The 115,309-nt window shown below is 39.1% G+C and overlaps 3 protein-coding genes and 1 long non-coding RNA gene across 4 annotated transcripts in view; all 4 read left to right on the top strand.

The window, feature by feature from the left end:
- The first annotated feature begins 8,641 nt into the window (after positions 1 to 8,641).
- On the top strand, positions 8,642 to 25,406 carry mccc2 (methylcrotonyl-CoA carboxylase subunit 2). The gene is made up of 17 exons (XM_061038508.1): positions 8,642 to 8,831; positions 11,798 to 11,864; positions 12,016 to 12,100; positions 12,405 to 12,506; positions 13,223 to 13,350; positions 13,665 to 13,777; positions 14,660 to 14,773; positions 15,018 to 15,082; positions 15,630 to 15,729; positions 15,830 to 15,925; positions 17,168 to 17,240; positions 17,344 to 17,420; positions 20,088 to 20,154; positions 20,910 to 21,066; positions 22,794 to 22,908; positions 23,816 to 23,901; positions 25,171 to 25,406. The coding sequence occupies exons 1-17, from the start codon at positions 8,646 to 8,648 to the stop codon at positions 25,286 to 25,288; spliced, it is 1,749 nt and encodes a 582-aa protein (XP_060894491.1). The 5' UTR covers positions 8,642 to 8,645; the 3' UTR covers positions 25,289 to 25,406.
- Positions 23,912 to 24,953, top strand: LOC132974441 (uncharacterized). The gene is made up of 2 exons (XR_009673118.1): positions 23,912 to 24,411; positions 24,452 to 24,953. It is a non-coding gene; the product is annotated as an uncharacterized LOC132974441 (long non-coding RNA).
- Positions 25,407 to 29,602: 4,196 nt separating the features above from the next.
- tmem8b (transmembrane protein 8B) lies at positions 29,603 to 69,993 on the top strand. Its single transcript, XM_061038507.1, has 13 exons — positions 29,603 to 30,016; positions 34,567 to 34,756; positions 35,272 to 35,479; positions 39,436 to 39,569; positions 40,385 to 40,653; positions 43,718 to 44,100; positions 52,582 to 52,678; positions 53,169 to 53,292; positions 56,637 to 56,779; positions 58,143 to 58,321; positions 59,106 to 59,252; positions 65,604 to 65,720; positions 68,860 to 69,993. The coding sequence occupies exons 1-13, from the start codon at positions 29,932 to 29,934 to the stop codon at positions 69,193 to 69,195; spliced, it is 2,412 nt and encodes an 803-aa protein (XP_060894490.1). The 5' UTR covers positions 29,603 to 29,931; the 3' UTR covers positions 69,196 to 69,993.
- Positions 69,994 to 101,191: 31,198 nt separating this feature from the next.
- Positions 101,192 to 115,309, top strand: part of tars1 (threonyl-tRNA synthetase 1) — a 17,236-nt gene continuing 3,118 nt past the window's right edge. Inside the window, exons 1-13 of the mRNA XM_061038506.1 lie at positions 101,192 to 101,367; positions 102,891 to 102,968; positions 103,478 to 103,668; positions 104,455 to 104,578; positions 105,469 to 105,593; positions 106,385 to 106,502; positions 106,604 to 106,668; positions 107,194 to 107,272; positions 107,500 to 107,646; positions 108,323 to 108,421; positions 109,970 to 110,136; positions 110,857 to 111,019; positions 112,713 to 112,850. Coding sequence (XP_060894489.1) covers positions 101,308 to 101,367; positions 102,891 to 102,968; positions 103,478 to 103,668; positions 104,455 to 104,578; positions 105,469 to 105,593; positions 106,385 to 106,502; positions 106,604 to 106,668; positions 107,194 to 107,272; positions 107,500 to 107,646; positions 108,323 to 108,421; positions 109,970 to 110,136; positions 110,857 to 111,019; positions 112,713 to 112,850 — 1,554 coding nt within the window. The 5' untranslated portion in view covers positions 101,192 to 101,307. The remainder of the gene's footprint in view (positions 101,368 to 102,890; positions 102,969 to 103,477; positions 103,669 to 104,454; positions 104,579 to 105,468; positions 105,594 to 106,384; positions 106,503 to 106,603; positions 106,669 to 107,193; positions 107,273 to 107,499; positions 107,647 to 108,322; positions 108,422 to 109,969; positions 110,137 to 110,856; positions 111,020 to 112,712; positions 112,851 to 115,309) is intronic.

Raw genomic sequence — 115,309 nt, 5'->3', positions numbered from 1 at the left:
TCCCGGGGGAGGTTGGGGACATGGAGTCCGAGTGGTCCATGTTCAAAGCCTCCATTGTAGAAGCTGCGGCTAGGAGTTGCGGCCAGAAGACCGTCGGTTCCTGTCGTGGCGGCAACCTTAGAACCCGCTGGTGGACACCAGTGGTGAAGGAAGCCATCAGGCTGAAGAAGGAGGCCTTTCAGGCTTGGTTAGCCCAGGGGTCTCTGGAAGCAGCTGACAGGTATCGGGTGGCTCGGAGGGCTGTGGCTTCAGTGGTTGCGGAAGCAAAAACCCGGGTGTGGGAGGAGTTCAGGGAGGCTTTGGAGAAGGACTTTCGGTTGGCCTCAAGGAGGTTCTGGCAAACCATCTGACGGCTCAGGAAGGGAAAGCAGGGCTTGCCCCAGGCTGTTATCAGCAGGGGTGGAGAACTGCTGAACCGAACTGGGGACATTGTTGGGCGGTGGAAGGAATACTTTGAGGAACTCCTGAACCCAGACAACACGTCCTCTGAAGAGGAGGCAGAGTCTGAAGATCCAGGGGAAGCCTTACCACTAACCTTGGCAGAGGTCACTGAGGCAGTTAGAAAGCTCCTCAGTAGCAAGGCGCCAGGTGTGGATGAGATTCGCCCTGAGATGCTAAAGGCTCTGGACATTGTTGGGCTGTCTTGGCTGACACGCCTTTTCAATGTCGCGTGGAAATCTGGGACAGTGCCTGTGGAGTGGCAGACCGGTGTGGTGGTTCTCATTTTCAAAAAGGGGGACTGGAGGGTGTGCTCCAATTATCGGGGTATCACACTTCTCAGCCTTGCGGGGAAAGCTTACTCTATTGTGCTGGAAAGGAGGCTCCTTTTTTCAGATTTCCACTTAAATCATTTTCAAGCTTTCTTACCCCTCTAGCCTAAATATGGTCACTTCTGGCTCCATAAAACAAACATGGAGCATTTAATACAAAACAAGAGGCTTCGAAGATGTTCAAATGACATTGTGCCTAAGTTGTCATGATGACGTTAAAGTTATGTACGAATCAGAAGTTCAGCATTTATACAAATGTACAAGGTTCCAAATATCGCAATAAGTCCTCAGTTCACACATTAAAGTATAGCTTGAAAAAAAAGAGGTTTTAAATTTTGACTTGTAAACTGAAGCAGGCTCAGTCCACATCTGTATTAAGTGAGCTGGGAAACAAAGGCTCTAAATATCTTAGCCTGGCGTTTTACTGTTAGCTGACAGGTCACTGTTGGTCTCCGACTAACTTCCCATCATGAACGTGCTGTGTTCACACAGAGCACAGCGATGCACTGCTGAAGTGGATTAAGTGATGTAAGTGAGGGCTGTGGAGGAGGACGCTCCACCATTACAGTGAATGATACTCCTGTTACAGCTCTCTGACCAGCACTTCAAACTGAGAAAAGTGGGAGAGAAGGAGGAAAGGTGGGGATGCAATGTGGGAATGAGCCACCCTACTTCAACATTTTATATTAAGAGCACTTGTGACTTGCAAATTGCCCACTTTCCCGGCAGACACAGAAGATGGATTAAACAAACAGGCCACAAAATTGAGAGATGGCTTTAGCATTCATGCTTTCCGTCACATTACTGGTAGAACTGGCTCATACGGCTGCAAGGATAGAATGAATTGTCTTTATTATGACACTGAACACTTGGATGTTAAAAACTTGTTATTGACCACAGCTGACACGTGTGTTGGCCACCATGGTGGTGTGATCCATCTCACAGTCTGCTGGCATAATGTTTGCAAAGTACCACTTTACAGAACCACTATAATGCTAACTTCAGAGCACTGTCACAAACGCTCTTCATTAATTCATTTTAGAGAGCTCTAGAGACTTCTGAAGGGGATACAACAGAGTAAGTGTTTACTGCAGTTCAAAACAAAGAATGTGAAGAAGCTCTTCTTTAGTTCACAGTTCAACACCAAAGCATCCAAAAAGATATGCTAGCGGCTCTTTTGAGGCTAAACTGTGGTGTGAAGCTAAATGCTAATGTCAGCATGTTAACCTGACAACAATGTTAGAATTGTTGTCAGGTTAACGATGTGGAGCTGGGTATTCCCTGCCCCTTCTGACACCTCATATTCTGCAAAATTCCCCAATCCACAAGAATCATATTTACAAGAATAAACTTCCATGTTTGAGTGTATGAGAGAGTTTGGCTACTGCATGTTTGGGACTTGTAGCTAGCTACCAGACAGGGTTGGCAGTGTAGTGTTCAACAGAATGTTAAAAAAGTGAATTTTCATCGATGGAGGATATAGTAAATCATTGTTGTTTCTTTGGCGGACTATTTTCAGAACTATGGGGGTTTTATTTTAGGAGATAAAACCTGGTATAACTAAGGCATGATACTGCTTTTCTTTTTTTTTACCAGATCCACCATGTGCACTATCTAAGTTTAGCATACATTGCTAACATTTGAGAAGTGTCTGACACAAAATAAAGGTAATAGGTAATAAAGGTTCTTGCATTATTTGTTTTTGACAAAGTTTGGGTCAGGGGTTGTGGAGAGATGAAAGGTTTCTTGATAATAGTTTAAAATCTTGAGTATTTAACAATTAATCTCGATGTAGCTGTCGAAACATTTAATCCAAAAATACTAGTCAACCTCATAATCATTCAAAATACAAATACAACATCTACCATTTGTGGAACCAAAAATTAAAACATACCAAAAATTATATCAATTTAAATGAATGCTAAGTCGAGAGTTTTTAAAATGAGTATTTCTGGGCTTTTTATGCCTTTATTCGAGAGATAGGACAGTGGAGTCAGAAATCAGGGACAGAGAGAGTGGGCAATGACAAGTGAGAAAGAAGCCGCTGGTCGGATTTCAACCCAGGCTTCCCCCTTGGAGTGCTTCAGCATACGTACTGTAAATGGGAATCACCAGGCTGGGGACCAGGCCCGGTTCTAGACTGCTCTGAAAGGGGGGGCAGTAAGAGATGTTGATTGGTCACAAACGACTAATTATTTAGGACTGTAAACTACTACTCGGATTGTTTTGTTTTTATCTAAAGTAATCCAACGTAATTAATGCATAACTTTCTACTTGCCCCTGTAGTTTATTTAATTTTAAACCCATTTTCTGATTTAATGAATCAATGAGGAAAAACATAAAACTTTTATTTCTGAATCTTGAGGTGAAAGTGGGGTAGGCTGAGCATTTGGGGGAGGCATTGCCTAGAACCGCCCTTGCTGGGGACCCCCATTAAGAGTTTGTTTTCTACAATAATTAATCAGCATAGTCTTTATAAAACTGCTCTAACATTAATTTCTTCTGGAACAGTATGGCAGCTGGGAGATTTTTTTCTTTAACAAAATCTCAACACCTGAAAAGAGTTAGTGAACTAAATTGTTCCTTTTTCCACAGGCTACTGCGCTTTGATCCTAAAAACCTCAGCTGAACTTCAAATCAGTGGTCATTCTTTTGATGGGAAACACAAAAGCCAGAGAGACAGCGGGGGACATGCTGCTGTGTGTCTTTAGTATTTATTGCCTCAGAAGACACGTTCTGCACAAAGGGGTAAAAACAGGAAACGCTAGGATTTTTTTTTTCATTCAAGCAGTGAACATAGATGAATTGCTGAACATTTGACCACCCATAATAGGTCTCTTTTATACTCTTTTATTACTCATAAGTATTACTTGTAAGAAGGAGAACACTGCAGGCCATTTAATAACTCTGCTGAGTACAAGAGGTTTTTCTGTAACCTAGCATCAGAGAAACTCTGCTCTCTGGCAGTAAAACAGTCATGGACCTACTGCTAATATGCACCGGAAGGATTTTTCACATAGAGGTGGAGAAAATAACCAACCAACAAGAAGATAATAACTCAGTGCGGCATCGTGCAGGAAAGTTTTGACTTCGTGCAAGAGTTTTTTCCACCTATTTCCACATTATTGGATCTCTATGGGAATACAGTTAATTTATTTTGGTCCATAACCCAACAAGAAGAAATATAATGATGCTTCTTGTGCTGTAGGGATATGTCTCCCTACATAGAGAGTCTGACGAACAAAAGTAGAATTCAATGAAATAGAGATTTGTTCCTTCGATATTACCAGGGATGGGTTTGTATTCAGGATACACTCTTTAAATGGGATAATATCTGTATAGCTAAAACGCTGATAGCAATCTTTTTTTACAGCATTGTATTGCATTTGAACTACACAAATCTGTCCTTTTCATATCTGACTTACTAATTTCACCCTGATAGTCCTATCACGTCTGTGAAAGAGAAGGAACACGTCCACCAGCATATCTGCAGAAGTTAATCAGATGCTGATCCTGTAATGAGATGAAGGATTTGAAAGGAGATTTATAATCTGGAGTGATTCAAATGAGACATTTCTCACAAAAACTGATGCTGCTAACAATTTCTTGCCTTGTTGCAGGCCAGTGTGCTGATTAATTCATGTCTCAGGCATCTTAACGTGGTTGTGCCTGTTAGTGGGTGGGTGGGTGGGGGGGGGGCACTCTGAAGCGCTTTGATATCCTACATTCAAGGCTGTGTCACACATTAATGATTTCTTTGAGCTGAGAAACGAGCATCATTATCTCTTTTCAAAAAGTGAAGGATAAGAGATTTCAGCCTTGTTTGTAGAAAGGGATTGGTCATTGTGTGTGTGTGTGTGTGTGTGTTGGTATATGTGTGTGTGTGTGTGTGTGTGTGTGTTGGTATATGTGTGTGTGTGTGTGTGTGTTGGTATATGTGTGTGTGTGTGTGTGTGTGAGAGAGAGTTAATGGTTTCTATGTGTGTGGATATAACTGAACCACACCTGAGAATTGCCTCTGAAACGCATGGAGGATGCAGTTTCTCAACGTTAAACGTGGGAATTGTCTCTTTATACTGGATTACAAGAGTATTGCTTGAATGTTCTTTTGCACTATAAACACCCCAAATGTATACAGCAGCAGCAGTTTGAGATTTCCTGACTTGTAATATGTTGACACTCAGAGGAAAGCTGGATCCTACACTTCCCACAATCCAAATGGTTGCATCTTTTAGATCTTCCCTTCCAAAATGCCGTTGTATTTCCAACATAAGGCACATGTTTCCTCACACTTTAAAAAGTCACACTCTCTTTCAGTTAAATTCTTTCATGTGTCAAATTGACACAAAGAACAAAGACAGTAACTACAACTCGTTAAAAAAAAACAAATAAGAAAGATCAAAATTAGAATAACACCAAATAAACAAGTGACATATTTCAGTCTTTATACTGAAAATGCTTTGAGGTTTGATACTCAGCATGACATGAAAGTGTGGTTTCAATTTCTAACTGAAAGAAAAGGAAGCTTTGAGAGTAATAAATGTTCTATAAAACTAACTAATTGCTCTGATTGACAACAACAATCTCCACCAATATGTATAAAACGTGTGCAATTTGAAAATACTAAAGTGAAAGATATCAATGTTGTAAAGAAGCTCATTGTAATTCCTGGATGTTCAGAGAGATTTGGCTACATTCCTGTCCTGACCCTATACGACTCTCCACAAATTTTGTGATGATGATCGCTGTTCTGTCCGTCTTTGTCATTCGACCTATGGGTGCCTGCAACCACTTTCCTGCACTTTACTCCCAGTCATCACATATTTTATTTATTTACTTACCTTTGAGAGGCTTTTGATACCTCTACCTCTATCTGTTCTCTCACTTCACAGCTGCTGCATTGAGAAGGGCTCAAAGCTCACGGCAGAGTAGAGAGAGTCGGATGAGTGAAAGGGGTGTAAGTTCACACGGAGAGTGGTGGATTGTATATTTCCTAAGAAAACAGGAGCATCCATTTGAGTGCAGGTCATGGACATTTCTATGCATGCTGATAGAATAGGTGGAAGCGTTGGAGGAGAAAGGCCTCTTAAAACTAAATGAACTGAAAGCTCTTGGTTTGAATGCTCTTCAGCACATACTCTGCTAAACATACTTCAGCTCCAATAAAGCACTTGGGTCAGAAGAGAGGGTTACAAAAGCTTTTAGGGTAACTCTGATTCCCATTTAAAACCCACTTTAGTACCCATTTCTCTATGAGACATAGAGTCTTCATTTCTATCTGTTTAAGTGTAAGAGAGAATTTTTTCATCTACCCATTTCAAGACACTTGAAATTGAAAGAACATAGAAGTACTGTATGAGATATTTAACCCTAAAATTTAACATTAGCCAAATAATAATGCTCCAAACTTTATGATGGACCATAGAACACTTTCTGCCAGCAAATGAAGTCGTATTATTTGTTCTCTATTATTTCCAAGTTCTATAGAAAAGAATGGGTATAACTTTGACAGAAAACAGTTTATTTTGCCTCAGTGTTTTCAGGGGAGTGTATTGCTCGTAAAGTCCACAGGATGGCAGCATGGATCTCAGTAATGGTCTTTTCTATTGATTGCCATCTCGATTTTATAGTGTTAAATCACACAAAAAAAATACATTTTTATTTATTTTAATTTCATTTATGGGCTCTTCATGCTTTTATAGTAGTGATGGGACCGTGGGTTGAGTCAGAAATCAGGGACAGAGAGATGGCGTGCTGGAATGGATAGACAGTTCGGATTTGAACCACGGTCCGCCCACTTCGAGGACTACAGCCTCTGTACATGGGGCACGCTAACTTACCACTAGGCCACCAAAAAAACCCTGCTTTTTTAATGCTTAAACATCATGCTTTGATTTTGTCAATGAAGCTGTAACTTATTGATTTATACATTGATTTATATTATATTAGAAGAAACAAATTAGGTGAAAAAGCTAAAGGCCCAGCTCTTTCATGAATACCTACTAACTTAATGATGATGGTTTCGATATTATTGATGATGATGATGGTTGTGACGATTGTTTTTGTTTGATAACGATGACTTATAAGATGGTTTCTTATACTGATTAGAGCTCTCAAGAACTGCCGTCAATGTTGTGCTTTGCCTCTGGTCACTTCCTGTCAGCACCTGTGCGTCCAATCAGACTCAAAGCTGATCGTTTGCTCTTACTGACATTGTTCCCTTTTTTTCTAGATCCTTGCTTGTGTTGTACTTACTCTCTGATGTACGTCGCTTTAGATAAAAGCGTCTGCTAAGTGAATTGTAGAATTGTATTTGTTAATGTATGGCATGAAGGATGTAGCCAACTGAACATTCACCCTGTAACTTATGAACATTGATTTTACTGAAAATGTTCAAATAAAGGAACTTTTTGAAACCTTTGGCCACACATTGCCTTCATTTATGTGATGCAAGGGTAGAAAAAGTTGTAATCCTTTCTTTTTTCTCTCATTTTCCTCTCCAGCTTTTAGGCTAATATGTTTTCCTCCATCTCTAATTGATTAAGGAACACCTTTAATATGTGTTAAAAACCCTTAAGAGTTTTTTCATCAGTTATTTTTGGCTGATGATTTTTTAACTACAATACATTTTACATTGTTGAAGTGAATATTAATGTGCAATTTATGCCTTCAACTCATCTGAACAGGTTTAGGGCTGATGTGATGTTCATGTGGGGTTCCAGCACATTCAGGTATAGCAGGAAATGAAAAGGTGGACAGGTTGGCGAAGGAAGCTGTCAAAGAAAGAGAGGATTGATATTAACATCAAATTATCTAAGTCAGCGGGGAAACGAGTCACATGGAGTAAAATTAAACAGGAATGGCAACAATTTTTGGAACAATCAGACAAAGGGAAAACATTTACACTCAATTCAGAGGGAAATAGATAAACACAGAGGGAGCAACAGAAGAGAGGAGGTCGTAATGTCCAGGTTAAGAATTGGTCACAGTAATTTAAATAGCAACTCTACATATCATTGGAAAACATTCATCCGGTCTTTGTGAGATGTGCAATCTAGCAGAATGAACATGTAGTTATTAAATGTAGAAAATATGTAGCACATAGACATAACATGATGTCAGAAATGGAGAGAGAGGGACTCGTAAGAAGAGTGTAGGAGCCAATTTAGTGTGTGTGTATTTATGTGTTTTATTTCTATGGCTTTAGTTTATATGTTTATTTATGTACTCAATTTGGACACTAGGTGGTGATAATTGATCATCTGGGTTAATTGGTCAGCTGGTTGGTTGAGTGTTTATATGTCACAGGTGAACAGGAAACGGGGGCGTAGGTGGTGGGAACATACGGTTCTTACCATAACAGAACGTAACACAGGATAACGCAAGTAGGATATTTAACATAACAAAAGGACGGCAACAGTATAATCTCGGAAATAACAACTCATCATATCATCGTCACGGTTTGAAAGTACATCAGAAAGTACTTTAATTTTGGACATTTGTTTATTTTTTATGCGTCAAGAACTTTCCATACACCTATGCAAGTGACTGAAGGCAAGATAAACAAAATTGGACATTAGATAGTCACTACAAAGAGATTTAAAAAGTATTCTGGAGTGTGGGGAGAGGCCGAAGGTGCTTGTTTAAATATCTCTTGAGAACAGGTTTGTTGAGGAGGATTTAGGAATGTGAGTAATAATTAAATCCAGCAGATGGCAGTAATGCAACTTTTTGGATGCCAGCTGCCAATAAAATCCAAAAGAAGAAGAAAAAGAACAGGGTTCAGAAAACTTGTACTTCCCCTGACTGAACAGCAGATGGGGTTGTAGAGATCGACTTCTACTGCTTTACACCACAGAAGAAGAAGACTGTTTTATGGTAGCTCGCAAACTAGCAAACTTGCATGTTAAGCTAGACGTGAGTATCAAAATGCTTCTACAGACGGCCCGACCGTGGATATTACGATGCAGGAGTCTACCTGTGGCTGCAACAAGATCTTACTACGCTGATAAAGTAGCTCGACTCGGCTCGCAGCCCGACAAACAGTCTTCTGAATATCAGGTAGGCTGGCCTCTTGCTAATCCTGAAACACCTCTGGTCGCTGCTAATGTCAAAGTTTACTGTGGGATTTGTTTAGATTCGTTGGCTCACCTGATGCAGGAGATAAATCACATCGTGTGTCGGCTAATGTTTATGAGCATTTATATAGAAGCTTCTTGCAAATACTCGATTATTCTGTTTGCGTTTAAAGGCTGCAGGAGGTCAAAACCTTGAGCTTTTTACTGTAGCATCAACCAAGGTCTTCTCAACATCATCATAACAAACCTGACAGCTGTATCATTGTTCCTGTGGTGGTACCTCCAGTTAACACACAGCTTTAACTGTGTAGAGTCACATTATTAACATGAACTTTTCCATGTTAAACACTCTTGATCCAGTTTGTGACTCTCTGCTATATTTGTCTTTTCCCATCGAAACAACAGGCATGTCAAGTAAATCCCAGGTGTAGGTGTGGATAATAATAATAATAATAATGAACTTATATAACACCTTTTAAAAACACAGGTTTACAAAGTGATTTGACAAACTAAACCAAACACAGAAGAACATAAACAACAGCAAGAACATAACAAATGCAAAATACTAAAAATAATTAAATACAATTCAGCAGAAAAGAACCCAAAGTGCACGATACCCAACAGACATATACATATATATATATATATATATATATATATAACCCGACCATCACAAGAACCATGATAAGAACCCAGGCAACACAAGAACCCAACAACACGAGCTGAGACCGAGAGGAACCAAAGATTTAAAAAGATGTAAGAAACTAAAAGAGCTGAAAAAAATAAATAAAAAGATGACAGCAATAAGAAAGTGAGAGCAGTAAAAGAAATATAAACAAGTGGTTAAAGGATCAAAAAACCCAAAACTATAATAAAAATAAAAAGTAAATATGAAACATAAATAGACTAAGTAAGTAAGATAAGAAATTACAAAGTTAAAACATAAGAGGAGATTAAGATAACAGCATAAATAAAAGAACAGTAAGAAGTAAAAGAAGATAAAAAATAGTAAAACCAGTCAGAAAAGACATTAAGAAGACGACATCACATAAAAGCAAGTCTGTAAAAGTACGTTTTAAGAAAGGATTTAAAAGAATTGAGGGAATCTGCGAGTCTTATCTCCTCAGGGACGTCGTCAGCATGAGTATCAGCCTGCAGAGCTGAGGCTCATGGAGTAATCAAAGTAAAAAGCTATACTCTAGTGTTACTCTGGTGTTACTCTAGTGTTACTCTGGTGTTACTCTGGTGTTACTCTAGTGTTACTCTAGTGTTACTCTGGTGTTACTCTAGTGTTACTCTAGTGTTACTCTAGTGTTACTCTGGTGTTACTCTGGTGTTACTCTAGTGTTACTCTAGTGCAGGGATGGGCAACTTTGGTCACAGCAAGGGGCCACATTCATTTAATTCTCACTGCCAGAGGGTCAAATTGTAGGATACAAAAACGATTACAGTCGATTATGTCTCATATTTAACTCAACATACACCAGTGATCAAATATTATTATGGACATATTTCTGGTTTTCATGATTTCATGGCTGATTTTGTCATGTTTTCTTCATGTTTCATGTAAAAATTGACCGAGGGCCACGTTGAGAGTTGATGGGGGCCGCATGTGGCCCCCGGGCCGCCAGTTGCCCGCCCCTGCTCTAGTGTTAAAGCGTAAATGATCACAAGGAAAACAATTCGTTAAACAAACGCCTGTTTTTATGTGACTTCTTTTAATGACCAGTTTGGTATCTTAGTTATCACCGATGCATTATTATGACTGTAACATAGAAGCAGAACATTCATATAAGGGCTATTTTCCTAGTTTGTAAGCTAAATTTAAGAGGGTTAAGTTGATGTAATAATTGAATCGTCCCAATCATATAGGGCAGGGGTGGGCAACTGGCGGCCCGGGGGCCACATGCGGCCCCCATCAACCCTCAATGTGGCCGTGAGGTTAATTTTTTACACATCAATTAATTGAAAACATGAAGAAAACATGACAAAATCTGCCATGAAATCATGAAAACCAGAAATATGTCCATAATAATATTTGATCACTGGTATATGTTGAGTTAAATATGAGACATAATCGACTGTAATCGTTTTTGGAAACTACAATTTGGCCCTCTGGCAGTGAGAATTAAATGAATGTGGCCCTTGCTGTGACCAAACTTGCCCATCCCTGATATAGGGCATCAGTGTAAGTATAGATACTTTTGTTCTCATTAGGAATAAATAGCAGGATGCAATAACAAAATATGTCACTGGATGGCACCACTGGCACATTTTAATTATAGTGTTTTCTATAATACCAGCTCAGTTGACTTGATCACAATGCACCAACATAAACAACATGCATATTAAGTGTCCTGTCTCACATTAAATCAGCATTATTACAGCAATGATCTTGACCTTTTAATTTTGTGTTGACTAAAGAAGATTGGCGGCTACAAAGAGGACACTGCTCTACTGCTAAATGGTCAAAGAGCTGACTTTTACAATGTGTTCAGCTCTATAATCACAACTTTCATTTGTGTAATGGACAACAACAACAAAAACAGTCCACCGCCAATCATACTCGCCCACTCAGTCAATGATTGGACATTTATATTTTCTTACTGAATCATGTTAGTCAGTAGGTGGCTGCCTTACTGCGTACATGAAACCGACTTGATTACGTGGCAGGTTATTGTAAGGGCTGAGTGCTGTCTGAGTAAACGTTAATGCTCTATTTGTTTCTGCTTTTAGCCTTTAAACAGCACCTTCAGTGTGTTGTTGAATAAAGCCTTCAAGACTGTCAGATTGTTGTTTTGAATCAATGACTAACACTTTCTTACCAGCCCGTTTAACAGCAGATAACCTTAACAATTAGATTCTTATTTGTTTTTGTTAAACCTTCCACAGGTTCTCAACATCACATGACAAACAAACAAATCTCTGTGTACTTTTCTTGTTTTTCAGGAGAATTATGAGCGAATGACAGTTCTTATTGATGAGCTGAAAAGCCGCACAGAGAAGATTAAACTGGGTAAGTTTAACCTACCTCTAACTTGTAGTTATCACTGTGTTTTACTACAATGACAGTGGTGGCAGTGGCATTTCTGACAAAAGAAAAACAAATCAACATACCATCTTTAACAATGTTGCCTGATTGTCTTATTTATTTTATATTAATCCAGGTGGGGGAGAAAAAGCAAGAAGACTTCATACTTCACGTGGGAAACTGCTACCTAGAGAGCGCATAGACAGACTGCTGGATCCAGGGTAGATCCATCTACTTCCATTAGTTTCCTGATGGATTAGAATTGAATGGCTAACCAACACATATCCTGCATAAGAGCCTTGTCTGGGTGTGGGTAGTTAAAATGTTTTGGGCTGTAGAACGTTCCCTCTACACTGAGGGCAGTGAAAGGACGATAGAATTGATTTCATCTTGCACTTCACTGCAGAACCTTAAAATAATCCATCACTCTACACTTTCATGCTGAAAAATAAAGCAGTGTAATTAAAATCAAAAAGTGTTCTCCTCGACATGAAAACATTTTGAATTTGTTTTTATTTCTCACAGGACTCCTTTTTTGGAATTCTCTCAGTTTGCAGCGTATGAACTGTATGGAAAAGAAGAAGTCCCAGCAGGCGGTATAATTACGGGGATCGGTCGAGTTTCAGGGTAAGCGACATGATCTCCATCTTATAATGTGTTCACCTGTCACAGTGTGACATCTGAAGTTCATTCAACATATTTTTTAGTTTAAAGCAGTTATATTGGCCAAAAGTCTACAAAGTTGAAGAGTGGCGTTAATTAATAGACTCTCACTTTTTTTGATCAATAGACAGTAAAGTAATGTCTGACTGTTTTGATAACAGTTGTAGCTTTTATTTATTTTTAATGCAAAAGCAGAAAATGCTTGTGTCAGCCTCTTAAACAGAACATTTTCCTGCCTTGTATCATGTAAAACTGAATCACTTTGGGTTTTAAGCTGCTGGTCAGACACAACAAGACTCTTAAAAGAAAGTGTACCGTGAACTTCCATAAACTGATGGACTTTTGTTCTTTAGTTTTCTGACATTTTATTAACTAAACAACTAATCGATAAATCTAGGAAAAAAAATGTCTCATGAAAGTACAATAAAAATAATCATTTGTTTGAATGCATTATTATTTTTATTAGTTGAAGCCCTTCAAAACAAAAGTTGATTGTAAGCCTTTTCTATGCTTCCTTTAATGATGAATACATTTCCTTAATTGGCTCCAAAAATAGAAGTGATTACGTCATGTCTGTCTGCATGATGATGGAATTAGCTCTTGGCTAAAATATGAAAATGAGACTGACTTGAGTATTCCAGATGCACCTGACACATTTCACAGTGTTTTTTCTCTCATAGGGTGGAATGTGTGATAGTTGCAAATGATGCTACTGTCAAAGGGGGAACGTACTACCCGGTGACAGTGAAGAAACACCTTCGTGCACAGGAAATGGCCCAGCAGAACCACCTGCCATGCATTTATTTAGGTGAGTTTTATACATTTGCAAGGAATGTGCTTAAAGGCTAAGGGGGGGACATTTTAAACTCAAATATCAACACTTTAATATGAATGACACTAAAAATGGTATTTACACAATGTTTTAGAAAAAATAGGTTTTCAGTTCAAGGTGTCCTCTGCAGTTATTTCAAAGTCATAAAGCACCAGGGGGAGAACTTCTCTAGTGTCCGTGTAGACTTGAGTTTATCGTTAAAGGAATTGAAGTGTTTCTGTAATCAAGCCAGAGGCCAGATGTTACTCATCTCTAAGTTCTCTAAATATTCTGATGCTTGCTTCCCTTAGTGGATTCTGGAGGAGCCAATCTACCCAGACAGGCAGACGTCTTTCCAGACAGAGATCACTTTGGACGGATTTTCTACAACCAGGCCAGGCTGTCTTCAGAGGGGCTATCACAGGTGGTGTTAATGTTGTGATTGATTACACTGTAGTTAATGCAGCGACCATATATCACATAGTTTGTCAGTGCTTTCCGTAGCCTTGGTTTTATGGTTTATTTGTTGTATTTGCAGTAACTCTGGGTTGATTCATGGATCAGTTCTTAGAAGCTGAGAGGGTTGTCTGAAAAATGATACCACAGAGAGCACAGATAGTAAATTGAAATGAACTGCACTGTTGTGGGTTATTCATCTTTTCAGTGTCTGCCAGCAAAATAACCCCCAAAAACTCCATCTTGTTTTTGACTTCTGAAGAAGAGACCTCCTTGTGTTTTGAAAACAAGTCAGTCCGTGTGAGAGCTGATAAGTCTGACGGGTGCTGTAGGGAAGTCAGGTCTTGATCTCACATCTCTTCTGGAGACCCAGGAGTGATAAACACAGCTGAATATATTCATCAAACTGAGAGCCCATTAATGTATGCTAATATCGTCTCTGCTGATTATTAAAAAGGTTCATTATTCAACGCTGCACATTCTGTGGCATCTTTTCTTTTTTTCTCTCTCTTTTCTTTTCCTCCTAATCAGATTCATTATTACCCCTGGACTTACCTTTTTGATTGCTGTGTTACAAATTAAAGTCCAAGTTGTGAGTGGCCATTCTGTGCAGTTAATTGCATTGGCAATTCACATCTTTTATTTACAAAGCTTCTTTAAGGAAAAGCCTGAGGTAAAAAAAACCTTACTCAATCTGAACTAAAAACTTCTGGAAGTTAAGATGAGCAAAGGGTTTCATATTTGTTTGCTGGTGTGGTCATAAAAGCAGCGTTTAATGTTGAATTTAAGCTTTTGCATCTTTCCAGCCTTGGACTTCTGTTCCTGTCTGACTTTTTCCTCATTCTTTCAGATTGCCGTTGTGATGGGCTCGTGTACTGCTGGTGGAGCGTATGTCCCTGCCATGGCAGATGAGAGCATCATAGTGCGGAAACAAGGGACCATTTTCCTTGGAGGACCTCCATTGGTTGGTTAATTGCTGTAGTTGAACTGCATGAGTGTAGCGTGACAGTTTGGAGCATCATATTGGCCCATGATCTAATTAGGGTGTTAGTGTGAACTCTATTAATGACATGTGCTTTTTGTAATTTTACTCAAACTGTTCAGTAACTAGTGGTTAATCACAGTTGATCTGTGTTCCGTCATCCCACATTTATTGTGATGTAAACTGATTCGTCCTGCTGTTCAGAGAGTATGTTTTTTATTTACAGGTTAAAGCCGCCACTGGGGAAGAAGTTTCTGCAGAAGACCTCGGTGGTGCTGATCTTCACTGCAAGTATGAAACAGTTTTTTTTTCATTTACATTGAACTGAAGAGTTTGAAGCCTAAACTCTTGGAGAAACATGACTTTTAAAAGTTTTGTTCTAAACCTTTACCCACAGCCTACATGTGGGCGATTACTATACTGGAATACAAAATGCTGTTCAAATATTTGTATGAGAGAGCATTTATAGCTGGGCCTATGTAGAGAATATGTTCTTTAGATTGTGTAATGGCAAAGACAAGATATTCTTTTGGATCAGGATTTAATTTGGAAGGTAATATTTATTTGCACAAGTTTGAAGTTGGAGGTTTTTGGAAATCAGCATGAATTAATATTGACCTGCAAAGACCTGACTGGTGCTGAATCATTAAATTGAGTTTGTCGTTCAGAGTAAATGTGCAGGCCGACTATTTCACATCTGTTTTTATTATCCATAGATCTTTATAAAACATAACAAACGGACAGAAAAGTTAGAGCAAAGTTTTAAATACAGTTGTTAATATTGTTTTCATGATTTAATAAGAACAACATAGATAATAACATTGTTCTTTCTCCACAGAAAATCTGGTGTGACCGACCACTACGCTTTAGATGATAACCACGCACTTCATCTAGCGAGAAAGGCCGTGAGAAGCCTGAACTACAGGAAAAATATCGAAGTCAGTTCCGTGATGACGATCATCAACAGGCACATTTACATCGTCCAAGTGAGGAAAAGCCGTTTGTGGTTTCTGTTGACGTGCACTTTCTCTTTTTCAGGTAACTACAGAACCGACTGAAGCACCGCTTTACCCCGCTGATGAACTCTACGGCATCGTCGGAGCTAATTTGAAACGCAACTTTGACGTCAGAGAGGTATTAACCCAGTTTTCTGTTCTTTGGGTTAGGGTTAGGGTTTAAGCTGTATTTAGGGAAAAAATCCTTTTATAGAAACAAAAAATATTCAAGTAGCAAATGTAACAATGTTCCGGTATGTTTAATTTCTGTATAGCTAAGCATTCCCATAAATTACTTATTTGTTCATACATTACACCAGAAAACAATTTAATTTGAACATGAACATACACCTCTGTTTTATGTGTTAGATTTATGAATGATACAAACAAACCTTACTTTAACAGGTTCAGAATGCACTGTAGATCATTTTGACGTGTCAGGTCTCTCTCTCTCTGTGGAGCTGAGTCAATAATAGACAATCAACATCAGTCACTCTGTCCTCTCTGGCAGGCCTCTCCAGATGTTTCATTTGGTTTGAAGCCTGTGCCTTTGATTCCTGATGTAAATCCAGGAGCTAGAACGACAGTTTACTGTTTGTAGTGTACAACAGTATTGACAGTCCATTATGGGTGATAGATCAGCTGCTCATTGGGACAGCACAGCTTTTCAACTGTAAAGGGTTTACAGCACATCAGCTACATGACCTAAGTTATTATCAGTCTGCTGATATAATCTTCACAATATTTTAATGTCATATGAAGAGACGAGGGCTGCTACTCATGATTATTACATCTTCCACCAGTTTTAAATTTTATTTTTTTAACAATGAATCAATCAATTGTCATGACTATGAAATTTGTGAAATTACAATTTCCGCACAGTTTTCCATAACACAGTGTCATCTCCCCTTTTTTTTGGTCGGACCCACAGTCTGAAATACACGTTGTTTCCTGTCAAAAGAAAAGCAGAACATCATTTTATATTAGAAGCTGGAACCATAAAATGTTTGACCTATTTAATTGAAAATCATCATTATGTTAAATAAACGATCACAACTACATAACAGATCTCCATTTGAGTCTAAAAATGATTAACACAAGATTCAGTGAGCCTCACCGATCACTTGGTAATGTGCTTGTTTTTGACCATGAACATGATGATTTAGTGTTTTTTAACGTCCTAGTGTTACATATATACCGTACTACCACCAAACCATACTCAAAAACTAAATACACCCTCTTTTAAAAACTCACAGACATTTCTTTCTCACTCACTTTGGACAAGATAAAACAAATGTAGTTATTCGGATGTATTGACTTAAAACAACCTGTGCACATCCTGTAACCTATCAGAAATAAATTCAACTTTTTTTGGTTGCAGGTCATTGCCAGAATCGTAGATGGCAGTAAGTTTGATGAGTTTAAGGCTTTCTATGGAGACACGCTTGTCACAGGTATGTTATACAACAGTTTTTTTTCCATTTTTACAACCCTTACATGTTTTATCTCATGAAATCCACTAACCTCAAAGTGTTAATTTCAATATGTTTTGTTCAGGATTTTCTAGAATATTTGGTTATCCTGTCGGAATCATTGGCAACAATGGAGTCTTGTTTTCAGAGTCGGCAAAAAAGGTAAGTATCACATGTACCTGAAGATTACTACACTGGTATTAGTGAGTTAAAAATGTAGACTTTGGACAGAAGATATGACCGACGGATAGGTTTGCACTTTGATGAATGTCTAGTAACATAAGTTGTTGACTATTCAGGTAATCTAATATCAACACCTTCTCACTTTGATCCAGTAGGGGGCAGTATGCACCTTTCCATATGACATGTTAGTTTTATGTGTCACTTTAGTTAAAGTGGTTATTAGATTTTTCTAAGTTAATGTGTATATATTGGAAAGCAGGTGTTTTATGTCTGCACCTTTCTCTACCATCATGAAAAAGTTAATAGAAACAAGAATAATATGTTGAGTCTAAAACATGAGAGAGTTGATGGTTCCTGCAATGTGGTGAGAGAATACAAGCACGTATCAGTAATCAGTACAAAAGACAGTGTTGGAAATTATCGTCAAATCTCAAACACTGTGCTTCCCTAAACTCTTATTTAAAGAACTCCTATGGATATTTAACCTGTGCACCGTTTATTCAGTGTTATGTGTGTTGCTGTACAGTTTCAATGCTACCATGTTAAGAACAGACAGGCGACAGCTGTGAGAAGAGTAAAAAGCTAAGAATCACGGTCATGTTAAATATTCCGAGCAGTATGAATTGTGCTGGCAATATGTCTCTCTGGATGTCAAGGACTAAAGCACTTTACTGAAGCAGTTCAAAAATTATTCTCCCTAGAGATTTGCTGCGTGCAACACTGGCAGCCCATATTTCCGTCATGAGGGAGCTTTAGTTTTTGTACGGGGTTATTACTGACCTTTTACATTCAAGGTGCTCGCGTACAATCAGCTTTCAAATTGCACTTGTCGGGGGCCGTCTCTGATGAATGGCATTGTAATAACGTAGCATTTGGAAACCATGAACGAGAGGCGATCTTGATGTTCATTCAAGGTAATTCACTTAATTTGCGAGGCAATCTGCCGTGAACAGAGCTGAACTTTACACAGGCTTTTCAAAACGAGGAGCTGAATTTTTGATTACGGACTAATACCATTTTTTTCAAACACATTTTGAATTAGATCACAAGCTTGACCTGAAAAGAAAAAGGTTGCTGTGATTCATTTTCTCAAGGTCTCAATGTTACAGTATGAGCATTGAAATTACTCTGAAATGGACTGACGCAGGGTATCAGACAGACGGAGATGTGGAGCAGACATGCCTGGAGATTGTATTAAATAAAAATCAATGCATCACCTGATTTTCCAGATGTGTTATTGTGACACGTCATCACCACTTAAGAAACGGCTGGTAACTTGAAAAAGCTCTTCCCCAGGTATTTGTGTTAGTGAAAGGGAAAGCTAATAGAGAGGAGATTAGATTTCTGTTGTTGTGCATGAACATGGAAGCGAACAGATGCATCATTTCTCACCTACCGACAGCTTCCAATAAACATCCGTCTTATAGAATGTCTCCAACTTCTGTTTGCACTTTGCAATGCATGGCAGGATGCTACACGTAGAGAGAAAGCCAGCAGACTTTAACTGCTACAATGAAGAAAACACCTGAGTAATTCCCCAATACAAAGTATATGGAAATGAGATGACTCCACACAGAGCACAGCTTTTGTGCTGCTTTCTGTCGTGGAGTATGCTTCTTTTTTTTTTTTTTGGCAAGGCTGCAGGGCATTCAGCTCCTTCATATTCAAAATCAAATCTAGTGAATACAAAAGTTGATTTATTTCTTTTGTGACTGGTCTTTCAGGTCAGACCAGCTGCTTAAAAAAAAAAACTACTTAAAGGCAGGGTTGGTCATTTTCTCCAGATACTCTTTTAAAGAATTTGGTTGAAGTTGTCTTTAGGTCCTGACAGACATTAATAATTCATGTCCTCTGAAAGAGGAACCAAAAAACGACGTCATCTGTAGCAGTTGTAAGCCTGTATAAACTTTGAGCAATGTCCTCCACGAGGTACCAATCTGATGAACCGTTCCCTACCCTCTGCGTGCACTAGCCCACACTCAAAGTCAGAGTTTATACTGTAAGTTTTTCGTCGGCTGTTGTGAGCAGTAATAAAGTCATGTTATGTATTATGATAAAGTTTAGTGTTTACTTACGTCTGAATGAGGCATGAGACGACGTAGTTTCTACACAATGCAAAAGACGAGCTGAGGTCCGTTTCTGGGGCGACGGTGCTCCGTGTGGAGGGGCGTGGCTTTTGAGGCTGCACAGAGGGGAGGGTGTAGACGGAGCACTGAGGTAATGCTACTTTCAAAATCAAGCTAGTTTTTCCAAAATTACCAACCCAGCCTTTAATGAATGGTCTCATTGACTGTTTATAAGTTTGTATGCAAAGTTTGATTCATCATTTGAGTCAGCTTCTCCAGAAGTTTCAAGTGTCTTCTAAAAGCACAAACAGTGATCCAGACAGTATTGTTTGAGTACAACGGTCCAGACACTCGTACCCCGAGCAGGTTCAGCCTGTGTGCTTTGATCATTGTCTCCCTTACATATTTATATCTTGACAGGAGAAGTATATTACCCTGTCCACGTCCACAAATAGAAGTTATTCCCATCCCATCATGTCCCCACGTAGTGATCGTACATGTCTGTGTTTTATCCTCCAGGCTGTATTTCTATAGCAGTTGGAGTATGACACATTCACTGAATATTTGCATTTCCTTCCAGGGGACGCATTTCATCGAGTTATGCTGCCAACGAAACATTCCGCTTATTTTCCTCCAAAACATTACAGGTCAGTGTGAATGTCTAGTATCTCGTGTTTGGGGGGGATTTGTGATATTAAAAGTTTTTGTTTAATCGTGTTTTTATTTTGCTCTTCTACTTTGTAAATAATTACAGCTAGAGGGTATTTATTAAAGGCTGACATATGTATGGAGGGAAGACATAAGCCTTTCACAGTTCCATTAGTATGGGTGTATATGTTTATCTTAATGCATGAGGCTCTCTAAACATTTGTTTGGCAGAGCAGGCTCCAGCGTCACAGTTCACAATACACTAAAAGCTGTCTGCTGAGCATCAGAATAGAGACAGAAATCTAATCTGGAAGTGCTTGACCACGTTAATAATGTTGTATATTCTTATATATAGATAGAAAGACTAACGCCTCAGTGAGGTATAACTAGTTGCAACATCCAATTATGGGTTTTTTCAAGCTCTATAATTCACTGTATCTGCCTCCATATCAGTAATTGGTATCTGTATCTGTTTCAAAAAATCCAATATCATTCGAGCGCTTGTATATATTATTTGACACTTAATAACACATAATGATGTAGCTTTTAATGGCGCCTTCTATACCCAATATTTTACACCATATCACTGCTCACATGATAATATGCCGCTTATGACGTGATGCACAAATATTCTGTACAACACCTGAATATTAGTGAACATAGACCTGCTTCTGTTGACCCAGTGCGACTCTAAGATAGTAACACGCCGAGCCCTGTTTCTGTTTGCCGTCTCTCCTCTACCTCTCCGTCTCAGGCTTCATGGTGGGCAGAGAGTATGAAGCAGGGGGAATTGCCAAAGATGGAGCCAAGATGGTCACTGCAGTGGCTTGTGCCAACGTGCCCAAGATGACAGTCATCATTGGCGGCTCCTACGGTGCAGGAAACTACGGCATGTGTGGCAGAGCCTACAGGTATGAGGAGGTTAATGAGCGGTCTGTGTTGCATACGGAGACAACATCTTCTAGGAGAAACCTGTTGTGTAAATATGAGGATCATTCCTCGTGTCTTAGTTGTTTTTGAATAATTAAAGTATTCAGAATATATTGTACATGACAGTGACCTTCTATATCTCAGGAAATATTCAATTTGGATCCTTTTCAGAGCTAAAAACACATTTTATAACCACAACATCCATTTTAATTAGAAACCAAAGCTAGCTCAACACAACGCTGCTGACAGAATGAAGGATTGAATTGAATTAAACTTTTCTCATCTGTCTCTTATTCAGCTCTTCTCCTTTTTGTTTTCCATCAATTTGCATACATTTAGAAAACTAGTGCCCAGCATTAACTCATACAATACTTTTTCTCTTATTTAGTATTTCTGACTGTTTGTCCATGTCTACATGTTTCATACTCAATATTTTGCTGCAGTTATCCTCCGATTTTTAAACTATCACTTAAACATTTAAACATATAATTAATGTATGTTTTAAGTTTTATTGGCGCTTCATAAGGCTTCCGTGAAGAGTTTTCTTTAGCTTGTTATGAAAGGTAGTGAAATCGATACTGATGACCATATTTAAAAATTAGGGCAACCGACCAGAACAACGGCCGAAACGACGTATATAATACATATATTAGGAAAAACATGCAGTAAATTCAATAAGGATATAACTTCAAAAACGAAAACACCCTCAGTCCAACAGGTCTCAGGCTCTACAGTATGACTCAAACATCTGGAAGAAAAGTGCATTGAGTTAATAGTACTGTTAGCTCCTGGGCTAATTTAGCAGAGCCATCGGCCCATCAGACACCATTTCTCAGAGCTGTTTGGGTTTTGTACATGTAGTTCTTTTTTTACAGTAGACACTGGGGCAGTAGTCTGGATACACTCAGCTCTGGTGGTTTTTATTGTTACCTGGTGTGATAATAAATCCTCTTCCTCCTTCTATGTTGGTGTCTATCTCCATAGCGGGGGTTCGGTGAGAGCAGCCTCAGGGTGCCTGGAGGCAAAGCTGGAAAAACCACCACACTACTGTCTTCTCTAAAGTCAAACTGGATTTATGTGGTTTCAGGGGTAACGGAACACCGGGATAGGTTGCGACTCTCCGGTGGGTTGTATAACTCCCACCCCCCCCCCCCCGATGGTCCAAAGACCAAATGATCTATGTTTTAAAGGGGGTGGGTTAGCCACAGCGCTCAGTTAACCTTAATCTAGCTCCATGCATCCTGGGGCTGCTCAGCTGTCAAGGCCATACTAGCTTCAGTTGTCCTTGTTGTAGTCATTTTAATGCTACCCTTTTGTATCATTTATGTATTTGCATCGCAGTGCAACGTGTAATGCACAGTGGCAGAATGTCAGGATGAAGTTGTCCCTGATCGGCCCTTAAGAGTTACTGCTAGAGGAGTAACTTGGGAAGACTGGCGATGTGTTGTGTCGGAGCCAGATAGGCAGAACAGGCTGTGTGTGTCTGAGAGTGTGTGTGTGTGTGTATGTGAAGCTCCCGATATGTGTTCACACGCCGTGCTTCCTGCTCTTCTGCAACGCCATAATGCAATGTGAATAAAAACACCTTTTGTTACGGCGCTGTTGTGGAACCATAAAGGGCTGGCGAGTGTTTGCGGAATACTACTAACAAATGTACAAGACAAAATCAGCAAAGTTCCTCACAGTAGCTTTAATTTTCCCCTCCCAGCCCTCGATTCCTGTACATGTGGCCAAATTCCCGTATCTCGGTAATGGGCGGTGAACAGGCAGCCACCGTCCTGGCCACCATCACCAAGGATCAGAAGGCTCGCGAGGGAAAGGAGGTAATGATTCAATTCATCATCTGTCTCCTGCTTCACAGGAACAGCTTCAATCTGCTTTTCTGCCAAACATATAAATATTTGTGATCTTTTTTATATGGACGTAATGAAATGGCACTTATACATAAATTAAATGATATACCTGTTAAGAGCTTCAGAGTGACCTTAGCCATATGTAGTCAGCAGATGACTGTAATTAAACTGTGTAAAGTATTATGAGGTAGTCAAAATGACCCCCTCTCATCAATGCCCTTCTAGCAGGCATTTTAACCAGAGATGTTTCCAGTTGATGGTTTAAATATAAATCAGTCAGTCATTGTTTGTATAGCGCCAATTCATAACAACTGTTATCTCGAGACAACAAAATGACATCATCAAGAAGGCTGAAAAGGTCGCAAAAAACATGTTTTTTATTAAATTTAATAAGACCCTAAATATAGTCAGTGGTACAGAGAGAAATAACTAAACTACACTTAATTAAATTGTTGATAATTCCTATTATTTCTCATTTCTTCTGCCAATAGAAGAAAATTGGGATTAAAAGTGACAATAAAACAGCTATAAGAGCGTATTCATCCTCTGTAATGGGATGTGTTTCTGAGATAAATTGAAGGGAGGCTAGAGTTTCGAGGGTTACGAGAAGGATTTAAATCCAATCTTTCACATGATTGGATCAAATACCCTTAAGATAGAGCTAATGCTGACTGATGCAACCCAGCTGCAGTGGATCCAAACTTTCTGAAGGTTATTATAATGTTCATCTTCTCTTGTGAAGTTCTGACATCTTTTATAATTCATTTGGTAAAAGTCGTCAATGCCTGCATCTCTTTTTGATTGTACATGAATGTCGTTCTTCAGTTCTTGGCAAACATACAAAGTCTGCTCTTCTGTTAAAACAACTTATTCACAGTTTACAGCCGAACAAGAGGCGGCCATGAAGGCGCCGATAGTGCGGCGGTTTGAAGAGGAAGGCAGTCCGTACTACTCGAGTGCCAGGTGAGCTTTTTGTGTTGACACATTGCGCTCCACGTCTCCGACGGGTATGTGAGAAAAGGGCTCACTTCCTGAACATCGCTGCTGTGAGTTTTCTTTTGTGAAGTGAAAATATGAAGCGTGCAGCCTTTGCTTATTATTCATTTCAATACATCATGTGATCCTGCTTTTCCAAGAACTGAGAAACCACAAACAAACACTCTTCATGCTTGGAAGGGGCAGTGTGAGTGGTTTCAGTGTGTGATGTCGTATTGATGTCTTATTGTTGTTCAGATAGAATGAGCAATCCCTGCTTTCCATTTAGTCCTGTGTGCTATGTTTTTATGGTGTATGATGAGCACAACACACATCTCACGGTGGAACCTTTCAAAGAGAAAGTTCATTATATGGTGGAGAATGTGAGGTTTGTGTTACAGTGCCGGGCAGTGATTTCATTCTTAAAATGAAGCAGATTTTATATACCTTGATGTACTTTGTCAGGTAGGATGTCACATAAAAAAACAATTCACCGGAGTGTCCTTGCTTACAAAGAACATAAAACATCAGCAATCAGCAATAATTTTAGTCTCTCTTAACAAACTGTAGCCTATTCCTGATACCATATTACAATTTACATTATTTAAAAATGTATACTTGAATTGAATTCATTTAATTCCCCACTTAATATGACCTCAACTCTGCTAATTGTGTACCAACATTTTCTTTTAACTGTCTTCTTAGTTGTTGTTCTTAAGAGGAATAACTTCCCACTCAAGAGCCCAGTCTGCCTCTAGAATCTTCCTGTTCATTCCCACATGTCCCTCACAGCTGGTATAATATAAACATCATCTTCCTCACCCACTCGCTCCTTCTCACAATGTTTCCTGCTAACCTAGACTTCTTTCACCGTCAGTGAAAGTTGAAAGCCAATAAAGTCAGGGTGAAACATGTGGCCGTTTGTGTTCACACGTGCAGACGACCCGGTCGTTTTGTGCATTAGCGTATAAGGTTAAAACACCACAGGAGTACTAAGAGATCGTGCACACAGGGAATGCAGCTACTGACCTGGGGAAGAATCAAGACTTCTATCCGTTTGGACAACAGAAGTTTGCTCAGAATAAATTGAGCTGCAAAAATAAAAGAAGAAAATCCCTTCTTTAAACCTCTGCAAGTGCTTTCAATCTAGTAGATAAGCAAGGGTGTTATTCTGAGGCGGGGACACAAAATCCAGATCACAAACTTTCACAGGTGCTACAAGAAGAAGTGTAATGTGCTTTTATTTATTTTCAACAGACTGTGGGATGACGGGATTATCGATCCTGCTGATACTCGACTGGTTTTGGGACTGAGCCTCAGTGCAGCGCTGAATGCACCAACGAAGAAGACACGGTTCGGAGTGTTCCGGATGTAACGCTCCTTTAACATGTTCAGGTGTAAGTTTAAACCTGCTTGTCAGAGCCAGACGTGTTCTGTACTTTAACTTGTCTTTGTAGTTTTACTAAACAGATTAACAGCAAAAAAAAAAAAGATCACTAAAGTAGGATGACACAACATTAGATCCACATGATTGGATGGTGTGCTGTTGATGTGTGATGTTTCCACATAAACGTTGTGCCTTAACTGTTACTACTCCACTGTAAATGCAAACTGTGCTGAACTGTTTCACGTTCCTGTTTGATGATTTTTAATCAAATACTGTACATGGAGAATTATAAAAATGTGAAAACATATAAATGCTTTCTGTGTCTTCTTTCATGAGTTCTTCCAACATTAACGGGCAAAGAAATATAACAGAGAAAAGACTCTGATAAAGGGGGGGCGCTGTTTAGCTATAAATATCCACCACAGTCCGAATGGATTGTAGAGGCACAGATGATACTGAAGCAGTTTGAGTCAAATCTTTAGAAAATAAGTTTTCTAAATGTGTGAAAGCTCACTGCGATCATTTCTTTATGCACACTTTAAGTCAAATCTAGTGAAAATGGTAGGTTTCATTTTGTCCTTTGAGACAGTCTGCTGTTTGCTTTAAGTGTTTGAAGTATACAGATTATATACAGTGTATTTAGTTTGAGCAGGTGGGAATGGGATGTAGTCTAATTCATGGCATGCTGCAGACAGAGTGCGATGTGTACCGACGCTGAGCCGGAGAGGAAAAAGTGCTTAACTTCACCAGCTGGCCACTCTTCACTCTTTTCTCTGCATGTCTCCCTCTTCAAATTTTGGGGCTTTTTCACTTCAGCTCTTTAACCGAACGTGTTGCACACAGACGGTATACGCTCACAGAGTATAGACCATCTGTGTTCACTCTGGTAACAAGTTACACTTTTTCCTCCGTAGGATTTAGGAGGGCCGAGGATTAGGAGCAGCAGTGGATTTGAATTTTTGAATGTCCTCGTATGAAGTTAAAATGCTTAACTGGAGCCCTTCATGCTGTTCTGTGTATGACCGTGCAGCTGGTGGAGAGCCTCACCTTAGGGAGAGCAGAAATAACTCTGTCCGTGATGTGCATGCTTGTGTGCACCACCCACCCACACACACACACACACACACACACACACACATCCTCCTACCACCCGTTTTTCAAACCGTTTGCGGGTTTTGCCTTCATCTTCTTCCTCCAAATGTCAACGTGGGAGGCATTACCAAAACTGCAGGAAGTCGTTTTAAAAAGTTCACATTTCATTGAAGTAAGTGAAATCTCCCACAGATGCTGAGGTCTAATGATTTCTGAAAAGTTTTGCATGGTAAGAAAAGGCAAAAGATGGAAATGCAACATGTTGATCAATCAGGTCTCTGTGATGAGTTGTGCTTCAGCTCTCTCTCTTGTGAAACCTCATCCAGACTTTCTCTCTGACCAAGATTGCTCTTAATTGCTGTAATGATCACACTCTGGGCTGCTTCCAGGTCTCCTTTTTAACAGAGGGGTGAGCTTGTCCTTTTGTCTGGACAGAATATCTGGCAACCTTTCCATTTGATGTCAAGTATTTTTGGCTTTGAAGCGCTGAACACTTTTCGACCCGGAGGACGACGGCCTTCCACTGCATTCACTGGATTAAAAGGTATTTGGAAATTGTTGCCAGACACACAGACACTCACATTAACAGCGATGTGCAGCCAAACCGACTGTCTCTGACCCCTTAAGTGGAAGCAGAGATCCTATTGAAAAAAACAAAACCAAATCATTAATTCCACAATTAAAGGTGTAAAACCTGGAAGCCTTTTCCTGTCAGAAATATTTTTTCTTTGTCCATGTTGTGCCAGTGCTATGCATCTCATTTGGAGACAGATTGTGTCTGCAGCTGAAAAGGACACAAGAGAAAGACACTGTGAAGCTGCATTCTAGCTCAGCTGACTATTGCTGCCAGCAGAACACCATGGGCTGCTATGCGTGGGTCGTGGGATCAGGGGATCTGGCAATCTTTACAACTTTTAATAAAACTTCAACTGCTGCCAAGAGAATGTCAGCTATTCCCTTTGTTACAAAGACACAACAAAGGATGTATTTCAGGGAGACTTGCTGCATTGTTCCACATCCACTTAGAAAAAGACTGGAATGTAGTGCTCCACGTATCTTACCAGGTAGGATTTTGACTTCCTTGGTCAACTACAACCAGTGTTATTTTTGACTAAACATTTCTGACATGCATACATATCTTACTGAAATGGATTTAACTCGATACGCCCTCTAATTATAGAAAACAAATAACAAATCTTGAATGAGATTGTTATGCATCTTTAATGACAAGTGGAAGAGGCTTTTCTTTCTTCATTGTTTTCATTTTTGATGAAAACCTCCTAACTTATTCTGCAGCCAATGTTGCAGCTTTATGGAACAAACTACAGGCATACATGGTAAATTATCAGTGATCTTGTTTACCTGAAGAAGTGTACAGTGTCAGGTTTAAGATCAGCAACAAACTGCCCTAATGTAAATTCATCCTGCTGATAATTCCTACCCCCCACCCCCGCCCCGCCCACACGCACACATTATGTCTTCGTTTTAAGACAATGTTTCAGTTTAATGATTCATTAATGCCAAATAAATTATAGCCAACCTGACTCAGAAGCTCATTCACTGTCTGACAGATCTGCTTGGACAGTTATGACTCATGTTGAGCCTAAAAATAATCACCACTGAGAATTTGGGTCAGTCTTAATGTCCAGGACCTGGAGGGAAGTGGATTATTGGCTGATACAGAGATTTGTGCAAAATTCACTTTTTTCCCTCCCAAATGAGATTTCTGTCGCCTGCTGAACACGTTCAACGTCCTGCAGATATCTGCTGAGCAAAAAAACCTGATGAAGCCATCGGCGAAACACGTTTGTTTGTTTGAATATGAAGACTAAATAAGAGGAAGAAGTAATTCAGCCCTCTTGTGGCTGCGGAGGATCAACTTTTGTTGTTTCCTGCCATCAATGACTGACCGTGCTGTACACAGGGCATCCACTCCTGTCCGAGTTCTCCTAAACACATGTTTGTGTGTCCATTCATTTCATCAAAAGGTTATTATGCTTTGTTTTTCAATTTGAACTACACTGAAAAAACTAAATGCAGGATTTTCATACTCGTGTAAAATGTTCTTACGACATTAATGTAATCATCAGTCCATGGGGCAGTTAGCATTTTTAGGTTCCACAGACCACACTGCTGTGTGTTTAGAAATATGGGCGAGGGGGATAGAAGACAGCTGTGGTTCAGAGGTTGACCGGTTTGTCGATAGGAGGCAGAACTGGCTGTTCTTCTTTTCCACAAAACCAAGTATCTTACAAGACGTTGGACACACACATGGTAGCACACTTTGACCTGTGTGTGTGTGTGTGTGTGTTTGGGTGTGAATGAGTGAATAACAAATTAAAGTGAATGAAGCCATATATAAATATATATGTGCATAATCATTATCATTGACAAAATATTTCACATTTTTCCACCTCTGTGATCCCCAGTGGGCGTGAATATTTAATATTTAATTCAGGTGACAAAATACAAAAAAAGGACCATGAAGCATTGTTTGAACAACAGATAGGGACACATTTCATGTTTAATTTGTACAATTGGCTTCTTTAACACAGGTGATAAAGCAGGTTGTCCATTATTTGGAGCTGTTTGATCCCCCGGCCCCTCAACTTCGCATGTCAAAGTGTCTGTGACGAGTGAGTTGATGAGCACTACTGGGCGAAAAGGTGTGTGCTGAAACAACATTTTATTGTTACCACCTTTTTTAAAGCAGCATATTCTTCCAGTAAACAATTTCTAAAACCAGCTGTGCGGCACACAGGAACAAAATATAACAGAACAAATAAACTGCAGACTTTGAGAGTTCACACAGAGGTCATGAATCATTTTCTGTTGCAGACTTGCCATGAGTCCCAACATCATGTTTATTAGCAGTTATCACACATTTTCACAAGTGTCCAGGTGAGAAACAGTGCGATATTCAAACTGTAAAAGAAAGCAATTCGAGGTTTATATAGCCTTGTGATAAAACAAAGAAAACGCTACATGATAGGAATCTCGGTCGAAGTACAAGTAGGTTATCAGTTTTGTAGCACATGAATCACACTGCAATGCAGATAAGCCGTCCTATCTCTCTGTGCGCACATGTGTATCAGAGATCAGATCAGATCATGTCAGATGCTCTTATTTCCCCTGCATCTCTTCTGTCCCGGGTCCTGGTTGTGGACCCTGCGGGGGGGAGGGGGTGGGGGTGGGGGGGGGGGGGGGGGGGTGCAGCTGCAGCCTCTGTGCGCGTGTCGTTTGGTGGCTCGGACCTCAAAGTGACGGAGCCTTGTGGTGCAATCTACGTATGCAGCGTCCGCGGACTGACAGGGCCGGGGGTCCAATGAAACCAGTCGACATATTGAGGTTGTCAAATCAAAGCCAAAGGGGAGGAGCTGCGTGGTCGTCGTCTAAATTACGTCATGCACAAACAGCTGGTTGTTGGCAAAAAAAAAAAAAAAAAAAAAAAAAAAACCTGAAAAAATGTAGACCAGCACAACGACGGAGAACTACACCCGGGCTGGAGCCCCCTTCACTGAGGATTTTGGCTTTTAACGATGTGGCAGCTGGGGAGCCGGGTCTCAGGATGTAGCCCTCCGAGGCTCCTCTTGCTTGTTTACACCTCTGTGTGCGCGCTCGGAGGTGAGTTTTTCCCCGTTCAAGTGTGATTCACGGGGAGCTGTTCCTTTTGTCGAGGTGCTGAAATCCTCCACTAGCAAAGACGCGGCATCGAGTCCCGCAAACATACCCACAGCTGCTTCTGTGAACAGAAAACGTCTAGCTTCAGTTAACGTGAGGCGCGGGGAAGGTTGCTGCTGATAATGGCAGTGCGAGCACTCTGTGTAGATGCACCTCGTAGTGATGCTGAGGGGCTGGTTGTGCCAACGAGGAAACCCATGAGGCTGGGTGATCTCTCGATGCTGTTGCCTTTTGGTTGTTTGTGGATTTGTTTGTCGTTGTTTTACTTTTGTTAAAGAATGCAAAGACAAGACAAGTCGCTGTGATTCACAATAGGACCAAATTAAAGGGAGAATGTTTGAGTTTATACCTTTGTTGTTTTCTGTATTTGGTGTAGCTTAATTCAATACAGACTTTAAAAAAAATGATCATAATTCATTAAAAATGTCGTGACACTGAAGTGGAACCGCAGACACCCTTTTGATATCAGCACCTTTTTGTTCTAAAAATACAACCAAAAAGTAGGACATCTCTTTCTTTACTCAACAGTTAATCAAGAAATGCCCATGTAGGTTGACATTAGGAGTATTTTTTCTTGTTTCCCATCCTCTGAGAAGCCTTTGCTGCTTCAACACAGAGGCGTGAAACATAAACCTCAGCCCTCAATTGTGGGACAACAATGAATCCATACCTATATAGCACACGCTGTTCTGGCTGTGGTCACAGAAGAGCTTTAAAGGTTTGCCTGAGGATGTTGCAGTCATGTCTCCTGACAGACTTGTTGCTGTCTTGCTCCATCAGTCCTGGCAAATCTCTTAGACTTGGATGAAGTCAGTCAGATCAATTTCTCCCTCTAAGCTCTTATCTCTCACTTACTGGGGATGTTTTTGTCGTAAACATCACAATGAGGAGGAACAAAGTTATATTGATAAGAGGGAAATGTTGGTTTGAATGATTTTTTTTTTTCAAACAAAGGATTGTTTATTTGAATGACCTTTTTCTGATTGATCAGCTGGAAGCCAGTTTCTCCACTCGAAGAAAGGAATGATGCTCAATTTTGTATTGATTTGTTGGTATTTCACGTGACTGCTCTATTGTTGACCTCTTTGTGGTTGGATGCAGAAAGTCTATAATTTTCATGGCTGTGTGTTGGATATGTTTTTATCCAGTTTGTGGTTGTGAACAGCACGAAGCAGATCATTCACAAGGAGTGGATTTAACGGCCAGTTTGCGCTAAATGCTGCCTTTTCATCATTTTTTGTTAAACCCCCTTTTTTTTAATTTCACGTTTACATTATGTTAATAGAGCAGGGATTTAAAAAAACAACGTTTACCTATGCTGTCCCCCTAAAAAAAAAAAAATATATATATATATAAAGACGATCCGGTTAAGCATTGAAGGCTGAATCTGTACTTGAGATGACAAAAAGCAGGATTATGTCTGTATTAAGCCTCTCACAGAGTAAAACAGTGGTTGGGAGGCGCTCATTGAAGAGATTACTGAATTCAGAGACACGCTGTAAGAGCCTGTAGTCATTCTGCAGCATTTATCTTTAAATGAAAATGTTTTTATTTAGCTGGCAGACAAACAAACAAGCATATTTAGATCATTAGGCGGACTTACACCTTCACAGTAACTCTAGTTAGCGCGTGAAGGCTAGATTCACACTGAGGCTTATGTGCTGTTTTTGTGGGTGCATTTTCTTTGCAGAATCTTTTTTCTTTTCGCAAATAGAGGGTTTGAAAATAGATGTGCAAGTTTATTATTCTAATTACTACTTGGTTTGTGTGTTTGAGTTTCTTTTCAGGTTGACAGCAACCTGAGACGCCAATGTGTTTGAAATCGAGTCTGTCAATTGATTGTAACTGTATTGATGTCTCTTATGCATAACAAAACATCAATTATCAGTATGACTAAATCAGGGTTATTATCCCAGAATGTTGAGCATTTCAACTCCATTGACATTGTCTGAATTTCTGCATGCATGATCACGGACACATGTGTAGGAGGATAGATGATGCGGAAAAAATACTTAAGATAGTTCTAGTTGAACAAAGCAGCTATTTAGAACATTTGTGTAAGTATTTGTATTCGGCGCCTTCATGCTAAAAAAATGTCTACTTGCAAACTTCATAACAGGTTGTCGCTGTGAGCGAGAGAGATTTTCCCTATTCTAAATATTTGAAGAATATCTGAATCTGGACGAGGTAAAACGATTAAGTAAATGAGCAAATATTTGGAAAACAAACCATTTTGAAGCAGGAATTTCATTTTTTTTTGTTTGTTTTTACTCCAAGTTATCGTATCATTATCCTAATTGGGGTCCTGATGAACTGATTTTTATAACGCTAACATGTTATTAATGATGACTTACTTATTGGTAAGGTTACATTGCCTGGAGAATATATCACAGACTGAGTTTGAATTGTGTTGTCACTATCTAATACCAGTCCTTTCTCCAGATCTTAGATTACATCTGCCCCTTCTTTGTTTCTTTATAATCAGATTCACAGAACACAGTGTAAGCTCACTGCAGATATCAGCCGCGTTTGTGCCACCTCCATCTATTGAGTTATACCGTTTCCGTCTATGGCATGTGAGCAGTTTCTCCCCAGTTAAACTATGCATGTAATACAAGAGGACCCTAAATGTAAGGAAAGGCACACACACATAGATACACAGATAGTTGACCAGAGGAGGGCTGGGATGAGAGTGACATCAAGACTGGGAGCTTTGTGTTGGATCAGGCTTTAGCTCTTGACAGCAAGATTGCTTCATTCTTCTGACTTTCTGCCTCCTTATTCTGCGCCTTTAGTATTCAAGGTTGCTTCCATATAGGTGAGAGGCAGCGCAAGCTTTGAGGTGCTGGTAATAGCGTGTGTGGGGGGGAGAAGAGCAGAACAGAGCCATTTTTCTCTCTTTCCTGACACACACTGGATCACATTGCACATTCAAGAAAACCTTTTGGCTCTACGCATCCACGCCTCAGCACCCTTGTCACTGTAGAGGGTCACTTCTTTTTTTATTTCTTTTTTTTTTTTTTTTTTTAGTCCATGTCATCATTGAAGTGAGAAGCAGAAGCAATAGCAATAAAAGAAGGTGTAAACAACAGCATTGGTGCAGTGAGTCCGCTTACTGTCTGGCTATAACTCTTGGATGAATTGGCTTCGTGCTGTTTTTAGGAGCACAGGCTGTTCATTGCATCCTAAAATCTGTTTTGGGACATTTTACTATTTTTGCACCATTTGTAGGCGAGATTAATGATCCCCTGGAAGACAACAGTGAAAGACATAGCCACAGGTATTCCGAGTGCAGATGTTAGAAATGGCTTACAAGCAAAAAGGAGCGCTACAAATTGAAAACATTCTCAGTGAGTGACACATCAAAGTGCTTCGTTATTGCACCCATGCAATACTGCGGCCATCTTACTTATCAACTTGTTTGCAGTTGTGATAACACTTGTCTAACGGATTCAGTATGTTCCAGTGCAGCAATTATGTGACTCACGCAATTTCCCCCAGATTTTGCCCACCCGCTGGCTGCGCTCGGAGCCAGCGAGGCTCATGTAGGTAATATGGGAGATTACACCTGTCAAATGTTCTGCAGCTTTTATATGCAGAGCCTTTGGTGGATGTAATCCAAGGATTTGACATTATGCAGGACGCGAGTGAGACTGCATACATGCATGCATCTCCCACAGCTGCTTTAGAAGGAGTTTTAAGTCTGTGATCACATAATTAGATGATCTCGCTCTTTACAAACAGTTGGCCGGGTTCAAGGAGAAGCTTGTCTTTATGGGTTTAAGATGGAGAGTCTGATGCATCTGTTCTGTTCAGAAGAACCACAGCGCTTAGAAACAGGAAAATGTTTGTACCCTGAATTTATCCTTTTTCAGGAAAAGTCTGCAAGAAGCCTGGCCATGCATATTGTAAAGTTAGCAGAATTTTTATTCAATAAGAAGGTCAAAGATGTCAACACTTATTAAGACGAGTGGTATCGTATCTTGTACAGATAGTCATTGTTTCAAAAGTGGAAGAATAATTGTTATCTCAATGACCCTCTGAGTATTCATCAGGTCACAACAACATCGTCGTCTTGAGATATCAAAGTTTGAGATAACGACGCTCTTATTTCTCGTGATAATAAGATACGGTTGAGGTGTTCGTGATAACAAAACAATTGGCTGGTCGCTGTGCTAAGACAGGCCACAACATGCTGCAACATGCATCAAGAATATGGTTCAAATGGTAAACATTATAATGTAACCGCTTAGCAGTATAATGTCAGCAATGTACCCGTTAACTTATTGACAATCGCTTACATCTAACGAAGCTGCTTGAGATGAAAACACCATTCTTCAAATAACATAAAATCAGCACGTCCCCTAGAGCTTGCACAACATGTAGATGTAATCCCTAAATGAGAATTTATTATATGATCCTTATACATAATAATAATAATAATAATAATAAGAAATAATTAAGAGCACTGCCTGCTTTTCTGTTCCCTGCAGATTGCCTTTTCGTGACTGAATACTTCACCCGCACGCCTCGTAAGCTGAATGCTTTCAACTCCTTTGCGAGTGTGGAACTGTTCCACTTCAATGTGCCTGATGACACCATGATGGCCGTATGGAACCTCATCACCTTCAAGGAGCAAGGCGGCACGTTTGGAGACAGCTGCCCGAACCGCAATGTGACTGTGTAAGACATGGAGCTGCCTTTTCCTGTTTGTCGAAGTTCCACTCCAGCTTCCAGTCTGCTCCCTTTGTCTCGTAAAAAAATCGATCGATAAGAATCATAATTCAGTTCACCTCTGGTTAACAGTGAGCAGTGTCAGCTTTTGCGTGCATCCTTGGCATATGGAGCAACTGCTGTTTTCAAACACATTAGCATCCATCATGTAGCTTTGAATTCATCCCGTCTATTTTCATCATATAGGAGAGCTGGTTTCTCAGGTGACTCTTCTGTGTCCCTGTGATGTTGTGATTAACACTGACATGGATATCACATTCAAATGTGGAGAGCTGGATATGATTATCAATGTTTCAAATTTGAATTTTTCATATATGAATTAGAACAAGCCATCTGTGCTGTATGTGTGTGTGTGTGTGTGTGTTTGTGGGGGGGGGGGGGGGGTTCATAATTTAGCAGATGCCACTGTTGTTGATGAAAATATTAGGTCTTACAGGGATGTATTTGTAATCTGTGATGAACAGGTACTTCAGGTCCGGGGCTCCTCCAGTAATAAATCCTCTTTACACCCGCTTCCCTCTGGATACGGTTGTCCCAGGATCCTTTGCAGTGACTCTCACTTGGACTCTGCCAAACCGTACAACAGGAGCATTCAATGTGACCAGCCCGCTCCCTGGAGACTGGTTCCTAGCCGCACATTTACCCAAGGACGAAGGCAAGATCTCAGTCAAGGTAAACCTGAACGGTTATAATCGTAGCCTACTATCGTTTTGGAAATAGAATCTGAAAGTTTGTATTTGATTCAAGCATCAGTCGTTTAGTGGTTTTTTTCACGCTGTGCTCACAGAGGTCAGCTCATATACAAACAGTGTTCACTATGTGAACCTCCTGAAGGTGCCTCCATGCTTCAATAGTGGAATGTTGGATACTGCAGACAGGTTGTGTATGTTGCTGATGAGATGTGGCTATAAACACATGCAAAATTGTACAAACAAATGCACTGGAGTAATCATAGAACAAACAAGAACACAGAGATAACAGAACTATCTTTAACTTGGATCTGGGTTAGCAAACTTTAGCAACAGACTCTGCTGCAGAGCTAACATGCAGAGAGGTAGAAAAGTGCCCCAGAGACATCATACACACAACTCCCTGTACTATAGCTCAAATGACCACCATTTTTTTTTTCAGCACACAAACATTATACAGCATGGCTCACAGCTCTCGGATGCTACAGAAAATGCTTTTAGCTTTATGTTGACATGCCTAACATCAGCATGCTAAAATGTTCTCATTGAGAATTAAATCAGGTTGAGTGTTTATAATGTTAGTCGCGTATGTGTTGGCGTGCCAACTGCATAAAAAGCATGGCACCTCTTTGATGCTGTAGGAAAAGCGCTGAACTAAATTCAAACATCAGCATGTTAACATGTTCTCAATGTAAATTCAAGCAGATTCAATGTTTGCTAACAGTACACCTCAGGATGCTGGGAATGTAACGCTTTGCAGATATCCGGTTGTAAACCAAACAAATTAGTGGTTGAATAAACATAATAAAATCATGACGTGAAAAGCTTCAATGTCACAGTTTCATGGCTATTCTTTCAATACTGATCATATTATCACACTTAAAACCACATGTTAACATGATAGTGGTGCTTAATATACAGTCACTATTACTATATATTACTATTGGGTACATTGTGCAGGAGCTGTGCTTACCAAATTGACGTGCAATGGGCTAATCTATCTGATTATTATAAGATTTATTATCACTGTAGACCAGCTCTTTCTTGACTAGAGCATGAGCTACATGTAAGATGAACATCTCACCCAGCCTGAGCTGTTTAAAGCAGCAATTGAAAAGCTTTGATCTCAGCTTTGTTATACATCATACTGTAAAAGAGGCCGGTTAAACAGAATCTTATTCGTTTGAACGTGTTATGTAATGTATCTTAAATGAGATCTACATCCAACACTTTTTCTTCATGGTTACTTAACTGAAAAATGATGTAAGTATCTGCTGGGATTAGTATTCCACTTTGTGCTGCAGAGCTCAAAGAGGCAGAACAGAGTCACCAGAGTTTTTCTTCATCTCATCACGTTTTCCTGTTTGGCCACATAAACACCTGCTGATTTCCATTTCAGGCAATTTGTATGTCGCTGGCATGGTGTTCAGTTGTGCTTCCTTTGTGATTTCCTCTGGCTGGCAAAGGTGCAGCTGGAATTCACAACAATCAAAAACATCATCAGAAGTTGCTATCAAAATTGCATGTACAAAAAAAAAAAAATGGGTTTGTGATGGCAGCACTGGGAATAAAAGCTGCCTTTGCTAAACTGTGACATGCCTCAAATGACACACTGTAAAGATGGAAATAACATACCTATTCCAAATTATGCTTCCTGAAGCAATTCTCCAGCAGCCAAGATGTGATGTTTTCATTTCAGAGAGGAAACACGGGGAGGAAGGTATGCAAGCAAAACAGGGAGAGTGCACACTGCATTTATAAAAAACCTCAAGTCAAAAGCTGATCCAAGCACACAGGATTTCGAAGAAGCTTTTTTGCTTCATATCTCTTTGAAAAATCCCCATAGTGCAATCAAGAAACACTACATGGTTCTCTTCACTTCACAAAAATGTATTCATTTAAATGAATCCTTCTATATGAACATATTTCTACAACAACATCTACTACTACAACTCTGAATTCTTTGACATGTTTACCTCTGTGGTTTCTCATTGTTTAGGATATTGTTTTGTTTGTATAATTAACTCTTTTTTAATCTCATTATGTTTTAGGAAGACAAAAAGCAACATTTTACATGCGGATCATGCTCAATCACTTGCTTGTAGTAACTAGGTGCATCCTTAATTTAAATTCAATACATATTCATAAAGAGCTTAGATGAAGTGAGGACATTGATGGGACATATATATATTGAAGTTAAATATATCACATGTTTACCAATCCAAACAAACGTCTTTGTGCTTCTGGACTAAGATGTTACAACTTCATCAGTGTCCATTAAGTAATCTTATATCCAATTTAAGAGACTGTCATTTAAGGTTGTGGTAGCATATTCATAAAGCCAGGGTTGTGGGAATTTAGTGGGAAAGTTAAAACTACCGTAAGGAGGTTATGCTGTATGTTGATTTTGGCGCCCCCTCTGGACACTCTTTATTTCTCAGCTGCTCTTGTCTTGTACATACAGGTAGTGTTTTTTTGTGTGGAAAATGTCATCCTGCTTCCTTATAATAGGCAAACATGGCGCTTACCATGGATCTTTGATGTGGAAAATGTAAAAAAAATAAAATGAAAAGACGCTGTTTTGGCATCGTCTTGTATACTGCGTTTTTTGACAACTACCCCATTGCAGAGCTTAAAAGCATTGAAAATATCCACATAGAAACTACAATTCTACTCGCAGAGGGCATCTTTTGCATTTGAAGGTCAAATAAAGACATTAGTAATCATTTCAGTCGGTTTCATAACTAAAATAAAATGACAACAAGTGAGCTTAATAAATACATGCGAACAATCGTATACAATCTTATATAATATTTGCAAAAATCCATGTGAGCCTTAAAAATAAATGTGTATTCTCTTAAACCTCACTTATCACATATGCTCTTTTGTAAAGCGTCTCGAGATGACACTTGTTATGAATTGGCTCTATACAAATGAGTGATTGATTGACTTAATATAACAAAATCTATCACTTCTAATTACTGACTCAAAGAGCTATAGAGTTCAACAAAGCTGGATATAAGCTCTCAAAGGTTGTGCATGTAGCAGCACTATTGCAATGGATTGTTCAGGTGTAACTAATAAATGAGAAACTTATTGTAAACCCCAGAGTTTTCCTTAAAATTTCATTTTCTCAGGGCGTCATTGTGTCTGAAGGAGCTTAAATAAAGCAATTAGTCAGGGTTTCTATTCGGGAGGTGAAGTGCTCTACAGCCTAAATAGATTTTTTAGAGGCTTCAACTTCCTGCCAAGACTAAAAATGTAAGGGAAGTACATTCATTCTAATATTTAAAGCATTTGAATGTCATCAAAATCTGTCTGCAGTTATAATTTAAAAATATTGGCCTTCAAAATCCCATATTGGCTGCACGTTAATTAAAACCTATTTTGCTCTACATGACGCATGTGCAGGTCAGACTGACAGGCTGTAATAAATCAAAGGGTCACCTCGGCGGCTCCCTGACTAATGCCACATGTCACGGTAATTGTGACTGGAGCAGGGTGGGTTGGAGACTGCTTGACAGAAATGAAGGACCTCATTTGGCATTCGCACCTGTCCTTTTGAATCAAGCGCAAGAAGGGCCCCGGTTTCTTTCTAAAACAAATTTTACAGCAGATCATGCACATCAACAATTCACGGCTCGTGCCTCTCGGTCGTTCCGTCGGCTCGGCTCATCTCACAGAGTAATGCACATCAAGCATTAATGGTTCAGAACAACACGAGTGAAATAGCGGTTGCATGTTACGCTGTGTGGCAGTCAACGTGAGGACAGAGTGATATTAATCCAGCAGGGCGACAGGCTTTATGCACACAGGCCATTAGGGATTTTTCAGCCAGGTACTGCATGATATCTAATCTCTTCCTTACCGGCTTTTAAGAAATATTGCTGAGTTAACCACTTAAACACCATCTGAACCCCTGCTGTGTTACTTGTGCAGGGTCTGTCTGAAGAATGCCAGTATCTGTTCCAGCCTCAGCTCATCGTCCAGAAGCTGATCGGGATTTCGGTGCTTTATCCAGGATACTTCATCGACCAGATGATCCCTGCCCATAACAGATCTGCACTTTATAAGTAAATCTTTCAAATGAGTTTCCAAATCCACAAGCGAGGGTGGGGCATGCTTTGACATTACACTCTTTTTTTTTTGTGCACTTTCTGAAAGAGAAATACACTTTCATTTTTGCACTTTCTACATCCCCAGCCCACCCACTCATCTGCCTCTCAGGTTATGATTTTCATACAGTCTTCTCTGTGAGCTAACCTCAGATTTAAAAAAAAAAAAAAAAAAAAAGTGTGTGCTTCTAGTCTGATCTCCTTCCTCTTCTCTAAAAGTCACTACGGTATTGTAAACAAGAGCGTTATGAAATATTCAAGGTTTATGTTTATTTTTCTCATGATCCTTTGAAAGTGTCTGCATAGGAAATTATGTGAATGGCATTGAAATGTTAGTTTGTTAGTCTTGTGTATGTATATCATTAAATACTTTTCACTGTTTTTTGCATCATAAGAAAAGGTTGTGTAAGCACAGTTTTATAGAAGTTTATAAGCGCAATAACATGAATGAACAATTTTAACATTAATTATGAAGTTATGAAGGACATACTTATTTGTTGCTTTTTCTAAAACACTAAGTGTTCTTAGTGTTTGTATCTAATAATCATTTATAAAACTAGAAAAACACTAATGAACATTACCTTTAAATGTTTTATCTATCAGATATATTGCACAGCTTATGCTGGTATAATAACTTGCTTAAACATGCTTCTCTGTGTGTGTGTGTGTGTGTGTGTGTGTGTGTGTGTGTGTGTGTGTGTGTGTGTGTGTGTGTGTGTGTGTGTGTGTGTGTGTGTGTGTGTGTGTGTGTGTGTGTGTGTGTGCTTGTGCAGAGTGTTCATCCCTAATTATATATCCAAGGTGAAGGTCCAGCTGGTAAACTGCAGCACCAGGAACAAGAGTAGTGAGAGTTGTCCCGTGGTGCTGAAGATAAGAGCGCGGGCACCTCCTGTGCATAACTCAAGTGCCCTCGACTGCAGGGAGTGGAACCCATGTGAATTAGACACCCTTGTTCCTGCCTGGGAGCAATGGTACTACATCTTGGTGGAGAGATATCTCAGTAACTCCAACGTCTACTTCCGCATCGGGGTGCAGATCACAGGTGAGTTTGTTTTACAGGCAGAGTGTGATGTATACTTACTCTAACTGGTAAAGCAGGCTTTCCTAATCTAACGCAGTAAATGGCTTCATCCTGTATCAGAAAATATGAACAAAAACACAATCTTCAAATTGACAATCTTTTAATATGACATTAACAGTCTGGCCAGGCAGCTAGTGGCCTTTTATCATTTGTTCTTTATCTTAGTTGTTTTGTGGAAGTACATTTTATGAATTATATGATGGATGGATGGATGGATGGATAAGCGTTATTGTCCCCTGACGGAAATTTGTCTTGGACAACAGAGCCACACAAGACTGCAACAATAGACACCGAGTAGAAACAATCAAAACAGTATAAAAAAAAAGAAAAGAAAAGAACAACTGTAGCAATTGAGTGTGTGAAATTATTGAAAGATTTCAAAATGACTGAAGAATGAAATATAGTTTAATGTAACAACAAAGTGTGATAATAGAAGAATGATTGAAGTATGAAATATCTCATTTAAGTTTGATAATAACATAAGCTAACCACAAATGGCACATGGTCATCAAGCAAGCTGTCTATTAGATGCAAGAATTCACAAAAAGTGGCCTCTGATAGCATCATGACTAACAATCAATGAATCAATTACAACCGCTGTATGTGCCATCTCCGGGTCCAAATCACAAAAGGTACTGTGCTTTAGACATCACAGCACCGGGATGATAAAAAAAGTGTTGGCGGCTTCGTGCAATTTGCCCCTGTCATGCTTAAGATGGCATAGATCCATGTGGTGAAGGCTAAATCATTCATTTGTGGCAAATGCAACATAATACTCTGGATTGCTGTTTGATTATATGCACAGTGTATTTGAACTTGTGTAGGTTATTTCATTGGCACTTTGTCTTATTTGGGCATGTTTAGGGTGCACACACACACTCCGTACTGTGCCCAAGCAGGCAATTTTTCACAAAGCTCATTGTTGCGCTATTTATTGCAAGAAGAGAAGGGTAGGCTAAACATTTTGACTGTTAACCAAACAAGTTGTGGATTGAAAAGTAATTTTGAGATATCAAAATCAACACAGAGATGTTGGGAGGAAGATAATAACACTCCTTATCGGTTTACCTTACATCTGCAAGTCTCTAAATAATGGTAGACTAAATCATTAAAGTGTACTTGATCTCTGCCTTTTTTACTTTATGCTACTGTTAACCAATTTAAGTTTAAAAAAATCCAACAATTTATACAATTTTTGAACGTAACAACAGGACATCAGGGCTTAGCGCTATATTTTTAATTGCATTGCAGTTTTTCATACTGTGATGTGCAGTCGGTTTTCTTAGATGACATTGTTTGACAAAATTAGAAAATGAAGTAGAATCATTTAATGATTTAATTATAGGTAATGGGTTTTTTTTTCATAATTTTCTTCTTTCCTGACGATTTTCAAGGAAATCGTAATAATGCTTTTCACTACAGGGTTCTTGTTTCCAGCGATGTTCATAATTTGTCTTCTTGCTGCTTTTGATGTGTAATTTTAGATGATACAAGGGTGTCTTTTATAAACCGGAGGACTCAAAAATTAGGCCAAACAACAGCTCAGAGTAAATCTCTGCAGCGCTTCACATCCAATATTTGAAAATCAATCACAAAGTATAAAGGATTTTGGTTTTCAAATTGCACAGGTGCTCTCAGCAAATGAGTAATTCTTTGTATAATGTTGTCCTTGTATCAAAGCAAACATTTTAAATTGTCTTTTTATCCAATCCAAGACTCTTATGTTTCTTACTGATATGTGGGGCAGAAATTGTATTTTGGCCGTGTTGCGATAGGAGAAGGGAGGCCAGACGCTGCCAGCCCATTTAGACGCTTGTACATAAAAAGCAGAGTCCAAACTGAGGCGATGCGTTCAGGGTCTCCTCAGAGAGCTGGTGATGCCACGCTTAAGTGCTGCATGCTGCTTGGAGGTTGTGGAGAGCTGAGATATTCTTTATGCCCACTCCACAGGGAGGGCTCACAAATCTGCGGGAAGTCTACTCCCATGCAGCGATCCCCCTCCCTCTGTCGGACACTATACAGTGCACTTTGTCACCATGGCAACACAGACTAATTATTCACACTATATCCTTCCCTGCCTGCCAGGCAGATCTTCCTTGACCTTTTGTGGATTTAAATTGAAGAACACCTCAGGTTCAGGGACCATCTGGTGTCCTAACCTTCTCAAGCTTTCTTTCTCTTATTGGCTATTGTTAATATGCACTGTCTCAGATAAAGGTTTCTTAATTTGAATTCAATCTAATTTACAGGTATCACAGTAGCAGGCGAGACAGGAAGTGGGGAAACTAGGTTGCACTTTATTATTTATTATTGTTGTCTAACAGTATTTTCACAGCAGGTGTCTTGCCCTAAATAGATCAGTGGGCATCAAAGAGACTGTACGTGTCATGCTGTATATAAACGCAAACTAACTCTTTGGATTATGTATGTCGTGAAACGTAGCATGTGCTTTATATATTTAAGTCTTTCTGGTATTACACAGATTTCTTTGTCTCTGTTAAATCTGCTGCGAGCCTCCAGTATGTGGTGTTCCAGTATTTTGAGGAGTGCTTCAGCTGCCTGAACGGACATCAAAATACTTCAAACCTTTTCTGAGACAACTCTATGCAAACCAGGCTGAGCAAGAGAAGCCTTTGAAATCCTTTCCCCTTGGGGATTGAGAGTATTTGATAGTACTCTGCCAGTTGCCATCAATGACCATTTTGCAGTGAGTTGCTTTGTGTTGAGTGAAAGCATAGTGTTTGCAATTACTGTGAATCCTGTCTCATTAAAAAGCAGTGTACAGAGCTGAAACCTTTATGTTTACAGCACAGGAGCCCGCCAAGGGGGATCATTCCAAACATTTGCAAAAGATGTAGCTTCTTATAAAACAGTTGAAATAATGATTTTTCCCCCCAGTTTGCTTTATTTAATCGGGAATATTAACACAAAACGTTGAAGGCATGTTTTTAAATCTACAATGTTCAGCTCATGCAGGATTCCGTCTGATTGATTTCCTTTTTTGCTTTCTTCCTCCTCCGACTAGATTGCTCCAAGTCCAACCTGTCAAAGGACCAATCGCAGCCCGGCTCCTCCATGAACATGCCTCAGTCTTTTGGAACAGCGATGGGTTTCTCCCTCTCCGACACGATGTCGATGGCCGCCCTGCCCGGCCTGTCCCAGAATGCCAGTCACCTGCACAGCTCCGAGGACAGCATCATTTACCTCGCTCCTACCGCCGACGCCAACAAGTGCTGGCCAATCCGCCCGACTCTGCGCAATGAGCTGGACACCTTCTCTGTGCACTTCTACGTCTTCTTTGGTCCGAATATATCGATTCCACCCGACAGAGCGGCCGTGTTTGCAATTAACCTGATGCCCGTTTTAGACAGCGGAGGAGTCCTCAACATGGAGCTCAAACTCAACATGGTGAGACCCTCTAACTGCATCCTTCCTGCTTTCAAAAGATTATCCATGAAAAAATCATGATTTCTTCAAATTATAAAAAAAAGGGACATTTTCAATCGTAATCACAAATACAAACAAATTACATTTTGAAATATTACTTTCAGTTCTTCAGTTGAAGTTGCAGGATTAACCATTTTATACAAAATCTTCATAATGCTTCAGAATTTAAGCATTTTGTACAAATCCTGCCTATATAAGTAAAAAATCTTCATAGTGGGTTCTACATGGATACATTTTCTTTCAAAATGTTGGACCGTGGTCTGTTGCACCTGTAGCTTTGAAACGCCTTTTAAAAGGAGATAAATGTAATCTGTAAAGTAAATATGAAAAAGTTATTGCAGGATAAACCCCCTGCCACAAAGGGTGAATAATTGGGCTCACAAAGCGTCTGGCTGAGCAGACCTGCTTAATATGGATGCTCTGATGGTCAGAGGCTTTGCTGTGGGAGCTGAAAAAGTTCACAATGAAACAGGCGCCAGTGTTTGGGCTTGTGTCATATGTCTCTAATTGAGAGGGGACAAAATGCAAAAATCAGCCAGGCAGGATTGGAAATGTCTTTGTTAAGCTGTCCTTCAGAAAGTGATGGCATTAGGATGCACCTGCAGCCGCTCGGCAGGTCTACTGGGAGCCAGCGACTGAAGAGCTAACGGCTGGCAGATGGACTTTTAAATGTTTCACCCGTAATAGAAAGTGAGCCAGCCAATGTTGAAACTACTTCAGTATGAAATCTAAAACTCGAAAGGTTCTTTGATTGTTCAGTTCCAAGGAAGATCCTGACATTTTTGGGAAATATGCTTTCTTCACTCTCTCTCTGGGAGTTGGATTGAGATCTGTTTCATCTCCCTGCATTCACAAAACATATTGGTCAGGGATATTTTTAGCCTCCAAAAAAGGAGGAAAATACTCACCACAAACAAGCTTCAAAACAACCTCTGAACAGACTTTGTCAGGGGACTGTTTTGTTGACTACTGTCTCTCACTTTTCAAAATGACCCAGTTACTTTTTATATCGTTTGCCAGCAAGCCGGCCATTTATATCCAAGAATCTCCTGAATTTATTCATATTTGGATAAATGTGAAAAGACGGGATTGATGAAGCTCTGTGAAGAACTTCAACCACCTTGGAGCTTATTAGTTACTTTATTTGAAACTAAATCGTATACTGATATCAATATACAGAAAATGTGCAGAGCTGAAATGATTTGATTATTTATTGTTTGTAAAAATCCAAACATGTTCCACTGCACTCTTTAAACTGTGAACATGTGCTGGTTTTCTACAATTTCTCTGGTACCTAAGCCGGTCGAGGTTTGGACTGCCCATGAACAAAACGTTTGAAAAGGATGTCAACTTTTTGGCCCCCCAAAAATATTTCATCCTGGGAAAAATAGAAAACCTCAGGAGGTGAAACAGAGGAGGATACAGCTCCCAGGACAAAAAGACAAGCAGTAGATAGGCCTATCATGTTTACAGAAAAAGGAAAACAGAGTAAAAAAAAGTCTTAAAACTTAGAATTTACAGATAGATGTAGATTTTAAGGGGTAGGTGTATTTGGAAAGAGGACATGCTAGATAATCACTGGAAAGACAAACACGAGTGAGACAAACAAACAGAGCGAGAGAGCGAGACAGAGAGAGAGAGAGAGAGTTTAACATGTGAACTAGGTAGAGATAGGGGAGGTTGCAGCCCCTGGGGGAAGATGATCCAGATCAACATCAGGATAAGACTCCGACATCCAGTAGAGAGAGAAAGGTTACTGCTTCCAGACTTTGCGATAAGACGGGCTAAACACATCTTTCATCTCCACTGAACACACACTGATGAAAATTGATAATCAATCTGCTCATCTAACCGCAGGTGAGATAGCAAACAGCCTTGTTTCCCAAAATGTCAGAAAAGAGAAAAGATATTTGACTTTTAAGGAAATGAAAATGATTGACTGCAGCTTCTTTTATGGCTTTTTCAGTGATTGCTTGGTTCCTGTGGCAATTTTTAAAAAGAGGCAACTCTCAGCTCATGGAAAGGTTGTCTTTCAACCCTTACTCTGTTGAGTTTTCATGTTCTTTCTTACAGGTGTGCAGCCCAATCAGTGTGTGTAGTTGGTAGAGTTTGGCTTGGCGCATCCTGTAAGACGTTACAGAGACAGTCTGCTGCGATGCACCCTGGTCTCTGTGATTTTTCATATGAGCAGCTAGATGTATTCTACAGAGATTCTGTCATCCTACATTATTCTACGGACAGATTCCCCCCCCCCCCCCCCCTCTGTGGTGATCTGTCACTTGCTTGTCACAGGAGCAGAATCCAGTCAGCCGTTGCTGGTGGGGGACTGTGGCAGATTTGCAGGGCTTTAGGAGACAATAGCTGGAGCTGCTTGTCTGCCTTGCATCACTCTGTGTGAAAGACGGAGAAAGGAAGGCAAATGGCTTTTTCTCACACTGATACCTCAGCTGGCAGTGGATCACTTTAATCGCTTTAGATCTGTTTTATAAGATTTCTTTAGGTCGGCCTCATGCAGAGACAGAAAATGCTCGCTCTGTGTTTGATGTAAGACTGAGACAGTATCAGTGTTTGCCTTAGCTTTCTTGTTGACAGGTTTTTTTTTTTTTTTTTTTTTTTTAGCTTACAGTGATTCCAGACTGGTCTCATCAAATGACATGTAAATTACACCAAACGCATTGAGTAATTTTGTGTGTGATCACAATGCTTTTTTTCTCTCTTCTCACTTATGGTATATTACATATGTTACCTTATCTTATCTTACAAGCAGAACTGAACTGATGTACCTAAGATTTTTAATGCAAAACATCATCTGTTCATAACTCATTCGTTTTGTTGCCTTGCCAAAAACTCTTAGGCTGTGTCCGAAATCACTCACTCATTCCCTACTCCCTATTCACTGTATAGTGAGTTTAATGCAGTGGGCTATATAGTGCACTCACTCAGCAAAATTAAAAAACATTTCGGACACTACTCGTTCACTCACCGGCCGCTGACAGTGACGTCATTGTTGTCGCGCAATTGAAACTTGCAGCTTAGCAACGGCCGAGGATCAATAACAACGGTAAATAACAGCATGAATTTCAGTGATAACTCATATTATACTGAGTGTGTTTTCATGAAACATTTACAAATAATAAATACTTATAAAATATTGAATTTTACATGATGAGACATATTTTCGGACCAAAACTAAATTATTTATGCTCACAGACTCTGGTTTCTCGTCTGTCATCATCATTAGGACAAACTAACATCACTAAAGTTGACGATCTTTTCATCTTTATTAAAACCGATCATAGATTTCAGTAAAACGCTCTGAATATGAACTTTAATGAGTTTCTGTGTTCATGCTGCTCGCTCCTCTCTCGTCTGTCTGAGAGCAGCCGAGTCAAACGCCACTCTCCGCTCGTAAAAATCTTTTGAACCGCAACCGACTATATAGGGTATGACCATGCTCACTAGGGAGTGATTTCGGACACAGCCTTACTGTTGCAGAGTGTGTTTAATATTCCTACAGTAATGAAGACAAACCATACAACTGAAACAATCACCGCAAGGAAACCCTGTGAACGTTCTCCTGACTTTGTTCTATCCTCAAAAACACAATGCCATTAAATGACATGCAACAAGCTTCACATTCATAGGCAATACATGCAATGTCTGTAAGTTTAATTAGGTTTTTAAACAAAAGGCAGTCCTCTTAATATGCCAAAAAAACACTTTAGTGCGCCCCAACATTTAAAGCTTCTACCCAATGTCTTGGCACTTTAAAAAATTGACTAGACATCGGGAAGAAGATTTGTTTGGTTGGTCTATCTCTCTCTAAGGCTGAGCCCACCTTGAAGAGGAAAATCATTTGGCTGCTTGTATCTGCAATCACAGCCTTTGGGTGTCCCACATATCATGAAAACAAGTGAGAGTTAGGGTTAGCTTAGCAACATTAATGTGCTCAGAGAATGACATGCTCAGCTGCCATGGCCATGTCCTTTAAGATTTAAACATGTCTAATATCTTCTCGTCATTATGGTCTCCTCTACCTGTATATTTAAGTGGAAGGTTGACCCTCTTGGTTGGTTGGTTCAAGAGGCATGCATACCAAATGGACGGGGAATTTATGAAGGTTTTTAGGAGGTGCTCTAATTTTTCACCAAATTTGAGCTTAATCAGATTTATACTCTAGGAGGACTTTATCCATATGACCCCTGGAAATGGACAAAATTCACCTACATTTCCACCTCGAATGTAAACAGTGGAGTTTCTGTTAGAGTGTGGCTGTGTGAGACTTTTTGTAGCTCTGGAGATGATACTGTATAAATGCCTGCCAAACTGCATACATTAGATGAAACACACTGTGCAGGGTAATTGATGAAAAATATTAAAGAGACAACAAAGAAAAACAAAAGTTAGGCTTCTTAAGACATATTTGTCCGGATATTTTTCTATAGTTCTTTGTTTCAGTTGGTAACCTTGAGCATCACATTTCTGGAAGATAGCACTCCTGATTGATTAACGCCTCTGCCACTCACGTTCCACAATCAGGACTAACAGCTGCATAATGGATCAGGCTTATAAATCACAAAATTAAATGTGATTGATGCAACAGTATTCACAACATTGTTACAAAGTGCTCCCAAGTAAAAGCAATAAATAAAGCCCCAAACAAGATTAACTTTAAAGTAGCAGACATTAATTTAAAATGGGGCCACAATAGGACGTGAAAGTACCAGAAGAATAAATTTAACAACAATGCCCTGACAACAGAGAGGTACTAATGGCAGGTTAATAGACGGCAGCGATGCAGAGTGCAGAGGAATGGTCAGAGGAAATTACACGAGGGCTGGAAGACAGATAGAGACTGCAAAGTTATCAGTAACATCTTAATTTCAGCTCAACACACAGAGAACAGAGGGATTTCCTGTTATCTCCAGCACATGAACGGTTTAGTGATAGATTTGGCACTAACCAGACACATCACATAATAATCATCTTTATCCTGAGAGCGTCTTCATTTCTTAATTTCATGCTTTCCGCTGAAGCAAGGTGGTAGTGGACATGTGACATGGAGACAGGATTAGATAGAGACAGAGAGTGAAATTGTGCAGGCACAGGATATTAGTCAATACAATTCTAATAAAGGGCTGCATGGTGGTGCAGTGGTTAGCGCCTGTTCCTGGTTTGAATCCCTGTCAGACAGGGCCTCGCTGTGTGGAGTTTGTTATTCTCCCTGTGCATACATGGATCCTGTTCACGTACTCCGGCTTCCTCACACAGTCCAAATACATGATTTTTAGGTTAATTGGTAACTCTAAATTTCCCCATAGGTGTGAGTGTGACTGGTTGTCTGTCTCTATATGTCTGCCCTGTGATTGACTGGCGAACAGTCCAGGGTGTACCCCGCCTCTCGCCCAATGACAGCTGGGATCGGCTCCAGCACCCTGTGACCCCGAACAGGAAAAGCGGGATAGATAATGGATGGATTGATATTAATAAAGTGAACAATATCATTTAATGGAGCTTAAGTATTAGAAAAAAAGACTTTCAAATTTTGGCTATATAGCTTTCCCATATTGATTTGTTCTTTCAGCCCTTAGCAAATAAGACATTTCCTGGCTTCATCCAAGCCAGGGATTTTCACAACGTAAATGTTTATCTATTTATACAAAGACATGGGATTTAATATTTTAAAAAGCATCCTATTAAATCCTTATTTATAAGCTGCACATCATTTAAAGACACAAAGCCTCAAGTCGTGATCTGTGTAAACCATTTCAGGATCCTGATGTCCCTGTGGCACTTAATCTCATCTTGGGGGAGTTTTCTTGGGTGGGTTGAAGTAAAAATGTTCCCAGGCTTTTCTATTGTGTTGATTTTATGAGAGAAATGATATAACATCATATTTGTGTCACCTTTATTTATACCCCCAGCACATCAGTTAAGGTGAGAATCTGCTGTTTTATTTATTGTTATTGGTATATTGATATTTTTGGCTGGATTTCTCCTTCTGTTCTCAACTCTTGCACCGTGATCTTATCACACATGATTTTCTGTGCGCCAGGAGGAAAAAGTAATGAGTTTTTGCAGAACGGCAAAAGAAAAATCTATTTCCTTATTTTTTTTTTTTTTGTTTGGCTCGGCTCTCAAATAGGTGGCAAGAAAGCGCGTTACAAGTCAGGAAAAAACAGAATTTAGTCCTAAAAGAGGTGTTGAGTCACTCTGTAGAGTTCTATCTGGGCGAGGAGGAGGGACAGTTTTTGAGGGAACTTATTTCCTCCTGTCTCATCACATTGTGTTCCTTCTCCATCATACAGGTTTGATAGGGAAGTCTCTGAAAATGTCAGCGACAGTTCTGTCATTGTGAATTCTGGGCTTGATTGTTGCAGAGATAGATTACGGTACGAAGGCTCCCTGGTTTTACATTTGGACAAAAATCCACCTTGTGTACGGTAGAAGTGTTTGTGTCTCTTTACCCACATTTGGAAAATCTAAATCAACTGCAAGAAAATAGATTCTCGCATTCTTGAAAACAGAAGTGAGCGTGATTGGACGAAAGGTGAACACCAAACAGGTCAAGGTTTTATGATGGGAATAAGTTGAGGTGTTGGCAGACCTGTCTGTCTATCAGCCAAAAAACAACCTATATATTATTCAGTTTAAGCTTAATTGAATTAAAAAGTTTAAGACATATAAAAATGTAACCCCTTGTGGGAAATTAGCAGTAGAGACCTAACCCGGTTCTGACCAGGCTGTAGACATGTTTTCATTGTATTAGGCCTATTGGGGTTGACTCGCTTTTGTAACCAGCTTCAAGTGACCATTTGAGGCATATTGAGGAGCATTTCTTACTTTGCTTACTTTGGCATTATTTCTTAAGACTTATTTTGCTTAAAAAAACCACTGTGAAACCTGATTGTGGTCCTTTAATAAATAGCCAGAGAACCTCAGAGGTATTCCAGCTCTGAGGGCCATAAATGTGTGTGCCATATTTCACAGCAATCCATCCAATGGTTACATAGAAATGTCAACAGAAAATTACAAATCATTTAACGACAATAGAAAAATAAATCACAAGCTTACCAAAGTAAATAGGTACATCATCTGATTGGGAACTATGACTCTATGCAAAATGACCTCCATCAAAGAAATGTTGAGATATAATAATTAATGGTTTGAACCTTTGACCTGCTGTCGTCAAAGGTGGTTAAATATTGTTAAATATTGGATACACGTTTTGTAAAAATGAATGTAATATTTCTTCAGTCAGAACAAAAGGGATGAACAAACTGACAGAGCCATGTTGCTAGCATGTCTACCTTTGACCGAACTCTTTATGACCGTTACTCCAGCGTTGAATGAGTCTCTCTCCTGAGTCCTGACCTTGTTGCGGCATTTGGGCATTGTGACTGGGTTGCCTTGGTAATCCATCTATGAGTATAACTCACTCGAACTTCATCTTCAAACTGTAGAAGGACAAAATGGACAAAAGTGTGGAGGAGGTTGGAGGGAGGGAGTTACATGAAATGCCAGTAGGCGTGATTGAGTCTTACTACCAGGAGAGTGGAGACCAGATGGTGAGTTTAGGACGCCTGAAATCTCAGCACCTGGCAAACTGTTTTTTGAGTCATTGCATTAATCAACAACTGCCAACTCCGTGCATATACATTATGTTCATTCTGCGCTGGAGGTGCAAAAGAAGTATTCTTTATTCAAGAAATAATTGCCTAAAGTTATCCCCGAACCGCCGAGCACATTTCCCTCTAGCCGCTTCGCAGATGACCATAATGTGCTACACTGTGTTCTGTAAAGTTGTTATCTGAAGGAGGATGACTTTTCCCGTCTTTGACTGGCAGTTCCAGGTAACTTAATTGGACACTTTTCACAATAGTTGTAGAAAACGCTTTGCTGCACCTCCTCCTCCTCCTCCTCCTCCTCATTCCCCAAAACAGAGACACTGTGAATAAATTAGAAGGAGTTTTGAAAGTGTCAAATTTGATGGCTGAGTGAACACGGATGCTTTCTGAACACTTGCAGTCATTTCTGTCTTCCATTTGTGTTCCTGTTTCTCTTTACTGATACACCAAATTGGACTGTAGTGCTCTCCTTTCACCCCTCTGCAGAATGAGCTAATTTGTATAAGCATATTCAGATCCCAACGCTTGAATAATTCTCCAGGATTTTTTATTAATTTTTTTTTTAATGCATGAGCGTGTTAATGTTTAATTGATGCTTTCAGGAGATAAACTGCCAACATCTTCATTAGGTGCCCGAGGCAGACAGGGGGAGAGCAGTTTCACTTGATTTGTTAGTTTTAAAGTTTACTATCTCTCGGCTGAGGGGAAATAAGAGCCAAGGTAATCATGGACAGTGTTAGCTCTGCGGTATGATGGCAGCAGATGGTTGATGGTTGGACAGATGAATGACATTCACTTATGTTTCCTCCTGCAGTCTACGCTTAGAGGAGCTAACGTCACAGTGTTTGGCTGCCTGAACCACGGGATGCCACTTTTCTTACGAGAGAACTCATCACTGAAATGTGAATCAGGTACGTCAAACTTAACCAGGACTATAAGTGTGAACTCCAAACTGTTGCAAACGCTTACTTTTTGACAACATAAACCCCTTTTTAGCTCTTTTAACTCCATGAACCTTGACTATCATACATAATCGACTACAATTCTTTTGCTTAAACTTCAGCTCACAGTTCAACTGACAAAAATATTTTAGATTAATCCTTCAGGGCATTCGCGTTGATTTCTTTACTTCACTCCAACAGTTTATGTCAATTTATAATCCACACATGGCTGACATTTAAACCCCTTTAGTGGTTGAACTTCAAGCAAATCTTTGACACATCATACTTCGCCATTACTCTTACTCCTTAATTGTTTTAACTGCAAAACCTCATGAGCAAAAACATTATTAATGTAACATTTTCTAGTTTATATAGTTTTTTCTTTTCTTTGTTTATAGCTATTTTAGTGTCAAATATTCTGTCTTAATTTCAATCAACACATTTTTTCCTTACGTTTCAGAATCGGAGTCTGGGTTTTTCCTCACTGTGAACGCCTCTGCTAATATCACCAAACTGAGGATTCCCTACCCACAAACAGGCACCTGGTACCTGAGCCTGCGCTCTCTGTGTGCCACTGAACACGGGTGAGACAGATTATACTATTTCTGCAGCTCTGCAGACTCTCAGACTCTGCTTCACTGTTGAACTTCACTGAACCTCATGAAGTTGAATTACTTATTCATCATTAATATTCATCAAAAGAAACTACTGGCTTAAAGTTGTAATAAATAGTTTGAAAGTTACTGTACAGAGAAAAAATATTATTCACTTATTCACAAGAACTTTAAGTAGACACCACTGTCATGACTCATGATCTCTGCTCAGTGAACTACAGAGTAGCTTTTTTCTTCTTCAAATGTTTGTGTAGGACTATTTGTGTTTGTGTTTGTTTCGTGGCTATATGAGATGGTGCTGTGGTCTTTGCTTTCATGTTGTGGCCTTTCTGTTTGTCTTTTTTAATGCGGCTGGGATTTTCCTTTTTGCAAAGTGTTTGGATATGCAATTGTCAGAGACTTACCGGCCACAGTAAAACCTTTCTTACAAGACAGACCTGGCCAAGCCATCAGCCAAAAAAACAATCTAAACACTTTCAATATCAACTTTAACAAGTTTGAAATCACACAATTTGAAACAGGTTTTCAAATAATCATTGGTCTCACATTAAAAACCACTATATTATTTATGTTCCTCTTCAAAGTGTGAAGTGATATCAGTGAGCCAGAGGTTTCTTTTTTTTTTTTTTTGAAAAAAACATGATGTAGCAAAGATAATCTGAATTTGACCTCAATCACCAATTTAGAGATTAAATAACAAAAGTGTAAACTATGCTTACATGTTGGGTTTCTTATGCTAAACAAGCCAGTCTACATCCATCTTCTTAATCTGTATTCTCCTAACTCTAATCAAGAAAATGGTTCAGCGTAATTCCCAACGTTTTAAACTAGTCTATACAAATGTAAGTATGTTGTACATTTTCTTGGGAAGTTAACCCAAAAAGACTTCAACACATCATTTACAAGCTCAAATTGACTGAAACCAGCTGAATGAGTGTTGCTCATAAATCTTTGACAGCCTCATAATCAAGTCTTTGGCTTGGTCCCACCGCCCCAAATCAACCTCTCTGAGACAATATTTGCTGTCAATTATAGCAAGACAATTGCAAAATAGGACATTCAATATTTCTCAAAAACTCCTCTATTTATAACAATCCCTAGTTTGTTTACCAAAATTAATAATTGAGTGCTGCAGTGAAGGCTGGCTGTTTAAAGAGAGCAGACTTCCTCATTCAGACACATCCCCTCCCATCTGTCACGCACCAGATTCATTTAGAATTGGCTCCATAAATGTGTTTCTGGTTCACACCTAGCATATGACATGGGAGGGGGGTAGATTTTTAGGTTTAGGAAGCAGATTTTTGTAGTTTTAATATTTGCATATTATGCAATCTTAATACAATTATACAAATAAGTCTAGTCTGAAAAAGAAAAAAAGGCCTCAAATATAATTTATCATTTTGCAGGGCACATGAAATACCTGGATATCTTTTATATGTGTCCAGTATTTATCTTGTTAATAATATTGTATCATCTAAAAGATGAATAGTGAAAGTCTTCTTTTGAGTCTGGGCTTCCTTTGTCATTCATTTTTTGTCAGTGTTAACCATTCATAGAAGAAGAAACATTTTGTAAAACAGGCTGAGTGAGATGGTAGTTATTCCATTCATTCTGTTACTCTTGTTTGTAAAAGATAAGATATGGTATTCTTATCTCTATCTGCCTCCACAAACAACAAGTTGGACCTTCTCCTCTAACAATCGTTAAAACATTGTGAGAAATACTCCAGGTGGATAAAACATGTCCATGAAGAGTTTTTTTCAACAAGTTCTTCATGAGCTCTGCAGCAGATTGAGCTGTTTGCTGAATCTTTAATCGCACCAAAATTTAAACAGAATGAAATTAAGCCAATCTTTTTTTTTCTCCCTCTGACCACTTGGGAATCCCAATTGAATTTGAATAACAAATAATAGCAGATGGTGTGGGACACGGTCTCGTCCTCACATGAGAGCACTGCTGAAGCAGGAAAATGTGGGAAAACACAGACATCGCGACGTGTCAGATTCCCTCACATTTCACACTCTTTAAATCAATCAGGTCTGTGGATGGTAGCTGCTCTTCAGCACTACAATTAAGTTGATTGATGTGATCTAAAAATAGATAAGTGAACAGCTGTGACAATTAAAAGGAACGCTCTGGAAGAAAGGTGAATAAAGACATCTTTTACCTCCTGGAGTTTCATACTTTGTGACGGATTGTATACAATAGCAATTAGGAAAGATACAAATCCAAGCACACATGTGAATGTTTTTTTGTTCACTGTAGTGTCAATTATACATGGATTATGTGTAAGTAAATCTACAGGTGTTATTTATAAAAAACAACCTCTATGGGAACATGCATTCTGAACTCATTCCAACATGTGGTTGAATTCCCTAGAAATAAAAAAAGATATCGACATGGAAGGTTAATTATGGAGTTCTGTCTTGAGAAGGATAGGTGAAGGGTGGGAACTGTGAAAAGAACCTATAAGTGAGATACATAATGAAGCTATACTCCTAATGCACAGAGATAATTAGTTGGAAATGACTTTTACAATTGCTTTATGAATTGAGAGATTGAACAGGTGCAACAAAGTTAAGTTGTCTGAAATGAACGTTTGATCTTCAGAGTGCTGGGATGATATTAGAGATAGAGGAGATACAAAAAAAAGAGAATAAGAGACTACTCCAATACTACTGTAGCTGCTCTGTGCGATTTCATTGGCTTTGATTGAAACATCAATGTCCTCAAGCTGACATTCACAAAATGATTGATAAGTTTAAAGTCATGCGTGTTTACATGTCGATTAGGCACTTGAGCAAAATTTGACATAAAGCAATAAACACAAAAACAGCTGAGGCAGACGTGAATGTTTTTCGTTTTTTCATGTTTTTCCATAAAAGGAGCTGCACAAATTTTAGATTTTGACCCAATAGTGGTGCTAAATGAACAGTAATGTTTCTCAAGTGTTGTTTTGGTCCATCCTTAAGGGGCCATGAATGTGTTGACCTTGTTCAAATGGTTAAAAAGCAAAAGCTGTCAAAAGCTTCTCACACAAAAAGTGGTCTTCATTAACAAAGGATCATAAGGATTCATCATCAACATGAATCTACATAAAGTTTTGAAGATATTTAAGATTGGAGCAAAGTGGTTCAACTCAAAGATAGACTGCTATCTTTTAAGCCATCCCTGTAGCCTGGTTGAAACAACTACCCCAACATAAAAGCAAGCCAGCCAATGTCTTCTCTAACAGAAGTCAAATGTACCTACATTCCCTTGTGGTGTGTGTGATTTCCCCATGCTAATGTTAACTCTGTCTGTGACTTCTCCAGATTTGAAGCCTGCACCAACATCACCGCTGAGGTGTATATGCGCTCATACCTGACTCCATGCATCAATGACTGTGGGACTTACGGACAGTGCAAGCTCCTGCGCACCAACAACTACCTTTATGCAGCTTGTGAATGCAAAGCAGGTAACGGTTCACTTTCAAGACCATCGTATGTTTCCGGCTCACATGAACACATTTTTTTCCTCTTTGTTTTTGTTTTTTGAATTAACCCACCGTCTAAATATGAACTAGATTCAGATAAGGTTATCTTCATGCGTCTTTTAAAAAAAAAAATCCTATTGTGTGCCATGTTAATATTCAAATTGCATTCACGTTAACAAAGCCGATGTAAGGGAGTCAGTCACTCACAAGGCAAGTTGTTTGCTAGAAGTGGAGACATAATTGGATAAATATGGTTTGTACACAAGAAAGCCTTAATTATTAATCAGGATTTAATAATTACCAAAAGTGTGACCATGAATTAGTAATTGGAAGTGACTTTCAGCAGTCAAAAGCTCTTCTTGCAGACGAGATAAGATAAAACTTTCTCGGAGGAAATTGGGTCATTACTGCCGCTGAGAATGTCTAATTTGTGGGAGAATACATCACCCCCAGTGACAAGAGAAATGGAAGAGAGAAAGGTGTGATGGCACAGGTCGTTCTACAGAACTGAGCTGACAATATAGCATTGAAAGAGTATGTATAGCTGCTCAATGATTCATACAGCAGGCTGGTATTAATCCTCTAATAGAAGCCATTTCATTAAGACAATAAAACAGGCTCGTAATTACGAACAGCTTTTCAATAAAAAATGAGCTTATGAAACTAAACAAAGCTCGTCCTTTGAGGCTTTTTTAAATCCTGCCTTTGATCTTCTTTTATCGGAGCCGCTTTCTCTTCCGTTAAATTCATTGTCATACTTCACATGTGTGACTGCTTCCTGGCAGGCGCTTTGCATTCAGCCGTTTGCCCTTGGCCCGTCTCACACTGCAAACCCCTCCGTTCAGTAGTGCTCACGAATGCTTAATGCACACTGTCTCATCCAATATAGCACTTGATAAGGATCCAATTCAAGTGGAAAAACAGGGATGTTTTAACAGTGGATGGAGCTCACACCAGGAGGCTTTATCGACCACGATAAACAACTTCACACAGATCTGTTTTTAGTTATTTTTCACTGAGAAATGTGTGTTTAAAAGAAAGGGCTTACAAAGCATTCATCTTGTCAAGAGATAAATATTTTATCCATTTTAAGAGATGTTTGAGATTCTAAAGAGCTGAGCTTTGGAGACAAACTGATTAATCTGACATAGAAATACTTGTCATCCATTCAGTCACAAGGTTTTAACTTCCTGAAAGTTTGTTTAGAGTTTAAGGAAGACAAACATCTCATAAAGGTTTTCCAACTTACAAAGTCCGCAAACGCAAAAATAATTTATTTTAGATCTCTACTTTCCTAGCTCAACACACAGTACAGGGCTCATATGTGTGTGTCTGTGTTTGTTAGGCTGGGAAGGCTGGGGATGCACAGACAACTCCGAGGCCTACTCCTACAGCTTCCAGCTCCTCTCCACCCTGCTGCTCTGTCTCAGTAACCTGATGTTCGTCCCTCCTGTGGCCATTGCCATCCGAAGCCACTACCTGCTGGAGGCGTCCGTCTACATCTTCACCATGTTCTTCTCCACTGTGAGTGCTTGCACCGCAAACAGAGTGGTGCATGGTTTATCCTCCACTTTAAAAAAAAAAAACCCAAAATAAAACAGAGTTGACCTATAAAGTATTTTTGGGTCTGGTGCCAGCACAAACAATCAGAAAGCTGCAAACCTGTTTCATCTGCAGCCAACTTCACTGACATTTCAGATACTGCACAAAAACAGTGCATCAGGCTCAACTTTTGCTGCAAGGCCATGTGTACTGTGTTTGCACATACAGATTCAGTAGATTACTTGTATTGTGGTAAATCTTTATTTCTGGTAGAACATTGTTTTTTCTGTTTACCTAATGACAAAAGATAAGATGGTGCCAAAATCGAATTCTTTCCATCCAACAGTTTTGCAGACTTTTTGGGTCTGATCAGGTTTTAAAAGCACTCTTCTGTTACTCTCAAGATGACTTGTAAAACAGACATCTTATTATAATTAATATTGGATAAACATTTTAACTATAATTTTGTTTAAGAAAGAACAATTTAAATGTAAAAATAAAAAAAGGAAATGCAAACATGGACATATTTTTTACGCTGTGAGACTGGTGGTTATAATAAAAAGACCAATTATTGGCTACATTTGAATCTAAACAAAAATACAAATCAATCATTCCTTAAATCATTGGATGAAGCCAACATATGGACAGCATTGAGACTTGGAATATTTACAAACTCTATTTATTATTTTATGTCAGCTGTATGGAATATTTTTCTCATACCTCTGATTGTTGGTCTAACCACTTCCTTTCCACTCTCTTCTGACAGTTCTACCATGCATGTGACCAGCCGGGTATTGTGGTCTTTTGCATCATGGAGTACGACGTCCTGCAGTTCTGCGATTTCCTCGGCTCGCTCATGTCAGTATGGGTCACCGTCATCGCCATGGCCAGGCTGAAGTCTATCATCAAACAGGTAGGAAACTACAGTCATTCCACTCTAAATCATGAAAGGAGGGTAAAGAATCAAAGCTTAAAGAGCTTACACTTAATGTAGTTTATTTAAAGAGCCCATATTATGCCCTTTTTGGGGTTCGTATATTTAATCTATGTACCTACTTTTGTACGTTCACAATAGCTAAAGTTCGAAAAAAGTGTCTGTTTTCATGTACTGCTCCTCCTTGCTCCCTCTGCGCTCTGAGTCCGTCAGCTACGCTCTGTTGAGCCCACACTGTTAGACCCCATGTGGGCCAAGTCTGCTCTGATTGGTCTGCCGATCCGCTCTGTCGTTATTGGTCAGTTGCTCAGCACGCTTCTCGGAAATTTCAACATGAGCTGCAGGGCTTGCCACAACGAGCCAATGGGCTTAGATCAGTGATCTCACACTGACAATGACGTCGGACTGACACATTTTTATCGAGGGGGGCTAGAACCGAGCGTTACATGCGGCTAATGCTACAGCTAACAGGAAGACGTAGGAGAAGCCGCGTTTCCGTGGACTTTGAATTTTTGCACATAGATGTGCCTAAACATGCACAGGACACTTGGAAAACACACTAAAGAGCATATAAAACCAGAAAAAGCATAATATGGGACCTTTAAGAGCCGTTGGACCAACATCTTTACTTTAGCAAAACTTGGGAGCTTCTTTTATAACAAAATGTTAGGTGACAGTGAGAACACTGAATAAATTAAGTCTTTAAAGTCATGAAGATGTTTGGAAGCCTGGAGCTCGTCTTGTAAAGCTGTGAACATGTCAGTATGTGTTTGAAACAACTTTTCTTAACACACTGTTGTACATGACACAACATAAAAGCACAATCGGACACAGATAAATAATTTCTGCACTTAAAATATGACTGTCACAATACAATATTGTGTTGTGCTCTCCTGAATGGATTGTACTGAGCGGGATGGGGCATGTGAACATGTGCAAAAAAGCCATCGTAAATACTGCCTGAATTCCAATTTAGAAAGAATGTTAAAGTGTTATGCATTCACACTCATCAGGTAAACGTTTGACCAATCCCATGGAGCTCTGGATCCAGGGCCAAACGGGAAAAAAACTATGGATGAAATGACTAATTCCTAAGAAGTGAAGCCAAAACATTTGGGTCAACTAAAAAAATTAAAATTCACATCAAATAACATTTTTTAATGTTATTTGATGTGAATTTTGATAACTGTCTTTAAAGTTAGTTATTATGATGCTGATTTATTTTTTACTGTTAATTCTTTCTAAAAAGTTTATTTTTAATTCATAATCTAATGGTATAAAACGGGTATTATACAATGATTGACAGCGCTGGCACGTAGCAGTGTAGAGCACAAAGAGAGGAAATGTAATGAAAACTGATACAAAAATCAATGAACTTCCTAAAACTGAGTATCTGCTTCACAATGACACAAAAAATCTATTCTGCTGTTGACTGTACCGACCTGGGCGTTCTTTGCTGTTTTATCTGTAAACTGGATGTATTTTTGGGTTAGTGGGGAGGGGCAGGACATCAATAACGCGGTTCCACAAGCTGCTCTCCACTGTGCTGCTCAATATGTCAGCACCGGTCTCCAGCCAGTAGTTGTCAGCTACCCTCAGGTTAGTTGGTGTCAATTTGATTGTGAAAATACCTAGCATGATGGAAAAAAGCTGGCACTCACTATGTGGGGGCAGACCGAGCAGCACTTCTGTTTTTCAAATGACTTTACAGAGAGGAGAGAAAGACATTGAACATGGGAAGTACACATGCTGAACAGCAGAAAGACGTGGATGTGTAAGTTGTGGTTAATAGCGCGTTTGAATGTCGCTTCTTATGTTCATCAAAAATATTGTAAAATGTTTTCTCACATTGCAGACTTTTCTCACATCTCTCAGGTCTTCTGTGAAGCTGTAACACCTTTCACAAACACTTTCTGGGTGAAACTGAAACATAGGTGTACTAAAGTGCAAACACTTAGCTGTGAGACAATTTTAAAGTATTTCCACTTCCTGTTTTATAATTAACTGACATGATTTATTCTTGTACCTTCAACTTATATGTTACCTGCACACGATACTGTCACAGAAACGCAGAGCGCAACAAAAAGCTCCACCCATAAAAGGCTCTGATTGGCTCACTTGTCCATTTTAAGAGGAAACAAAGCCAATCACAGGAGCAACTCCGGACCATTCTTACTTTGTTTGTCAAATTTGAGTAATAAGTGACTCTGACGTCTGGTATCAGCAGACATCTTGTGGCCATAACGAGTGTCCATCGCCATGTGCTGCTGCCCGGCTGAACCTCAAACGAGAGCTCCGACGTGTTGGTGGTCGACAAGTTGAGATAAGCCCCGAAGCAAAGAGGGATTTAGGGAGTGAGGAGAAGATCTGTGGAGCCATGAAGAAGAGCTACAAAAACGAGTTCCACTTAAGCCTCAATTTTAGGTTATAAATGAAAAAATCAATGTGTTAGAATAAGCGGTGCGTGGTGCTGAATTCTCCGGTTGTTGACATATTGCGGTAAACACAAACAGATGCACCTTCTCCCTGGGTCACTCCCTGGCTGAGCACCAAGATGGAGCAGTCTCAGGGAGAGAGAGTGTGTGTGTAAGTATGTGTGTCCATGTCCATAAATGAGTGAGGGAGGAGGAGAAGAGGGGGTGGAGCAGTGGGAGGGAGGGAGAGTGTACGAACATCTGCTGTCCTCTAGAGTTTTCATTTTTGCTGAGCACTGCAGTACGCAGTCACTAATCAAATCGCACATGTCAGGACTGGCAAGTGGAATTGTGTGTGTTTGTGTACTAGAAAGAGACAGAGTGTTTGTGTGTGTGTGTGTATGTTTGTCTTTGTGTGAATCTGTTTGTGTGTGTCCATCACCACAGCAGCAGTAAAGAGTGGAGGATCCATAACACCTGTTTGTGTGTTTGTTCATGACTTTTGGACCTTCAAAGGTTTATAGTGCTCAGAAATACGTCCTTCACAGCTTTTTTTTGTTTCAAAAACAGAAGAGCTTTTGGACATTTGGTCATCTCAAATTGCTGAAGGTCATACATCAAAATTATATGAATAGCAGAATAACATACTTTTTCCTTTTAACTTGGATCTGAGTGTTAGCCCTCTTTTATTGACCAATTCTAAATGTCTGTTACAAAGAAAAACTGGATTCACAACTACGGCAAATAGACACGATTGAGTTTTGAGTTTTAACCAGAAAGTTTTTTTTTTTTTTTTTTTTTTGCATTAAATTAATTATATGCCACTTAATAAATGTATCCGTTCCACTTGCTTCATGTATAAAGTTCTGTTCTTGGCCTGAGGCCTGTGTATGTGAGTAAGGGAACAGTCCAATTTTTATTTGGATAATTTTTCCTTTTTTTATTTCATTTGCACATTTCTTACTCGTGAGCCAAGTGTGACTTTAACTTTGAGACTGTAACGAACATTTAAAGTAAGTTTAAAAGATTCCAAAATAAATGTAGATGGTACTCTTGAAAATGAATGTACAGTAATGGGAATTAACCTGAGACTTGATGTGTTCTTATTATTTATTTTATATTACAGTATAGATGTATATAAAGTGTCTTTTACTTTGTTTTTTTTCTTTTCTCATCTCACTTGCTTGTTTCTAATGCACTTATTGTGCTGTCATATTGTCAAAACAGGCATGACATATTTAGTTTTAGTTTTTGCTTTTTTTTTTAAACATCGTTGATGCTTATAAAAAAACAAGATTAATATGAATGAATAAATAATAACTTTGGCTTCCCTAGTGGTGAAAAACTATTTCTCAGCCGTCACAGACTTCTGCTTAAAGATGCTGCAACCTTCCTTGATCCAATCAAATACATTTACAAGTACAATGTTACAATTACTGATAATAATAAATGCCTTAACACACATGAACGTTGCAACAAAATGCTAGAATGATTGACTCGTATGTCTATTAAATACTTATATGGCTTGTAACAAAGAATGCATTCATTCTCTATTTTCAAATGTAGGGTTATTCCATGTTTTTACATAATACTTTAAATGTTCCAGGGCTGCAGAATTGTAACTCTAATTATGCATTTAACACAGTCATGTTAATTAGTTAATTACATGGGTTCAAAAAATCATCACAGGCACAAAAAAAAATTAACAGTGCATGTTTAAAATGTGAACAGCCATATTTCATGAAGGCAAGCAGACGTTATATTTTGGAGCAACCTTCAAACAGCCAATTAGCAGAGTGTGCAAACATATCAAACCAGAGCAAAGAGCTGTTGACTTCTCAAACACAAAACAGGAATAAATCACAATTTTCAATAGATTGTAAAGCACACATATTTTGCACAGACTGTAAGCTAGTATATTCAATGCATACTGTTCCCAAAGTAAAGAATATATTTTTTAAATATTCAACTTTCAACACAGCACAGCCCTTGTAAGACATCTTCTCGTAACATTGGTGTTCAGCATGTTGTACTGCAGCCCCTGCACAAAAACAGTATAATTCTATATCACTGTGTATTGTTAGGCGTGAAAATATATGTCAGATAAAAATAGACTTCCTAAGAATTTTCCAACCAGCTCATCCATCACAAAGACACATAATGATTTATTACAGCGGAACCCTGCCTGTGAGCACCCATGCATTCACTCCTCTGTATTATACGTATGTTATCAAGCATGTATACATGCATTTTGGGTTGCTGCTGTGTGATCCAGTTGGTGTAGCTTGACTGATGACTGGTGCTGCACAGAGTCCTCAGGCTGCACCGCGCTGCTCCTCTCATTCTATGCTCCTTGCCAATTAGTCCTGTTCTCCTGCAGACGGGTCATCCCTTCCCTGCGTGAAAAATCCCAGATTCCTCCTCTCGCTCCCCTCCGAACAGAAGAATGCAGACCTCAGGCATCCTGTGTAGGCAAAAGTCCTCCCAGAGCATGTGGAGCACAGCATATTGATTTTTTTTCCACTCTATCTATTTTATATCCTGTGGCTTTATGTCAAATTGTGAGCTCGATAAGAAAAAGTTAAGATGGGTTTATATATAGCATGGACCTCTACTCAGAGGGTTTTTTCCCCCCCATTGTTATATTGAAGCATGCCATCACTCTGCAGGAAACCTAAAATACTCATTGGGATTGAAGGCAGGCGGTTAATTTCTGCACCTTCTGTTTTGTCCACATAATGATTAACATTTTTTCAAAACTCGGGTTTGTTTTTCTTTATCTTATTGTCAACAAATACCAAAACACAAACAACCAGGAGTTAAGATGCCTCATTACTTTTTGACTTCACTCTTCCATCTTATTTTATCCCATATAGAGGATAAAAATCTTTAAGGAGGGGCGCTGGTGGCCTAGCGGTTAGTGTGTGCTTCCCCATGTACGGATGCTATTGTCCTACAAGCGGACGGTCCGGGTTTGAATTCACCTTTGGCTCCTTTGCTGCATGTCATTTGCCACTTTCTCTCGCCCTGATTTCAAACCCTATCCCTGTCTTTTCTTTCCAATAAGGGCCAAAAATAACTTTTAGAATAATGAATAATAATTCATTAAAAACAGGGTACTTTGTCTAACAACAGCAGTAAAATGTGTATTAGGGGACTATTTACAGCTGCATATTTACACACAAATATTTACACACATGTGGTGCTCCTGTGCAGTTTTATCAGACACAAACTAGAACATATTAGAAGTACTAATTTGATATCTTTAATGGGATTTATATCTCCAGTCTTATCCATTCGTTTACATGATTTTCCAAACTAACTCTCCGGCTAGTCTACATAAAAAAACAACATCAGACTATTTACAACTTTCAAGCTAGAGTTCATGATGCATTATCACAGTAACTAGTGCCAAATAACTTAAAAAATATATTTCAAATCCTCCTCATTGTACTACTAACTTTCCCAACCTTTCTGAGCTGACATTCGCCCACAACACTACAACACTATGTTTTCAATGAAGAATATTATTCTTTTCTTTTTTTCCTGCCGCCTGCTTTTGGTACATTTCATCCTTGAAAAGCAGCAGCTGTGCTAAGAAAAGAATGACTTTAAAATCCCCCCAGAATCAGGACACAGGTGCAGAATAAAATGAAAGTAAAATAGTTCCACATGTAGAAACTGGCACTTTCAAAACAGAATATTTGCGATGTTACTGCAAAGCTTTTTGTCACCATTTCTTTCATCTTTCTTGCCTTGAGAAAAAAAAAAGGAAAATTTTGACAGCATTCTTCTCCCCAAAAAGCAGTGATGTTTTCTGTCCTGACCGCAAAGATATCTTGTTATTTACTGCGGTTGAATTCCGCCGACAGTGTTTATGGGGGGGCTGTTATTGATCCGTTTGTTTCCTGTCAAGGTGCTGTATCTGCTGGGGGCGATGTCTCTGTCCATGGCTCTGCAGCTCGACCGTCACGGTCTGTGGAACCTGCTGGGACCCAGTCTGTTTGCTCTGGGCATCATGGCTGTGGCCTGGGTAAGGAAAACACACAAATTTACTGCACAGAAGACAAGAAATCTACAGCTCAACATGTGCTATTCCATATTTAGTTAATATGCAGTGAGAAAAAAAGAAGCCTGTACACTTTTTATTCCTAGTTAAGAAGTATGTATGAGCATGAAAGATCAAATTTAATTAAGTAATGTATCAATTTCAGTTTCTTAATCCTGTATTTTAAGGATTAAAACTCCCTTTTTTACCCAAAATGTTAATTCCTGCACTGTGTGAACAACCAATCAGGACAGGATAGAAGATAATTCAATTTAATACATAATGTCGACAAGCTTGTTCAAACATGCAGATGAAACGTGTCAGCACTTCCCCTCCATTGTTCCTCGTGCCACTAAGTGTAAAAAAGGACTTAATCCATCATTTAAGCTCAGGGCTGAAACATGGGGCTGGAACATGTGCATGGCTAAAAACTGTGGCTTTCTGACCAATAAAGCTATTTTACATTAGCATGGAAGGAGCTTTAAAAGTTTTGCAGCCTGTGGGTATTAGTCATGGGTTGTAGTTCCATTATAAGTCAGCTTGTACTTTCACTGACTCTTCTCCCAGTCATAATGTGCTCCCTGAACTGAGAAGATAAAAAAATAATAGTCTTTCAGGCAAGGTTCTTGGAGGGGGGAAAAAAAAAAAAAACCTTTAACACCAAACCACTGACATGAGTTTCAAAAACAAGGTTTGTTGCTTCCTCAGAGAAGGCTTTGCTTTGAATAAAGTGTGGGAGTAGTCGCTCTGAGATTTATTTTTGTGTGAGCTGGAGGATCCTAGAGAAACTGTTGAATAGGAAAAAAAAGGCTTTAAATCCACCATGTAGAGCATCTAGAGTTAGCAACAAAAGGCGGAGACGGTATATGTTACTATGGAAGAGATTTGTTTATTTTAAGCTCAACAACAGCGCTTCAGAATTCATACACACATGTGAAGGTATGTGAGGATTTATGTAAAGCTGTTTTTTCAAAGGCATTGACACATATGTAAATCATTTATAAATGTTTGTGTCACGTGACAGATTACATGTATACTTGTTACTTCCTATGGAGATGAACCAAACACTATCTTTCCACAAAAGTGAATTCTGCACAGCAGCTTCTCCATTTCAAATCCCAGTTTTAAAGACAACCCTGGGTTCATGCTTTGATGACTTCACTCTCCATAATTTATCAGCCGTTCAGTATAGCGTAGGTCTGCGTTTCAAGCTTTCTCTTCTCCGTCTACGTTTTCCTGCAAGAGCCCTTTTCATTTCAGAGTGTCAGTGTTTCCGCAAAGCCTGGCATTCTGGATGTTCCCAGACACAACCGAATTAGATCAGTCAAGCGGGAGGGCACGGAGCGCCTGCCGCTTTGGAGGGGTGTCATGAACAGTGAGAAGAGGGGCAGAAGTTCAAATCTGTCAATGCCAAATATGCCTGAGTCTTCAAACTAAATGAGGTTCCTGACGTATGCATTAAAAGCCAACCCCGCACAGAAACGCTTTGTTTTAACCCGAACAATGTGGAGTTCCAGAGGGATTTGAAGAGCAAAAACACATTTCATGTTTTTCCTCACTTGGCTTCACATAGATTATTAGTCTTTAACCCAAAATGTATTCCTCATAATAACTCAATCAGAGCTATTTTCCTGCTCGAGTACATGTAATTATTTTTGTCATTCATGAACAGCTTACATTTCCCCCGACATCGTTGGGATGCTATATTGTAATGTTTTTTGGGTTTTTTTGGGGGGGGGGGGGGCGACAAAATAAACCAGGCAATCAGTGTTTATGAAGGGATGAAAACAGAGACTGAATGAAATAATGAAGCACTCTCTGAACACTGTTTAGGAGGAAATGAAATGTCCAAGTCTCTCTGTGCCAGCAACTCTAGGCCACTTACTGAAAAAAAAACAAACAAGCTCATTCTCTGTATTAAACAAATAGAGACATCATATCCAGTTACTGCCAAACACAACGTGAGCATATATTGCAAAATAGCCAAAGCAATGGCTATCAAGTCACTGATGACCAATTCAAACCATCTATCAGCTGATTATGATCATTGTGATGGACTTTTATGCTGCAGCAGTAGGCATGAATACAAATTTCAGACAATAAAAGTGGATTTATGAAGAATCCTGTCCCTCTGTTCCTGCAATCAAAGCAAACCGCCTGCTGCTCCCTCACTGAAATCCCATCAGTCTGCATGTGTGAATGACTGCTGCCTGTATGATCGCCCACTTCAATATCTTGTTTCTACATGACATGCATTGATTAAATTAAGGAAATGAGAACATTAAACACAAGGCCTTCGGGATTAATTGCAAAAGAAATAAAGTGAATACTGCTTTATTAAATGGGTCCCTTAGGTCTTTAATAACTTTATCAAGATAAATTGATACCCAAGTCTTTCTCATCAAGTTTCATAGAACAGTCTGTTTAATTTGAGACTGATCAAAGGGCTTATTGCATAACCAATCAACTGGATTTTTATTTTATTTTAATTTCTCATAATAGCAAAGACAGCATTTCTGAATCTCACAGTTTCTCCGAGGGACATTTTTCTGTATTATTCTGCACTTAACTTCGACATTTTATCTGAATATACAAAGCTCAAGAGGAAGGGTTATGCCATAACGTACAGACTCGAAAAGAAACACCCAACATGTCTGGACATCACCTTTTTACATGTACCTGTTTGCAGCCTAGAGGAGTTTATTTCCAGCTTAACTTTATGGTGAACAACAGGTTCTATGTGCTCATAAATAAGATTAATATGGATCAAATCGGTCAATTAAACTCTGTGTTTTAAATTACTGGCACTGTACTGTATTTTTTGCTGGAAAATGATTCTGTTCTTAAACCAATTCCCCTCCCTTACTCCCCTTTTTAATGGTACAATAACTTTCTGTAGAACATTGAACTGTCCATGTATTTACCAACAGAAATTCATACCTAAACTGAGCTCTTTTAAGAACCCTCCTTAAAGGCAATGGGTTGAGATCCATGCTGAATAAAAAAGTGGTTCCTTGAAAACACAGTTATTTAAGCCACAGTTTTCTTTTTCTGCATACTTTATATAAACAGGCTTAAATGTTGAAGTTGAAAACATTGTTTTGTGCGTCTGTTTTCCTGTCAGACTGTGCGCACCATCCGTCGGCGGCGATGCTACCCGCCCACTTGGAAGCGCTGGGTGTTCTTCCTCTTCCCGGGCACCATGATCGCCACGTCGGCCGTGGCCCTCTACGCCTTCGTGGAGACTGAGGAGAACTACTTCTACATCCACAGCATCTGGCACATGCTGATAGCGGGAAGCGTGGGCTTCCTTCTGCCGCCTCGTGCAAAACCCGACGCCAAGGTGACACCGCTGAAGCGAAGGCGGGGCTGTGGCTATCAGCTGTGTGTGAACGAGCATGAGGAGCTGGGCCTGGTGGACCCTGCCATCATCTCCATCAACAGCATCTGCACCAGCTGATAAACTCCACACCCCCCCCCCCCCCCCCCCCCCCCCCCCGCCTTTTACCTTACGGACACTTCATTGCCTTCTTTTACTTGGGAAATTCACACACGGGAAACTAAGCCACAGAACTTGAAAAAGCAATGTAAATACTTTACTGCAGATGTGACACATTGGATTTCTTTCTTCTTTTGGGTTGTACTTGTCATGGTAACTACTATCAATACAACTGTAATTATTATAATCTAAAGTTGTTCTGATGAATTGTGGGTGTACAGTGACACACTGGTGTTTGTGAATATGTATTTAAAGTCAAAGCTGAAACACTGCTGCTATCTGACGGTGACTGTAAAACTGCTTCTGTTGGTTATTTATTGGTGGTCTTGTAAACAGGCCAATTATTTTACTGTGGGGGCACAGATGAGGGGCAGACGTGGGAGGGGAGGGAGGGTTATCAAGGGCACGGCTTTTCTGAAATTCTTTTGAAATATATATCTTTTGCACTGAGACACAAAAATGTTATTCTGTACATTTTTATAACAATATGAACAGTGGGCATCACAAATGTAAAACCTAGTTGTTATGTGGAATGTTAGACATGTCTTTTTGCAAATGCAATGTATCGCTTTTACACGAATGTGCTGATTTTTCTCATGGGGAACAAATCCAAAGTCCAGCTGCCTGTGGAAAGAGAAGAAGGGGAGGCACGATTATTCCTGAGACCTCAAACCAAGACCTCACCTCCCTGTTCTTTCCTGACAGGACCATGTGTGACACCACATTCATAAACAATAAATGTTTTCTTTCTTTGCCTCAGTATGCCTTTTGCTTCAGTATAACTTCTGCTTTCTGGGCTTTTAAACATAGTGCAACTTTTGAACCTCCCACAAAGACATCATATTGCAATTCCTGCCCTAATGGAAGCGTGTGGTACTCAGACAGTGAGATGAAATGCTGTCAACAGCGTCCTCCCAGGAATAGAGCGAGAGATAAATAATTCTCCTTAGGAGCAGCAGTATGAAGGTTGCTTCAGAGAATCCGTGGTGTCTCTCTTATATGAGGAAAGAGGGACCTTTAAGACTCTTTGCTTTGTGCCGTATTAGACATGATCCATTAGCAACCGCTCAGTATTTTTCATCCTGTGGACACTCACTGTCTTATCATTTTATTGAAAAAAAGATAGATAAATAACTCCATTCTATTTTTTGACGTACACTAAACCACTAAGATTTGAAGGTTTGGCTGTACTCAAGTCAAAAACTGAAATGAAAGGCTCACAATGATAAAGCTAACATGTAAATGTTTGAAGAATGTTTGACGTCTTAGCTTGACATGTTAGCTTGCTAACATTTGATCAGCTAATTAGCATAAACATAACCTAGGCTACAACTGAGTCTGATGGGAATGGCAAGTTTTTCGGGCACTTTTAAAAATAAGCTAAAGCAAAAGATAGAATCATACTGTTACCTGATGATGGCAGGATGAGCATCAAAGGATCAAAGTGATTAAATTTCATCTTCAGAGGACCATGAATATGTGTACCAGCCTTCATATCCCCCCTTAGATTTTTGTGTAGCTATTTAATCACATTAAAAGTAAGTAAAGGTCAGAAAGAAACATCGCACAACATCTGGGTTATCTGTGCCAATCTTTGTGCTAATCAATTTATTCAGAAGATAAGACGTGAAAAAAACAACGCGGAAGTAGCAGATGAAGCAACAGAGTCTGCTACACGAAGCTATAATGACAATATTAAATGCTATGTGTAGTCCAACAGAACGACAACATCAACAAACGAGCAGAGAACAACATACTGGCGAACAAGAATATCCTGCGGCGTTTTCCCATCAGCCCACTTGGACTTTCTGCAGAAAAAACAGTAGAGGTCTGCCAGGGCGTCCACAGATACAGCTCCTCCGGAAAATATCCTGAGTTTTTCCGGAGATTTCTGCAAGTGTGAAAACGTTATAAGCTTAAAGGGGAATTTTCAACTACTATTTGAGGATATCCACATAAACATTACTTAAGAGGCAGACATTTTATATCTAAAAAAGGGAAAGGACAGGTCAATTGTAGTGATATGTAAGAATGCTTACACCCACACCTTCAGTCTGAAGACTATATCGACATTTTTTATTCAAGGTTTGTGAGCAAAGTATTTATTCATAGGGCAAGATAACAGAGAAAAACATGTATTCTTTAGTTTGACCAGAACTGCCCTACTGCAGCTTATTATGCATCAGTTCTTAGCTTGCAGTGTTTCTATTGAGCTTTGAAAAAGCGGTCAAAGAAGGTCACATGAAGGCATTCAAAGCCCTTATATTAACTTTTCCTCTTTTCTATCTTTTTTTCTAATCTCTGCCATCAATTGAAAACACACAAGAAAAAAAAGGTGTCTTAAGTCAAGCGGCTATATGACTAATACTCAGTGAAATGCCTCCAGTTTAATGTTACATTTATTGAATCATACTTGAATTTATAATAGCCCATTACATCATGTTGTACTATTAAAGATTATATAGTACAAACTGATCAACCTGTACATTAAAAGGATAATTTTGTTGCTTTTTCCGTCTTATCAAAAGAAAAGAAATTGTCTCTCGTCTCCTTTTTCAACGCAGGCAGATAATTAAAGGAACACTTTCAAAAAGATTCAGTAGATACTGAAAAAAGAATTGGAGTGCCATTGAAATCCAAAATGAAATGAACACAAAACTTTGTGAGGCTCCATATATTTCAGGGCATTTCTAAGTCACTGCGCTACCACTTCAATGAAAAGCCAAGTAATGGAAATTCATGTAATATGGGACTCAATATTCCAAGTGCAGAGTGCACCCCTTGGCGGAAATAAAATGACTGTGACTGTACGTAATGAGACAAATTAGACCAAAATGACAAGGTCTTAGATATTAAAATATCAAACAGTGGATATTCCTGTTCGCCCACCACACATGAAATCAAAGCAAGTAACGTCTTTGTATTCATAGATTCTTGGTGAACGTACATAACAGGATTATTACTCTGTCTGACACACCATAACCTACAGCACTCGAGCAATTTCAGCTCCGCTTATTTGCATGCCTGTTTTTCTTTATGTAAATCCTTCAGTCTGAGTGCAATCCTGCTGTATTTATTCTGGCATCCAAATGTTCCTGGTCTACCTCAGTCATAAATAAGTCTTAGTCCTTTTTTAAATAAGTCTTTGCAAGCCTCTCCACAAGACTGTCTTAGTCCCAATATACAGTAGTTTGAACTTAATGCTGATTTCAATATGCAATCATACTCGCAACAATGCTATGGGCAAGTATATGTTTAAATGATAGGTTGCTAAATTTAAGACAGTTTTGCAAGTATTGGAAAAAAACAATGGTTCAGGACATTAGACATTTTGATGTTCTGATGTAAAAAGAAGGTTGCATAGAAATTCAAGCACTCACATTCTCAAAACCCTTCATTAAGATGTTGTGATCGAACCGTCATATAGTATCAAACATCTGTATAACACCTGCAGATTTCAGACTAAATAAAAATAGCTTTTTTAGTAAGGTGGGAGACACTGTGTGTGTGTGTGTGTGTGTGTGTGTGTGTGTGCGTGCGTGCGCGTGTGTGTGCACTACAAAGGATTTGCTGTATGAAGTTATAGCCTACGTTCAATGTCAAAAACAGGCTGAAGCCAGTTAAAAACAGCCACAGACTAGTCATGTTTGTTACTGATAAAAGGTGACAGTATATGAGAGTAAGAACAGATGAATGAGGTGTACAGCATCTGTCATAAACAGTTTTGACTCTTTTGGTGGAAATGCTCTTGAAAATGACAAACACCATATTAAACATATTGACAAACTGTCTGCTCACTCTGATATGAAATTAATTTCTAACCTCAATGTCAACAAAGATTCACATCATAAGTACCCCCAAAGCTAGATCTTCTAACATGAAAACATTTTGTGCACTACTTGTATCGAAGGTCACCTCACAAACATGAATTACGTGGTCCAAGGAGCGGGAGCGCTGAAGAGCTAATGGAAAATTAACTATGAGTCATCCTTCACCCTTCTGCTCAACGAGAACAGTTTGGATTTGAAGAAAGCCACAGGATGCGTTTAACCTTCATTGTCCGTTGGACATGTTGGTCAGTCTGTAATGGTTTGGGCATCCAGCTGGTGAGAGTCACAGTCCTAATGTTTGTTCTGCACAACTGCATAGCAACCAGGAAATATCAGGGTATTTATGTGACCAGATGGACTCTAGGGTGCAAACATTGTCCATAATGATGCAATAGGTTAATGAATAATTAATTATGGCTCGGACAGGTCAATGTAATTAGAGGAATGAAACACAGATGGTTGTTTATTTCTCATTTGCTTTTTTTCTTTTTAGTCTTCATTAGGCTACATTTTTAAGCGTGAGGTCAAAACCTCTCAAATGTGTCTCACATAATCATAGAGGGCAAAAATTAGTCTCTACTCATTTTCCTCCATCTTTTTCTCGCTTGAATCAAGTTGCAAAAGCAACAAGCCTCATTTGCCTCATGAGCCAGACATGCTGCATAAAGTTGTGATTTAAATATAAATGAGAGATTAGTGAAAGTCCATGAAGAAGATTAGGAGTTAGGAAAGAGAGCATAAAAACCAGAAATGAAGCTGCTGCAGCTTCTGAAGCTCTATCAGCTGAAGGATGCAGAGAAGATGTTTTTTTTTTTTGTGCAGCAGCAAACAGCACAGAGAGCGAGGGGGAAGAGGAGACTCTTCAGTTTATCTCTGCTGCTGAAGTGAGGGCTGCAGGTTAAATACTGTACAGGGGAACAAGGCCAGCAGTGAACAGGGCAGATAACAGGAGGAGGACGAGGAGGAGGAGGTTTACTGCTTTTCAAACCTTGAATATAATTGTTAAATGGACATATGCATTTAAAACTGACTGAGTTTTTGAGTGTGTTTAAGGTCAAAGTACAAGAAATAGACCTATTAACTTTGTGTGTGTTGCCATTTGTGGTATTATCTTGGAATTTTTTTGTAAAATATATCTTTATTCATTCATTCATTTAAGTTTGTATTTTGCCATATGATGATGTCACTTCCTGTTGTATGGAGTCTGCAAGCACAGGCAGACAGTGCATGCTCTGGATATAATCTGCTGCCATCCACCTTGAGTCATCAAAGAGGTAGCTGTAAGACGTCTTAGTCGACAGTATAGGCGTTAAAAATAATGTATCAGTAGTTATTTTAAGGAGAAATCATTTTTGTTTTGAGTAGGAAGTGAACAATGAAACCCTTCAAGAAAGAACAAAATACATTTTTCACCAACAAGTAAATGTAAATGAGGAAGAAAGAGTGACAGTAAACATTCAAACTCTCCTGTCGTAGAAAAGGCTTTACATTTATGTTTAGTCACAGTTTGGACACACTGCACAAGAACACGACTGTTTAACCAAAATCTGACCTATCTAATTATATCTAATGGAAACTAGTTCACACTGTACAGCTGCTACTTGCGGGTTTGATCACACACACTCACACACTCTGCCCTGTGTTCATGTTTCTCAGGAGTCTTTGCTGCTAACAGGGATGCTCATATAGTGTCTAATTTCATAATAAGTTAAATTGACATTTAAATTCAGTCTAGTGTTGCACACTTGTACACAAAGAACCAAGCGTGCATGGGTTTTATGATTATTCTTTTACTTCGGTCTGAAACACAGAGACACAAACACATCAACTCAGCGTGGCTGCACACTCTCGGACATCTGGGTCGACTGAGCTACGCATGGCATCAAAGATCTGCTAATCAAAGATGATGCTTATGACTCTCTCACACACTTGTACAAATATTCTGTGTGTACACACACACACACACACACAGTAAATATTAAAGAAGGCTACCTGTGGATTTGCTACTGTCACTTTTATCACTTTTGCTCACATCTGGGTCGACTGAGCTACGCATGGCATCAAAGACCCCTGTGCTGCCCAGAGCTGCCCCAAAAGTGCCTGTGTGATACTTCTTCAATTTGACCCACAAATGTACCAACTAAAATATCACGGTGCCTTTGTACAGGAATATCTAACAGTATGATTGAACGTTTTGAAGATAATAAAATCAAATATCAAAAACAATATATGAGACTGGGGGGGTGCCTTGCCTAGTGTCCATGAACATGTCTGATATTAATACGTGCCCCACACTAGTCCATTGGTAAGAAAACCCTAAGAAAACAGTCAAAATTGTGCACATCTTTTTTTAAATGTGTCTTAAGGTTAGCTATGTTATTTAGTGTAATAAGTCTGGCTAGCTCGTTAGCATTGTTATAACCAGTGGTGTAGTGGTGGCTGAAGAAGTGGGTATACTCAAAGTAGCAGAGGAAAATTACCTTTGTTATAAACAGTGCCATGTAAGACTACTCATGCATATTCAGTTAGTATGTACTAGTCAGTTAGAGGCAGTGTCGGAAGGTCATCCCTTCACCAGAATAGGAAAAAGAATTGCAGCAAACATATTGTCAGTCAATCAATGGTCTGAATCAGAGGGGATTTAAAAGTGGGTATACCTTATGGAGACAAAAAAAACAAGTAGGTATACTCTACTGCACTGCACCACTGGTTTTAACCACCAGACTTTGATCCTCTGCAGCATAACATCCACACGCCTGTGTAAAATGTGGTTACGCATTGCTCTAATTGATATGCCAGTTTAACCTGACTTTTCCTACAAGATGCTATCTGTTCACTGCGCTCGTATAAACCCGGGCAGTAGAGCCAGAAGAGAAGGCCCATTAGGTGTTCTCATGGTCACATCATGTATGTTATTCATCAAACTCACTCTGTCTTTGGTAAAAGGGCATTTAGTGTTTTTACCTCCTTCACCTTGGTCTGAGCTACAGAGCGCATGCAAGTACCTGAAAAGCTTAAGACACATGTGTTTAGTGCTAGCTAGTCGATGTTCTGCAAGGGTGAAAACATGATATGATGACAGAGGATAGCATGCTAACATTAACTGTGCTGTGCCTTATAGGTTTAGCAAACATGCTGTTGCTGTATTCTTGTTTGTAGACCTTGTTCTGAAAAAATAAAACATACTTTATGTTGAAATAAAGAACAAATATTTAAATGTTGATATTTAATAAACATACAAGGCTGCCTGAACCTGAAAACTAGGAAGTTTGAAAGCAAAGGAAGAAAGGTTTTCTACTCATAGATTCTTATTCAGCTGATACTGTTCTACAAATAACATTGTCTGCTGTGATATTAATAATTCAGATGGCCTCTGGATTTTGTTTATTAGTACAGGAAGCAGGCCGGGTCCACATATACAACCATGTTATAATTATTACAGACATCATGACATTACACTAGAAGTCCTAATGAGGAGAAAGGTTTGCACAGAACTAGAGGCCAAATGTTTCTTAGACCAGCATTTTTAGGGATTTGTTCTCTATATAACCTAAGATTATCAGTCCACAGTATTTTTTGGGGCGCGCAGTGAGCTAACATCTGCAAATACTAGAAAGTAAAATAAAGTATGTGTGCTCTCTTCCATCAGATTTACACATAAAAAGAAAGCCGGGGTCTTATTATGTATTCTTATTTGACATACTGAGTGTTGATGAACTGACTCTTGTCCCATGAGCACTTTGTTCCTTTTACCTTGAGATAAAAAGCATTTGACAGTGCAGGCAGCTCGTAGATCAACATATATGTAATGGTACCAGGCGTACTGTATGTTCTGACTTTATCTTTAAATGTTGATCCTTCAATGTCTGATGCAATTTAAGGTAAGGAGGTTTCTGAATTAAGCCCTAAATAGAGAGTTATAGAAAGAGATGAAAACTGTCAGAACAGGGCAGATGTGAATAAGTCGCCTCACATCTCTGATTTGGCTGCGATCTGATCCTCCTCCGGATTCCTGTCAGCACACACTGGACCCAAACACATCACACAGACAGCCTGGCAGTCTGACGGGACCCGAAAGGTCACGCTACATTTCAGATGCCGTGTAGAGAGGGATCGTCTGAATGTTGGAGCTGGGAGATTTAATGAGGTCTGTCGTGTGTTTGATACAGTGTGTATCCCCCACTCAGACAACTGTCATAAACAGAACTATATGATGACAAGATATTGAAACAGAGAAAGGCCTTGGGGGTTGGAGAGTGCTAATGATGCTCGCTGGTTAAGATGCAATGATGTTACAAGTTCAATTCCAAGGGCTCTTGTCCTTGTAGTTCAGTCTCAGATTTGACTGCAGCTGATCAGAGGGACGAGGGCTTTATTATCAACACTCAAAGTCAACACTCTGTTGTTAGTGTCGTGTCCCCAAATAATCTCTCATTTGGGTTAAATTTTCTGCAATTTCATAAAGAATATCAGAATCAGCTTTATTGGCCGAGATTACAGCCCGACCAATTAATCGGACAGCCAATAATTTCGGCCGAAGTGACTATCTGTATCGGCTAATTTTATCTCTGATATTTGCTGATATTGCTGGTGCACGTACATGCTCAGTACTTTCCAGTTGAGTGACCATCTTGTCTTCGTTATATATCTTTTCCACAGGTTTTTGATAACTGAATTTGAGGGCTCAACATAATAAATGTCAATATCTACTGTATATCAATCTCTTTAGATCTTACACAGATCTAAGAAAGCTATTGGACAATTTATAGGTATCGGATTTTTGCTCCACCCAAATATCGGTATTGGCCCCAAAAAACTTGTATCGGTCGGGCCCGAGCCGAGATTGTTGTTTACATCTAAGGATTTTGAGTTCAGTTTAAAGGGCTCTCCAGGACAGTAAGGCAAACGTGAAGTGAAGAGGAAAGGATGATAAAAAGAAACACTGCTGTGTAACCAGATTACTTTTATATATATGAGGTATGATACAAAAATAAATACAACATGTTGCAAGTTAATGACTTGAAATACGGTTAGGGCTTTACAAAATCACTTATATATTTTTCAAAGGAAGTTCCCAAAATAATGCAATGGGAATGGGATTCTGAAAAGGTTTTCACTCCCTGTTGGATCCATAAATGGATTACAGTAACAGTTACATAACTGTGTTTCATGGTTGAGCTTTTCACGAGTACTTTAAACAGTGTTGGCTTGTTTGATTTACTAATTAAATCTTAATTTAAACACTGACGAAAATGTTTAGGATAAATCTACTGTAAATCTAAAGTTGAACTTGTAGCTATAATTGACATGCATTGAGTAAAATTATTTAAAAAAGTATAACATGGAAATAATGTAGTTGTACCAGCAAAAACTTTTTACAGTTTTTCTTGACAAAGTTGCCTTAAACATATTGACTAAAAGTTTTTTTTTTTTTTTAAATCTCCCAACCATCCTCAAATCAAATCCTCAATCTCTTTGTGTGTAGGATGCAGGTTTGCCTTCGCAGAGACTACCTGTGACATGTTGAGAGTGAGCGAGGCAGGGACTCAAATGGAAAATGGTTGCAAATGTCTTTAAAATAATAATAACATTCATTTTCTCTCAGTTTTTGAAAAGGCACATTATCTTACGTTCTTTCATTTATATACGTTTACAGAAAGTGGAGCTGAGGGCACAGTTTTCCTTTTTTTCTTTTTATGAAGAGGCCGTTCAAAGCTCCAAAAATATTTTTAACTTGTGTTTTTGAATCTAACTTCCATGCCAAAAATGTACAATCCAGCCCTCACTTGTGTTGCAGCATGCTATTACACAGTAAGATATAATTTGTCACCTCAGCTTTATTTCTTTGTAAAGCGTGTTGCTTTTGGATTGTTGGTTTCCGAACGTTTCTCCTCTTAATGATTTTTAAGAGAGCCAAAAAAAGCATTCATCTGGCACATCTGGCCTTCCAGTCGCCTCCAGGGGCTTCTGCATTATGCTAAATACTCAAACTTATCAGCTCACCACATGCAGGCCTGTGCCAGCTGCTGAGTGTCGTGAAATTATCAAAATCACTTTAAGTGATATGATTAAAAACTCAATTACTTTAAAAAACTTTGTTAACAAACTCTGTACCTGCTGAGGTTGTCAGACATTAGTGATTGATGTGTTTATCATACAGTTTGTGAAGTTTGCAGATATAATTAACCCCTTAATGGACAGTGTGCCATGCTTTTTGGAAAACAGTGATCATATTTGGTACATGTTAACTTTTGTAAAAGTATTAATTTCTATCTTGGAATTACCAACATTATTTTCCCCTGCTGGTGTTAAACAACAACAACATGTGAAATGTAGTCTATGTGCAGGAAAGAAAACTTTGTCCATCGCAAATAATAGTAAATCTGATCTTTTGAAGCACCATGCTGAACAACAAATCACACAGCACTATGATCTGTAAGCCTGGACTTAACAGAATAATAGCGATGATGTGCTTCCCACAATGAAAATAGCTAAAATAATCTATGAAAAGTGCAATGAGGTCATTATTGTCAGCCGGTGATACAGCGAATAGTGTCCCAAATGTTCACTATAAAGTCCACTACAGAGAGCTCCCTTTGTAGGGAGTAGGGAACAAGTGTGTGATTTCTGAAATAAACTTTGTCTTTCCCTTTCTTTTCTTTTTGTTTTATATCTTCAACTCATGCTGCCTACGGCTCTACCTGTTAACTGGACTTTTGGGGATTTTTTTTATCCAGGGATATTTTCTTAGCTGCTTGCACCATTTGGACTCTGTTATGATCACAAGATTTTCCCGTTTTGTTTGTGTAACATAAATGTCGAAGTCTGTATTTGTGCCGTCTCCCTTTGTAATGTAAAAAAACTTACCACAAATGCCATTTATTTGAGTGGTATTAGATTAACTACGAAACGCTTGACTATGATGATATGTACTTTCCTCAAATGTAGGACATTAAATTTCTACCTGGAACTTTCTAACAGTGTAGCAGTGTGTGTGTGTGTGTGTGTGTGTGTGTGTGTGTGTGTGTGTGTGTGTGTGTGTGTGTGTGTGTGTGTTGCTCAATGATGCCACAAGTAACTATGCCATAACAAGGTGCACAGCCAGCGTGCAGTTCCACTCCTGTGGAGAGGAAGACATCCTGATTGGCTCATTCCTGCAGTATTTCCAATTATATTACTCTGGGAGTTGAGGGACAGGAAGCAGCAAGTTTGGGTCAATCACTTGGGTCGAGTCTGGTTGGCTTGTTGCTGTGTCAGGGTGCTCTTCCATGGAGAAGATGGTGTGTAGATGTTACACTGGAAGTGTACAGTGTTTTGTAAAGCACATTTCTGCTTAGTTTTTGACAGTTAGGGATGTGCTGTTTATACTCAGTTAGTTTCAGGTTGGGAAAAAGTGAAATATGAAAATGGTGAGCCAGAAATACATTTGCTTAATGATCTGAAATATGGAGCTTAGTAACTGCAATAAAAAAGGGAACCGAGTCCACATTATTATCCCATGCAGGTTTTGATCTCCTTGTTCACCTGGAATTGGCTCCCTGTGGTTTTCAGCATGTTTCGTGGCAGACATTTGCTAAGGGTTAGACATCTGGTTTGGATGAGCAGGTGGAAAGGATATTGGATTGCGGCCTAAAAAAAAAGTCAAACTGATGGCACACGTAAAATGAGGACAAAACATGTTCATTATCAACATGATGCAACGGCTTACATGAAATTGATAAGCTGTAGGGGAAAGAAGTTGTGTGATTTCTTTTTTTTTTAAAGTTGGCTTGTCAGCCTGCAAACTATGCTGAGTTTTTTTTTGTGTGAAATGTTTGACTTTGCTGATGAATTTGCCAAACTCCTCTCTCTTGGCGTGGCTCCAAAGCCTCTTCAATTTTGAGCCCTTAAATCAAAGTAGAGTCTGATAGAGACCCCTACTTACAAGGACGTGCATATGTCAGTCCGTTAAGAGCAGCCCAAGAGTGATCTTCAGGGCAGAATCATATGAATACATTTTAGTTAAAGAAGCTTTTAAAAAATTTAAAACTATCCAGGAATTACAACAAGCACTCAAAACTTGTAGGAACAGCAAAATATGCCTTCTTTCACTATCCTTCAGAGCGGAAAAACTGTTTTCTGATCAGATGCCGCTATCAAAATAGCCATGTATTTATCTGTGTCCTGAAAAGTTGATGATAAATAAATCTGTTGTCTGTGATGTGCATTACTGCTATGGTTAAGATTTAGACAAAAAGAAGAGAAGTTAATGAAGTTGGCTATCGATAAAGTTAGGACTCCATTAAGCCAAGGTGATGGTTTTCATCATGTTTAGAATAATAACAATTTGCTTAAGGTTAGGTAATGAGGCGACTAAAGAGAAAGAAACAGATATGAATCAATCTTTACTCTTAAGGCGCCATTTCAAAACAAATGTTATCTTAAGAAGCTTCAACAGAGGAGCAGGTCTACATTTTACTATTTGTTTTACATTTACAAGTACTGACTGCTTCTGTGGTCAGCTTTGCCAAAGCCACTGCAACATGCAAGAAAATATATTTTAGAAAAGAATCAGACAAAAATAGGCATTGTTTTGTGTAGCAGGAAAAAACATTTCTTCAGACAGATGTATCGCGGTATGTAATGCTACGTAGTTATTTAAAGGTAGGGTACAAGCTCTACTGCACGGGTCCTTTTTCTTCTGAACCTTTTTTCATATACGAGCTACTTTGAGAATGTAGCTGAGACCTGCTTATGTTTAGTCACATTATGTAACAAAACAAAAGTACCAGCTGAATTAAGCTACTTTTTGTATACACGTGTCAAATGTATATCCAAAGCATTTCCAAAGCCACCATGTTAGCACCAAATTGTAAATCAGAGTAGTGGACATTATTTCAGTCTTACTTTTATGGTCCCTAAATAATGTCTCACTCTCAGCCATTGTTGCCATTGCTTTCTAACCGGCCCACTATAGGTGAATGGCTTGCCATTGGTTGTGGGCCACTTCAATTGATTGCCTCTGTTGCCGCATTGACCTTTGTTGTCTGATAGATAAAGATCGCTCTACTTTTACAGTTGCTTCCAGCACGTTCAGGGGTTCACCAGGATTTTATACTGTGCTCCCTGCGGGAAAGTGCTGTTCAAATTTATCGTGGACTCAATATGATGACGCTCCGTATTGTTTTGACTAAAATACTGGCACCACAAATGAGACATTCATTTGTGTAAACTACTTGCACTTGGCCATCTTTATTGTCCATCACAAACCTAAACAGCACCAAACACCTCACTGTAGCTCAGCTAGCTTACAGTGACACAACATGTCGATGGCGGTTGCTGCTACATTGATTGGATTGCTGTGATTGGTTAGATTCAGCTGTTGAACAACATGCCAGGACATCACCTTTTTCTATTAACAACTGATAGGCCTGTCCTGTTATTTTGTATTGGAGGGGTGGCACATCTATTTATTTGATTGAACTGAAGTGGGAAGAGGCTTTCAGTTGGTTATTTTTGTCGGATTTTTGTACTTTGTGAACATCTTGGCAAGCTACTGAAAACCCAGCCACGGCTTAACGGCAGCTCACGAGCAATATGTTGGAGACCCTTTGTCGAAAGCATACATGCTACTGTTCCCACCAGCTGAACATCTAGTCTGAAAAGAAGACATTAGAGAGAGGTAACCACTCCCAATATTGATACTGACGCTTCAGCACTCTGCATTGTGCCAGTCACGTCAGACAGAGAGAGTCATTTACAGTCAGAGTTTGAGATAATTTAAAAATGATAAAGCCTTGGACCAAATCGTATCTTCTTCTTATTGACAAGCTGAAAAGTAATTTTAGTTTTTTTAGACCGTTTTGCAGCATCTATCTTCTTAGCAACAATGAGAAATGTAACAGTGATATATTTTAAATTGGGGGTGGAAAAATATGCTTCAACAACATCTTTTAGAGAATGGAGATGTATTTGAAAAATATGTGTTTGAGCAGGGAGTTCTTCTACTAAACATGTCTGTTACTGATTTAGATGCACACAGCATTTTGTTAAAACTGCCTACTTTACAGCCAGACATAATTAAACACAGTTATCAATCATTGTATGCTTTAAAATCTAACCAGTAATCACAGAATACAGACATTTTGTTTGCCTGGATATCAGCCTCTCTTTTTTTCACTGGGAAAGACCAAGCAGTGGGAAAAGATAATTCCACTTCTTCTGCAGCGGTAATGAACGCAGGTGCACCCCAGAGGTGTTTCCTTTTTTCCCCACTTCTAGATTCACATTTCACTCATGGCTGCATTTCAAAATATGATAGGGACTACACTATTAAATTTGTGAGCGGAAAATGGGATAGAGTGAATTCAGAATAATGATGAGTCCTGTTTTAAATAGACGAGTTTGAGAGACTCAAAGAGTGGTGGAGTGAAAACTAAGTTGATTTCAAATGGCCATAAGATTAAGGAGCTTAAGTCTGACTGAAAGGGAAACACGTGCGCCTATAATTGTCGGAAGTTCTGGTGTATATCGGGAGTTTGAATACCCTTTGACCTGACATGTCTTTGCTCTGTAACAACTAAAAAAAGATCCCCATGTTATTGATTAGTGAGAAAGCTGTCCTGATGAGAGGGGAGGACTGTAGACAAAGTCGAGGTAACAGCACATTACACAGCTCTGGTACCATCTGTGAGTGTCATTAAGGTGGCATGATGGAGAGATAGTCACAGATGTAAAACCAACAGGGTGACACGCTCATCGCTGAGCTCTCATCGGATGGTTGCAATCACAGGAAGTGCTACTCAGACAGATATTATGAGCATTTTGTACCAACAGTTATCATCTGAAAACACTTTATGCTCTCACATTTGAATTTGTTTCAGCACTTCAATAAATTAGAAAGCATTTCACCCTTCAAGTATTTCTTTAATTTGAATTGTCATTTCATGAAAACGGGAAGAAAGACAGTTTCATTATTCAAAAGGAAAAACACAGAGACACGTGAGATCACTCTAAAAATGTAATGTATGCACAGTGTCTTAAATTGAATATCTTATATTGTGAATGTTGATAAAAAAATAAAACCGGATATTTAAAGTAAATGTTGGGCTCTTCGAGATCGTGTTTGGCATTTTAATTCAGGTTTGACATTTAATTTGCCAAAATATCAAAGGATTAATCATAAAAATGCTTCAAATGCTTCATCAATAAGGACATGTTCGCCCACTATTTTTATATAAATGTAAATAATCAATTTAGCAGTATTCATATTGTCCATTTGTAGTTAACGTAATGATGTATCACTATAACAGATACAGTCTCAATTGTTTCAGAGCCGACAATGTAGGACACAAAATGCAACAAAGTATGGAATGTTTTTAAGACTGCTTTAATGTAAACATGTCATGTGATGCCTTGTGTCACAGTTTATCGCATAATTCAGTTTTGTTTGCAATTGCTTGGTCCAATGACAACATAATAGAAAAGAAGAATTCTAGTACAACAAGGGTTAAAAATCCTCATTCAGCTCATTAGGAATCACTTTCGCTGAGTGAATGGATCCACTTTGCTGTTTGAGCAGATTTGAAATGTGTTTCTCGCCTTAGGTGTCAGCCTGATTGTAAAACCTGAGCCTCTCTCATGTAGTGCTCCATATTGTTGATGTGAGCTCACAAAGACTCCACTGCCCCCCCACAACCCCGCACACAATAAGCAGCAACACGCAATGGACAAGTCCTAGAATGAGAGGCCAGTCGACAGCACAGAAAATCTAAAATTAGGAAACATGATCAATAATGTGAAACTCTGAGTGTGTAACCAGAAGCATTACATTGATGTGACCACTCAGAAAATTGCAGCTCCACATTTAAATTTATGCAGCACTTTATCTCCCTTTTGTTGGATAACCACATCGAATTCAAGTTTCTTTGTGAGTCACAGAGGATTTTCACTTTAGAGGCAGGCATATATCGCTGTTATGAACAGCAAAACATTGCATGCTTCACTGGGGACTTCATTACATAAGGGTGATTGGATCAAATCAAGCTATTGTGGCTCGGCAGCCTGTTGTAAACAAGAGCCGAACGTCTTATTCAAAAGGAACAAGTCTTTAAAAACCTGGCTCCAGAATTCAGAGACTGAAGTAGTGCTTTTCACAAAACCGTTGACAAGTTAAAAGGCTCAAAAGTTTTCGAAAAAGAAACATATACATACATTTCAGTCCAATGGGAGATCGACTTCTCTCGAAGTGTCCACTTTCCATTTGAAGCATAAAATAAATGTGTTTGTTTTTTTGTGTAACAAACGACAGTGCACATGTCCTAGGGCTATGAGGCTGGATAGCTGTGCCCTAACCAAATGATGGTTTAGCATAGGGTGTTATGCTGCTAGCACAGCTAAAGACCACATTGTTGGATTTTCTTTTTTTTGCCTTCATTGATAGGAAAGCTGCAGAAAAACATGTTATTGGTGACAGCTCACAAATAATCACCAGAAAAATCACACTCATGGATTTGGTCAAATCTGTCTGAGTCATGCGGACTCATGAACACGTTCTTTTGAAAAGCCCTCATCTCTCTGAACAACATCAACTGAAGATCTAAAGCATCTCATTACAGTTGCAGTGGTCATCTGTGATCTCAATCATCTGTAAATGTGCCATCCCCATGATATATCCATGACATGTCCAAAAATGTCCCAATGCAAAATACCCGAGCAGAACTTGCCAAACACAGAGTTTGTTAGATAGTTCAAGTCACATGTAAACTGACATGGAGGGGAATTGGGGTCATGTTTTTTCCCTGCACACTTTCTCTGCCTCTTTGCCAGTCAAGAGTTACAGAGGCTGCATTTGCAATTATATAAATGAAAGATTTGACAGAATTTTGGTGCAAATTCAGGAGGCTCATCTTGCTACACAGCATGGAGACCGATTCACACAGAAGGAGCAAACTTAAATCCATCAGAAGAGTTAAATCCTTGAAATAAAATGAGATGGAAGATGACAGCTTGTGGTTTTCTATCTCTCAGAGGGCTCGACAGTTAGTATGTTGTAGCTTGTTAATATTAAAGATAGGAAGCCGATGTTACGCAGAGGCTTGAGATCACACATGGTGGGGGATAATGTCAGTAAAATCAAGTAAAACTATTTTGCTCGTCTCGGGCCAATGCCCTGCACAAAACACATACTTGAGTTCCCCTGGTAGTACTGGTCCCATGCAAATAGGGCTTTAAACCCTCTCATCAACTCACAGCCTGATCTGAGCCATCCCAGAAATACTCAGCTTTCCTCGTGTCAGTTCCCCTTGTGAAAGTCTTTAACTGAGAGGATAAAGTGGGTACATATATTTCAAAAACTCTACAGACTCAGGTTATTTGTGGACAGTATTGGACCTGCGTTTCAGTAACTAAGCGACGTTTGGAAACCAACCTGAGGGCAAAGTAAGTGTGTGGAGGAGTGGGAGTGACGGGAATTTCTAGGTCAAGCAAAGTGAATCCCAGGAAAGCTTTCACTTAAAGCAACACGATTTGCTTATCACGAGTTGCCAAAGCCATAATCACATTGTCACTCTGCAAGGCTGCACTATTTATAGGCTTTTCTGTTCACATAAACAGCAAATTACCACGAAAAGTAATCATCCACCAAAGTCATAAAATAAGCCAGACCATTAACCTTGTTGCCGTCCTTCTTTGCAAAACAGCTTACCGTTTTTTTAATTCTTTAAATATGAATTTGACTGCTGAATTTGTTATTAAAAAGTCACACAGGCCTTCAAAATTTGGATCGGCTGCTTAAGGTAATTGGTGACATGGGGGCTCAGATGTAGGTGAATTTGCATAAATGTTTTTACCGCCACATTTCTGTGGATATCTTTTGGATTTTGTCCAAACACATGCAGGTTTGTTTTGATTTATTTTGTCCGGAAAAAAAGAGAGCGTGAATAACTGTCAGTTTGTTTTAACCCCGTTATCGCCGGAGTCCTGCTCAGTGCATGGTGCTAAATACTTTAGCCCCCAGCAAACAGAAAAGACAATGAATAATTTACTGTATGGAAAGGTTTACCACAGTCACGCCACCGGTATTAGCTAAATACCTTCACAGTTATTCCTCATTTCCCCTGTCTGATTCACTTGTCATTGTGTATTGTTGTGAAATGCCAAAATGTCTGCAGGATGTTTGACATTTATTTACTCACACACTCTCTCAGTCTTAAAAATTGTGATGAATCTCATAACACCTCCTACGCCCTCTATTATCTGCAGACAGCATTCACATGTTTCATTTCAGTGTGTTTTGTTTGGAGATCATCCACCTCCTGGGGTACCAAGCAGGATGTGCAGTCAGTGAGGTAACGTCAAGGTTAAATCTGGGTAAAATCGTCATGGTAACTTATGCTGCACAACAAACCTGCAGCATGTTCAAGATAATAGACAGGCGCGGATAAAAGTACAGCTGAAGGACTAATCTGTCCTCTTAAACATGAGAGGGGAGGAGGGCACAAGTAATCCAAGACCAGCAAACTCTGGCTTTCCCAGTGTGATGCTTCTTTAAGAGATATTCATTGTACATCAACTGATATCATCCTGCAATCCAGATCATGGCAAAAAATACCTTTGACTGATGTTGTTATTATGAAAAACACTAGACCTAATAGCGGCTCTAAATGGTGCGTTTAAAGTATTCCTAATATTTCCTCAAAGTTTGAATATGTTTGCAGCTGAAAGATATGAAGTCATTTGATGGCATACACAGATTTAGTTGTAGTCAGATTTACTAATGCCCTTAAGAAGGAACAAAGCTATTATAAGTCTTACTTTAGGCTTGTAGAAAATCCTTCTTTTTTTTTTTTTTGCTTGCTTTCCAGCTGCAGCTGAGTGCTTTATGCCTGGAGTTAATGTTATACTTCTGGGACTTTTCTAATATAGTTTGGTTGGTGAAAATAGTTCTGCTCCTCTGCAGGTTGACTTTCTCAATTCAGTAATTGATCATGTGCTGGTCATACCAGTCAGCTTTTCTTTTACTATTTTATCCATGTACTAGGTTTGTCAAGGCATGAGTACAAAAGAGTTTAGGTTGCAGTTTTCAATGTATTGCTCTATAGATTATGTGTTATTAAGTTCTGGTTAGGACTGGCTTAGGAGCAATCCATCATAAGAATAGACCTGGTATGATTTAGGATATGATAAATATCAAGTCAACATTAACAGTTTGATTCTTATGGGAAACAAACTGTGTTTTCCTGAGTGAAAGTCCTGGGTTTGAACCTGTTTGCTTTCCAAGGAAAGACGCAGTGATACAAGCCAATCACAGCACAGGTGGATATACGTGGAACTTGATTGGGCAAAAATATAATAGTGGCGGTTACTTTTGGCCTCTACTTTTTTTTAAGTCAGGTCAAGCAGTTTGAAAGATTAATGGGAATTTTTTAAGTGAGCATGTTAAACTTATTTTACAATAAGATTTAGGTTTGAAAGAATACTGTCGTTTCTGCTGACGGACATTAGGGTCATGCCTAGGGATGATCATCAGCAGGACTGATAAGGGCCACAAGCCGAAACACGTCGGTCTTATTTGTTAATACAGATTATCTTCATACTTCAAGTGTTGCTGGAGATTTTAGACCTATAAGTCTGTCACTCTTCATGCACCTTTGTAGTTGGTGAAGTTGTGCCAGAAAATCTCACTCTACTTCTTCAGTGCTGTGACAGACATGCATGGCCCTGTTGTTTGGTGTGTATCTGGATTCAGAGTTTCTTTAAATCATAGCATAGATTAATCATAACTCTCTGTATCACAACTTCTTTTAAGTCTGTGTGCATGAATGCTGCTCTACAAATAAACTTGCCTAGGGTTAGCTACATTAGGTTTTTCATTATTTGCCTTTACTGCATGCTTTGCTTAGCACTTAGTTTCACTTTAAAATCTGATAACCAAACAACTATATAGCTTATTTCTGAGCCTATAAGAGCTTTAAAGCTCTCTTGCAGTAAATCACACAGCTTTTCTCCCATTTTGCGCTGTCAGATCACTTTGAGTTTTAAGGAGACCAAGAAGATAACAGCACTTAGCAAATGTTCTTTGAGTGTTCTGTTGCAGACTTGAATGGACAGCCTGTAACCCTCCGCTTTATTGGATTCTGTGAGTGCCTGTGCCAGACATTAGGCTAAATGACTTCTATTTCCCCCGAAACGCTGTAATGGTGCTTAAGGACCTCTGTCCAGATAAGGTCAGTGTCTGTCAAAGACATTGGCAGTTAAATTAGAGATACGCCAGTCTTACTCTCGCTTGACCACTTGTGGTAGTGGTCCCATCAGGTGTATTACCCAAAGTGCAAGGACAGAACTTGTTCCTAAAAAGCGGTTGAGTTTGTAATAGCATTTTCTTTTCATACATCAGAGGATTATTCGTGGACTACAATTTTGACCTTGTCTCAAGTCTCTGCAAACTTGACATTTAAAGACAATTTATTGCCAAAAAGTTTTAATGCGGTTTAGTGCGGTCTCCATCAGGTGGAGCAGGCAGGATGTGTAATTTGTCATCCTCTGATATTGAAGCCAGAGTGTCATGGTCCTGTGCACTCCAAAAGTCCTGCAAAGGGGAGCTGGGGGGGGGGGAACAAAATGAGAAATGGAGGCCAAAATTTTCTATCTACGCAAGTAATCATGATGTGTTAGCGGCTCCAGGAGAAGGCTGATGTGGAGGGCAGAGGAGAGGGCGAGACTCAAGGGTGGATTGTAGGCAGGGAGTTGTAGAGTGCTGTGGCTAAATGCAATTCTCCAACAGGTGGTTTTAACATTGAGAGAATAAAAAGGATTTCTAGTACTGTTTCAGAACCCCGAAAGTCGGTGAGTGCCTGCAAAGTGGATAAAAGGTAGCATGGAGCACCCTACATTTTGTTTTATCATGCTACAAGAATTTGATGTCCAAATCCAATCTCAAGTTTTCAGATCAAATTGAAAGGATTGTAGGCCTACAAATGAAGACAGAGAAAACTGCTGATTAAATATTGCAGGCATGCTGGACTCATCCTTACTGAAAGAGGTGTGGAGAGTTGGTCTCTGTGTGTTTAGGCTTTTTAGCCTATATGTATGCTAATACAGAACAATATGCTGTTTAAATACTGAACAATTCAAATTAAAAACAGCCAAACATATTGATGATACAACCCAAAAAATAACAGTCAATTATTTCAATAAATGTTCAATACAAAACATCAAGTGTGAAGCCTGTAATCTCTTCAAAGTAAAGCTGCTACACATGCTAATAGTGATGGAAGCTAGCTTAGTTGGCTCTCCTATAAGACACATAAACACCTTGTAAATGTAATGACAGCATGGCCCGAATAGTGAGCAAAAACTGTACACGAATGTATTTAGAATGCATGCACTTTTTTCTAACCTGCAAAACAGTCTTAGATGAGTACAGGCTGCACAACTATTGCAGTTCAAATTACCCTAAAACGCTTAGCAAGGGAGTTTACCAAATAAATGCAAAGTACATAGCTTCCATTTTGCAACACACACACACACTCTACTGAAAATTTAATGTCAAGAAGCGCCGCACTGCACACCTTGTACTCATGCCAACACTGACTGAACCTTTGCAGCTACATTGCATAAAGGTGTTCTTTGATCTGGAGCGGCTGCCTCACTCCGTATCAGACAATGGGGGTGACACGAGCGGAAAGCTCTGAGGTAATCTTTGTTATTCTGCTAGAAGAAGTGATGCCCACAGGGAGATGATTCCCAGACTGTTTAATCAGCCATATTAATCATACATTATTTATTACAATTACAAGAGCTGCTCTGTGTGCAGCGGTAGCTTCGGCCCCTCCGAGGCGAGAGCATGAAAAAGAGTGTGTGAATAGATTAAACTGAGCCTTTGGCACTTTTCAAAGAACAAAATGTATCGTTCAGGACGGAGCGAGCAGACATCTTTCTATCAGGCCAACATGATGTCAGTCCAGAGGCTGAAAGGAATGACTTACACGTTACTGCTGCTACATCACACAAAATGTCAGTGAAGCCCTGAGAGGCTTCACTTCTCAGCTGGGTCTGTATCTCGAGGCACCAGGTTTGGACAATAAAGCTGATTATCTCCCTAAGATACAATTAAACACAGCAGGGGAAGCATTAATTAACATGGTGAAAATGTAAAAAAATAAAAAGTACTTTCCTCAGTTGTGTGTATGAGTTGCCTTTTTACTCCAGCATGTTTTCTGTTTTATGAGTGAGCACCTGCTTTGCCAAAAACCAAGCATCTCAGGGAGCCTCCCATTACAGGTATTTCTCCAGGTCATCCATCATTGTGCCACAGCAGCGCTAAGGTATATGCTTAGGTGAGCCTGATTAAAGCCAAGGATGCTTCCCCGACCTGCTCCCAAGGAAATGAGAGAGGAGGGAGGTATAGGACTGGAGCCACCTGCTCCATCCGTCACCCTGCTTCTTTATTCATGTGCTATCTGGTTCACTGGGTCTTGCTTTGTGTTCTCTCTCCATTACATGAGCTCTACAGCAGGTGTGAGAGAACTGTGCCTGTCTCGTATTGCTCTTTTGAGCCTGTGATTGTGCCTGAAAGATAATCACCAACCATCTTTTATCACAATATACCAATTCAGATTGTAAGAATGGCATAATTCATATAAGTGGGGTTTTTTTTCAAGGAAATCCTTTTAACATGATTGTTCCTGGCTCACTGTAATACATGAAATACTGTTTACAGCATAGTGTGTGTTACGAAGAAAAACTCATGTGGAAGGGAAAAGCTTTTGGTTTAGACTAGTACATACAGTATCTGCAGTTTTTTGTCATTTTTGATTTTCTTCTTTATTTTAGTCATAATTGTATAAAATGATAAAAGACAATAAATATTTAACTAAAAGCAATATTCATTATCAAATCTTTCTGAGGACCTGAACCTTGGTGAGTCTTTTAAAAGTTGCATTTTAGGGCATTATATTTAAGTTCATGTACCTCAAATCTATTAAAGAACAGTGCATGGAGTTTAATTGCCTGATTTTCATTAACATGAATGTTGAAATGTCGAAATGTTCCCATGTCACACTTTGTATCCTTGTTCTGGAGAAAGTGATGTAAAGAAGTTCATGATGCATGTTAAACATTAACTTTAAAGACATACAGAAACATATTGGGGGGAAAGAGTCATCTTAAATCAAAAGCTTTGACTCAAGCATGTGGAGGAGTTGCAAAGGACAAATAGAGGGTTCAGATCAAGGCTTGCAGAGTATAAAATGTGTACTTTGTGCCTCAGGATAAGATTAAACCTTACTCTAAAAGTCATCAGTGAAATTTAAAATCAATTCTCAGTGGTTAATCTGTGAGGAGAAGCCTGAATTAGAATGGTGCGATTTTGTCTGCTTTTACCACTCAGGATCTGAGGCGCAGCATTCAGAGCAAAATGCAAATGTGACAGATGTGTGACTTGATGCCCAAGCAGAGAGTTACAGAAGGGTAGCCCATGTTTTTATGAAATTAGGAAAACAAATATAACTTTTGCTACTTTACTACTTTTTCCAAATGATAAATTAATAACAGTTACTTTTACATTTTCTTAAAGGAATGGATACAGCGCTGCACTTTGCTTCATGTGTTCTTCACAATGGTGTTTGTTTGCTAATACACTGCTAGAGATATTTTTAGTAAGTAAAACCATGTTAGACTTGTTATCATTTCACATTATATAAGATAAGACTGATACAATCGAACCTTATTGTTCCTGAAGGAAAATTTACTGTGTAAAAGATATCCAATAGTGTATTTCCAAGAAAACATATGGTATTTTACTTTACTTCATTTATATGGATGAAAAGAAAAACAATCTTAGAGGAAAATAACACATGTTGTTATATGTACTTTCTTTACAATAATCTTTCTTAATTAAAATAAAACATTTTGGAAGCAAAATAATTGTACTTATTGTCTTTAAGGCCTTCCATGTCTTAAGAAAATCAAAACAAAGTTTGTGGTTTGCATTTCACTTACTTTTTTGTGTTAGTTTGTGATTATTAATACGAGTTAATTTTTTTGTAGTTTAAGGAATATTTATAACTGTATGTTGCAAACAGCATGAACATTCTCATCAAGTCGTATTTGTACCTCTGCTTTGAAGTCTGAAGAAGAAAACAAGATTAAAAAATCTTAACAAAACTTTGCTTTATAATCTTTTATTTTGCAGGCCAATACAGGATCAAGTTGAAGACAAACAAAGCAGGGCCCGAGAGTGAACTCTGGGGAATTCCACAAGCTAAAGTTTGCAGATAATGGAGTTTCCTGTAGTGAGTGGGACTGTTAAGAGCTAAGAAAGTGTTTTGCCTTTGAAGTCAAACCACCAATTTAAGTCAGCCAATTAAACTTCTAAGTTGTCAAATAGTGCATTAGACTCTAAAAGGATTAAAATTGAACTTTCGACCCCAGTCTGTTGCAATATTGCATAAATCTTGTCTCCATTGGGAGCATGCTGCTTTGAAAAGCCTCTGTGCTATTATCTTTAACACTTTGACATCACTATATCAAAAGCAGATTTTTAATAAAAGGTAAACAAGATGAACATTACATGACATTAAATAAATAGTTACTAACGTAACCAGCAGTGGTTTCATTCGGTAAAGTCCAATACTTACCCTCTAAGCATTTATTTGCTGTTTCTTTCTTCTACTTGTCAATCAAAAAGAAACACTCATTAGAGTTTTAGACTAGTAGCTATAGAGCGCCACAGGAATGAGTCCTAAAACCCGGAAGTAAGTTAGCATTTGAGCGCCATGGGGTCTAACGTCTAAAAGTCAACGGGGATTTTGAATGGGTTTGTGGTTAGACGCCTGAAATAAGATCTGTGGTTAACACAGAGATGTTGGCGTTTTGTTAGACCACATGAACTACGTTAGGTAATACCCCCACTTGTGAATTTTGAAGTTTTTACGCGTCTAAAGTGACTAAATGTGACTACAGTGGTTGTCGGGGACATTAAACGTCATCACGCCGGACACAGAGGCCGGGAACTCTCTTTCTAGTCAGAGATGTCTCATGTAGGTTTAATCTTTAGGTTAAGGCAAATATTAGGTTAGTAAACAATTTATTATCGGATTAGTTTATCAGAGATCGTCTGAAGCATAACGCTAGTGACGTCACAATCATCCGACCGTGGTGTAGTTCGCTTGTAGCATAACGTTAGCTTTTTACTTCTGTCGGCCGCATTAACGCTTCAAACATCATAGAAATGGTGTTCATCTGTGGAGATTATCCTGCTGAACAAAACGCCTACGCTTCAGAAACGTGCGTTTGCCACAGAGCTTATTTTCTGCAATGACCCAAAATCCAATGCAAAAATCCCTCGTTAGACCCCATGGCGATGCTACTTCCGAGTTGGCCTACAAAAATATGTCATGTGGTTTGTTCTCTATAAGCCAAGCTGAAAATTATAATGTTAACACTAATGGATAATCGTCCCTTTAACCAGTTCACTCAACAGGATAAGGAAAGTAAAGCAAAAGTTATCTCTTTCAATGTGTGTTTTGCTGTGTTTTTCTTTGCTTTTAAGATAGAAAATAGTAATATTCATTTTCTCTATGACTTTTGAGCTCTGTGATTTTTGTTGGATGCTTTCAATTTGTGAAATGAAGGAGAACTTGTGAGATTAATACAGCATACTGTGTGGATCACTGAGGCTTTCTTATTCAGTGCTCAACAAAGACAGGGATGACTCAGAGGAAGTCGTGCTGAAGCTTAGGTCGATTATGTTTTTTTTCTTTGCTTTTGCACCCCTAATGAGCTGTTGCATCACAAGGGACTTATTCTGTTATTGAAGCGAATAAAGTGCGTGTGATGTATGTTTGGAATTCAAAATGAGTTGATCTTCCCTTTTCCAATGAATAATGCGATACCGTCTGTTGGGGGATTTCTTTTGGTCAGAAGCAAGGTAACAGAATATTCATGGAGAATAATTGTCCCTGATTCTGGAAGGTCTTAAAGTCTCTCCATATAGAACGGCCAGTGATATGTGATGTGGTTGTATTGTAAGGCATAGCAGCTGCAGAACTGCCATTGGTGTGTGTGCACGGGTAAAACTTTGTCTGGGCGCATTGCTGGTGCCGCCATTAGGAAACGTCAACTAACTGTGGGCATCGTGCGTGGTGGGCGCTTGCTGCTGGGTGAATGAGGCAATACTGTATCACACACCTAACTGAGGCTAAATGAAGAGGCTGGTGCCAAGCAAGTTGAATGAAGTTAGGGTGAAAAGTTTCTCTGTGTTGCGACATGGGGCTGAAGAGTCAGTGCAAAGGAGTAGAGAGAAAACTTATTTTAGTCTTGTGCATGAGTATTGGTGAGTTTGAACTGACTCGCCAATTAACTGATTTATGAACAATAAATAAAGTTGTTTACTGACAAATTTATCTTGGGTGCGTATAACAATAAGGACAGAGCAATGCAGAGCACATGACAGATGTATCTTACTGTCTACTAATAGTGCTAACTTACAGTATTAACACAGCTCCACTTGAAACACACCAACTAGCCACATTTCAAAACAAACAGCAAAAGTCAACGTTTATCGTCACTTGCCTAACTGTAAGGACACATGAATGAACATTTTAGTATTCAGTTTTAATCCATAAATATATTTCATCTCAAAATTCCCAGGGAGAGGCATTTCCTGAGTATTTACTGGGCTCTCGTATTCCAAACTGTACTATTATTTTGAATAATTGCTCAACAAAAACATTTCCCTTGTAGAAGATCTTTAAAAAAATATATCCCAATTGAAATTCTTGGCTTGTTTCTGTGAAGACATCCTCATATTAACAAATGCTTAATAGGATTTTTGTTTCTGGTTGGGGGTGGTGGGTTGGTTTCCCCTAAGTACATCAGGATTCTTTTGGCAGCAGCAGAGGACATAAAGTGTAATCCTCTAATGACGGTCGGGCCTGGATCGGCTCACATATTACTGTGAGGAGGTAGTATAGCTACAGCATATCCTGTTAGTTTCAATTTGCCTACTGCTGCTGAGCCAGCAGACTGAACTGAATGATAAGGGACCAGAACGGAGCCTAATCCTTCAATCTCCCTCTTTCTCTGTCTCCCTCCATCAAACTAACCACGACCAGTTGATCTTCCATCACCCCCGGCGATGGGGAGAGGCCAATAAATGTTCCTCTGGGTGCGATGTGATGTACATTTTATTGTCTTCCACATCATCTGACTCTCATTTCTTATTACGATGCAAGAGAGGGGAATAGTACCTTAATTTCTTTTCCATTCTGCTCCTGCTTTTTACCGCCTCCCCTGACAGCAAAGAGGGTTTGGAAATGGCAGCCTTCTTACAGTAAAGCCTTCCCTCGGTGTGTTTGACATTATGTGGTGATGCACAGATGGAAGTCTCTGTAGTGTCACCTGGACCCTTACCACCCGCCCGGGATATGACCCATGTTCATACTTTCCAGAAATATGACTGCATATGATTTACTTATGCATTTTTGGTACACCTAATTCTCAATTTATTGCATCTCAAATTGTAATGTGTGCACTGGAATGGGAAAGCTTTACTTTATTATAGTCACAGTACACTATCTGATTCACTTCACCATTAAGTAGGCAAACATTTTATGCAAGTGATTCACCTTGAATAAAAACAAGTGGAGCTCGGTGCTAAAATACTTTTGAGAACATTTTTTTTTTGTGTCTCTTCTTTGAGAAACTTTTTCACCACTGTTTATTGTTCTTCATCTGAGTGCTGTCGGAGCTGTTTCATGTGCATCAGCATTTGAATTTTGACTCAAAGGGAGCACCTCTGTCTAAACCAGAAACTCTGTGCTGGAAGCTCTGCAGAGGAAGACAAGCGACCCAGAAACAGACCTGCGTGAGTGTTTTTGTGTGTGAGTGTTGTGGAGGGGAGTGGGTAACAAAGGGTTGATGTAGATTTGATAGATGTGAAGAGCCACTTTCCACCATGTTATTTGTATTCATACAGAATGAAGAGTTGGAGATCATTTGTAATAACAGGGGGTAGTCACAGAAATCACCATAGGTCTTCTTATTTGTCTAAAACTAATCATTATCAACTAATAAGACAAAATATGCATGGGTACAAATAATTGACTTAATATGCAGGCAAAAAAGTCAAGTATTAAATGTTTGGTATAACTAGACAAAATAACTACTAACTTATTAATGCATAAATCATATGCAAAATATTTTGGGGACGATGAAGAGGATATATAAATGAATAGTATAGTAACAGGTTTCACACTTACATCTATAAGGTGCATGCATATGTGTGTGTGTGTGTGTGTGTGTGTGTGTGTGTGTGTGTGTGTGTGTGTGTGTGTGTGTGTGTGTGTGTGTGTGTGTGTGTGTGTGTGTGTGTTTGGTGGGGTGGCTGGGGGGTTATAGTGTGACAGGTCTCAGAAGGAGCCTTGGGACAATCAGACCATCTCTCTGAGGATTTTGCAGCAGATGGTTGTCTGCCTGGTTGGCCTGTGCGCTGATTCTTCTTGCCCTTGTGTCTGACCTGGTGTCATCCTTTACAGTATGGAGGGCAGCTGAAGGCCAGTGATTTTTCATCTTGGAGCGTGTCCTTGGAGCAACACCACAGCGGCCTTATACTGAAACCGGTCTGTAAAAATGCTTTCTCATAATACAGCTCTGTATGTTTTAAAATCAGGATCAGTTGTGAGGCGTTGATAAACTACATTAGACTCCCAGCTCTAATTCAGAAAACCCTATTCTCTCTTCAAGACTCAGTGTTATAATCTGTCTCCATTCATACTTTACAGCTCCAGATTTTACACCTTTGGTGCATCACAGATTGCAGGCTTTGTTTTGAGGATGTTGGATTTTGGGATTCTGTAGGGAGGTTGTTTTAATTGGGTAACCTGAACATATAACATCAAAAGATTCTTGAATAAAGGTATTCCCTAATGTTGTTAAACAGAAACCTTTCATGGGAGGCAGACAATAACACTGACTGATGAGCTCACACAGACACACTGACAAAAATATATTTTTTACCACGGAGGGGTGAAATATTAACGCATTTGGAACAAATCCCATCATGTTTTCGCCTCTGCAATTTCTTTTGAATGTGACGCAGAATGAAAGAGGCAGGAGCTCCGGTGCTGCTCTCTCAGGGGACGCCTGTAGACAAATGCTGCCGATATCAAAAACTTGAGTGAGTGAGGGAGGTGACAGTGTCAGCTGCTGAACTGTGTGGGGGAGTGCAAACTGCAGGCAGAAAACAGAGTGTTTGAGACCGGCTGGCCTCTATTGGATTTTGGCTATGGTTTGTCTTCTGTAAGGTTTCTCTACTGACACCTAATGGCTGTACTGATATGAAATATTCATACAAGAATCTCGTAATAATCAGAGAATGGACATGACACATAAATCTTCTCCTCACAACACCACAGGCTCCTGGAATAAATCCACTTTTACAGGGTCTTGGCCTCTTCCAGATTCTTTTTTTCACATTCTCACTATAAATAATAAAAAATCCTCTTTTCACTTTTTGTCTCACACCTTCTTCTCCTTTTAAGAACTTATATATTTATGGGGAAAAAAAGAATTGAGTTTCACCATTTACTAAGTATTTGAACGAATTGTACAATCAGTACCATATCAAGATGTATTGGTTTGTCTCCTACCAGTTTTCAGTTTTCATACTTAAAGGAGAAATAAACTTGGACTTGGTTATCATTCATGTTGAAAACCTGTCTTTGGTACTACTTTGGTATTCACATGGTGATACTCTGTTTGTTAACTCTGTTTAATAAAATGAAGAAGAGTATTGATCTATCTCATTGAAGACATTTATTGATAATTATGATTAAACATTCAAAACGCTCTCTCAAACAGCATTTCTGATTTGTATTTATATTTATGTTGCATACACTGTATATATTATGAATCCTATGGGTCTGAGTTAGAAGAGGAAATGTGTTTAAGCCCTCTACAGTGCCAAAAAATCAGTCCATGATTTCTGTCTTTTCAAGTGAAGGTTAATTATTCAGGAATTCCCGGTCCTCACAAAAAGCCAAGAACAGCAGGAGAGCGCAACGTGCTGCAGCTTCTGCTTTATTCCCTCAGAGAGTATCAGAAGTTTAAAAACACTGTTTGACTATAATTGAAATGCACACGTTGTCTGAAGTTTGGCTCCTTTAAGCAAGGCAGATAGAAAAAAAATAGGACAAACATAACCTCTGATAGCTTCTCATGTGTTAAGCAGAGCAATCAGGGTTGTGATTCTAATCAGCTACCAGACTAATCTGCTCCTTGTTATTTTGATTATGCATGTGTGTGTGTGTGTGTGTGTGTGTGTGTGTGTGTGTGTGTGTGTGTGTGTGTGTGAATTATGTTTTTAGATTAGTTGGTTCATCTGATTAAATATTAAAGAAACATACCTTAACACAATGATCAATGTTTGGCATTTAAGCAACAACGCAGCACGGATAAGGCTTTTCATGCATGTTTGTAAATCAATTAAAAGCATTAAGATCAATAAGGGGATCACTTTCTTTGGTAGACTAGCAAAACAAAAGTTAATGATCAACAAGGTAAAATAGACAAACATCAAAGGTAAGTTGAGGTAGGTCAAATGTGACTTGATGCAAATCACAATCTACACAAAATATCTGTATTGTGGCAGGCCAGTAAAGGCCGCCTTCTGCATTCATGACGATTTCCACCTACCTATCTTTTCTTCTCCTTGATAAAAAATACAGATACAAGGATATTGTTAAAAACGAAAAGAAAATTAAATGTATTCCTAGACAAATTGCTCCTTAACTACTTATAACATAATTCACTTAAAATCGCAACAAGTCCTGCATGGTAGGGCTGGGCGATATGGACCAAAACTCATATCTCGATATTGTTTAGCTGAATGGCGATACTCGATATATATCGATATGTATTTTATTAACAGTGAAAACACATGGAAAATAAACTACCTGTTTGTGAATTTAAAAAGTAATATTATAAAATAAAAATGTTCCTTAAATACAATAAAAGAGAGAGAGAGAGGAGGAGCAGGGTTAAGAGGGACAGACAGTCAGTCATCATCAATGAGTTGAGAAAAATGTGACTTGGCACCTCTATAAAGTTATTTTAATGCAACATAAACTATATAGATATTAACGATATTGTCTTACCCTATATCTTGTTTGAAAATATATCGATATATCTTAAAAACTCGATATATTTCCCAGCCCTACTGCATGGCACTTTTTTAATTCAAAGATGAACCCACAGCTACATCTCTGGTTATTCAACAGCATTATACTCTGCACATCATCTTGCCTTTGTCAAGAAAATGAATTATAGCAATGAACTAGCCTCAAACAGCTAATTTTAACCATAGGTTTTAAACAACAAACAAACAAAAAACAGTGTGGCTACGGCTACCATTAAAAAAATCATGAAAGACAACCTAGTCCCTGAAATGGAACTGTGCCAGTATGGTTGCTACTAGCAACATAATGTACAATTGAAACCAGAGTCAAATGGCAGCACATTTGGATTCCTCTCAAATTTAGATTAAAGTGATCATCCAACTTTTTTGTCTTTTCATTTCACAGATGATCTTTCCCATGTGCGGATTCAGGAGAGGTGCAAGAAATCTGATTCACCCCAAAATCCTTCAAAAAATAGTGTGCTATTTGCCTGGTCAGACAGGACTTGTGTAAAACAAAAAAAACTTGTTTGGCTGTTTTCTTTTCATTCAATGTGGCACCTTTCCTTTTGTTATATGATCAAATAATGTTATATCTATATTGTAACAAAACTTGGGCCAATTCAAGGTAGTGTGGAATTATACGATTTTGAAAATGAATAAAATTTGCAGGATGAACTACATGAATTTAACATTAAAAACATCTCATAATATTAATTTGTTTGTATTATACAGGACACTGAATAAATAGGCTGTTTTTTGTTCAACTGGCATCTTTTGGAAGAATTCAGTCTTGCCTTCAGTTAAATCTTTTGTTTTAGCCTACACATAAAATAATAAAAAAAGAAATTAAAAAAATAATATTGAGAGACCCTAATAACTGGGTAGATTCATTATTCATTCATTACATTGGTATCATAATACTAAACTCCGCCCACTAAGCACTATCCCAATGTTGCATCAGAAATGTAACATCCGGGAAGCGTCATCAGCCCTCACCCGGCATCCTGACTGCCTGCTGTCTATACATGTTAGCCGGACTGTTTTATCTTTTTCTTTTAAAAGAGAGGTAGCCTTTCACTTGTTATGGCTGACCAGACTGTCGTGGAGAAGATGAGCGAAATGCAAGTGAACGAAGGGAAGAAGGTGATACTTGGATCTCATAACTTCCTATTTAAGACACATCAGCATTTGTTAGCAGGTAGCCTAGCCTGTAGTCAGATTCATGCTGTCATTCAATGCGGTGCTAAAGTTGACGAGTAGCCTTATATCAGCGTTTAGTTTAATACTTCTGTCAATGATACAATATGATTTGTTTCATTTTTCTTTCTTTCAAGGTAGTCTTTTATGCCTTAGATCAATTAAACAAGGTTATTTTGCTAATGTTGGACTAAGACAGGACTACGGAAAGAGCTTGATGCCAAACTTCATCCAAAACTTTGACAATTAAAGTTTCGACCGATTAAAAGTTGTGCAACAGAAATGTAGACGATTTTGAGGGAGCTTGAATGACTACGTTATTTTCTCTTTACAAATCGGTGTTCTTCAGATTGACAAATAGTTTTTGTTTCATATAAGATCCACTCTGAAGTTATAATATAATATAATGACTTTATTGATCCCAAACTGGGAAATTGTGGCGTTACAGCAGCAGGTTATCCAAACACACAATATGAGTAAAAAACACAATGTTAGCAAATCTAAACATAATATAATATTAACTACAAAGTAAATAAGTACTAAAAATATAAAAAATAAGAATGTGAATATATACAACCAGGATTTAACTAAGCATTACTAGTCTTAAATAGGAAGATTAAATATGGAAGATTAAGTGTAAATGTGCAAAAACAGAGTCGTAAATGTGCAAAAACAGAGTTGTAAATTAAATATGAAAGATTGAATGTAAATGTGCAAAAACAGAGTATTAGATGGACAGTATTGACATAAGTTAAAGTGCATGAGTGCAGACATATAATAAGCAGAAACTATACAATATAACGGCGAGTAGACAGCCAAATGAAGTGAACATGAGTGCAGGGATAATTAGTCAATTTAAACATGTGCAGAACAGATGACAGTATGGAGACACAGATATTATCATGATGACAGTTCTCTGCTCGCATGAGGTGAGCTGTTGTACAGAGTTATGGCCTTCGGTAAGAAAGATTTCCTGTATCTGTCCTTGTGACAGCGGAGTTGTCACTGGATCTCATGAAAACTGGCACTTTTTTTTGTGAAAGGTCTTCAGTCATCTTACTTATATTGTGTGCCAAAGACATGATGACTACCAAAACATAAAGATGTTTTAAATATCAATGTGTTTGAACTTTGTATGAATCATTGAGCATAATGTCCTGTGTATATTATTGTTGTTAAATAAAATACTTTGTAGTGTCAGCTGTGAACTACTCCAATTTGTGTAGAAATTAATTGGTTAGTTTCTTGTCGACTTCTCTCAGAACTTGTTAGCTCCACACTAATCTTGTTTTGTTAAAATCAACTTCCTGTTAAGCAAAGGTCATTAACAATCATCATCAGTCATTAATATTTTGTCTGCAATCGTTGCTCTTTGCTGCTGTAACAATGTAAATTTCCCCATTGTGGGATAAATAAAGGATTATCTTGTCTTATCTTATCTTAACCTATTGCATGGATTTTCAAAACAGGGGAAATCCGAAAGCAGTAAAGATGGAGGAAAGAAGAAGGCTAAAAATGCAGCTGTGGACTCTGGAGGCAGGGCTGAGGTGAGTTGCTTAATGAACTGTCAGAAAGTATGTAGGTGTCTATATAGACATCACAACAATGTCGTGTTTGACAAGGACTTGAATCAGGGTGTGCCTTGAAAATAATTTGTTGGTCTAATTGCATGTTACATATTTGAAAGCAGCCCTCTCATCAGCATAATGGATGTTGTGGTTCATAAAAAGATTATATTTGAGTCAAACATTTTGACCTCCTGAAATAGCATCAGTGTCCAAGTGCAATGAATGAATCCTATAAAATAGAATGGATGCATCTAATCACAAAGCAGAAAGTATATCTGCAATATGAAATCATGTTTGTTGAGAGAATTGTTGACGCACAAAAAAAGTCATTTGGAACAATCCTCTTAAAATGTTGACTTATGGTCCTTTTTTTTTTTTTTTTCAAGGTATCACACTTTTAGTTCAGCAAAGGACCTCAAAGAAACAAAATATGGAACCACTTCTATAAACAAACCCTTCATTTACTCATTTCATTTGTTGCTTTTCAGCTATCGCCCCAACCTCAGTACATTGACGAGCGTCTTACCTTGTACACGAAGCTCAAAGCTGAGCATGAAGCCCTGATGGCAGAGAGGGCTGCGAAGAACAGCCGAGCCATCAAGGTGACCCTGCCTGATGGAAAGGTAGTGGATGCCGAGTCTTGGAAGACCACACCGTACCAAGTGGCCTGTGGTATCAGGTAAGAGCGGTGGTTGAATGGCTGCAATTGAGACTTATTTAAAGGGACAAGTAGCTTTCATTTTTGTGTAGAAAAATGAAAAACCCTGAAGGTGCCTTCGGGAATTTAATTTCCAAAGACTAGCTGTCAAATTTATTCTGACAGCCAGTAATTACTGTTCGAGTTTCAAAAGGCTGCACAACTCCATCATTATGAGAACAGTAACTGAAAATGACTCCTGCTTACCTTAGAAAATATGACCCCCAAAAACTCATTAGTTGAAAAGAAATTGAGACGTTTGAGAATGATCTGCATACTCGCACACTTTGCGATTACTGAAAAGACTGAAAACTAAACACAGTAAGACATTTTACGACATGTTTTAAACCACAATGCACCAACCACAGCCCCACCTTAGTACATTGTTTTGATGCAGTTAGCACATACATGTCTATTACTGGTGGTTTAACCTTTTGTGGCACACAAGCCATTTTATTTTTTGGTGACCAAGACAGTCAAAGAGTATTTTAGAAATTACAGCATTCCTCTGTATCCTCCCAAGGTGCAGTATGTTACACAGTAGATAAACATACACCTTGTAAGACCAGCTGATCTACATCTGTTATATGACTGACAAGCTAACCCAGATTGCATACAAATACAAAAAACTTACAACAGAGCAAGACCAAGTGGTTTCAATAATTTACTTGAAGGTGTGCCACAGGATTTTATATTTTACCTCTTGGTGCCGAGGCTGTATTTCTGTACATGAATTTGATATGGACTGTTTTTCCATGTCATTTCTAGTCAAGGCCTTGCTGACAACACAGTGATTGCTAAAGTGAACAACGCTGTGTGGGACCTAGACAGACCTTTGGAGGATGACTGCAGCCTGCAGTTGCTCAAGTTTGATGATGAGGAGGCTCAAGCAGTAAGTTCACCTCATCCCTCGTCTGCTTATGTTACATCACATATGGATAATGAGAAAAGACTGCAGTGTAGTTTAGTAAAGCTTGAACACGTCCTTCCTTATGCTGAGGTTTCTGATTTTTGAGCATCATATACTAAACTCATCTGCCAATGTATTTAAGTAAATATGAAAAAGCCCATTCAAGGAGTTCTGTTGTGCTAGCAATGTCACTGACTTTATTTAAACAATTTTCTCTGGTGGTATTTACCTAAACTCTGATTTATTTAATATATTCAGACATAGAGCAACACTGTGAACAGCTCTTCAGGTTTTTCAACACTGAACTACAGTGGAGTATTCAAATGTATGGATACATGTTGCTTACTGGTAACAGTAGTGGGCACAGATTGTTCAATCCTATAGACGTGAAGCAAGGGCCGGTTAAAGCCAGTATTCAAGGTTAAAGTGATGAATGAAAGGTTAACAATCAATGCTAAACCTCAGAACTCTATTCATCAAATGCCCAATCCACAAAGACATAAAGAGGCGACGTGACGGTGTAAAACAAAATACTGCTGCTATCACGTCCTCTCATAAAAGTGGCAGCAACCGGTGTCGTGAGTGAATAACGAGACTCGCTCTGAAAATAAAAGCCCCAATTTCATCTTCATTGTCTTGCACAAGGTGCTGAATATTTCACCGGAAGAAGAGCCATTTTTCATGACACGTTTTTAAGTACTTCAGAGAGGTTTCTCTGTCTCAGCCGATTTGCTCTTTATGCTAGCAGTTGTCAGCAGGTTTTGTGGAACATTTCACATCTTGAAGAAAGGAATGTTTCATCAGCACAAACATGAAGTTCAACACTCTCTCCAGTGCAGTCATACTTCGTCTCATTTTTTTTTTTTTTTTAGGTTTACTGGCACTCCAGCGCCCATATCCTGGGTGAAGCCATGGAGAAAGTGTATGGAGGCTGCCTCTGCTACGGTCCCCCCATCGAGAATGGCTTCTACTATGACATGTTCCTGGAGAACAACGAGTGAGTCGCACAGGCTTCGGGTTCACATTTGTTTTTTTTTATAATTAGTCGTGTTAGTCATCTCTCAGTGTTATTTTGATATTTGCTTCAGAGCTTAGCGGCTGCCGGTCTGGTTCATTGTCTTAGACAGATCGCAAACACAAAACAGGTGGAGTGTGATGACACTAACGCTGTCAAACTGGATTTTGCTCGGGTGTGGATTTAAAGTGACATGTTCATATATCAGCCCACAGAATTTGAAGCCTTATAGCAAATCATAAAATTAAAAAAAAAAACCACTGATTTGGAGATAAGTTTAGTGAGGAAGAGAGGAAGTGCTTTGAGACACCCTCAGAAATTTGAATACCTCTTCATCGTCAACAACTTTTTCATTTGACCTTTCCCTGAAACAGATGCATTTCGCCCGGCTTCTGGCAGCGGGAGAGCATGAGGACTGTTGTCTAATTAATTCTACAACCCCCTTAATGAAGTCATTTTATGCTAATGGCATTCTTGGAGACAGTTTTTTTTTTTTTTCTTTGCGAGGATATTTTTTGACATTGCTCACACCCAAAAGCCAAGGACTTTCAACTATTTGCCCATGCTTGGCAGAGGTTGCAGTTTGTGGTAGTCGGAGAACTACACTCGCAAACAAAAAGTCTGTTTGCATGGCTTCATGCCTCGTCACATCCACGATGCCCTCTAAAACACACACAGACTGAAGCATGTAAAGCAGTTTGAGTATCAATGTAGGACTTCATAAGACCTTTATTTCACTTTCATCTTATAATGTTTTTTGTTTTTTTTGACAGGGGCGTATCGAGCAATGACTTCCCATGTCTGGAGACCTTGTGCAAGAAAATCATCAAGGAGAAGCAGCCATTCGAGAGGCTGGAGATAAAGAAGGAAACTCTGTTGGAAATGTTCAAGGTATGTGAAAACACAAATGTATACAAATAAAGAGGACTGATTCAGAGGAAACAAAACTCTAAAAAAAAAAAAAAAAAAAAAACTCTTCTTCTCCTCGACAGTACAACACGTTCAAGTGTCGCATCCTTAATGAGAAAGTCACCACTCCCACTACAACTGTTTACAGGTGAGTACATGATGTACTGTAATATTTGGAGAATTAACATGTCCTATTCCAAGTCCAACACAAAGAATGGATCATTTTTCTGACTGAGGGGATTTCTGTGTTGCCTAAACCTGATATCTTAACTTGTTCCTGTGAAGAAATAAATGTTCTTCGTCATTATGAACCACACCTTCTCAATTGTCCTCCCTTAAACTCTCAGATACCAAAATCGCAAAAGAAAAACAAACACCACCTACACATTCACGACTCACTTGTTTTGGACAACATTCTGCAAAAACTACAGTTCTGTGCTTTTTCAAAAGAAAATTATACATTTTCTTTAATAATTAAATAATACATTTCTTTAGTTTTAAACTTTAGTGTCAGCTGTAGAAAACGTTAGGCTCGGGTCTAATCTTGGTTGTTCTCCTTGAATAGATCTGATAGTCATGACAAACATAAAGCCTGTTTGTAAACACAACCCGACTGGTTATCCTTCTCAGCTTTTAAAATAAATTGAACACTCAACTATATTCTGCATTTCAGATGTGGACCCTTAATCGACCTGTGTCGGGGACCCCATGTGAGACATACTGGGAAAATCAAGGCACTTAAAATCCACAAGGTGAGCCTGTTTGTATTCAGTGGTTTATTGTGTACCAGACACCAGTTGATGCTGTATACATGGATTTATTGTTGATTAAACCAGATTTATTTAAAGGATTGTAGACTTTTCCCTGAATGTGTGTCACTAACATTTGTACCATTGTTAGAGTACAGTTACTTTGTGGTTTACACTCAAGGAGTTTGAAGCAGTGGGAAGCTAACATAACTTATTTTCTGGTGTTCCAGAATTCGTCCACATACTGGGAGGGAAAAGCAGACATGGAAACCCTTCAGAGGATCTATGGAATCTCCTTCCCTGACCCTAAGATGCTCAAAGAGTGGGAGAAGTTTCAGGAGGAGGCCAAGAACAGAGACCACCGCAAACTGGGCAGGGTAAGAAGTGAAGCTGCTGATTGGCTCAGAGTTCCCAGTCTCAGTCTTTTTTAAATGGTTTTCTACTGGTTTTATTCTTGGATGCCAATGGTTCTTTGGTATTTGTCTATATATTTCACACATCTATGATATTACTGTATAGTATTCCAAACAAATATGTTACGAAGTACAGGTAGAATACTTGTTAAAGGTAGGAGCCAGGTTTGCATTTGATGTGGATCTGATTTCCCTAAATCAAACCTACTTACTAAAAAGTGTAAAAAATATTTTACTTAAGGGGAACAGTCGTTAAGAAAATGTCGCTGAGTGTTTCAAGAAAATGAATCTGTGTTTAAATCCTGAAAGAAAATTGAGAATGGCATGTTAAAAGAAACATAAACAGCGTCTTTTTTGTATTCATTTTTAGCTCTTGGGGACAAAATTCCCCTGTGAGATTAAGCAGCATTCATTAAGATCTATAAGAAGTCTAATAATGTGTTAGTGTACTGTTGAAAAGGAGTTGTTGTGTCAGACAGGGTGTGTGTGTGTGTGTGTGTGTGTTCAGTCTTTGATTAATTTAGTACAGTAACGTGTGTGGGAAAACAGCTCAACACAGTAATAATGCTTATTATAGGAACATAGTAAATTTCTATCACAATAACAAACCTTTCTTTTTCTTTTCTTTGTGTTGCTTCAGGAGCAGGACCTTTTCTTCTTCCATGACTTGAGTCCTGGCAGCTGCTTCTTCCTGCCTAAGGGCGCTTTCCTCTACAACACCCTGGTGGAGTTCATCAGAGTAAGTGAAAGGTGTCAGAAGTGGAGTGAGTGTGAATGCTGTGACCTCACTGTAAATCTGACACAGAAGAAAGACAGAGGGTATGAGTCAGAGAGTCTAAATAAGAGTGGAGACAGGTGGGGAAGTAATTGACCTTTGCTAAGGTTGATGCTAATTTAAATAAATGTATAGATGTAAATAACGTTTCATTTTTCTTCAACACGAAGAAGTAAGAAAGGTGCTGATTTATGTTGATGATTGGATTCTTGAATGTGATAATTAAAGGCTAACGAATCAGGTCTTACACGTGACAGGGCTTTCTTTATTAAACAATAAATACCAAACTCATATTTATTCCTTCTCCACCCAAAACATTAATGCTGTAAATAAATCCAATGAATGTCCTCTCAATAAAAATAACTCTTTATTCTGGCCAGGATGGACAAGAATGTGCCCTTCCCTTGAACACAAACCTGTTCATGAATTTAAAAATAGCTTTTTTCTTTGGTTGCCAATTATTTGGAATAAATTAAAATGTAACAAACAGACATGATTGACAGCATTGAAGAATGCTCTCCTGCCCTGTCACATTGTGGAGCACATAGGAAGCAAATGTTCTTTTAAAAAAAGATGAAATAGATTTTTGAATGAGGAAGTTTTGAGTCATTTTGTGTTCTTATAAAATAGGTCTGCCTGTACAAGAAACACAATACTTTTAATTATTTTATTACAATTAGATTTTCCTTTTGAACTTTAAAACAGACATAACTGGCCCGCCCAAGGTGCAGAATGAGTCAATGCATATTTTTATTTTCCTGTCAGGTGATTTATAAGCACCATCCCACATGGAATCATTCTGACACATTACCTGAGAGCCAATCAAATGTTCCAGCATGTCATTTGGTCAACTTCACAACAGCACCATTAACATGGCAACCCCAAAATAACAACATACTCCAAGAGGTCAAATACAACCAACACAGCGCCCACAACACAAGGTGCAATACACCAATTGACAACCTTTATATTCCTAATGCTCAATGTTTCATTCAAGAGCACCAAAACATCTTCATTTATGAATTATTTTTTCAATATTTTTGTACTTTTGTCTTTTTACTGTCTTGTGCTGCCTTGCCACAAAACCAATGGCCCTTCAGAGACAAATAAAGTTGTAGTTGAATACAAACACAAGTAATCCACTTCATCTTAGTTCATTGCTTCCAAACTGTTTACATATGATCCAGTTCATAAACCAATACATCACATAACAGAGTCTCAGTTTTAAGTAAAACATCAAAAAATGACAGCCTTTCTCTTCCAAACAGCCAACACAATGTGACTACAAACTAGTATTTTAATCTGCAGCAGGATTAACATTCTGAGAGATGATTTCCCTTTTTTCAAATCCATAACTTTGCTTGCAGTGTCATGCATGTTTTTAAACGATTTGCATTATTTATCCGAGTGCCAGTGGTTTTGTAGTTGCGATGTTTACAAAGCATTATGAGGCCTTTTGCCCTGAACAGTTTTGTAATCATCTAAGTTGTGGACACCTTGTTCTTCTGGCAGAGCGAGTACAGGAAGAGGGGTTTCCAGGAGGTGGTGACGCCAAACATCTTCAACAGTAAGCTTTGGCAGACCTCGGGCCACTGGCAGCATTACAGCGAGAACATGTTCTCCTTCGAGGTGGAGAAGGAGACCTTCGCCCTCAAACCCATGAACTGCCCGGGACACTGGTGAGGCTTCTTTTCTTCAATCCAGTAAAGCAATCTATCTTCAGCAAACAACTGGATTAAAAAAAGAGGAATGAAGAGAGAGTGTAAAGAATAACACACTGTGTGTCAAGTCGAGTGTGAAATCATTTTAGTTTAAGTAATTAGAGAAACAACAGTGTTTGTTTGGAGGCAGAACTATTTAATCTAAACTCTTCATCTGACATAAAAAAAAACCCCTCAGTTTGTCTGAGTCCACCATTAAGTCACGTTTTAACACTATCACAGTTGTATTGTTTTCACATGGGTTCTGTTAACAGCAGTTGACTCACTCTTTGTGAAATAGCTTTATCCTTCAGTCCCCCAGTTCTGCTCTTCTTGTAACAGGCTGATGCTCATGCCATGTTTTCTGTAGTTGAATGACCCACTTCAGTTTACCGCCGAATGCTGCATTGCAGTGCAAAGAACCAGACTGCAGCTCTTTGTCGTCAAATCTTTTATCTGCTGCGATCTATGTGCTCTCCTCAAGGGCAACCCCTCTGGAGATGGCACTGAAATGGAAAATAAGCTTGCAAACACATTTTGTCACAGTGCTGGATGTCGGTTAAATCAAATATTGATTGTCTTTCATTGTAGGATTGAAGCAGTAGAACATTTTTCTTTAGGTATTGTGAGAAGTCAAGTTAGAACATTTGTGTTTGTGTTGTGTAACACACTTTGCTCCTCCACCTTGTTCGTCTTCAGCTTGATGTTCGACCACCGACCACGCTCCTGGAGAGAGTTGCCACTTCGCATGGCCGACTTTGGTGTCCTGCACAGGAACGAGCTGTCAGGAGCCCTCACAGGTCTCACACGGGTCCGCCGCTTCCAGCAGGATGATGCTCACATCTTCTGCACCATGGACCAGGTGAGTCCACACTGATGCATGGACATTGCTCCGCCAAGTTTACAGAAACAACATTTGAAGGCATTAAAGTCTGATGAGCTGACCAACTGTACACATTAAAGTATATATATTATGGTATGAGTGGGTATGTAGAGGAGGCAGCCCTAGTGTGATAAATTGTCTCGAGTGATGTCACTTGAGGCAGCATTAATTGGGGCTGAAAAAGAGCTTCTTTTTACGTGGAAAATAATGTGGCAGTTTGGAGTTAGAAAGAGGTGAGCTTACTTGACAGAGCTCTGTAGCCCAATCTGCAGGAGGCTAGCAGCTCAGGGCTTCAGTAGGCACCCGCATCTGAGCATGAACTGCTCTCAACTGTGTCAAGAAGAAATATAAGCCTCAGGGTTTGGACACGGAAGAAAATTGCACGTGGAAAAAAAATATAACTCTGTTTCTGCTGCATTGATTTAGATAATTTAACAAATCTGCCAACCACGAGGCTGTAATTGTTAACAGCGTGATGTTAAATTAGTGCAGAAGTTGAAAAGGTCCCCTTCATTCATCCCACCATCGTCTTTCTCCTGGAGCAACTGTGAGGAATGTTTCCACTTTGCCATTGTGTTTGTTTGATGTACTAAAGATACTGAAAAAGTGGGCTCCTTCCACTATCTGTCTTGCATCGGTGACAGAATAAATTCAGGTAATGTAATGTCTCATTCTCAGCTTGATGAAGTTTGACGACTCATCAGGCTCTCTGCAGCTTGCTGAAACAACTTGCATGTTAAGTCCTTTAAGCAGAGAGGGTTGTGCCAATATCAATGCACACCAACAGGATTTTGGACGACTGAATAGATTCCTTAATTACTTTGTTCAGATGTAGAAGCACTGCAACCTGCAGCCAGGATCCCCCCCTGATTGTGTTTTCTGTTTATCAGTAATGGCAGTGGATTGGATGGTTAATTATTTGATTGCACTTTGTGCACAAATTATCTCACGTCTGATTTTTCCCTTTGCCTGCAGCAGCTGAACTGTTCATGTTTTGTTTGTGTGATTTACCAAATTAAAGCAAACTTAAAGCCCCGCAGAGGAAATATTCTTATCTCATATCAGGGATGTTCCTAGCAACTCATTTCTAGGTACATTTCAATGAAAATACTAAGAGAGAGTAAGTGGCAATTATTCCAACCAAAATCATACATCATTAGTTTAACTGACTAGTAATTCTGGTGCAGTCTATTGAGGATGACGACGTTTCATCTTTCACACGGTTAACTGCACACATTCACAATCTCATACTTGCCATTATGTTGAACTGATGGCAGCTCATTTTTAGGATATGGTGGGACTTTCTCCACTAACAAAGAGGCAATTCTTTTCAACTTTTCCCCTCTCAGTGTTTTGCATTCGGTTCTGTTCTATCACACATTTTTCATATTAAGCTCACATGATTGCCCTACTAGGACTTCAAAATTAAAAAGACCCACGGTTGCAATGAATTTCACAGCTATAGCTAGTGGAAGTATTCAATCATGATATATAATCTCCATTAAACTGAGCACTTCTTCTAATTTCCTCTGATTACATCATCATTTCATTCTCTGTTAATAGGCCAATACAAAGATGAAATCAGTCATACAGCAGCAATTACACTTGCCTGTCTGCCGCTGTGCCCCTGAAGGATGATGAAATTTCAATTACAATTTGTTCTGACCCCCAGATTGAAGAGGAGATTAAGGGCTGTCTGGACTTCCTGCGGACTGTGTATGACGTCTTTGGCTTCACTTTCAAACTCAACCTCTCCACAAGACCGGAGAAGTTCCTGGGGGACCCGGAGATCTGGGACCAGGCAGAAAAGGTAATCACGATGAGTGTCTTTGTTTCAGTCCTGTGGTTGAACATGTGAACAGCAATCTCGCACAGTCTCACCGGAGAATCAATGGCTGATTGGAGAAATTATCAGATGGAAAATTCTTGCGCTGCTTCACAGACAGTAAAGGAGGAGTGTGATTTTTGTAGACACAGAGAACATTTATATTTTAATGAATACATTTTTCATCCCGCAGAACTGCTGTCAGCTCAGAAAATGTTTGCTCGTCTCTAGAGAATCTACATCAGTGCCATCACTGTCTACCTTTGCTGTCAAATCAAATTCGCTCTGTGGAAACAACTCTATATTTTATATCTCAGGTTCAGCTTCAGGATGGGTCTGGGAGAGGGCAGGTTATGTTTTAGCACAGCTCAAACAGTAATTACAAGAGTGAGGGAGTAAATCTAAATGACAATACGTCTTTACTGCTCGGTGAAACACAGTGAGGTCCCTTCTTGAGACAGTCTCAAGTCTGAGAGATGAATCTTTGAAATCAACACTAAACGACGCTTGTTGAATAACAATGTCACATGTATACAGTACTGCTTTATTGGTAGCATAGTGTGTAAAACATACAGGTTGTTAATCAGTCGGACAAGTGTTTCACGGGCAATACACAGATGGATGAAAAATGGTCTGTTAGCATGCGTTGAGTCTCACAGCAGAGTGAGGTTAGTGTTCACGTCACATGTGTTCCCCTCTTGATCTGACTGAGAGGTATGTTTACTGTAACTACTGTTTCATCAGGGGGCGTCTGTGGCTCAGTCGGTAAAGTCAGTCGTCTCTCAGAGGTTGGGGGTTCGATCCCCAGGGCGAGACACTTAACCTCGAATTGCTCCTGCTGCTTCGTCGGCATGTGACTCCTGATGGTCACTCTACGTAGTAATCTCTGCCATCAGTGAATGGGCATGCCATGGTAACCTTTTATTGTAACAGTGTGTGTGTCTGTAGATACAGTTAATGGGTAGTTGTGACCTGCCGTGTTAAAGCACTTTGAGTAGTCAGAAGACTAGAAAAGCTCTATACAAGCTCAAGTTTACCATTAATTAATTAAACCATTAGTGCGATTTTTCACACTTAAATATAGCAGAAATCAAATATATCCTCTGAAAATAACTCTGTGAGTAATGACTGTCTACAATGGGTGTAACACCCGAGTCCCACTGTCTGTGATGCTTTCGGAGTTTTCCCCGAGTCCTATCTTCAGTTTGTTTACATCGCCCGGACGGCCGGCTGGCTCCTCCCCTCGCATATAAAAGTTGATTTATTGAGGGACTAGAGAAAAGAAGAATAACATACTGTACTCACTGCTTAACTGCGTTTCTAGATCACGCTCATGTCGGGTAAATTTACATTCAGTGTGAAGATACGAGCATAATAAAGATAGCTAGCATTAGCATGCTAACACAACAATGCAGCCCGAGTTCTTTGGTTTCATGCTGGTGCTCAAGGGGCGACATCTGCTGGATCAAAAAATTGCGTATTCTGCCTTTAACCATCAGCAGTGCGACTTGTTTTTATTCAACATGTGTCACAAAATGATTGTACTTGTTTTTCTTTGAATGCCCTGCTGGTCCCGTCTATGCGTCATGCCCCCCTCATTGTTTGTCATACGTTTATTACATAGAACTTAACTCTTTTCTGGGTTTGTGCGAGGCTGTCAAATGAATCTACTGCAGGCTGCAAGGAGTCAAAGTGTTCAAGAGTTTTTCAAACACATTCTCCGTTTAATCAACAGAAGATGCTTCATTTTTCACACCCACTGGAAAAATATACTCGGGCCTAAGCTCCAACTAATCAGAGACAGTTGCCCACAGGGGACTGTATCCAAATTCATACTTAAAAGAGATGACAGCTCTTTAGGGAAGATAAAATGTGAGCCATTATTCTGCAGATACGGGGTTTTAATCCTTGTTACTGGTTCTCTTTATGTCTTTTTGATATTTCATCAACTGTAAAGTGCTCCTTTTAATTTCCCTATCTGGTCTGCAGGCAGTGGTATCATGGTTCTGTCCTCAGAGCTTCATCTTTATTTTAAAGTGTGCCGTCTGCTGCGAGAAGCAGAACATAACTGATTACAAATATTTTAAGCAAGTCACTTTACAATCAATCCAGTGGGCATGATTTTCAAATACTCTGTGTTCTGGAGATAGACAAAAAGCTTTCAGAGACTTAAGTATAGAGACGTGGCTACTGCTACTGACTGCATGTGTTCATGATGATGATTTATTTCTAAGTTAGTCACAGTTGTCAAAGTAAGAAAAATATTTGTACAAGCAGCGCAACATTTGATATTGTGAGGAGAATTATAATAGGTTGTTTGTTGACCTATGAGGGAGACACTTTTCTCTGGGAAAACATTTCATGAATTCTGCACTGAGTTCTTATGATTAATGTTTGTTTGCACAGAGGTAGACAATTATAAATACCAAATAACTGACTTGTAA

The sequence above is a fragment of the Labrus mixtus genome, chromosome 5 (genome assembly GCF_963584025.1).
Source record: "Labrus mixtus chromosome 5, fLabMix1.1, whole genome shotgun sequence".
Classification (NCBI taxonomy): domain Eukaryota; kingdom Metazoa; phylum Chordata; class Actinopteri; order Labriformes; family Labridae; genus Labrus; species Labrus mixtus.
Note: the sequence above shows the minus strand (reverse complement) of the source record. Positions and strands in the feature narration are given on the sequence as shown.

Coding starts and splice junctions, on each gene's coding strand:
- mccc2 (XM_061038508.1), top strand. CDS start 8,646: ATGGTAGCTCGCAAACTAGCAAACTTGCATGTTAAGCTAGACGTGAGT. Junction 15,730..15,829: donor ACTACAGGAAAAATATCGAA/GTCAGTTCCGTG, acceptor TCTCTTTTTCAG/GTAACTACAGAACCGACTGA. Junction 22,909..23,815: donor AGGCTCGCGAGGGAAAGGAG/GTAATGATTCAA, acceptor ACTTATTCACAG/TTTACAGCCGAACAAGAGGC.
- tmem8b (XM_061038507.1), top strand. CDS start 29,932: ATGTGGCAGCTGGGGAGCCGGGTCTCAGGATGTAGCCCTCCGAGGCTC. Junction 34,757..35,271: donor CCGAACCGCAATGTGACTGT/GTAAGACATGGA, acceptor TGTGATGAACAG/GTACTTCAGGTCCGGGGCTC. Junction 52,679..53,168: donor ATCACTGAAATGTGAATCAG/GTACGTCAAACT, acceptor CTTACGTTTCAG/AATCGGAGTCTGGGTTTTTC.